Raw genomic sequence first — 144179 nt, forward strand, 5'->3', positions numbered from 1 at the left:
AATTTTTTTTCACACTTTGAACTTTTTTGTATCAATTTTCATCATAAACTTTCAATTCCATTAAATTGAATTCTAAACTTAAATAATTGATACCATTTTTATCCTCAATTCAATTTTTGCTAATTCACTTACTAGTTTTCGCAAAAAAAAAATAATAATAATAATAAAAATAATAATACTATATAATTATATAGAACCTACAAAAAAACTCACAAAAGCAAGCTTTGCACAAAATTTAATTTGATTAATGGACAAAATTGACTATGAAAATAATTCTATCATAACTTACAAATTTCAACTATAGAATCCACTCTAATGTGTCATTTTGTCCATCCTGTCAATTTCATATCAAAATATATGTTTTATCATTAATTTGTACAAGTTTAAGACAGAATTTGATGAAATTGAAAGTTCGTAGTCAAAAATTGACACACCTTCCCAAATTTAGGGTTAAAATTTAGTTTAGTAACCATATTAAAAGTTTCAAATTAGATCTATATGAGTTTCAATTGTAGAAATTTTAGTTTAAACAATTTTTTACCTACCAAAGTAGCACCTCTTTTTTCTTATTTTACTCTTACCTTAAATCCTAATATATAATAAACTAACATAATCCAACTAAATAAAATGCTGCAGTGCATTGTCACATAAATTAAAAAATGACACATTTAATATATTGACGGTTTGTAATGATGTGTGAGATTTTACTAAATTTTGAAAGTCAAATTGGAACCATGTCAAAACATTTGAGATTTAAATCGAAATCTTAAAACTCTAAGATTGGAACTAAATCTAAGACTGTAAAAATGGGTAACTTAACATAATTTTCAATATTACGGTGATTCGTTTGATAATCAATTCAATTTTGTGTTTTTTTTAAACTATTTTGAAATTCTATGTAAATTTCAAAAAAGAAAAAAGAAAAAAATTTCAAAAACAGATTTCCCTTATTCAAAATCTATTTTTTCTTCTTTCTGATATTTATCTCTAAACAATTTATTTTTCACTCTAAAATTTTTTATTTATTTTTCACTCTACATTTTTTTCTTTCTAAATTTCTTACTATAAAATTTATTTTTTTGTCTAAAATTTTCATATTTTGAATTTTATTATTATTTTTCTCTCTCCAAAATTTTCTGTATTTTTATTTATTATTTTTCTTCTAACACATCAGTTTTATTTTTCTCTTTAAAAATTTAATATTTTTCTTAACTGTTGCCCCTTTACAATTTTCTTACTCTTCTTAATCTATTTGTTGCTCTGAAAATTATATCGGTTCAATTTTCTTTTACTGTAACTTTTATTTATCTTTGTATTTATTTATTTTCTCTAAAAAGTATATCTTGAATCTTGTTTTTATCTCTAAATTTATTTCCATTATAATTTTTCTCTTTCTTTATAATTTTTTTTCTTTAACATATCTTTTCCTCTCGGCTTTACTTTTTTTCTCTAAAATTTTTCTCTGTTTTGTCTTTAAACTTCCATTTCACTATTTTTTCTAAATATTTTTATTTATCTCTCTAAAATGTATCTTCCAAAAGTGTATTTACATCCCTCTAAACTTCTATTTCTGCATGTCCCGACCCCATCACCATCCCCGATTACATTTTTTAAATAATTAATATATATTTATTACACTTTTTATACTTAAATTCTAAAAATAATTAAAAACAATTATAAAATCGGTCATTTTTCTCTTAAACATCTCTTGGACCGAAGAACTAGGTGGAGACGGGGACTAAAAATTTTCATGAGCAGGAGAATAGGGGAGAACATTCTCACTCGTACCCACATCATTGTCATCTCTACTCTACATAGAATATTCTTTCTCTAATATGTATTTTCAATTTTCTAACTTTTTAAAAACAGAAAAGTAAAAATAGTTAACAAACATGTTTGGTTTTCTGTTTTTCAAAAACAAAAAACGAAAAATAGTTATCAAACATATATGGTTTTTATTTAAAAAAAAAAACAGAAAACCAAAAACCAAAAATTAAAAACAAGGTTATCAAACAGGTCCTTAGTAACTATTTGTTTTTTCCTCTTTTTTTTCTTTTTTGACATAACATATAATAACAGTTGAAATTTGAATATTTAAAAAATGGATTTGTCAAATAATAATAATAATAATACTAATAATAAACACGACCAAAATGTCCTTTCAAAAAAAGAAAAAAAATAGAAATAATCTAAAAACAATAAAATTACATTTTTAATCCCGCTAGCCTTAACTTTATTTTGTTCCTGAATGCTTTTTAAAGTTTCATTATTATTATTGTTTATTAAAGTTTATCAACTGCTTTATTATTAGTAAAAAAATACCACAAATAACCTACTTGGAAAAGGAGGTGATAGAATGGAAAATTGAAAAGATAAAGGTGGATTGAAATTTATCCTGCTCGATGCTTTAGATGAATCATCTCATTTTTTCCTCGCTTAACTCATCCTCCTTCTGAGAAGCAATTTCTTGGCCACTCCTCATCCGGTGGAAAGCGGGTTGCGAGGTTTTGGTCCGCACTAACATTCCCATTTGGATTCACTTTTGGTTGTGAGGGTAACCTTCGAAAATTTTGAACTTCCAGTTTACTAACTGATGAATAGTTGCCCAAATTCTGTATGCTAGTCTTTGTTTCCTATTGAAATTAGAGAGTACTATTAACATAATTCTTGACGATATCCTTTAGAGACATACCTGCATTCTGTGTAGAAGATAGATGGGATCTATTAAATTTTTGAGGAGGTTGTCTTTGTAGTCCTCCCTAGTTTCCATGGGTAAGGTTTGGGTGATCTCTCCATCCAAGATTATAATAATGGGAGTTAGGGTCATACTTTCATCGCGGTGGACGAGAAAATCCGCCTACAGTGTTGGCTTCCTACATGAAATCTTGTTGCATTTGGAAATATGAATTTATAGGATGTCCTTATAGCGAGTACTTTCAATTTACCTTTTCTATCTGCCATTGCTTATAGGCATTTGACGAACTAAGGTAGTTAGATTATAATTTGATCTTTTAAGTTCATTTACCTAGTTGAACGGTTTAACTCTCCTATTCTAAGTCCAAATTGTTGAGAGTTTTTAACTATGTTTGAAATCAGTGGCTTGGCTTCTTCAGGTGGCTTGTCTATCAAAGCTTCTCCACAGGCTGCATCGATCATACTCCTATCCATTGCTAATAGTTCTTCATAAAAATACTGAATGAACTGTTGATCTGGAATTTGATGGTGGACAAATTAGGGCATAATCTCTTGAATCGTTCCCGATACTCGTACAATGTCTCCCCATTGATGTGTGTGATTCCATCAATTTCCTTTCTAATATTGTAAGCTCGTGATGAAGGAAAGAATAAATCTATGAACAATCTTTTCATCTTGTTCAATGTTGTGATTGATCAGGAAGGTAGATAATAGAGCCAATCTTTTGCTTGATCCTTTAATGAAAAGAGAAAAATACTAAGGTTGATTGCTCCTCAATTACTCCATGTGGTTTCATTTCGGAGCATACAATATGAAATTCTTTTAGGCATTTATGAGGATTGTCGCAACGTCATCGCGACGCGGAGCGGCCGACGTCACCCCCTGACGGGTCTCTTTCGAGATTAGGGTTTGGAGTCGCCACCAATAATCTACGAGGTGTGATTGGTCACCTATTTAAAAAAACTTGGTCTACGAAAATAGAATTTTGGTTCGGGAGTCGGTTGAGCGTAGCGAAGGTGTTACCACCCTACGACACCCGTTCGAAAACGGTACCACATTCTATCATAAATTATCATATTATTTTATTTGGTCCAAGAAAAAAATACTTTTAAGTTCATGTACAAATTTCTTACCAATGTGCCAACATCCTAAGATATTATTTAAAAATTTATATAAATGTTTTAAGATTTGAAATCTTATAAAAACGAAAATTTTCTTTTTTATATTAAAAAAACATTTTATCTAAAATAGTTGTTTGGTAAAATAATGATATATAAAAAAAACATTAATTTAGGCAAGTAAAGATTTGAACCTAAGCCATGTTAATTACTCCTAAGTAACCTACCACTATGCCAATATCATATGATACAACTTAGTATTAATTCTTATCATACAAATCTTTATTTTAAAAAAATGTTTTAAAAAAAAATAAAAATAAAACAAATAAAACAAAATAGAAAAATAATAATAATAAAATAAAAATAAATATTGAAAACTTATTTTAAAAATAATCAAATCATATTTAAACAAATTTATTTTAAAATATATCAAATCATATTTAAAAAAATTTATTTGAAAAAATAATATATATATATATATATATAAAATATCAAATTTAAAACAAGCTTATTTAAAACAAATAAAAAAAATCAAATCATTTCTAAAAACAACTTTTTTCTATACGTTCTAGGTGTGCCTGTGGGTCTGAAAAAGGTCGAAGTCATTTGGTCAGTGATCCGTGCGTCGGTTGTAGAAGTTTTGCATCGGACTACTATGGTGCAGGTTGTCTGAACTTGTGATCACCGGGGGACGTGTGCGGTCTGTGTATCGTCGGGGTCGCCGGCCTGGGTGAAGAAGAAGAGAAGGTGATGGTAGAGAGAAAGCAGGAAGTGAATTCTTCTGGGTGTTCTGTCCCTCTCCTCCTCCCCACTGCAGCCTCCTTAAATACACCTAAAAACTAACGATAAAAAAGAAAAAGGGGAAGAGAAGAGAGAAAAAGGGGAGGAGAAGAAGGGGAGGGGTTAGAAGGAAAAAATCAAAGGGGAAAAAAAAAACTGTTAAAAAACAAAATCTCTTTTTTTAAATAAAATTATTACTAAAAACAAATCATTTATTTATCTATTTTATTTGAATAATAAAACAAATCTAAACAAATCATTTTTTTTATTTTCTTATTAATAAAATTAACATTTAAATAAATCTAACATTTTAATTTTAGTTAATTTAAACTTTATATTAAAATTAATAATAAAGTAAACATATGTTATTCTTTAATTAAATAAACCTCAATAAAGTAAAATACAATACTATAAATTAAAAGTAAAAGTAAAAATAAGCAGGACCAAATGCGGTGTCTACAAGGATATTCACCTGCATACCCATGAAAAATTGAAAGCATCTGGATTAATTCAGATTTTAATTCAAAATCATTTTCAATATTGGAAAAGTAATGTTATTGATTCAAATCTAGTGCCACAAGCTATTTTGGTGTTCTGTTTGCCATCTAACATGAATCATTTGAGATGAGTATCGATCTTCCTGAATACCTGAATTGAGTGTAAATATCTTTTTGGTCAGAGGTTGAATTGATCAAAAGAAGAATTAGGCCAACAATTAAGATGTATTCTGGGAAAATAAAACTTCCAACGAAGAGAAGCAAATGAAAGGCTTTTCGGGAAACTTCCAAACGAACAATAGATCTCTTCGTTGAATTCCAAACGTCGTCTTCTCTCGCTTCTTAATTAGCGCAATTTCTCTTCAATTCAAGATCGTATTGTAGTTCTATATTATGAGAAAGAACATATCATAAACAGTTAAATGAACAATGAGAAATAATTAATGGTTCCCTGCCAATGGCGCCAAATTGGTAAAGGTGATCAACCCCCTCCAAAATCATTACTAATTTTATAAAATCTAATTTGTAGAAGTAGTGAGACCAGGTTGAATTCCAAATGAACCAATAGAATTAATTTTTCAAAGTTTAATAAAATGAGGGTTTTTGAATTTTGAATTTTGAAATTTGAAATAATAAACTAACAATTTTAATTTGAAAATCAGTTTTACCATACTTCCAATCTAAAGATAAAGATGTGAGTTTCTTCCGATTGCAATCTTGATTATAGTCTTTATACACATTGATTTCTAAATTCAAAAACTTAGTCTACTTACTAGGAATAGTTGTAGTAAGATTTAATTCTCTTAATTTAATTAACTTAGACCAAACATCAAAATTAAATCTTATAATTAATGCACCAGGCACGATAATAATGTTCCATATCAATCAAATAATGACATTATGAACAGAATGACTAAACCAAAACTAATTAATTTGAGATACCTATAAATTAATTATTATTTTTTTCTTTTCGTAGAGTCTATTATGCAAGCTAAGTAATCTTAAAAAGTTATAAATACACACACATAAGTAAACTCGTTGATACTTAATTCAATCATTCACGACAATCACGGATCACAAACTCATGGGTAGGAGTAAAACAATCAATATGAATTCAGGCATCAATTTTTTGGAGAACAAAGATTTTCGTCGGGACTAGAATGATGGATCTTTCAACGAGGCTCCTCTACTCATGGAGATAAATTTTATCCCTCTTTTAAAGAAGAAATTATCTCTAATAAATAATCTGTGGCTAATTGAGAAATCATATTTGAAAGAAAATAAATTATAAAGGATTTCATAATCAATTTACGAAACTAATGCCATATTTCCTAATTTGATTGTCAATTTGGAATGTCCAATCATAATAAGTGTGTTTGTACTTTATCCGTTAATTTCTCTCCAATTCTGTGAAATTTGCATTATCCTTTAAAACACTTTTAAATAAATTATTGTTTTCTAATATCTTCCATAGGTAACAAAATATTAAATTATAATTACATTCAAATATTTAAACATAATAAATTAATAAAATGTAAAATAAATGTATAAATATGATTGTATTTTGTGTTGGAATTTTTTTAATAAAATTATTCTTGTTAAAATTGAAGAGAAACATAACTTTTCATGAACTGGTACGTTATTTTATAAAGGTTATGTCCTTTTATCAAAAGACGTAACTTTATATGAAAAGATATGACTATTTGAATGACACAAATAGTCTATAAATACGTGATTCTTCTCAGTTTTGCAACACAGAAAATCATCCCTCAAATTTCTCTCTTTTCATCTCTATACGAGTATTTAAATACTAAGGGTTCGTTGTGTCCTGTGCGTGAAGTGCTGCATTCACAGGTTGGTATATCCGTCCTATCCTGGGAGACAATTGTTCATGAAACCTTGAGCACCGTAGAAGGAACAAAATTGTCTTAAGGAAACAACACTACGTTGGGTTCGGATTTTTAATTTTGTGTTTCTTTATAGTTTTCTATGTATATTTCTCCAAAATCTTAAGACAATTTTGGTTTTATATTCTATTCTGTTTCCAATCTTGGCTATGGTTATGCATTATTGGTTTTTGTGGTTTGAAACAAATGCATTTTTTATTTAAGTTGTCACAATTTTGTTCTCTGGTTATGAAAGGTTGTGATCTCAATTTTGTTAATCACATTTTGATGATATTTTGTAATTTTATACTCATGCTTTGAAATACATTCATTGATTTGTCATGTGGCATGAGTTTATTGCAATTGATTGATCTGTGCTTCTTAACCAACATTTGTACCCAATAATGTCGTTCAATTGATCTTGAACAATTTTATGCATAAGTTATTGTGTGTTAGTTATGTTTAATACTCTATTGAGTATGAATCACATAACACAAGTGTGTTTGTCTAAAAGCCACTCAAATTTGTATCTTGAATCTAGTGTCTTAAAATTGAGATTTGTAAATATTGTGATTTAGTGGGGTTATTCCATATTTTGTGTTGACAATATGTAAATATATATATACTTTGATGGTATTGGTATATATCGCATGGTTCGACATTGGATATATTGTCTACACATCTCGAGTTTATTGATTCATGAGAGTTGTGGTTTCATTCTTGTGAATGAGTGTGGATGTAATTACATACTGAGTAATTACTCTATAGTGGTTTCATATTTTATATGGAAAGTTTATCGGTATGGTTAAATGCCTGAACTGGATATATAGTTAAATATCCAAATTGCTTTTGCAATTGGTACATTCTTGTTATGAATGATATACTTTAAAGTATGCACATACAGTTTATGAGAAGAGTAGAAGGCAGTATCATATGAAGTTGTGGAACGATCACTTCATATAAATATTTGAAATGGTGGGGGTGCCTTGCAAAAATGAAAAGCACTCTTAATTAAGTCTAAAAAGCTTGTCATTGATTGTAAACCTTCATTTATCTAAAAGACATTGGTGGTAGTATTTCACAATTGAAGTATTGTGTGTGTTTGACAGTCTAATGGATCTTACAAATTGCTCACTGTTGGACATAGCATATGCAATGAGTAAATTTAGAAGATTTGCAAATAATCTTGGAAAAGATTATTGAGAAGTGATGATGATATATATATTTAAATATCCAAAATGACAAGTTGCACTCATACTTGGAGGATAAAGTGATGAAAATTGGATCTTTGATATAAATGATTCAAAATCCAAAGGTGGATCATATTCAATGTAATATGAATTCAAGTACTGCAACTCTTAATGTATAATGGTAAGTCTCGACATATACGTCGACGACATAATACCATAAGACAATTGCTCTCTAATGGAACTATATCAATTGATTATGTGAAATCAAAGGATAATATTGCGGATCCGCTTATGAAAGCTTTGGCAAGAGAGCAAGTGAAATTGTCTTCAATAGGAATGAGATTGAAGCCTATAATATAAGAGTTAACATAATGGTAACCCAACCTAGCTGACTGGAGATCCCAAGATCTAGGTTCAAAAGGGACAACAAATTTATGTATACAACTCAGAGGAGCACTAAGAAAAGGAATGATAGATTCCTAACCGTTCCTATTATAAAAATTAGTGCTAACCTGGAAACGGATGAGGTTAAGATATGCTTTTAATGACTCTTAACTCTTTTATAAGAGTGGGGTATTGTCATGATACATTTTAAAGAATCACCTATGTGGGTGTGAAGGGGCCGCTTCTAGGAGAATTTTCAAGGCTGAATTCTCTAAACACTCATGAAACCAGGCGGTATTCAGGGCCAAAATGAATACAAACATGAGAACCACTAGTATTTCGAAGAATATCTATGTAATTATTATGGACTTGCTTTACTCTTCAAAAGTTGACAGTTCAAAGTTCTTTAACTACTGATCCGCTATGTAAACTCCATAGTTTTACTAAGGAAAGTTCAAAGTCTTAGACTACTTATCCTGATGTAGTTATTCTTCATGAGTAATCGTACACGTTTTTAAAAAATAAATTTATTCATGTGGGGGATTGTTGGAATTTTTTGAATAAAATTATTTTTGTTAAAATTGAAGAAACACAACTTTTCATGAACTGGTACGTATTTTGTAAAGGTTATGTCCTTTTATCAAAAAACGTAACTTTATATGAAAAGATATGACTATTTGAAGGCCACAAATAGTCTATAAATACGTGATTCTTCTCAGTTTTGCAACACAGAAAATCATCCCTCAAATTTCTCTCTTTTCCTCTTTATACGAGTATTTAAATACTAAGGGTTCGTTGTGTCCTGTGAGTGAAGTGCTGCATTCACAAGTTGGTATATCCGTCCTATCCTGGGAGACAATTGTTCATGAAACCTTGAGCACCGTAGAGGGAACAAAATTGTCTTAAGGAAACAACGCTACGTTGGGTTCGAATTTTTAATTTTGTGTTTCCTTTCAGTTTTCTATGTATATTTCTCCTACATTTTGCAGCTTATCACCCACACACTCCAAATGTGTCACAAACTTACCCAAACTACTTAAAAGCTTAAAAAAAATGTCTAACTCACTTCACATCTCATAAACTCACTAAATTAACCTTTAAAAGTCAAGACAAACGTGTCTAACTCACTCAAAATCCCAAAAATTCACCCAAGCACACTTACGGTGCGTTTGGTTGGTAATCAAAAAACATAAATTTGAAAACAAGGGATTCAATGAAAACCAGAGTCGTATTATTGTTTTGAGTGTTTTCAGATATGTATTTGGTAGCAGATTTGGTAATTGAATCTCAATTTAAAAATTGTTCAAGGTATGTTTAGCAATATATTTGTAAACTAGAAGTATACAAGCTAAATTTTAGTTTAATCTAAACTTATATTAATTAATTTATTAACATTTTTTTATGAATTTTGTATAATCATTATTTTACAAGGTTATATAATTTAGAATACATTATATTTTACACGTTTTAATTTAACAAACATAAAATGACTTTATAATATGAAGTAATATATTTTATCAAAGTTTTTTTTATCATTTTTAATGTAATTCTGCGTCTTAAAATTTCAAATTCTAAATTTGAAAACACTGAAAAGATAAAAAATTTGTTTAAGAATTAAAAAAAAACAAAATCCGAGTTTCTAATCAAACAAATCCTTAATATCTTACCACTCACAAAAAACTAATCATTAGATTAAGTCAAAACAAACGTGTCTAACGTACTCACTCCAAATACTACGAACTCATTCAAGCACACTTTACATTCCACAAACTCACTTAAACTAACCCTTAAAAGAAAAGTGCCTGACCTTATTTAATCTCACTTCAAATCCCATCAAACTTATCCAAATAACCATTAAAAAACCGTGTCCTAATAACTCACCTAAACTAAGTGTCCACAATTAGTGCCAAACCGAGCATAACTCAAATGGTTAAGGCACCTATCTCTAACCAAAAGGTTATGAGTTTGAATCCCCATCCCACATGTTCTACTAGAAAAAAGAAAAAAAAAATCTCCATAATTAGTATGGCTACCATAACTGCAAATAGTCACACTAAATCAATAATTTCTAAACCCAAATTTGGATTATCATAACTGCTAGATAGCCATACAAGCTTATAATTAAAAGTAAAATAAAATATAGCATACAACCAAACATGTAAACTACAGTATGATTTTATAACATTAAATAAATAATCCATATCTAGTTAGAAGGGACCATCTTGTGTAGTTGTCATTGTAGATCAAAATAAGTCTATTTTAAAAAGATTGACAAACAATTAGCCAGAAAATCATGAAACAAAAATTTAATAGAATAACATAATTTAATTTCATAATTAATCTCATCACAACTAGAGCAAATGAAATATATAAATTGAAAGAAAAAAACCCCAATAATTCTCACACATAAGGAAGATACAAAATGAAATGAAAGAAAAGAGTAGAACACTTGAGCAAAAAGTAAAGAAAAAAAAATGGTCATCTTTGTTGGAGGATAGCAATCAAATCACCATGAGCCTGAGCCTCCCTCCTTGACCAAGAAATTTTCACCTACATATCCTAAAGTTCACAATCACATCGCACTAGAACAAATTAAATATTAAAATTATTGTAAAAAATATATATTCATTTAGAATTTAAAAGTAATGTAAATAAGTTTAATTTGTTTTAGTACTCTTAAATAATCTCTAAAACATGAATTTAATACAAGTTTAGTGCCCAATTCACGTCGAAAGTGTTTAGCGTGCAAATTTCAAGTGCTTTTAACTCATCCCAAACTCACCTCAAACTATTCAAAAAGTACTTAACTTCAACCTAAACATCTTAACCTGACTCCAAACAACCGTAAAAGTTCTTAACTATAACAGAAGTACCCTGTCATTTAATTTGAAACAAAAAAATTAGGGTTACCAAAAATTTCTCCTATGTTTCCAACCAAGTATAAATTTAGGGCTACATACCAAGTATATACCAAGAATGAAGTGAAATAGCTTGATTTTGTTAAGAATGAAAGAATTTTTTTGAGAGAAATCCTCATAAGAAGTGAAAGAACAATTCTCTATGTTATGCAGCTAAAGTGTCTAAACTTTTCCAAGAATAACCGAATAAAAATAACTTAAAAAAATACAATTAAAATACTTAACATATATACCTCAAGAATCTTAGTTGTGTAGCTAAAATTGGCAAAGAAATAGCGAAGAAAAGCGTCGAAGAACCATCGTTAACGAGCAAAACGATGAAATGAAACGATGAAAAACCATACTTTTTCCCCACACCCCATTTTTCATCAACATTTTCAGCCTTTCGCCGATGATTTATACTTTCGTTGGGATAAACATTTTCCTATAATCTACCGATGATTTTTGCGATATCAAAAAATATGCTATAGCAAGAATTTTTTTTCTTTTTTTTTATACATACCAGTCAATTCAAGTATATGGCTCAATATGGCATGTATATTACCATCTAATCCATCCTTCAATCTCCCCTTCATAAGGATTAAGTACAAATAAGAAAAAAATATGATACGTACCAAATTCAAAATAAAGTTAATTTAACAAAAAAAAAGAAGGAAAAAAAAGCAATTAAGAGAAAATTGTCCTAAAAAAAAAGGAAAAGTGGTCCGTTACAGTACAATAAAGTGTGCACCAAACGTCACGACAGTGACGTCACCTAGTCACTCCAAAGCCGCCACGTGTCCCCAATTAAGAACTTTCAAAGCATCTTCTTCGTAGGAAACTGCCCATGAAAGAGAGAGAGAGAAATACTAAAAAAAAGGAAAAAAAAGAATTAATTAATATCTCTTATTATAAAATCTCATCCATTCCTTACAACCAGCTGCCTCTTTTCACACCAACTCCGTTTCTCTTTCCCAATGGCCAGCTTCCCTCAACAAGATCCTAACCCTAACCCTAATCCTAATTACACTCATTTTCCCCCAATCCTCGACCCGTCTGTTTTCTTCGACTTCGACCTCTCCGATTACCTCATGCTCAACGACGACAACATCAACATCGACGACCAAGCCGCTTCCTCCTCGCCTAGCATCGCCTCGTCAGAGAAGATCACTGGAGTGGACAGTGGCAATAGTTGTGCCGTAGTCGACAGTGGATCTAGTACCGTAGCATCGTCAGGAGCGACATCGTCCATGCAAGTGCCTCCATTTAGCTTTAAAAACTAAACCCACTTTGGAATTCGAATTCCGAACCATGAGTTTAAGAGTTTGAATACCGTTTCGTTTTGCAGGAACGAAGGGAAGAAGAAGAAGGAAGATGTGGGGTGTAGGGTTGCCTTTAGGACCAAATCGGAGCAAGAGATCATGGATGATGGCTACAAGTGGAGGAAATATGGGAAGAAGTCTGTGAAGAACAGCCCAAATCCCAGGTGATTAATTAAGTTATGGCTTCAAATTAAACTTTTTAAAAATTGAATCAGATTTGATTTTGGTCATGAAATTTTGGTTGGGGACAATTTAATTAGGGGACCTTTTGATTTAGACGTGTAATTTTATGTGTCTTATTCAGTTGTCACAGACCATATGTTGGAGGCGGCTGGAATAATAGTCAAAAACATATAAAGTAAAGTTAGGGATAATATATATTATATGATAAATTATAGATAATATATATTTGGTATATATGTGTGATTCACATTCAATTTGAGAGAGAGGGGGGAGAGTATTATAGTAATTTCACCAAGGGACGAGAATGAAAAAAAAAGTATAGTCAACGTTTGGTGTTGTTGTGCAGCACTGGTATGATAGGAGAGCTTTATAAAAAGATTGAAATATATTATAATATTTTGTATGATAAAATAATGATAGTCCTTATGTGTTTAGCTTCAATTTGCTGTGAATTGCTTTAAAAGTTTCTATTTGATCATATATCAGGAGTGTTCAAAAATTCGATGATCCGAGCGACCCGTGTAATCCAATCCAAATTATAAGGATTAGGTTGGGTTAATTAGAAATTTGTTCGTTTTAGGTTGGGTTGTTTTTCTTTTTTAGAATTGAAAATTCGATTCAGTTTGTGGTTGGAGAATCTTTATCAGTTTCCCGAGCATAATCGATTGACTCGAATTCGGGTTGGTCCAAAAAAACCTTCTAAAACCAACCCGACCCATGAATGTCCCTACCTTATGGTCTAATTAGACACGCCAACTTTTATCGGTCCCCTTTATTGCGTTGAGAAAAAGTGTTACAACTGTTAGCATCATGCCATAACATGATTTTTTTTCTTTCGAAGATTTAATCAAACCATATTAAATCAATTGAAACTTTTAAAATCATAAAGACTAAATTATTAAAGGTAGAAGAGCTATCTATGAACATAGTAAGAACATTTCAGAGATTTATGAAACCATTATGGATTAAATTGAAAATTTTAGAACAATAAAAACCAAACTGTAATCGAAAAATTCTGGCTATTTAGCCTAAAATATAAATATAATGTACATGGGTTTTGAGAAAAGTGTGGTTATTGGTACAGAAATTACTATAAATGTTCAAGTGAAGGATGCACTGTGAAGAAGAAGGTGGAAAGAGACAGAGAGGATGCAAGCTATGTGATTACTACTTATGAGGGAATTCACAACCATGAGAGCCCTTTGTGGTTTATTACAATCAAATGCCATCATTTACCTAGATGTCAATGTAACAAGATTGTCCAATTTGTCATTTCCATGTACATGATTACATTTTTTATATTTTGTATTACTTTTGCATAGATAAATCTAGAAGCCTTAAAGTCCTCTTTGGTGATGTTGATATTTTTTTCTTTCTCGTGTTTCTAATTTTTGTTTTTCTATTTTGTAAGAAGCGTCGGGAAAATCAACTTGACGTTTAGGTTACTGGCTGTCTTTCTCCCGACCTTTTTACGCCAAACCTCGGGAGAGGTCTTTTCTCCCAATTCTTTTTACAAAGCATCGAGAGAAGGGCAACAACTTGGCACCCAAGTTGCTATCATTCTCCCGACTTTGTTTTGCAAAGAGTCGGGCAAAAAGACATATCTAGACTTTTTTTACAAAAATGCTGGGAGAAATTGTCAATTTGGTACGTCGGGCCAATTTGCTCCCAACGCTAGCTTTTGAAAAAAATATCAGGCAAAGAGGCCAATCCTGATATTTTTAGTAAACGTCAGGAGAAGTTTGCTATATCACAACGAAGTAGAAATCGTCACGAAGAATAACTTTTTCCCACCCCTTTTGTTTGGCGAGCAAAAAAGCGTCGGGAGAAACCTAAAATTCTTGTAATGGAGAACAGTAACTCTGTGTTAAAATTTCAATGAAAATATTGAAATTTTAGTTGAAATAAATAAATTTAAAATCATATCGATTTTGAACATGTGCACTCCAAAATGGGTTAAAGAGCGAGATACATAATTTGGTAGCAAATCTCTCGATGTTGAGTTGCTTTATTTCAAAGTCGTTAGATATATAGATTCTCCCCTCCTTCAAAATCCTAAGAGGGGTGACAAAATTTGATCGGATGGGAGGAACACCTTGGAGGGGCTAAAGAAAAGTACTTGACCAAGCTCGCCTATTATGGAAATCGAGTTAGGAACCCTCTGGTTATTGGTGCTTAACCGCTCACAAACATCTAACCTTCAAACAATATAATCAACCCAAGGGATGATTACTGTTTGGTTAAGAATTTGACCAAGTCCGCGAAGTTCGACAACTGAAGTGATGCAAGTAGGAGATCTGCAAAAGAGAGTAACACTTCGATGCTCAAGTCACTAGTTCGGCTCGCCTTTTACATATGTTTGAGCTACAGTCTCTTAGATGTGAGTCACTGTGTTGGCTCATCACTGTTGAACATATCATATGTCTGACACGTGACTAATGAGAAATCACCTCCAACAATTACATGATCCCTAAATCAACCAGCAAGAGACAAGTAACAAATTCTTTATCCTAAATTTGAAACACTTCAAATAAAATTTATCTAATTAGTAATTACACTTGCTCTCTTTCTCTCTCCCTCCAATATATATATATTGGGATCAAACTTACAATCTCCTAAGAGATATATGTCGCTGACCTATGCTCGCTTTGACTCTATATATATATAAAAATCTTGTCGTAACAAATTTATATTATTAAACATATTTATTAGTGGAGAATTTTCACATACCAATTTTGCCCTTAAATATTCTTATTTGCTAGCTAATTTTGCCCTTACAATTTTTTTTACCAATTTTATAAATATTCGACATATTAATTTTTTTAGAATCAAATAACTCTAATACATTAAAACTGCAATTTGTTGATGAAAAAAATCCAATCGCAATAATAATTTCATAGAAATTCTAAAACTAATTACTTAATTTAATGCATCCAAAAGCATTGTATTCATTTTCTACTATCTACATATTGCCTATTTGATTTTATGTTCTTTGGAAAGTATGAAATTTCATTATATCATAAATTTGTAAAGTAAGCTAAGAATTATTTATAAAGGTAGGAAATACTTCAGGGTATTATAAATTTGTAGTGTAATTAATATAAAACAAAGATAAAATTATTTAACATGATTTACAATACAAAATGCATTTTCAATATTTATATACTAAAGATTTGCAAATACTAATGCAATAAAGAAATAAAAATAAAATAGACTATAAAATTCATAAACACGACGTTGTTGTACCAAAAAAAAAATCATAAGCAACGTGGTAATGTAGATGCTATAATAAATAGAAAAGTCAAAATATTTTCCTAATAAATATAAATGATATTTATACCAAGAGAAACTTTTTCTGCCAACCTGAGCATAACTCATCTACGGTGTTCAAAAAATCCGATGACCTAAAAAAATCGATCAACCCAATCCAACTTATATGGTTTAGGTTGGGTTATAATATATATATATATATATATATAGTTAAGTTGGATTCAAATAAATGAAAATTTCATAAATTGGGTTGGTTCAAGAATTCACCTAAAATACGTTTGGGTTGAACCGAACCAACCCAAATATACTATTAATTTTAAAATTGTTTGTTTTTCTCACCATAATGATAATATTTACTTATATTTATTTTTATTTTATTTTATTCAATAATTTTTTATACATTATTTAATCTACAACAACTTTTCAAAAATATTTTTCTAAAAGTTTTGGAGGGTTTTTCCATATAAATAAAATCGACTTACGAACTCTAATGTAATATTAGATAATATATAAAAAATATTTAAAATATTATCATTTCCATTTTTTGGTATACAATATTTTGAATAATTGACCTCAATAACTTGAATCAACCCAACTCAAATATTTTATAATTGGGGTCTGGTTCAGTTTGTTATTTAATAAGGATTGTTTTGGTGGAAGAAATTTACCATTTGAACAATTGGATTGGGTCTAAAAAATAACTCAACCCAACTCAACTCAATTCATGAACAACACTAAACTTAGCAATTAAAACACTTTACTCTTTTTCTAGAGGTCGGAGGTTCAATCATTTATCTCCACATTTGTTGTACTACAAGAAATAGAAATTTTTTAATTCTATTTTGATATTAAAAAAAATCGTTAATGGCAAGTTGTTTAAATATTTTTCATTTATTATTTTAGTTTTCACAAATTAAATAAATATCAATTTAAAAGAAATTGAGAAGGTATTATATAAGATAAATTTTATATTTCCATTTCGCCTTTTATTATATATATTTTTTTCTTCGTACAATTCCTATTTATTAAAAAATCAAACATAATATATTTTAGACTAAGAAAACTATTTTAATTGTACCGTTCCAAAAAAAAAAACAAAAAAAACTATTTTAATTGATGTAATCATACGTTTCATTTTTCCAATTTTCCGATGGCTTTATCTTCAAAATTATTTTTATTTCTTCAACAGGATCGTCAATTGTGAAAGTAAGAATAGATTGTATTTTTCTAATTATTTTTATTTTTTAAAAAAATGTGATATTATGTCTTTTTATCTATTAAAAATATAATGGCATTTCGATTTTTCCATCTTACAATATGGCTAAGAGGAAGGATTTTGCATATATATATATATATATATATTTTGGGAAAAAATACACTTTTGGTTCAAGTTTCGACTACATGTCTCTTTGGTCCCTCAAGTTTGAGAAATTGTTCTAAATGGTTACTAAAGGCCCGTTTGATAACCATTTTGGTTTTTGGTTTTTGGTTTTAGTTTTTGGTTTTTGTTTTTCTGTTTTTAAAAACAAAAACCATATATGTTTGATAACCATTTTTTGTGTCTCTTGAGGTTACCGATACATAGTAGACTACTATTTCTCTGCTATGTGTCTCTTGAGGTTAATTGATACATAGTATGACCATGATTGTTCTGCTACGTGTGTTGAGCTTGCTCGATATGTAGTATTACTAGATTTGCTCTGCTACACACATATCTTGAGGTTACTCGATGTATAGTATGACCAGTTTTGTTCTACTATGCATCTTAAATTTCTTGATGTATAGTATGACTAGTTGCTCTACTATATGCATTGAGATTCTCCATATATGGTACGATTAGTCTGCTCAAATGTCCATATTGAGACTGCTTCGTGCCAGTATGACTAGTTTCGAGTATGGATTTATTGATGAGATTTCCTAGCCATGACTATGTTTTCAAGGTGATGTTAAAAAAAAAATCTATTACCATTAAGTATTTCAAGTGATTTATTTCTCAACGTATTCATGACAGTCTCACAAATTATAGTTTATTATTGATTATGTTAGTAGTTTTCTGAACATTGTTTCCTTATAAATTGCTTATACTCACTGAGAGTCTGTTAGCTCACTTTTCTATCCTTAATTTTTCTTCTAGGTAGCAATTGAGTCTCCAACGAGCCTATTGGGATCAAGATTTGCCACCAACCTCATCTAGATTGCATATTAGTTTGCATGAAAATGTTGTAGTGTTGTTTTATCTCTGAAATTAGCATGGCTAGCATTTTTTTTCCACCGCGTTGCATTGCACTAATTAATTATTGTGGGTTTGATTATTAAATTGAGGCAAAAATGTGTTCTATCGATGAAATCTAATTTGTGATTTTAATTTATGAGATAAGTCTTGAATAGTGTGCGAAGAGACACGTTTGGTTGTAGTATGATGATACCTTATATTATGAAGTGAACAATTTTTTCGCTGTAGTGTTTTATCAATTTTCAGAGGAATCTCTGTCAAAATTTTCATGATTTTACTCAGCCAAATCTTCTAGCCACGATTTGCTTTTTTTTCAAAATATCATATCAAAATTCATGTTAGTTTGACAATAGATCCATCGGTAGTTGGAATCCATTGTCGACATGTCACGTCCTAGGTTAGGTCGGGTAATCTGGGGCAGGTCGTGTCACTTGAACACCTTTCAGACAAACATTTAGTTGCTTTAAAGGATGTTTTACATTTTTTATCTCATAGAGATAAAAGTAATACCCTTGTCTGGTTTATCCCTTTGCTAAGCAGAAGATATCGTCTTTTGATTCACATAACCATGTTGTTGCATCCTCTTTCAATCTATTGCATTCTGATGTACGAGGACCCTATCAAACCTCTACTCATGTTGGTTATAGATACTTGTTGATGACTTTTCTCGCTATACTTGGTATTCTTAGTATGGAAAAAGTCACATGCTCTTGTTATTATTCCACACTTTTTTTCAGTTGGTGGAAACTCAATTTGGCAAGCATATAAAATCTTTCGTTTTGATAATGCTCCAAAATTATCTTTTACTAAATTTTTTCAATCTAAAGGCGCGTTGTGCATCAGTTTTTTTTTTTTTTTTTCATAGGCTGACCAGAATAAAATTCAATACTAGAGCGAAAACACCAACATTTGCTAAATGTTGCTAGATCTTTATATTTTCACTCTCAAGTGCCGATTACTTTTCGGGGCGAATGCATTCTTACTACATCTTACCTAATCAACTCAACTCCATCTTTTTGTTATTCAATGGTCTACTCTTTTCTTTAAAAGTATTTGGATGTTTTTATTTTGCATCCACTTCTTCTACGCATCCTTCTAAGTTTCATCCAAGGCCTATTCCATCTATTTTTGTTGGTTATCCACCCGGGATGAAGGGATATCAGCTTTATTATATTGAGAATCAGGAATTTTTATTTCAAGAGAGGTAGTTTTTCATTAACATCTATTTCCTTTTCATACAGTTACAAAGGCTAGTGTTCCTGAGCATTTTCTTGATTTAGTCCTACCTAAATCTTTTAATTACTCCACTTCTGTTGCTCCTTTTGATGCTCCCACAAATTTGGACCCACCTACTGCTGCTCATAGTCTTACTGCTTTGGACTCATATTTCTGATTCTACACCATCTATGCCTACTAGAGTGGCTGATGTTCCTCCACAGCCGGCTATTGCCTCTTCTGATGGTTCTCCATACATTGTTGAGATTCATGATGATACAGCTACAGTTGATATTTGTTTGCCATTGTCTTTTGCTACTGCACAATCTGCCATTGTACAAAATTCTGCTGCTGCTACACAAAATTCTGTTGCTGCTGCACAAAATTCTGCTGATGTACAACCTTTGATGTTGTACGTCGGCCTTCAAGAGTTGTACAGCCTCCTTCATATTTGAAGGATTATCACCGCAACATTATTAATGACACTCCTTTGCCTCTTTCCCCTGTTAAATATCATTTGCAACATTTTTTTAGCGTATGATGGTCTATCACCTACTTACAAGAATTTTGCTCTTAATGTTTCCATATCCTCTAAACCACAGTTTTACCATCAAGCAGTCCCTTTTCCATATTGGTGTGAGGCTATGGAAACAGAATTTTGAGCTATGGAAACCAGTAACACTTGGTCTGTTGTTGTCACCTCCTTCCAACCATGATTCCATTGGTTGCAAATGGATCTACAAAATCAAACATAAGTTTGATGGCTCCATTGAACAGTATAAAGCCAAGTTAGTTGTCAAGGGATACACTCAATAGGAGAGTCATGATTACAAATAAACTTTTTTTTCCAATTGCGAAGCTTGTTGCTGTTAGAGTCTTGCTTACTACTGCAGTATCCTTTAATTGGCCTTTGATACAACTCAATGTAAATAATGCCTTCTTGCATGGAGATTTATTTGAAGAGCAATACATGGACTTGCCCTTAGGATATAAACATCATATGATTGCCTCCAAGGGAAAACGTTTGGTCGGTAGACTTCTTAAGTCCATTTATGGCCTTAAGCAAACATCTAGACAATGGTTTGACAAGTTTCCTTGTGCTCTTCTAAATCTTAACAATCTAAATCTGATTATTCATGGTTTACAAGAGGTTATGGAGCTTATTTTATTGCATTTCTCATCTATGTTGACGACATCATACTCACTAATGCCTCCTCATCTCTTTTGGATCATTTAAAGTCTCATCTTAATAATGTTTTTCGATTGAAGAACTTAGGTTATTTGAGATATTTCTTGGGTACTTTAGAACATAGCTCGATCGTCTTCTGGTGTATTGTTGTCTCAGCAGAATTATACACTTACTTTGCTGGAAGATTCATGATTATTAGCTTCTAAACCATGTTCTATTCCTCTAGATCCTACTATTAAACTTTCTTCCTTTGAGGGCAGGATTTTGGATGATCCTACTTGATACCGACAACTTATTGGACGTCTCATTTTTTCATCATCTCTCTCATATATTTCTTTTGATGTTCATAAGTTAAGCCAGTTTGTTGCTCAACCTCGGGATTCTCATCTAAGAGCAGCTCATCACTTACTTCGGTATTCTTGAAACGATTCTCTTCTTTTCAGCTTTATGCTTTTGCTGATGCCGAGTAGGGTTCTTTCTTGGATACCAGGAAATCTATAACTGGCTTCTATATATTTTTGGGCGATTCCTTAGTTTCTTGGAAAGTCAAGGAACAATCTACTATGTCTTGTTCTTCGGCTGAGGCTGAACATCGTGCTCTTGCTTTAGCTGCTTGTGAAGTTGTCTGGCTTGTTCTTTTGTTGAAGGATTTGCAGATTTAGTTTCAGCCACCTGCTCTTTTATTTTGTGATAATCAAGCTGCTGTTCACATTGCCACAAATCCAGCTTTTCATGAGAGAACGAAACACATTGAATTGGATTGTCATTTTATTCGAGATAAGATCTTTGATGGTCTCATCAAGCTTTTGCCAATTCATCCTATAATTCAAGCAGTTGATATCTTTACAAAAGCTCTCCCCAATTCTACTTTCTCTGCTTTGTTGTCCAAGATGGGAGTTCATGATATTCACACTCCATCTTGAGAGTGAGTATTTAAACTTGATATTTGGTTAACTAGGTAGTTAGTTTCTATAAATGATCACCTGTACCAACTTGTAACACTTCTTATTTTTGAAGTCTATTTATTTGAAAGACTTCTCAGTAATGAGATCATGCAAGTTTATTTACTCCCTTGTTCAATATTATTCTTGCGATCAACGACGAAACGATTCTTTCCGAACAAATATTTTTTCGAGGCCTTTTCAGATTTCTAAATCGAAGAAGAAAGTGGTTTTACCATGAATTTTCTTATTTATTTCTCATGTTGTGGAATGAGGGAGAGTGTGGAGGGAGTTCTTCCTCTCTCCTTCGTCCAGATCTAGAACTAGGGAGAGAGGAAGAGCTCCCCTCTCTTCTTCATTCTCCCTTCCATCGAAGAGGTCGGCGAAGTTCGTTGGAGGTTGGCAACAGCGACAGCTGTTTGAGATTTTGAATTTAAAATAAATGGAAAAAAGTGCAAGTGTACCCCTGTAACAAGTAATAAGTAGAATGAGTATTAGGAGTATCGATCCTCAAGGACTAATGTAATCTTTTTAATAAAAAATGATAATGATCGGAGAGTTTGTAATTGATTTGAGATGACAAATAACTCAAGTGGATGTTGGTTTGTTTGTTTTGAAACTCAATGAAATAAAACCCACCCCTAAGTTACTTCAAATTAACTAAAAAATGTCGACACTAGCTCAGGATGCTCGACATCTCTCTTGTTATTTAACGACTACGCTTCTTAATCAACTTATATCTAAGTGATCTCGGCGTATTAAGTTATTCCTAATATATCTATTAAAAATAATCACAACCTTGGGTAAGGTCTTATATCTAGGCTACTTAGAACGGAACCTTTATATCTAAAGCTTTCCTCTCCTCAGTTTAATCCTCTAAGTTGTAAAACTTGTTAACCTTCTCAGTGTTAACTTTTTTCAAACCTTAATAGGCCAAATTAAAATTTATACTTAATGGAAAACAACTTAGGTAATGAAAAAGTGAGAAAACATTATTTTACCCTTGTTATCCCATTTTAAAGATTTAGCTAATCATCCATAAATCGGGTTAGATAAAACAAATTTAGCTCATATTTTTAATGGAAAAACAAAACGTAAAAGTTTTGCAAAAGGAAAACATGATTTGAGAATGAAAATTTAAAGAAACAAGCTATAAAAGAGAAGTTGTAATCTGAATGAACGTTACAATTTCTCTCTCTCGAGCTTAAGGAGCAAGAACTAGTTCTATTCCACCGTAACGTGTGATTACAAGTTTCTCTTAACATAAGAACGTAAATAAGAAAAACAAAAAAGCTAAAATTTTCTAAATGTGTGTTAATATTTTGAAAGTAAAAGTTGATATAACAAAATTTGAAATGATGGACAACTAAGGTTTGGATTAAGTATGAAAAGAGAGGAAATATGGTAAAAGAAGTTATCGTTCAAAAAGGAGATTAAGACAAAATTAGGAAGACAATAGAAATGCAAACTCTCTCGATAATGGAAAAAACAAACTCTTAGGGCAAAATTGAGACGTTAACTGCCATGTCTTTTTAGATTCTACCATGATATTAGTTCAAAGAATATTTTGAAATGAAAGGTCAATGGTAATATATAAACTCTTGAAATTGTTGGAATATTTTTAAACAAAAGGTAAAAATAAAATTTAGTATATATATATATATATATTTGGTAGCTTAGCCCTTTTTTTTAGTATTGGGGAGAAGATTCAAACCAAGACTTCTAAGTCAGAGATAGGTAGGGATGGCAACGGGGCGGGGTTGAAGGGGTCATCTCCATCCCTGCCCCATTGGGGATTTTTCCTCATCCTCGCCCCATCCCAAAATTTTGGGGGCAGGGACGGGGTGGAGATTCCCCTTGTCCTCTCTCTCCCCCTTCACTCTATATATAATGAGTTGGGTAAACCTCTCGCTCTAATACCATGTTAATGATGAATAAACTACCACTAAATCCAAAAACTTAAAGTTAATGGGTTGAGTAAATTTATATCTAACATGTTAAGGCAGCTCATTAGAGCTGATTTCAAGGATTAGATTTGTACAGATTGGTAGCATTATTTTGTAACAGAATCAGTAGGTTGTTAAATCTATTTTGCGGCAATGGTTATTTATATTTCCAGACTCTGGGGCCACAAACGATGTCACAAACGACTTCGGCAATTTTTCTCTCGGCACTGAATATCATGGTAAGGGCAAGGTGCACATTGGTAATGGAACAGGTCTGAATATTTCACATACTGGCATATCATTTCTTACTACAAATTCTTCTAATCCTGTTAAACCAATCTTTCGTCTGAAAAATCTTCTCCATTTCCGTCAGATTGCTAAAAATCTTATTAGTGTGAGTCAATCTGCTCAAGACAACCATGTTTACTTTGAGTTTCATCCGCTTACTTGATTTGTGAAGGATCTCAACACTGGCCAGCTGCTCCTTCGAGGGAAACTCCATGAAGGATTATATTAGTTTAATCTTGAAAAGGCACATCTCCCTGCTTCTTCATTGAGGACCATCCCTTCTCATGCCTTGAACACCACACTACAGTATTCCTCTTCTCCCAGTTACATCCCCTGTCATTTCTAATTCGTCTACTTTTGACATCTGCCACAGACGTTTAGGTCACCCATCGTCTTCTATTGTTCAGTCTATCCTTCATTCATGTAAAATTTCTACTTCCAATATAAATAAATCAACCTTATGTCATGCTTGTGCTATTGCTAAATCTTGCAATTTACCATTTACTTCTTCTAAAACTAGTTATACTGCCCCCATCCAACTAGTTGTTGCTGATTTATGGGGTCCTGCCTTTGTACCCTCTCGAAATAATTTTCTCTATTATATCAGTTTTGTAGATGTCTATTCACGCTATACATGAGTTTATTTTTTCCATAATAAATCTGAAGCTTTCTCAGCTTTCCTGCAATTCAAATCTCTTGCTGAAAATACACTTAAATGTTCTCTTTTACGCCTTCAAACTAATGGCGGTGGTGAATTTCGTACATTTGTTCCTTTTCTCAAATCTCATGGTATTGAACATTGCTTATCTTGTCCATACACTTCTCAACAAATAGGATTGTAGAACGCAAACATAGACAAATTGTAGATATGGGGCTTACACTCTTATCTTAAGCTTCCATTCCTTTGGCCTTCTGGGATGATGCCTTTTCTACGTCCGTTTTTCTGATTAATCGTCTTCCCACAACTGCACTTAATGGTCTTTCCCCTATGGAGCAGCTATTCAATGTTCATCCTGACTATACATTCCTCAGAACTTTTGGTTGTCTATGTTTCCCTACTTTGAGAGCCTACAACAATCATAAAATTGAATCTCGTTTTATGCTATGTCTCTTTCTTGGCTATAGTTCTCAACACAAAGGATACAAGTTGATAAGACTTGATTTAAGGCTAAAAAGTGTAGGTTTGCATGCTTAGTTGATGGTTATTTAGGATGAAAAATATGTTCATGCATATAATTTAGGAAAAATGTGCATATTTTGTGATTAAGGACTTTGGAATTCAATTATAGGTAAATGAAGGCTAATTTGTGTAAATATGTTTATTTTGTAAGGAAAAGTGAAGATTGATGATCATAATGCGTCAGGCACATCGCAGGACCAGAATTTCTAGCTTACTAGAGGAATGAGCCAGCCAAGTTACTTTGAAAGTTTCAGTTTCACAATGCTTCAGCCACATTCGTTGGCTAGATTGTCAAAACGGGAATAACAACTTTTGACCAAGTAATTGGTCCAAGGTTTGTTATTAGTTCCTAAAATCTCTACAACCTCATTTGGTTCCAACCTCCCATGCATTTCTCAACATCTTGTTACCTCCATAGCCTATAAAAGGAGCTTCCAAGCATCACTTGAAAACATCTCATTTTCCATGCTTTTGTTTTCCTTTTTACTTTGTTATCAATTTTAGTTTTGTAGATTTTATTTAAGTTTTGTTTTCAATTATTTTTCTGCAATTACTCTTGTTTATTTTATTGCAATTCAATTTGTTCCATTTTGTACTTTCTTTCCAATTCTAATTAAAATGCTTTCTTTTGTTATCTTCTCTTGTGTTTTAATTTCTTTCAATTTCATGAGTAGGTAAATTGTTTCTTCAACCCTCCTACGAGTTTAGTTCATCTATTTAAATTACATCTATCAGTGAACATGACGTATTACGCTCTCTTTTGCTTATCTTGATTGATCTAATTCATCTAGTTGATTTCTTGTTGGCCACTTGTTTAAATCATATTAGTTTGAATTTAATTTTGAATTAAAGGTTATATACAAATGGATCTCATCAAGGTAAAATGAGAAGTTACTTATAAATAAGAACTAAAACAAGATCCTAGACATAGGCTCTCTTACTCGTTAAACGTAAGTTGGAACTTGATTTATTTAGGTAACTAGAGTTGCATAGACATATGTAAACACTAGTCTAAACTTCTAAACAAACCAAAAGCGGTATGGAATAGAAGTTGAACCAATTTGCATAAATTGAGTTTAACTACAGGCACACTTGATAGGTGTAATTTATCTTTTAGAACTAAATCTTAGTAGGGGGTTGGTTTTTTAATCATTGTGTTTTTAAATAGTGTTTCCCAACATATTCGCGATTATTACTTGTGAGACGAACTTGGAATATTTCAAGATTATTACTTGTGACAGTGTGTACTTGCACTTACCCTCTAGCTATTAAGTTGAGTCGCAACACAAGTGTCTTGCATCCACTGGTCGGTTGTATATCTCTCGACATGTTCGTTTTGATGAACAATGTTTTCCCTTTTTACAGATGTTTCCTACCCAAATTGTATCCCCAAACTCCACGTGTCTTTCTAATATCCCTATTATCTTACCAGCCTCTCCAATTGTCTCTTCCTCTACACCTCCACCTTCTTCTGTCCTCTCCACTACAATTCTGTTGGCTGATATCTCTCCTCGTAACCAAGAACCTCCTTTGCCCCCATGCCTGAACAAGATTATTACATTGAACCATCAACTAGTATTGAAATATCTCAGTTTCCTGTGCCTGATCCAATTAGTGTTCCTAATGCCCACCAAATGATCACTAGACAGAAAAATAGCATTTTCAAGCCGCTTGCTTACTTTACTGATTATGTTAAGGTGGAATTGCCCACTGTTAAGGCAGCTTTACAATGTGCTCATTGGCGTAATGCGATGCAAGAAGAATTTGATGCTCTTATTCGTAATCAAACATAGTCTCTCGTACCTCAACCTTCTGATAAAAAGATCATTAGTTGTAAATTGGTATACAAGATAAAACGGAATTCGGATGGTATTATTGCTCGCTATAAAGCTAGGCTGATTGCCAAGGGCTTTCATCAAGCTGCAGATATTGACTATACTGTTGGGTGTGTTGCCCTAAACTTGTAGTTTGTATTTATGTAAAAAAAAAATTATATTCAATAAAGTTTTATTCAATCAATTTGTTGTTGAATGCATAGCATTGCATTGTCTAAATCCAATAAACTAAACATCCAAGGTTATTATAATGTAACTGAACAGTATATATATTGGGTATATATTTGATATATCTTCGATATACAAATGGATAATGTCCTGGGAATAACCTAAATGGTCTATAGTATATATATAAGGTTGGGTATCTTGTCCTGACAACACTATGGATACGACCCACTTTGTAAATGTTATAGACGACCTGATCCAGGTCGTTCGTGTGGAGACATGTGAGTGGGGGTATCCTATACAATGAGTTTGTATAAGACTGGACCACGAAATAGTCGATTTTTAGATGTAACACCGTTGACTAATAGATTGTTATTTCATAGGATGACCAAACAACTCATTCTTAATCCTGAGTGAGTTATGGATTCCTACCTGTTAGGGCTCGTCCTTTGATTTGTATGGGTGAGAGTGGCTTGAGTCACCGACTCAATATTCATACCATTTTGGGGACGAGACCGAGTGGGGAGCTGGGAACATAACTTCACGAGATGAAATTCACTCCTCCCGACTCTCGGGGAGTAGATGAGTGTTCTCTTAAATGCTGACTCCGGGACTTGAACAAGGTGCCTCACCCTCTCACTGGCCCGAGAGGACTTTCGGTTATTGGTTGGACCATAACCGGGTTGTTCTTTAGAGGAGCTGTGGTATTTAAGGAGTAAGATGTAACTTAGGGGTAAATAGTAATTTGACATAGCTTGAGTTACGAGCACTCGTGAAGGGTTGACTTACCATTAATGGTTGGATATCCATGGACACAAAATATTCTGCAGTGAGAAGAGTGCAGCTGCGAGTCTTTAGTGGAGTGACCTGTAACTAACGAATGTTGATTAACTCTGTTAATGAGTTTGACCAATTAATCTCATATCGTTGGAGCTTCTGATCTGTAGGTCCATTAGGTCCCCTTGCTAGCTCACAACGGTAAACGAGGATCAAGTTTTTGAAAAAATTTGAAATGTTCAAATTTCTCAAGGGTTTATATATATGTATATTGATACATTATAATATATAGTTAATTCTAAATTAAAATTATATATTATGAGAGAAATTTTTTAATGAGATTCAAATAAAATTAATATGAATAAGATTCATATTAAAACTACAGGTTAAAAAATAATGTACATAAGATGTACATATGATTATAGATTATATGAGAGAAATACTTTAGAATATAATTCTAATTTTGTAATAAATAATTAAGTGTTAATTATTTATTTATTTGATTAATTAATTAATTAATTGTTAATTAGATTAACAATTAATAAATATTAATTAATTATTATATATATAATTATTAATTATTAATATTAATTTGTTTAATATTAATTATTATTAATATAACACTCCCCTGCTTAATTGCAGGATGGTGGGAGGTTGGTTACGACGTAGGGAGTTACCCCACGTCGTCCCTCGTTTTATGTTCTGCAAGAACGAGGTACATGAACTTCCCCTGTTTTGATTCTCTCAAGTTCTCTCTCTCAATTCCCTTGGTTTCCAAGATCGTTGCTCCCACAAGCATATTCTCGTGCCCAGAGAATAGCAAGGAAGATCGTTTGGTGGTGTTAATTGGGTTTATTGAAGAACTGTTCATTAAAGGTAATACCAATTCCCCTGTATTTTCCTTTTTCATTTGTGGGTTTTGTTTCTCAAAATTCAAGAATGCGTTCATCGTTTCCCCTGCGGGATTTACATCCCTTCATATACTGAAACGTTCGTTCCTATTGTTAAGCTAATTACCATTCATGTCTTACTGACTCTTGCTTTGGAAATGGGTGGTCTATGAGGCAGATTGATATCAACAACGCATTTCTTCATGGATTGCTATCTGAGGAAGTTCTCATGGTTCAATCTCCTGGAATGGAAGTTCAAAGCACGGTTCCACTCGTTTGTCGATTACACAAAGCTCTATATGGCCTTAAACAAGCTCCTAGAGCTTGGTTTGAGCGGTAAATTCTTACTCTCACAAGGATTCACTACATCACGGGCAGATTCTTCATTATTAGTTCGCCACTCTAGCATATCTCACTCTTATGTGTTAGTATATGTCGATGATATGGTGATTACGAGTAGCTCAAATGTTGAAATTGAGAAGCTTTTTCCTATGTTGAATTGTCAATTTCCCTAAAAGATATTGGTCTTTTAAGCTACTTCTTGGAAATTGAGGTGTCGTATCCTTCATCTGATAGTTTATTTATGTCCCAATCCAAATATGTCTCTTATCTTTTTCACAAGACCAATATGCATTCTACCAATCCGATTTCTACTCCTATGGTTAGTGGGCATGTGTTATCTACTGTTCATGGAGAAAAAATTTCTGACCCACATTTATATCAGGGTACTGTTGGGGCACTTCAATATGTCATTATTACTAGACCCAAACTTGCTTATAGTGTAAATAAAGTTTGTCAATTCATGCATGCTCCCACTGTAACTCATTGGAAAGCTGTTAAACAAATTCTGAGGTATCTTCGAGGTACTTATGATCATGAACTTTTATTACATAAACCACAGGAACTTACTCTCCATGGCTATGCTGATTCGAATTGGGCTTCAGATCCCGATGATAGACGTTCTACCTCTGGGTTCTGTGTATATCTTGGGGGCAATTTGATCACTTAGTCTTCCAAAAAGCAGTCGATCATATCTCAGTCTAGTACGGAGGCGGAATTTAGAAGTCTTTCTCATGTTGCAACCTATCTTATTTGGGTTCAATCTCTATTCTCAGACTTGCAACTGGTTCTTCCTCATGCTCCTGTCTTATGGTGTGATAACTTGAGGACTGTTCATCTCGGTGCCAACCCGATTCTACATTCGCACATCAAACATGTCGGATTAAACATATACTTTGTTAGAGATCTTGTTCTCCAAATGAAACTTATGATCTTTCTATCTTCTATCTTGTGCACAAATTGCAGATACATACATATATATATATATACATATACATACACATACATATTATACATATACATATTTTATTTTATTTTTTAATTTTTTTGAAAGATTGATAAATATTTTAATTATTTAAAATATATAAACTTTTCTTTTTCAAGTGTAAAATTTAATTAAATACAATTACAATGTTTTAAAAAATTTAAAAGTATATAAAAAACTAATATATATATATATTTGAAATATAAAAATTATTATATATTAATATTATTATATATAAAATTTAATAAAATATTAAACGGAGCGGTGACGGGGTGGGGAGATCTCCCCATCCCCATCCCGTCATAGATTAGGATCCTCAAGTTTACCTAATCTCCAGTCAAACCGAAGATTCTCGACTCAATCGGATCGGATATCTGTGGAGATCAAGTTCCGTAGATTTTTTTACCATCACGGTTAGATGTTTTAACCCGAGTTAGTGTCAGATTCACCACCGATGCTTTAATTCTCCAAGATCCGAGTTGAATATTAAAATGAATTAAATAATGGATTTCTCCAATTGTAAAGGAGGCAACCGGTGAAGCGTCGTTTTGCAAAAGGGTCATTGATCCAAATTAACCCCCACTTCATTTCGTCGGTTTCCTTTTCATTTCTTTCTCTCTCTTGCGCGCGGTGTTCAACCTTTTGCTCTTCTTCCAAGCTTCCCATAGCCGACTACAGTCTCAAGTTTTCTTCAGTTTCAGATCTCTCTCCCCACACAATCCCCAGTTGCATGGGCATCCGCCATCAGATCGTAAATCCTCGCTTCGTTTTTCATTGCCCTCACAGTTTCAAATTCCGGAACTAGATCTCTGCTTTTGGGCCCTCAAAAGAAGAGACCATTCGACTCTTTTGAGGGATGTTTGGTCATGGGGTTTCTGATTTCAGCTCTGATCTGCATTTAGTTGCCATGTAATATGGATTTCAGATTGAACTTGGAGGGGCCTGTGGTGAGAAATGTTCTTCGTGGCGATTGTGTGAATTTGACGGTACTTGATTTTTGAATGTGTGGAGTGAATGGGTCTGGGTTTTTGGTCGTCAGGGGTGAATACGGTTTTGAAGGTCTGGAAGAAAACATGTTCTGGAAGGACCGTGATAGGGAGAACAAAGAACTGAATGGGGCGCCACTCTGTGGCCAGGTTCGAGTGCTTGTGGTTGGTGATTCAGGTTATTATTCTAATATCTTTATGCTTGTTATTTGCTTTCCCTTTTGTGATTGAATGCTTCACACCATTAATTTTTACTCTTGTTCTTTTGCTGGCAGCTCGATTGAAATGTTATGTTAATTTAATTGGGAGTATCCTCTGCTTCTGTTTCCATTTTTCTTTGAAGCTAATCTAATTGGGAAGATAAGTATTCGCATAGCGTAATTGTGGAAAGGTGTGTTTGATCCTCTTGATAGAGTAACTTAGTGGCTATTTGGAATTGTCCATATTTAAGTGGGAATTTTACTTGACTAGTAAAGACTCTCATCTTTTTCAAAATCAAAGTGGTTAAATGGCATATGGTTTGGGCAAGTGTTATTTCTGGAAATATAACCGAAAGATTCAATAACTGACATTTTTACTAAATTGTAAAGGAGGGGGTAAAATGTTTGCTTCTAATGAAACTACACCAATTACTCATCTGGATTAAAATGTGATTAATCCATTGCCTTATTTTCATTTCAAGGCATAACTGTTATTGGATAGAAGTACATAGATCCTAACCATCTCCACAAAACACCCAAAGAAACAACGCCAAAGGTTCTGGGCAAACTGACAAGACCACAACAAATGCTCGAGGTCTTCCGAGGCTCCTTTGCACAGAACACACCATTGCCGGCCTAAACACACGGAAGAGATCCTCTGAATACGATCCAAGGTGTTGACTTTCCCGAGCAAGACTTGCCACCCTAAGAACTTTATCTTCTTCGGAAGAGTCTTTTGAGGACTTCTCAAGGTTGTACATGGGAAGGATGCTTAATCCTTTTGATATGTAGAAGTTTCAACTTGTAGTATAGAAGAGTGGATAACTCTGTCATGGTAATTTGTAAAATGTAGAATAGAATGATATACTCTTTTCTTTCAAATAGACTTTATATTTCTAATCTTCTTGGTACTCAAACCACCAACAACAAGCTTGGGGCTATTCATCGGGATCTTGGCCTAGCATTTATTTGGATTACCTCTCAATGGAAACCCAAAAAGGAAACCATATGGCTGCCTATCATCGAGAAACTTCAAAGTTGACTCTGTAAGTGGAGCAGTTAGTACATCTCTAAGGTGGGAGACATACCATCCTACAATCTGTCCTCACTCTTCACCATATACCCATCTACTACCTATCACTCTTCAAACTATCATTGCGGAGAAGATGGACAAGATCTTTAGAGATTTCTTATGGGAAGGCCCTAGCAACAATGGCAAGCCCCACCTCATTAATTGGAGAAGAACACAGCTACCAATCAATGAGGGAGGCCTCGGAATTGGAAACAGAAGACAGCGAAATTGTGCTTTTCTCTCTTAATGGGTGTGGCGTTACTTAACCGAACCAAACCATCTTTGGAGGAGACTCATCTCAATAAAATACTATGGATCACTCTCAAACCTTTGGCCCACCAATTACCATCCAAATCATAAAGGACCATGGACTCTAATCACTCTACAAACCAACTTTATTATGGACATAGCCATCTGCCAGGTGCGGGACAAGAGCCGGGTGGGGGACAAGAGCCAAATAAGTTTTACGTACGATAGATGGTTAGCTCGGGGAACATTAGCCTCTCTCTTCCTGAATTTATTTGCTCTAGCCACAAAAAGGGCGCCACTATTGGTGAACAATGGTCAAGAACCACTTGTTCATGGAACTACAACTTCCATAGACCCTTCAAGGAGGAGAAGGTTGATGACTGGATGAGATTAACCCATTTGCTCAACCCGATTGTCCCCGCGCCCCGCCCCCCCCCCCTCCCCCCACCAGGACCAATGGGGTTGGCCCCCAGAGCCTTCGGGAACTTACACTACCAAATCTGCCTTCAATCTCTTCAACTCCCAGCTTGATCAACCATCCCCCACCCTTTACATTAGCCTATGGCATGGAAAATGTCCCAAAGAAAATCAAATTATTTTGTTGGGAGCTAAGTCACGGGGCTTTAAACACATATGACAGGATACAGAGGAAGCACCCTCACATGTCACTCTCCCCACACTGCTGTCACCTCTGTTATGGAGCATCTGAGAAACGCAAGGTCATCTCTTTATTCCTTGTCCTTTCGCCACGTGCTTTTGGAACGTTTGCTCTCGGATTTTGGATGGAAAATAACTTTCCACTCTCAGCCAGCCACCTTTCTTGATTGTATTTTGGCGGGTCATCCTTTCAGAAAAGGCAAAGCTATCCTGTGGGTTCAAACGGTTTGAGCTTTCTCGTGGTCTTTATGGTTAGAAAGGAACCATCGGGTTTTCAATGAAAAAGCCCTCTCTTTTGAAATTTTTTTTGATAGAGTTATTGTTCTATTCTACCCCCCTTTCAATAATTACTCTCTAAATGATCGTATTACAAATTGGAGAGCTTTCTTGTAATTGCCTATGAGGTCTTTTGTATATTCCATACCATCAATGAAATATTTGTTTCATATAAAAAAATAATTATCAGCTTTAAGTCTTTTGGTGATTTCTCAAGGTTGTACATGGAAAGGATGCTTAATCCTTCTGGTACGTTGAATTTTCAACTTGTAGTATAGAAGAGTGGATAACTCCGTCATGGTAATTTGTAAAATATAGAATAGAATGATATACTCTTTTCCTTCAAATAGACTTTATATTTCTAATCTTCTTGTTCCTTTTTGGTTTGCATTGGTTGTTCATGTCTTGAGTAGATAGGTGGATGGTATTATCTATTAGGGGTTGGTGGATGCTTTATTGTTAGAAAGGAACATGTAGCAGTCTCACATCTTTAATCTTGGAGATGATACTATTTTGTTTTTTGTTTTTTTGATAAGAAACAGAACTTTCATTGACAGAAATGAAAAACATACAAAAACAACGAGGGCATACAAAAAAACAGCCCAACAAAGGGGAACCCCTAAATAAAAGGGCTCCAATCCAAAAGAATGAGACATAATTAATAATTACAAAAGGCCTTAGTGACCGAACCCCATAAGGAAGTATTAAACCTAATGAGATACCAAACATAATCCACCGTTTTTCCACCCCCTAAACAATCTATTATTCCTCTCTAGCCAGATACCCCATAGCGAAGCCAAAAAGCCCGCCTGCCAAAGAAAACGGCCCTTGTCCTGAAAAGGGGGGAAGAACAACACTTCCTCCATCATCATCTTATAGCTTCTTGAGCGAACCTAAACAATCCCAAAACATCTGAAGAACCGAAGCCATAAATCCTGCGCAAACTCACAGTTCCACAACAAATGGTCGAGATCTTCCGAGGCTCTCCTACAAAGAACACACCACTGCTGATCCAGACAAAAGGAGGACATCCTCAGAATATGATCCATGGTATTGACTTTACCCAAAAAAGACTTGCCACGCAAAGAACTTAATATTATTTGGAATTTTAATCTTCCAAATAGAGGTGAACCAAAGGGGTCCTCGGGGACAAGGGAGGAGGAGAAGAAGAAGAGGAGGAAGACTGGGAGTTCAGGACATGGAAGAAGGAACTACAAGAGATGATACTATTTTGTAGTTTCTATTAATAAGTAATTCTTGTATATATTGGCCTTGATCGATCCTTTTAGCCTTACAAGGTTTCTTGTACTGTTTAAAATCATATTTAGTAGCCCTTTTTTAAAGAAATGGAAAGATGAAGGAAATGAAATAGAGATTGCTTGATTAAATGAAAAGCTATTTCCAAGTCCAAATTCGTGGTGATTTGACTATTATGGAATAATTTTCCATAATAAAGCACTTCTAGCCAAATTGCTACAGGTTTTCTTACAAAGCTTTTAAAAAACGTACTCTTCAAAGACATCCGATATTTTCAAAAGCAAGTATGGGATTCAAAACAATGGCTATGACTCAAAGTAGTTTGGGTTAACAATCCTTTTAGTCCTCAAAAATACATGTTCAAGGCCAACTCTTATTCTCATTACTTTTTTATTTTTTTGAAAAAAAAAAAACTCTCTCCATCTGTGTGAAGTTTATGTTTTTTCCAATCTCCGGGTTGCCTGTCTTTTCTTTTTGGCTTACTGCTTCTTTTGGTTTGATGTGTATTGGGCCCCTTGCGAGTAGAATTTTTTGGCTAGGAAAATTACTAGGCTGATGAAGTTTCATACGTATTCATTTTTATATCAATAGACCTTTACGTTGTTTTCATTCTAGCAGCATTTTCAAGTATTTTTTAACCTTGAAATTGAACTGCCCAACACAAGTCTTTTTGTAATTACACTACAATCACTAACCTAGAATGGAGGACGTTTCTTTGATCTCTTCTTTGGAAAGGGGACAGCTTGCCCTTTGTCCTTCCTTTTTTTTTTGGGTGGGGGGGGAAGGGGGCGGCTTTGCCTGGTTCAAATGAATTTTCTATTTCTTACAAAAAGTTAGAAAATAAATATATTTTTTTAAACTTGAAATGAACAATACTTTTTCTTTTCTTTTCTTTCTTTTTTTTTTTAAGAAACAGAAACACTTTTCATTAATGTTTTTTTTTTTGGATAAGAAACATTTTTTTTTATAGGAAAAGATTTAATTGTTGAATAAAATAATACAAAAGGGTAAGAAATCCATCCAAAGGGATTACATGAAACTTCTCCAATTGGTATAAGAGAATTTAAGTAAGCTATAGTTGCAGAAGGAGATAAATGATTACACCAAGAAAAAGCCATGAATAAAGACTATGAGCGATTCGGCTGGTCCTTTCCTTTCTTGAAAGATTTTTGCATCTCTCATTCCATATGACCCCACAAAGTCATAAGACTAGGGGTTGACTCCTGCCTAGTGCTGGAAGGTCAAGGAAGTTGGTGCCGGATGCTATGGAAGGTCAAGAAAGTTGGTGGCCACGAAGTACAGATGCAAAGCTGAAGTTCTTCCTATTATATATCTCGGGCTACCTTTGGGTGGAAATCCGAAATCTATAGACTTTTGGAACCCTATAATTGAAAAAATTATGCAGAAACTAGCAAGATGGAAGCGATATCAGCTCTCAAGAGGCGGAAGATTAACTCTCTGCACGTCAGTTCTTGGTAGCATTCCACTGTATTATCTTTCTCTATTTCAAATGCCAAAAGGGATATGCAGGAAGCTCGAGAAGTGTATAAGAAACTTTTTCTGGGGAGAAAATCTGAAAGGATCTGTGAACCATCTTGTTAGATGGAATATTGCCTCTTTATATCATGAAGATGGTGGTTTGGGCATTGGCAACCTCACTCAAAGAAATAATGCCTTGTTGGCTAAATGGGGTTGGAGATTTAATGTGGAAACTTCTGCATTATGGAGGCAAGTAATAGCTAGTATATATGGTATTGGCAGATTTTATTGGTTTGCTTACGGACATGGGATTGGAAGTAATCGAAGTCCTTGGTTTAACATTAAAAAACAATGGCTGCTAGTTGAAAAGCATTCTTGCTTTAAAGTGCAAAATGGTACACGGGTTCTATTCTGGCATCATTTATGGTTGGGAGATTCAACTCTTAAAGATCGGTTTCTTGCCCTGTTCCGGGTTGTGTCGTTCCCCTTTTCTTCAGTTTGTGAGGCTTGGGATTCAGATTCTTCTTCTTGGAGAATAGAAACAAGAAGAAATCTTAAAGATGAAGAATTTGAAGAGTTTTTAACACTTTTATCATGTCTGAATTCAGTCTCCTTGCAAGAGGATGAAGATCGTGTGATGTGGAAGCTGGAATCTTCAGGATCTTTTTCTGTTGCTTCGTTATGCAAGCCTTGTAAAAATGCCTCCTTGATGACAGATGAACAATGCTCTAGACTGTGGAAGTCGAGAAGTCCAAAAAGGGTTAATATTCTTTCTTGGATTCTTATTAATGGAAAGGTTAACACAGCTGAAATTCTCCAAAAGAAATCCCCAAATATGTGCATACAACCTTCCATTTGTGTGCTGTGTATGGCTGATGGTGAATCTCAAATGCACACTTTCTTTGATTGTCCGTATGCAGCAGATTGTTGGAGATCATTGTTCAATTTATTCTCAATTTCTTGGGCATTGGATATGGAGGTCCCGAATATTGTTACTCAAGTATTCTTCGGGCCATTGTTATCTCCTAAAGCGAGTCTTCTTTGGGTGCTTCAGTTTGGCCAAGTTTAAAGCTTCTCAATGGTGTGCTCTTTCCAAGCTTTTTGCTCTCTATTCTCCTAATATGATTTAATACTAATTGGGGGGCTTTCATCTTTCCTATATAGTTTTGTAAAGGATGTTGATTAGATCTTATTTTCCTGATTTCTGCCATCTTTTTTCACTCCTTCGGGAGTTTGTATCTTTGAACAGTTCATGTTCCTTTTCATTAATCAATGAACAGTTCGTTTCTTGTCTCAGAAAAGAAAAAAAAGAAAGTTGGTGACCTGATGATAGGGGAGCTGGCGATCGAAGCCAAGCCATGATGATGTGTAACCATATAGTCTTCTTGTCTTGCATGAAAGGGTGGTCCTTGAATGTAAGGTTCAACCAATCTCCAACATCATACGTAATAGCTAAACTCCAAATGAAAGCAGCAAGGATTTGATTCCAAATCATCGAAAAAAGGATTGTGAATAAAAATGTGTGCATTCATTTGCTGACTTACACAAGCTGCATTTATTTGGAGATAAAGCCAACCAAGGTTGTCTCTAGTGAACTCAATCAAGGGTGTCGAGGCAAGAATGACTAATCTTAGAAAGAAAAAAATTGGCTTTTCTGGGAACCCTTCTTTCCAAATAACCTTGTAAAAAATACCCAAATCAGCGCAAGGTTCGGTGACAAGGTTGTTGGCAGGCGATTTTGTGGTAAAGGTACCATTTTTCTCAAGGTTCCAAACCCAAAGAGTCATTGATGGTAGAAGGATGATAAGATGAAAGAACATTGCTGAAGGATGTGTATTCTATTATTTCATCATCTTTAAGGTTCTCACGAAGCCCCAAATCCCATTAAAGATTTTGTTGGTTCCATATATCTGCTACCATAGCTTCCTTTGATGAAGAAATCCCATATAACAAAGGATAAACCCTTCGAGTTACCTTGGCAACCAAATGTAGAGTATGGTCCCATGAGAATTGTTGAGGTGCACGCAGGCTAGCTTGGAATATCATAAAGGAAAAACCAAGGAAAGGGGTCTACTACCAACCCAAATATCAATCCAATATCATAAAGGAAAAACCAAGGAAAGGGGTCTACTACCAACCCAAAAATATCAATCCAAAAATAGGTAGACTTTCCATTTCCTACCTTGTTCTGTATGTTTCAGAAAATAAGATCCTTTTGAGAGAGAATATTTTTCAGCCGCTTTTTGATGACGCTTTGGCATTTATGCTCAGTTTTAAGTCAAAATGGGAGGATCCGTATTTTGGTAATATCATCTTCCTCCATAAAGCACACTTTTCATTGTGGAATCTCCATAGCCATTTTGCTCGGAGGGACTTGTTCCTAAGCTTCAAGTCAATAATACCTAATCTTCCTTCAAACCAAGGCTTCTTGACCTTATCCCATTTTAGGAGATGAGATGATTCTTGTCTCTATTACCCGACCATATAAAACTACAAAAATATCTTTCAATGGTTGAAGCATATTTAGTGGGAATTTCGAAAAGAGACAAATAGTAGTTGGGTAAGTTAACTAAAGCTCAATTTATGAGGGTAACCCAACCTCCTTTAGATGTGTACATATGATTCCATGCTTGAAGTCTTCTCTCTATCTTGTCAGTGATGGGCTGCCAGAAGGAAGGTGATTTGGTATTTCTAATGAGAGGCCCAGGGTATGAGTTTGGCCAAACCCCAATCTTACATCCAAAATGCTTTGCAAGGTATTCAATCCATGAAACTTCAATGTTTTGACCCCCATAACTTCTGATTTTTGCCGATTGATGTTTTAATCGGAGGCTTCTTAAAAAGAATTCACCATATTGAACAAATGGGAGATATCCCTTTCCTCATGAGAAAAGAATAAGATAGCATCATCGACAAATTGTGAATGGTTTATATGGAGATCCTCTCCTCCCTCGCAAAATCCTTTAATCAAGCCCTTGTTGGAGGTATGAGAGAATAACTGGCTAAGACAATTGGCTACTAAAATAAAGAGGAAAGAAGATAGGGGTCGCCTTGACGAAGGTCTTGAGCTGCAAAAGTCTTGCCTTTCGATTTTCCATTGATGATGGAGAAATTTGAAGAAGAGATGCAACCTCTAACCCAATTTCTCCATTCGGTTCCAAACCCTTTAACCTTCAAGATCTCATCTGTGAAATATTCATCAACTTTATCAAAAGCTTTGTCAACATCAAGCTTTATAACCACCCCATTCAATTTCCTTCTAGTCCAATCTTCAATAAGTTTGTTAAAAATGAGTGAAACATACAATACTTGGCTACCCTCTACAAAAGCCGACTGATATCGAGTAAATGTGTAGGGAAGCACCCTTTTTAACCTCTTTGATAAGACTCTAGCAATGATCTTGTAAAGGCTAGATGTGACATTTGCTTAGCTTTGAATTTATTTTGTAATTATCAATTAGGTCATATTCTTTTGGATTGGAAGCCCTTTCTATAGGCTGGCTTCCTTCTTTAAGGCTGTTGTTTTTGTATGCCCTTGTCTTTCTGTTATGTTTTCATTTTTCTCAATGAAAAGTTCAGTTTCTTATTAAATATATATACTGAACTTTTCATTGAGAAAAATGAAAACAAAACAGAAAGACAAGGGCATACAAAAACAACAGCCTTAAAGAAGGAAGCCAGCTTATATATATATATGTTTCATTAGACTGCCACTTATAATTGCATTTTTGAAAAAATCTTGCTTTATTTGAGCCAAGATCATGTACTGCCTACCAAATTTCCCCTTTTGTAAAGCGGGCTTCTAAACTTGTGCTTTGCTCTTGTGAGATTGGATCCCATTCAATGTGATAGGGAAGAATTGGTACTGTCTTTCTTGGTGAAAGGATGTTTATAGAAGTCAGCAAATTCCTCCTCAGTATCCTTTTCATGAAGAGGGGTGCTCCCTTCTCTCGCGAGTAGCTCAAAGATGGTGTTTTCCTTTTTTTTTTGCAGCAACATAACGATGCAAAATTCTGTGTTTTCGCCCCCCCTAGGAGCTAGTTTGCCTTAAACTTTTATCTCCATACAACTTCTTCTTTCGAGATTATGGATAAGAGATTTTCTTTTATGGTGACCCTTCTTTCCTTTTGATCAGGAGTGATAAGTCCTACTTCTTCCGCTTAATCAATGGATTGCAAGTCCTTCCCGTCATTCTTTTGGGCTGTGATATTTAAGCATAAGCTTTAAGCCCTTTAGCTTTTGTACAGAGCATGCCCTTTAGCTTTTTCATTAAACTGTGCTCTACCATCCTAGAAGTTGAATCCTCCATTTTTCCTCAAAGGAAAGGAATTGAGGGTGCCGTAGCCACATGTTTGTAAACTTAAAAGAAGTAGGGCCCGTCTTTGATTGTTGAAAACCAGCATGAGAGGGAAGTGATATGATGTTAGTTTTTTAAACAAGGAATTTGAGACATTTGTAATATAAACAAAAGGGAGGAATAGCCTAAGTGCTCGGGGTAGAGAGAACTGCCACCCACATGATGCTAACAAATGGCTTTCCAATTTACAAACATGGAGAAGTTGTAGTTATAAAAGAATTTTCTATTTGTAAGACACCAGCAAGATGATGTATGTTGTACATTCCTACAAAAAGTATCAAAAGTAGAAGCCTTACCTTCAAAAGTGCGTCAATTCCTTTCTAACCAAATGTGCCGACAGTTCTAAAGAAATATACCCTTTCTAGGTAAAAGCCAACCTATCAAGACCTCAGATAAACAACCATCGACATGTCTCAGAAAACAGGTCGAGATTTCAAAAAATCCAGCAGAAAAAACCATGCTTGGGCCGCAAAAGAGCAACGGACGAATAAGTGGTCTAAGGATTCACTTCACTTTTGAACAAACAACACATCGAAGGGGAAATAGTCCAGCTTCTGCACTTCTTCTTGAGAACCTCACGAGTATTTAAACGTCTATATGCCAAAGACCAAAGGCTTGATATTTTTTTGGAGTTCTAAAATTCCAGATGGGGAGGAATAAGGGAGTTCCCCAAGGAAAGGGGCCTTTGAAAGCTTTAAGAAAGTAGAATTTGTGGAGAAAGCTCCTCCTTTTCTACGGCACCAATAAACCATGCATCGGATGGGGAGGAATAAGGGAGTTCCCCAAGGAAAGGGGCCTTTGAAAGCTTTAAGAAAGTAGAATTTGTGGAGAAAGCTTCTCCTTTTCTACGGCACCAATAAACCATGCATCAGATGGGGAGGAATAAGGGAGTTCCCCAAGGAAAGGGGCCTTTGAAAGCTTTAAGAAAGTAGAATTTATGGAGAAAGCTCCTCCTTTTCTACGGCACCAATAAACCATGCATCATCTTCTCTAAGCCTTACTAACATCCAACAATTGAATGAGACCCACCCAACTTTCCAACTCCCTGTCCAAGAGCCCTCTACGAAGGCCTCAATTCCAATCTCTTGAGCTCTCATGCCAACAATCAACAATAGACGCTTCTTCTTTTCAGGGATATGCTGTGATCTGATGTTACTCTTTTCAACCTTTTGAGAGAAGCATTAGAGAACTTGTTGATGCAAGAGTTCGTCATCAAAACTGTTAAGAAGACTGAGAGTAGGAGGATCCCTGAAATCAGACCAAGTATACTGTCCGTTTGAGAGAGGAATATCCACCCAAACATTCTGATAAATAAAGAGATTGAACTGTTTTGTGTAAATAGAAGGCCTTCTTCCGTTAGAATTTTCATGAATCCATCACATAATGTTTAAATCACCCCCCAAAATCCAATTATCACAGCAAAGGCAAGAGGGATCCGTTAATTCATGTATAACGTGAGGTCTATATACACCTATGGATAGACCATAGATTTGGAACAAGTTGGTTGATGGGATGAATGGCGTCACAGCAAGGGGCATGGTCAAGGAAAGCATCAACTTCCAACTCAAAGTGAGGGGAAAGGAGGGATGAGAGAGAGACGGCAAGACAGTGAGGCTGGGGGAATCCTCTGTCTGGTTATGAGATCAAATCAATAAGGGAGGTGGAACGTTTAGTATCAGGGATAAATAAGGAATTCCCGTGGTTTAGGGAGATCTTTTCTTTTTGAAGGTATGTGGGTTAATGGGGTGGGGTCTGGGAGAGTTTTTGAGGAAGGAAAAATGGAAGAAGGTTGTAAGGGAGGCAGAACGTTGGAGGTGGCGGGTCAGGGAGCCTTTGGCTAAAAGCGGGTGACTTTTGAGAGGTAGGTGGTGGTGGGTTAGAAGGCTGATCATTGATCATTGAAAGAGGAAGAATAGGGGGAAATCAGCTGCTGTGATTCGATGTAAGTCAGACGAGGAGGACACTGATTTAATTGCTTTGTACAGCAGGACAAAAGTCGTCAATGCATTTTTGAGGAGGGCAAAAGTCAACAATATGACAGTGACTTTCAAACTTTTTCACCTCTCCATAGTCCATATTACATATTGGTCTGACGTGGCGTGGGGAGGTGTTCTTATGTCAATATCAATGCCTTCATGAATTCACATGCTGGTGACTTTGGTGGGTTTCATGGATGCCGGTAATAATCTTCCATGAAAAATGGATCAATCCAAGCTGTGTTTTTCACATGATGAAGGAAAGTTTATCTCTGCTGGAATGAAGCACGTCAGGATTTTCCTTGATGCTGGACTCCATCAGATCCATTCTGTAGAAAGTTTTCTTTGCCACTTCTTTAAATCCTCCACACCCATCTTCTGTCAATTTAAAAGTTTCCAATTACCTGCTGTCAAAAGGTAGGCCCTACCTTCATCCAGCCACCATGCAACAGTACGACCAGGTCAAGGCAGTATTCTTCTTGAGTCCATGGTTTGTAGATGAGGTGGAAGGAACCTACTTTCTGCCGTCATTGTAATTGGCTGAGGATTTGCACGTGGGCATCCCATGATCGCATTTTTAGGTTGGGAAGGGCTTAATGAGCAATAAGCCGCTGTGGGTTTGGAGGGTTCTCAAAATCTTGTACCCGTCATCGTGGAAGTTTCTTCTTTATACCACAATAATGTTGTCCATTTGAAAGGGCAGGAAGGTTTGGGGAGTTTCAGTGGGTCATGTATTATTCTCTTGGTACTGTAAAGAAGAGAGGTTTGGAACTTAATGCCACAGGCTCAGGGAGCTGATTCTTTTTCTTCTCATTGATGTATCCGTTTTTTGGAACAGCCTCCTTGTAGGTTGGTCTGGTGGTATTAAATGCAGCTTTGATGTCTGAGTCGTAATAGAGATGAGATCTATAATTGAAGTCCATTCTTTCCTTTGTTCTCCCACGGGTATGAGCAATCTACTTTTCCCTCCATTATATCCAACTTGACTATTTCAACAGAGAACCTTTCTTGTTGGATAGCTTCTCAACTCAAAGGACTTGATCATTCACTCTTGTTTCCTTGAAGGAACTTTTGGGTAAAGGCTATATCAAGAAGAAGCTTGAAGCAGTCAACGGGCCAACATAATGTACTCCTATGGATGGTGTAGAGAAAAGCTTTGTCCTTGGAGGTTTCACCTACACTGACCTACTGCATCTGGTGCTAGAATCAACTTGAATAGAGAAGACCTTCCTTTCTATGGTTTTTGAACGATTATTTGGCGAGGATTCCATGGTGAGGGAGGTAAGATCTAGAAGAATATTCCAATGTGTCCATGATTGGGTTGTTCAAAGGGGAGGAAGCGGATGGCAGAAGAGAGATAGGGGGAGAGAGAGAGCCATTTAATAAGAAACAATTTCATTAATGGTATAGAACTAAAAAATGGCTAATCACCCCATCCAAAGGGCTTTTCATTAATGTATGAAAATAATACCAAACAAAAGTCTTTTTTTTTTTAAATAAGAAACAGAGAATTTCATTATCAAAAAGAGGATGTACAAAAGAGTGGGGAAGAGCAAACCCCAACGCGAAAAGCTACAAAAAAGGTTTCCAGTTGGCGTTTAGACTCATGAAATTATAATTACAAAACAATTTATCAATGAGGCACCAAGAAGAGACAAAAGTACGAACAACTTCCCAGGAATGGACTATGGAGTTTTCTTTCCCTTTGACGATTCTTTGATTCCTCTCATACCAAATCCTCCAAACAAAAGTAATTGAAACAACCCTTTTTTTATTTATAACAGAAAATGTATTAGATCAATAGAACATTGGGATGAAATATCCCCAAAGAGTCAAAGGGTTACAAAAAGGCTTCTCAATTGGAAAGAATATGCAAAGGTTCATCATTAGAAAACTCTTTAAGAGAAGGCACCAAGAAGATGTGTGGAATTTGATAAGGTCCCACAATTTTTGTGCTCAAATCAACCCCATTCTCCCACGAGCACCAAAAAGTAGCATTCATAGTGTTGTCCCACAAAATACTAGAACCACCTTTGAGATTAGGGCCTTGGAGTAGTTGAAAAACTGAGGTATCGTATGAAAGAGGAAAACACCAGCTTACCCCAATTCCCAAAGACATTGAAAAGCTTAGCCCAACAAGCAGTAACAACAGGACAATGGAAAAGGATTGGCAGTGGCTTGTGGAGTCCATCTTGCGTAAGATGCACCAGCTAGGGGAGAGATGACAATTCGGCATTCTTCTTTGGAACTTGTCACTAGTATTCGACTTGCCTTGAAACATAATCCTGAGAAAATCTTTTACTTTCTTGGGATTTTTAGACTTCCAAATGCACTTGATAATAGCTGGGTTAATTCTACTGTGCTTGGTGGACAAATTAAGGGTGGCCGAGTTAACTGAAAAGCAGCCATTAATCACTGTTAAGAGACCACACTTTGGAGTCCTCTTGCATGGATAAACTGAAACAACTCCCTTAGAGGAGAGTAATGAGAGCAACCTCTATCCTGCCTACCATACACTTTTAACAATTTATTTGCATTCCAGCCCTTACAAGAAAGCCTCCCAATTTGAACAAGTTTCATAAAGGGCTTCAACAAAGAACACCAAAAGGAAGCACAAGTTTTGTTCAACTCCCATCGCTCTGCTCGATCACAATGTTTATCTTCAAAAATAATTTGATTTCTTCCAAACCACTTCCAAACCATACTCCATTATGTAGTTTTATTCATTTTTATCCATAATAATTTCACTTTGCCTTTTCAGCTACTCCACAAAGGCATTTTATGTTTACTTTTATTTCGAAATAATAGTCTCAGATTCTCAAATAACTTTTTATAACCAGATTTTTTTTCCCTTTTACCTATTGTTAGTATTTTCATTACCATGGGGATCGAACCTTGGACTTGGTAGAGGATAATAGAGTTAAAGTACATGCATGCACCACCGCCAAGCCATTGTTTAATTCTCCCCTTTTACCTATTTATAACTTCAATGCTTTATTTTTCTTTGCTTAATTACAGTGTAACTTTTTTGATTCGTAATTACATTGTAACTTGTTATAGTTGATGTGTATTGGTCGTTCCCTAGAGAGAAGGGTTTTTTTTGGGTTTTGGGGAAGGAAAAAAGTGAGGCCGGTGAAGTTTGGGTTATAGTTAAATATTTCAATTGTTAACTTGTTGGTCTTGAAATGTAAAATCTGTAGCTTTTCATATTTCTTTTTCCTCTATTGTTTTTGTATTCTCTTGTATGTGTTTTTGTTTTCATTTGTCTCAATGAAAAGTTCAGTTTCCTATAAAATATATATATATATATATACTTTTTCCTCTTTGTATTCTTTCGGGGTACAAATTTTCTATAAATTTGTGATTCTACACTCTACAAAGTTTCTACAGTTTGTCTTGTAATTGAATGTGTCTTATCCTATCTGTAATTTTCTTTCCCAATAATCTAAAATTCCTTTACTCTTTATAATGAAGTTAGGTTTTAACTGTCTGGAAAATTTGTTGATTTAATATATGATTATTGGCGCCTGAACTTGAGCTTCTCTGAACTAACGGGATGCCTGGCTGTGCTTGCTTGTAATTGATTGATGGACTATATATTATTTTTCTTTGATTTAGTTCTGTGCACATATGAATTTTAGGCCATTTTTCACTGGATAAATTAAATTTCAATATTCTCCTAGGTGTGGGGAAAACTTCTCTTGTTCATCTAATTGTAAACGGTTCTTCCACTTCTTGCCCTTCTCAAACTATTGGTTGTACAGTTGGTGTTAAGGTAAGACTTGCCTCCTTTCTCAAGTGACACCAGTTATTCTTGGGAGCCCTTTATTTATAAATTATTCTATTTACTATTTTGCTAGCATATCACTTATGGAAATGCTGGTAGCTCATCAAGTAGTATAAAAGGTGATGCCGAGAGAGATTTCTTTGTTGAACTTTGGGATGTGTCAGGCCATGAGCGCTACAAAGACTGCCGCTCTCTCTTCTATTCTCAGATTAATGGTAAGATCTCTGTACCTGTAAGGTTTCCATAGTTATTCTTAAAATTATAGTTACATAAATTTCAAATTTTATAAATGTGTCTTACTCTTTAGTTACATAATTTTATAAATTATACTCTTCAACATGTTTTGCCTAGACAATTTCAGAAATGCACTAATGTTTGTCGATGTGCTGGTACTATTTGGGAGGTATATTCCCATTTCTTGTAGTGTATTCTGAAGTTTCTTAGTCTGCTAAGGCATTAGATTAGATCAACTCATTTATGTTAGGTAGGATGGCGCCTCCTTAGTCTGCTAAGCCTAAGGCATTAGATTAGACTAACACCTTTATAAAGGGGATTTTTTTGAGCTTCATCTCTCCAACAAAACCAGAAGCCAATTTGGTCGGTTTGACCTGCATTTGGTCAGTGTCAGTTTACAATAGTGTAAAAGTCAACCCAAATCACCTGGTTTCAGTTTTAGGTTATTAAAACTCAATGGTAAGTTGAACCGATTGAATGTTATAAATCATTCCCTAAATGCAACAAACTTCAGCCCATGAGCCCACTCCTCACATGCTTGAGTTCTAACACTCTAGTTGGCCCATATTTAATTTTGGTTCTCTCTCTCTTGCTTGAGTTCTGACATATACTTCGCTCACCGACCGTCCCTATCACCTATGTTCAGTTATAGTAATATAGTTCTCTCTATCTTCTCTGTAGGTGGTCGTCTCCCTCTTCATCTTTCCTTGTGCCCTAGTCTTCTCCTTCACATGTCACTCTCAGACCTTGTCTCTCGTCTTCCATATAGAAGTGTAGGTTGTGGACCTGTGGTCAGACATAAGAATAGCAGCCCTGCCCTTCACCCATCCGTTTTCTGTTTGTCCATTACAACTTGGATATCCAGACAATGTTTCAACTCAAATTGTCAAACTAAACCAACATTTTTACCAAATTATCAGTTTGGTTTTCATCCATTACTCGGAGCAGCTCATTTTTTCCATTTTCTAGACAACTTAGGGGCTGGGTAGAGAAACCCCCCAAGGATATACCCAAGTAAAGCCTTCTAATCATTGCTAATCAAAAGAAGACTATAGTTACTAAAGAACTATAGTTTTCTGTCAGTTTCAATTTCTGTTAAGCTAGAAAACCAAACCAGGCCAAACTGCCTTCACCATTAATTGTGCTCTCTGTGTGAAAAGGAACTGAATCCCAAGGACATCTTCATAAAACTCTCTTTTCCTGAAAACTTTTGGAACTTTGGTTGGCTGGTGGCAGTGACCCAACCTTCTATCCTCAACTTTTGGAGGCCACCCTTTTAGAGGAGAGAGGAGGTCTTGTCCTTCAATTTTTGAGAGCTTTCTTTTGGATTTTGTGGATTGAGACAAATATTTGAGAATTCAACAATTATGGAAAAAAAATGGTCCTAGGATGATGGACTATCACTTTTTTAGATCTTGGTGTAAATTTTATGTATTAGTGTACAGTTTAAGTTCTATTTGTGCCATTTGAAAAGATTTTTTGTTACTTCCTTGACTTGGCTTTCCTACTATTTTTTTTTTTATATATTTATTTCTTACCATCTATGAAACTGTTTCTTCTGGGAAAAAAATGATGTAACCATTAAATTTGAGCACATTAATTATGGGGAATTCATTTTAACTCCTTTTTTTGTAGCCTTAAACATCTTCTCCTCCTTTTCCTTGAAGTTTAATGTGTATCTTTTTTAAAAAAAAAAAATTCAATTCATTCTTAAATTGTGTATACAGGTGTCATTTTTGTTCATGATCTTTCCCAGAGGAGGACAAAATCAAGCCTACAGAAGTGGGCAGTAGAAATTGCAACAATTGGGACATTTTCAGCTCCCCTAGGATCTGGAGGCCCTGGTGGCCTTCCTGTGCCTTATATTGTTATTGGTAACAAAGTGGATATTGCTGCTAAAGATGGTGCAAGAGGAAGTAGCGGTAATCTAGTTGATGTTGCTCGCCAATGGGTTGAGAAGCAGGGTCTGCTTCCCTTTAGTGAGGAAATTCCATTAACTGAAAGTTTTCCTGGCAGCGGAGGACTTCTTGCTGTAAGACTTACAATTTCTCCATCATTTTTAAAAATTTTTTATTCAAATGAGTAACTGATATTCCCCTCTAGTTGTATTTGTTTCACTATTTAGTTTCTCTCTCTTTTGCCTTTCCACTCCTATGGACTTTGTTTCTTTGAACTATTTTCATTTTCATCAATCAATGAAAAGTTCGTTTCTTGTTAAACAAAACTGAGTAACTGATATTTTCCCCTGGAAAAGGGCATTCTTTTCAAAGGAGGGAGACCAATCCTTATTCGGTCAGTGTTAAGAGGAATTTCATCCTATTTTTTTGTCTCTTTTTAAGATCCCAGTGCTGATTTGAAAAAGCTTGGAGAAAATCATGAGGGATCTTTTGTGGGAAGGGGGGTGGATGGGAGGGGATCACATTTGGTTAATTGGGATATTGTCTCAAAGTCAATGGAGGCAGCAGGGGGTTGGGTATTGGTAACTTGAGATTCAAGAATGAGGCCTTGTTAGCCAAATGACTATGGCGTTTTTCCCTGGACCTAATGCCTTGTTATGAAGGATTATTGTGAGCAAATATTGTTCGCATCCTTTTGATTGAGTCTTAGCTAGTGGTCCTACGATCTCAGGTAAATCTGGAAGGCTATATCTTATATCGTCCCTTTTTTCTCACCGTTTGTCTTGTGCTTTGTTAGGTATGGTTCTTCTACTTATTTTTGGGAGGACGGTGGGGTGGGTAGGTGATAAACCACCCTTGTGTCTCTTATTTCCTCGTATTTACCATATTTCTACAAAGTAGCTGCATTCAGTGGCCTCCATCTGGGTTCTTGGGGAATTCCTCTTCTCTTTCTCTGGGTCTCTGTCACTCCTTTATGTATAGGGAATCTTTGGAGGTCGCAAAGTTGCTTGTGTCGTTTGGGGAGGTTTGATTAATTTAGGGGAGGTAGGACTTCCGCCTTTAGTCCTCTAATCATTCGTTGGGTTTCACTTGTAGTAGATCTTTCAATAATCTTTTGAGTGTTCTGTAGTTCCCCTTAATGCCTCGTCGCTCACCTCGCTTTAGGAGGTAAGAATTCCAAAGAAGATTAAGTTCTTTGCTTGCCAGCTTTTATATGGAAAAGCTAATACCATGGACCAAATTAAGAGACATTCTTCCTTGGTATTGGGTCCTTAGTGGTGTGTTCTTTACAAAAGTGCTTACAAGGATCTCGATCATATTTTCTGGAGCTGCCAGTTTGCCCCGGTCTATTTGGGTTGTTCTTGGGGGCCTTCGAGGTATTATTGGATTGTAATAGAAAGTGTAGGGCGATGGTGGAGGAGGTTTTGCTTTGTCCCCTATTCTGGGACAGAAGGGCCTTGTTGTGGCAAGCTTCTTTTTTTTTCTTTTTTTTTAATGGGTTATTTGGATTGAGAGGAATAATATAATTTTTCAGGGATGGAGAGGTCTTGGGAGAATGTTCGAGATTTAGTTAGATTTGACACCTCTTTATAGGTGTAAGTTTCTAAGGCCTTCTGGATTATTTTTTTGGATTGGGATCTCTTCTTGCATGTAGATCCCCTTTTGGTGAGCTTGTTTTTATATGTCCTATTGTCCTTGTATATTCTTTTATATTTCTTGATGAAAGCTCAGTTTCTTATAAAAAATAGATATATATAGGAAGCAACGACACGCTAAAAATGACGAAATGTCAATGTCAGACACGTGTCAGAACCAACACACTTGGGCATATGTCCGACACGCTAATTAGTGTCCTTTTTTTTCTTTATCGGATATGTTGGCAACAAGCGGGCGCACCATGGGACACGCATGACATGAAGAGAAATTAAAAAAAGTTCAAGCCCACAAGATGAGGCCTAGCCCAACCCACTAGGGTTTTCTTTTTTAGTTTTTCCTTTTAAGTCCCAGCCATTTTCTCATCTCGTTTCTCTCCCACTTTTTTTTTTTTTTTCATTTTCAATTTCTTCTCTTTCCCCTTTTCATAAGCTTCTCCTCCATTTCTTCTCCCATTTTTTTTTTCATTTTCAATTTCTTCTCTTTCTCCTTTTCGGAAGTTTCTCCTCCGGCTTTTCTCCTCCATTTCTTCTCCCATATTCTTTTTTCATTTTTAATTTCTTCTCTTTCTCCTTTTTGGAAGTTACTCCTCGGTTTCTGATCCTCGGTTTCTTCTTCTTCATTTGTGTTTTCTCATTCTTCTTCATTTTTTCTCCTTCCTAACAGTGTTAAATATTGATAATATGTAAAAATATGTACGCCCGCGCCCAAATATATATATATGTAAGATTAACTTATCCCAGCATCATGTCCTACATTTATTAAAACCGATGTGTCACTTTGTCTGTATCATGTCATATCCATGTCGCGTATCCGTGCTTCCTAGTGGGTAATAGCTTAGAATTCTTTTATTGGTAGCATGGTTCTGTTCATTCATGTCTTCTATATTCCCCCAACTTTTTAAGCGAACCAGTAATTTGTATTGTAGTGAAAAATATTAAAGGAAGTTATAATGAGTTACAAAATTATATCATTGATATACCATTTTCGTATGATTGATGAAGTATATCATTTATAACTTAATATAAAGTATAGTATATACCATTTTTGTATCATTGACGAAGTATATCACTGATGTACCCAATAAAAGGTACATAACTAATATATGTATGTTATTGATATATGAATTCTGACATTTGTGTCATCTTTGCAAAATATTTTATCATGCGACAAGTTTGCCATTATTTAGGCAAGATTTGCTATTATTGCAAAAACTCAAGAGTATTTAAATCTAAAACTGTGAAGCAGTGAATATCTCCATTATTTTCATTAGTCTTACGGTGGATATTATGGACACAGGCTGCCAAAGAAGCGAGATATGACAAGGAAGCTGTGACGAAATTTTTTCGCTCGGTCAGTTTTGTTATTCCATATTATCTTGTTGGCTGTTCTTCTTTTAACTGTAACTGATAGCTCCGTTCTCCCCTTACTACCCAATGTGTTGATTTGCCTTTTCCAGCTCATCCGAAGAAGATATTTCTCAGATAGTTTACCTGCACCGAACACTTGGTCAATTTCTCCAGTTTCAAATTCTGTACAGCGTCTTGACGAGGGTGTCAGTGACGACGACCAGTCATACAGCCATGGAAGGTACTTTCTTCAGAAAAATGCTTCTTTTCCCCCTTTGGCTTGCAAGTTGCAACTGTTTTTCCTTCTTCCAAACAAGTCTGTTGGGCTTTCTTGTTAATGAGAGGGTTTTTTTATCTTATAGCAAGATAATATCAATATTAGTAAGATTCTTGTCTGGTTTATCCATTTGTCTTCGGTCTCTTGATGCACTGAAAGAAACTTGCTGTTTTGGACATCATCTGCACCATTTTTAAGCTCTCAACACCTTAACCTTGGACAAGTCATTTTTTTTGACGCAGTTCTGGAAGTTTGATGGCTTGCTGCATTAGATTTGAATGGCGTTCACTTTGCTATTAGAACAGAGTAACTAAAAGTGGATGAAATGGCTTTTTGCCTTTTTTGTGGAAATCGTCCCCAAAGGATAGGTTTTGTGGATCTATTAGACACAAAATTAAAAGTTTAAGAACTTGTTAGACACGGCTCTAAACATTGCAAGCTAAATTTGTAGTTTACTGTTTAATTGATTACCAAAATGCAGAATTTCTTCTCTTACTTGCCCCATTAACGCTGGTTCATCGCTTATTATATTGATGTTCGAAGTAATTGCAGTATAATCAGCGAAACATACAAGTACAACGTGCTTCCCTCACTCCCAGCACAGCGCAATCTTACTCCGCCTCCGACGCTTTATCCCCAGCAGCCATTTTCGGTCTCTGAAAACTACAGCCTTCCAAAATTTGCTCTTTCAGCCTCCCAGGAGATGAACAATTCTACCAGATCGAAGCGCTCGGATATAAACGTATGATCGATCAACGACAAGCTCGGGTGATGGAAATGGCTGTGGCACAGTATAAATATACCTGTATGGGTTGTTTGCAGTTTGGAGGATATAAAATCAGTTCATTAATTCTTTCATGGCTTCAGGGTTAAGTCTCTGTTAGTGGTGCTTGATTCACAGTATGTTGAATGAATATGCTATAAAACAAACTACAGCCCATTCTTTCCAATCAAAACTGTTTTTTCACTTCCACTACAGAATTGCTTTTATTATGATTGGACTTGCTTTTGTTTTTGTCTAAATTTAGTGGCTTAGTGGAGTTGTAGTCTTACTTAGGAAGAAAGTACTTTAAGTTTTATTTAGAATTACATAATAAGATTATATTTTGAAGAATTATCTTATTTGTATTCACATTCATGGAAATCTCTAATAGTTTGTTACGTATGAAGCAATACGACTACATTAAGAAGGATAATTGGGACCATCGACAGGCAGAGTCGGCCCAAGACACGTGAGGCCGGCCCGACAAAGGGTCGACTCCACCTTGGCGCCGCGGCGCCAACTCTTTCTCGGCCTTAAGTCGAGAAGGCACTCAATGCTCTCCTATTTCTCTCTCGGTCCCTGTTTCAAGTATGTGGCGTTCAGACCCCAAAGTCGAGCCTTGCTCCTGATCCTCTACCGATGCTGGAGGCATCCCGGCCCAAAGCACACGGATATCAAATATAGGGTTAGCATCCTGAGAAACCTTGAGGGCAAATCGACTATAAATAGGGAGGGGGTCACCCCTTGAAGGTAAGCCAAAACCACACACTCAAATGTCTTACTTGTTTAATGGTCTTTCCTCTTGCTAATTTAGGCATCGGAGCCAGTGTGACTGAGGTCACACCGGATTAGGAATTTTGTTTGATTTTGCAAGTATTTAGTCCTGAAGTATTCGAGTTGGTGCGTAGAACGGAGAGAACTGGTCTATCAGAATCACAACATCAACAAATTTCTACCATGCAAAAGAAGTTGGACTACAAAATCATAATATTATCTTTTATTATATCTTATATATTAAAATGTATTTAAATTATTTGAGTCATACTCAAAATTTAAATGAATAATTTATTATATCCACTAAAATGGTTATTCTTTTAAAATTTAAATATTGAAATAGACATTTTGAAGATTTAAGGAGCAAATTAATTATTTTTTTTTATTTTCTTTCTAGTTCAAATACTACCAGGGTCATTTTAAAATTTTAAAACTCAAAATAAAATAAAAAATTAATATTAAGATTTAAGAGAACAATAATCGAACAAAAAAAAATTATTACTCTATTTTGACGTTGATTCATTTTAGTCATTATTTTATTCATTTTAGCATCTGTACTTAAAATTTTTATTCATTTAGTATATTACTTTCAAGATGTTCGTTTTGACTCGTGTACTTTTCAAAAGTGAGCATTTTGGTCTTTAATTTTATTTTTAATTTTTTTCTATCATAATTCCAACGTGACACTATACTCAATATATTTCTTGAAATGTAACTATGATATTATATTAAAGGGTTTCTTGTATATATAGAATTTGTGCTAAAATTTTCACATAAGGATTGAATGGTTAGTTCTCTGAAATACAGGGACGAAAACAAACATGTTAAAAGTATATAGATCAAAATGAAACAAAGCAGAAGGTATAAGGATCAAAATAGTATTTTAACTTTATTTTTTTTCAATATATAACTATCAAAAATATTTTTATTTTTCGACTCTCAGAGGAAAAAAAAAAAAGCACACACAACAATTTAAATATAATTTAATGGCTAAGGCACCAATTTTTTTTCCCCACCCCACAACTTAAAGAAACAACTTCACCAAAGGATCAATTTCATGACTTTTCATGAATACCTAATACAAACTACAATATTACACTATTACGCAAGTAAGTTAACCACATGTTAATCGAAGTATAATTGAGTGGATAAGACACTCTATTACCATTTTAAAGGTCAATAGTTAGTCATCTATTTCTGCAATAGGTAAACCAAAAAATAATTAATTAATTAAAATAAAACCATATATATTATAAAAAAAGTTTTAAAAGATATGGGTTAAAAGACTTCGTCATTGTACTTTTGTTAAAACAACGATTTAGTTTCTATATTTTCAAATTAGTAATAATTTAGTCCATAGACTTTAGCATGGCAACCATTTAGTCCCTATATTTCAAAATTCCATCAAAAGTAAGTGTCAGTTTTGATTAATATAACGATCTAGTCTTTATAATTTATAAACACATTTGGTCCATCACCAGTTTATTGATCTACGTATATAAGAAATAAAGCAATAATTTGTAAATTCAAAGGCTGAATTGTTATAATTTAAAAAATAGGGACTAAATTGTTACGACGAAGAACATTGGGCCTGGGTTTGATAATTGAGTAGAGTGGGCCGGGATTGGAGAAGGGCCCAAAATCCAAGACCTAGTATCTTATCACGATCACTACTTCGGTGCCGCGCAACGCACCCAGTTTGTTCGCTTTCTTGGTTCCCAGAAAAACCCTAGACCCTCTTCGCGCTCCAACTTCTCCACTTTTCTATGGCGAGGAAGCGAAAGCTCGACTCCGCCAAATCCACCGAGCCGGCCGAGCCTCCCAAGAAGCTCCAGCAGCAAGCTCAAGCTGCTGCTGCTGCTGCTGTGGAGGAGCCCAAGCCCCAGAACGATCCCGTCAAGCAACTGGTACCGGAGGATCTAGCGGAATACGAAGTGGTTGAAGAGGAAGATGACGGGGAGCAAGAGGACAACGAGGAAGAGGAGGAAGATGAAGATGACGACGAGGAAGACGAAGCCGATGGGAATGTCAATAACCATCTTCAGACCACCCCCAAGACATCCTCATCCTCGGCCGCTGCCGATGATGACGATGAACCCATTTTGAAGCTCTTGGAACCCTTCAGCAAGGACCAGCTGATCAATCTTCTTCGCGAAGCTGCGGAGAATCACGCCGATGTGGATGGCCGGATTCGGATGGTTGCGGACGCGGACCCGGCTCACCGCAAGATTTTTGTTCACGGGCTCGGCTGGGATACTAATGCGGAGACTTTAATCAGCGTGTTTAAGCAGTACGGCGAGATTGAGGATTGCAAAGCCGTGTGTGATAAGGTCTCTGGGAAGTCCAAGGGTTACGGTTTCATCCTCTTCAAGAAGAGGAGTGGGGCACGTAAAGCACTCAAGGAACCCCAGAAGAAGATTGGGAATAGGATGACGGCCTGCCAGTTGGCTTCGGTTGGGCCTGTTCCTCCATCTAGTGGTGCAGTGGTAACCCCTCAAGTGCCCCCTGCTTCGGAATATACGCAGAGGAAGATTTATGTGAGCAATGTTGGAGCAGATGTGGATCCCCAGAAGTTGCTGACCTTCTTTTCTCAGTTCGGTGAAGTTGATGAAGGACCCTTGGGGCTCGATAAGATGACGGGTAAGCCTAAAGGGTTCTGTTTATTTGTGTACAAGTCGATAGAAAGTGCTAGGAAGGCTTTGGAGGAGCCCCACAAGAACTTTGAGGGTCATGTTTTGCATTGTCAAAAGGCAATTGATGGTCCGAAGCCAGGGAAGGCTCAGCACCAGCATCAATCACAGAATGCGCCGTTTCAGAGGAACAAGAACTCTAATTATACCAGTGGCACGGCATCTGGGTCGGGGCACTTGATGGCACCTGCAGGACCTGGTGTTGGTTATAACCAAGGACCACCTCAAGCATTGAACCCAGCTCTTGGCCAGGCCCTGACTGCGTTGCTTGCGACTCAGGGTGCTGGATTGGGATTGACTAACTTGTTCGGGACGCTTGGATCTGCTGCAGGGCTGAATCCAGCTGTGCAAGGCACGGGACCTGGAGTGCAAAGTGGATATGGGAGTCAATCGAATATAAGCCCTGGGGTGATTGGGTATGGAAGCCAGAGCGGTGTTCAGGGTGGGTATCCAAACCAACAGATGGGACAGGGTGGATCTGGAAGAGGAGGGCAGCATGGAGTTGGGCAGTATGGTGGTCCTGGCGGTTATATGGGGCACTAGTGCCTCAGGGAGGTACAGATTCACTCTCTTTTTACTCTATATTTTTTTTGTCTTAATATTTCTATTTTATGCCTACTAACATATTAATTTTTGAATGATAGAGCTGTGGAGGGTATTAGATACTCGTATGGAATGCTAAAGCATTGGATTAAACAAAAAATTGTTATTGTGAGATAAAAAGATTGGTTGGTGGTTGAAGTACGTTAGTTGATGACAGGACTTTGAGATGTTAACTATGTGGCATCTGTTTTTACACTGTAGGCTGTTTCCGTTGTCATATAAGATTTTGAATGATAGAGTTGTGAGGGTATTAGGTATTCATATTGAATGCTAAGCATTGGATTAAAGAAAAAATTGTTATTGAGAGATAAAAAGTTTGGTTGGTTGGTTGAATTACTTTTAGTTGATGACAGGACTTTGAGATGTTAACTATGTGGCATCTGTTTTTTGCACTGTAGGCTGTTTTTGTTGACATATAAGAGTTTGAATCTATTTTCACCCAAATTCTTTAAAGGTAGTGGTAGCTGGATTTTTGCAAGGAAAAAAAAAAGAAATACTGAGATTATTTGGATGTCATTACTTGCTAGTTTCTTGGAGGTATGCTAGAGACAAAAATAAGATATGAGCTGATATAGTACGTATGTCATTCATCCCAAGATTCATATCCTATGTAATTGTGCATTCCTTTTTTTTAAACTAATTTTGGGTTCTGTGTGTTGCATTTTAGTTATGAGGTAGTTCTTTGAATGGATTTTAGTCTATGGAACTAATCCAAAACTTAAGTTCGACTCATGATTTGTCTGACTGCATGATGTCGTTGATCTGATACTTTCTGATGTTGAAATCATTATAGAGTTACCACAGTTTTTCATCTAACTTATAAACTACTTAATTCAACTACAAAGTTGATTCATCGTTTAGCTATTTGGTGTCCCTATCCAAGCAATCCATATAGCATTGCAATATAATGCTTTAGATTCATTTGTAAAATTGTGAAGGAAAGCTTTTCCTTCTTCAATTTAGAGCTTCAATGTAAGAGTTATTTGCTTTTTTCCAGCTTCTTTTCCGTTCTTTTCTGTCTTTTCCTCCATCATTCGTCTTTTAAATCTAATATTTTATCTCTCTTTAACTAGCATGCTATTAAACAAATAATTTCTCATCTTTAGTATTTTACACTGTTTTCTTGGGGTAAGAATGTTGGAAGTTATGTTGATTTCTGATAGTCTTGGCTCAACTTCTTCATTTTCTTGTGTTGCCACACTTAGTTTTTCTTCACAAATATCAACTTAAAATTTTTTTTGTAGGCAGTGATGGTTTTTCTCATCTTGATGTCATAACTAAAAGTATTTATCAAATGTCAAAAACATCTTTCTTCACGTGATATCCTGAATTTTAATGGCTATGTTGAACTATTTGGAAAAGATGGTTCTGAAAAAAAAATTTCTGAAATTATTTTTCATGCTTTCTTATTCGTTGTGCAGATCTCACTCATATGTGCGTCAGTATTTTTGTACTGATCAGGTGATTCTCTGAAGTTTAAGGAGCTGATGCAAATGACGTTTTCGACCCTCTTCATTTAAGCTCCATTTTAAATCTGTAGTTTTTGATCTATTGAAGATTTGTTTCAAAGATTTGGATCAGTTTTTAGTACTTTCAAGTAAAATTGTGTAAACTCTAGCTCAATGGTTGACCAAAAATATTTCAAACTCTTTTGGCCCTATAATTTTAATAGATCTTGCACTTGACAGTTAAGTTATGGTAATTCTCTTTCATTAATTTTGTCAACAATGATTCCAACTAAAATTATATGCTTTGCAAGGGTTTAATATCTAATTACCATTTAGGTTTCTTATCTTATTGTTCTTGAAAAATCAGTTAGATTTTTTATGCTTTGGGGGAACTGTAAAACATGGTTTGTTTTAATGTATATTTTTAACTATGGCATTGAAATCCAGATCTGGGAATCTGTGTTTCCAAATCATTTTCATGTTTAGTTCTTTCCACTCACCATTTGTTTCTCCCATTTGGAAGAGTTAAAGCTAGCAGCTATTATTATTGTACCAAAGACGTTTATTTTTTTAAAGTATTTGTTACTGTTTTTTTATCTGCGATTGTCAATTTTCATTGAGCTTTTTATATTGCTTCCATTAGTGGGTGGGTTGAGGTCTGAAGTGACACTTATGCTGTGAAGTTTACATGTAGTTCATGCTATGTTAGTACATGTTGTAGTTAATATTAAGCTAATCAGGTTGCCCGGTTGGAATGAAGCACTACTGTTTTGCAGGTTGCCTCCTTCGTAAGGTATTCCCATTCTTGTATTTTCTTAGTTAAGCCTGCACTTTCTTTTGCAGTTCCAAAGGCTGATGAATTGTCTTATCCTAAAAAAAAGGCTGATGAATTGGGGCAATTTTATATTAAAAACATTTCTTTTGCATTTTTGGTATGTTTATTAGGATGCTTATTAGGAATTATGTTATCTAAATTTTAAAACAATTATAGGCATTGGTACTTTTAGGTTTTCTATTTACTGTGTAAGTGGGTTTGCTTTAGGTTTATCCCTATGAGTTAGATTGTTAACCAATGGGTTTATCGAGTCTAATATTAATTTTTTGTTTAATATTATTTTCTTTATAACTTTTACTATGTTGTCAATCTTGTAATGATGATTAAGTTTAAACTAGTCAATCTCCTTTCCTCCTTTTCTTGTTTTCTCTTCTACTCATCAAATCTGCTTGTATCATTCGAGTCCTTGTTATATATCTAAGAATCTTGATACTTTCAATCTTATGAAGAAAATAGATGCTAAAATAAATATTCTTAATGGTGTACTTGTTGAATTTTTATTCGTCGTGTTCCTTGTTTTGCTTAATGTGCTTCAAATTGTAGGTACTTTGGTATTTTAGGTATAAGAAGCCTTTTGTCTTTGATCTTTCCTATTCTGTTTTTTACATTGAGGTGGGAGGCATGATGCACTTTATTATTAGCTTAGCTATTATTGAACCCTTTTCTTTTGTTTCTCTGCTAAATGAACATCTTGGAATAAACTGTTATAGTTTCATATCTTGTGTGGGCCTGCAATTTGGAAAAGCTTACCATTTGGTGGTGATACACCGGACTGGATGTAGTCTGGTTTAAATATCCTCGTGAGATGAACATTAAAAAATTGCATTATTTGTCTTTGATGCTTGGAAAGAAGGGTCAATCGTTTTCTTTTTGGTGGAAGAACTTAGAAGGGTCAATTCTCCCCCCTTGCTGTTGCTTCCTTTAATGCTCTACTTATCCAGAGTAGTTTTATGATATTATTCTTTATAATCTTTTCTTTGCCTAACCTCATCGCTGGATGAAAAGAAAAAAATATGTGCTTAACCTTTGATTTGTCTGCATTTCATTCTTGTTTAAACCCTGAACTATTGTAGAGTATATTCTTCTTCATTTGCCCTTCTGTGATAAGGGTTGGTTTCTGTGGCGTGTCAGTTTTGTGCTATTTTGTAGGTGCTTTAGATTAAGAGGAACAACAGAATTTTAGAGGGATAGATAGCCCTTAGCAAGAAGTTTGGTCAAAACCATTTTGTGGGGGCTTTAGATTAAGAGAAACAACAGAATTTTAGAGGGATAGATAGCCCTTCGCAAGAAGTTTGGTCAAAACCATTTTGGGGGTGCTTTAGATTAAGAGGGACAACAGAATTTTAGAGGGATAGATAGTCCTTCGCAAGAAGTTTGGTCTCTTATCAACATGTTGGTGTTCAAGGATTTTTGTAATGGTCTTATCTTGGTAGATTAGAGCCTTCTTTTTAAGTTGGTAAATTTTTTCCCCTTTGTATCTTTTCAGTTTTCTCAACCAAGGCATGGTTTGGTCTGTTATCAACATGTTGGTTTTCAAAGATTTTTGTAATTGTCTTATCTTGGTAAATTAGAGCCTTCTTTAAGTTTGTTATTTTTTGTCCCCTTTGTATCTTTTCAGTTTTCTCAACCAAAGCATGGTTTTTCATTAATAAAAAACAAACAACCCCAATTGAAACTCCAAACTCATAATGTTACAATATCTGGTAGTATGTAAACTTTGGATTGTTTTAAGTGGTAGAAATGTCAGAAGTCCATTTGAATTGCAGATTTTATTTGTATTTCTTGTATCCACATGTTTCTGGTATATTTTGTGAGCATTTGTTGATGCATTTCTAGCTATTCCTTTTGAGAAAGTCCTTTGAACCTCACATATCACATATCACCAAATTGTCCTGATTTCTTGCTTACCATTATTTTTCCTGGTCTTTCATGAGGTCACTTAAGTTTATGGTGTAAATGTTGTTCTATTTGGTATTGTTTTTGGTTGTGGCAAATTCATTTCTCTTCCATTAATATATCTGTTTGAAACCACGTGAAAATGAATAAGGAGATTGGAGTACTTGTATCTGGTTTGAGAGTGGTAGCTTAAAAAATTGGGTATATTATTTTAAATTTTGGTGTTGATGAAATGTTTCACAATAAGGGAAGATTTTGACATATTTGTTTGATCGTTTTTATGTTGTTTTTTTTTTCATTTTTTGTATAACATCAAATTTAAATTGCTAACTAGGCCTTTGAACTGTGAGAGATGCGTCCTCTAGAATTAGTATAATGGGTTATTTGGTATGTTAAAATTTTAAACGTCTAATAAGTTTTTGAATTTTGGATTTTTTTTTTTTTGTGCTATAATAAGTTTTTGATATTTTGTCAAGAGTATAGTTCAACGGTAATTGTCATATCTCCAATTAGGAGAGTGAGAGTTCGATTCTTTGTATTAAAAAGATTTTTGAAATTTTAGTTGTATGTTTTTTTAATGTTAAAACATTAGTTTTATTTTAAAAAATTAAAATTATTATAATATACATTAATCTTATAAAGCATTTCTTGAATTTAGTGTTCTGAGTTTTCTTAAAATCTAGATTTACCATTCTAACAATTTGATATTATGTCTTAATCTTGGAATTTTCTTATTGAATAGGGTTGTTGCATCAAAATATTTATCTCTAAACTAAGTCTAAGTCTGTTTATCAATACGAGCATAGCTCAATGAGTTATGGCATTTGTCTTACTGTGAGTGAGCTAAGATGTTGATCCAAATCCTCCTTACAGCTATAATAAAAAAAAAGTCTTTTTAACATTATAATTTATTATTTGTGAAAATGTTCTTTAGTTTTTGTTGAGTTTTGATTCATTTTAATCTTTGTATTCCAAAATTTTTTATTTTGATTTTTAATTCTTATGCTTTAAAAAATGTTTCCAAATGTAACTATTTTGTTTTTTAATTTTAGCTTTCTCGACTTTTTTTACTCATCATATATTCAAATCATTTAATATGAATTAATGATTATATTGTAATAATCAAATTGAGTTTGAGTTTAACGTTATGTTGAAATTGTAATAGAGAAAAATAACATTTTAAATACAGAGATTAAAATGGGCAAAAAGTTGAAAATATAGTTATTAAAACACAATTTTAATAGTAATTAATTGAAATATTACTTGATTCGGGTGACCAATAGATATTAATTGTGAAAGGACAAAGCATTTGACATTTTCATTTTATTAAAAATTGAACAGGAGAAATTTCTTGAGTATTCAACAGTTAAAATTTTCTGAATTTCAATAATTTAAATCCTTGTTGTAATTTAATTATCTTAGTTGAAACTGATATAAATCTTGATGAAAAGGAATTTTTAATTACATGAATGTTCTTATATAAAATTGTTTAGATGAACTAAATTGTGGTATTTTTCAAATTTCAAACAAAATGTTTCTTCTTGCACAAATAGCTCAGTTTTCTTCTGAAAAAAAAAATCATAAATTGCCTTGAAAATTTGCAAATGTCAGATACAAATTGGTTATGATCAAGCATTCCTACAGAATTTTAATACGGGGAGAAATAGAGATCAAGATATAACAACAGAGGTCTTCAAAACTTTCCCTCTATATAAATAAAATGAAAGTCTTAAAATAATCCAAAACGAAGTCTAATTTGAATTTTAATGTCATTTTTTTTAATTTAATATAAAATAATCCAAAACGAAGTCTAATTTGAATTTTAATGTCATTTTTTTTAATTTAATATAAAATATTCAAATTTAAAATGCGATTTTTTTTAAATCAAATAAATTAGTAGTTTTTCTCTAATTAATCGAACTTGTATAAGATTCCTTGGTTTGGTGTTAGTCCCATAAAACAAATACAAACTTCATTTTTTTCCTAATTCAATTTTGGGGACAATGGTGAAGAAATAATGTATGTACCTTATTTAAAAATAGAACTTTGCGATCTATTTTCTGTTTAGTCATAGTCTGTGTAATTTTTCAGCTTATTCGTTGCCTTTGTCAACACAAGGAAGATGGATCGTTGATTCGAAAACAGGACATCGAATTAAGCTTGTATGTGTGAATTGGCAGAAGGCCTCAACCATAGGGCACTGAAAGAACTTGCAGATGCGGCAATCAAGTTGAGGTTCAACTGCCTGTGCCTGTTTCTTACTTATGCAACCCATATGTTCACTCGCTATGCTAATAGGATGATAGAAGAGAATTTTGATCTTCTTGATTTAAAACAAGCTAAAGTTGGATTGGTCCAGTATAATCCTTTTGTGTTAAATAAGACTATTGTTGAAGCATATGAAGCTATTGTTGATGTGCTTGGGGCGAGTGGTTTAATGGTGATTGTCGACAACCACATAAGCCAGCTGAGATAGTGCTGCTCACTTGATGATGGCAATGGATTTTTTGGAAATCGTAATTTTGACCCTCAAGAATGGTTACAAGGTCTTCATCTAGTCGCCCAACGTTTTTATCAACAAATCAACGGTATGTAATAACATTGAAACTAAGTCCAAACATTTATGAAGACTAGAAATTAAAATATTTAATCAACAAAACAATTTGTTTCTTTTCGTTTTTTAATGGCATCAGGTGATTGCAATGAGTCTACGAAATGAGATACGAGGATTGATGGAAAATGAAAATGATTGGAACAATTATGTAACTCAAGGAGTTACAGCAATCCATAACATAAATCCTGAAGTTTTAGTGATTGTTTCTAGCCTAAATTATGACAACGATCTCCGATGTGTTAAGGAGAAGCCATTGAATGCAGGCACTTTAGACAACAAGTTGGTTTTCGAAGTCCACTTATATTCCTTCAGTGGAGATTCTGAGAGCAAATTTGTACGACAACTATTGAACAATATATGTGCAAATATCATCAACGGCTTTGTAGACCATGCCGAGTTTGTAACTGGAGGACCCAATCCATTTCCTTTGTTTGTTAGCGAATATGGGTATGATCAAAGGGAGGTTAATGATGCTGAAAATCGATTCATGAGTTGCTTTACGGCTTATCTTGCTCAAAAAATTTAGATTGGGCATTGTGGACTTGGCAAGGTAGCTACTATTATAGAGAAGGTTGAGCAGAACCTGTAGAAGCGTTTGGTATTCTCGATTCTAGTTGGACTAAGATGAAAAACCCTAATTTTATCAAGAAATTTCAGCTATTGCAAACTATGTTGCAAGGTAATTATATTAATGATTTTGAACACATATAAGGACCCATGCCAAGAAAAGTAGTTACGAAAAAATTTATGAAATATTTTTGTTATACAGATCCAAGATCCAATGCATCATCCTCGTATGTTATGTATCATCCACAAAGTGGCCAATGTGCTCAAGCCTCCAATGATAATAAAGAAATTTTTCTAAGCAATTGCTCCACCTCAAGTCGTTGGAGTCATAGCGGTGATGGCACCCCGATTAGGACGATAAACACTGGTTTGTGTTTGAAAGCCAATGGGGAAGGTCTCGGGGCATCCCTTTCAAATGACCGTTTGGGTCGACAAAGTGCTTGGAGTTTCATTTCAAACTCGAAACTTCATTTAACCACATTCACTCAGTATGGAAGGAACCTTTGCTTGCAAGTCGAAAGTTCAAACTCTTCAAAATTTGTGACCAACTCATGCATTTGTACCAATGGTGACTCAAATTGGGTTCAAGACACTCGAAGTCAATAGCTCCAACTTGTTGCAACCAATACCTTATAATTTTCTTTATATTCTTAAGATTAATAATTGACAATGATGATAATTTATGACTTCATAGGCCAAAAAATTTGTTCATTCTAGAAATTAAATTTTACCATTTCTATTACATGTTGAGATTTTAACATATACAATATTTCTTGCACTGTTTTACTATTGGCAATGCATGCTTTTATGTGACTGATTAATATGTTGTAAATTTATTCAACACAAACAAATTTTATTAGGATCACCCATTCAAAAAATTATATAACAAAAAAAAATGCTAATATCTTCAACATTTATTTACACGGTTCCTAACATTGAGTCAAGATCCATACGTAAATGTTTATCTATATGGTAAAAAATTGTACTCCAGAAACTTAAAAAGTTGTAGAATTAATAATCTATAAAAATTATTCAATGAAATAAATATATAATAAATAAATAAATAAAATAAAAAGTTGTTCGGTTCAATCCAAACTTACGAACCTTGCTTCTAAAATGTTTCAAGTATAATTTGATAAGAAACTTCCAGTTTCTCGACAAAAGGATAGTCCGTCTAAAAAGACATAAAAATTAATTTCCAAATAGGTTGGCCATCATGGAGTTTGAACTCATTTCTTCTAAATTCTTCTAATTTACCTTAGTTGTTTTGGACTAACGAGACATCTATGCTGATTTATACAAAAGATTGAGTTAGTTTAATAAATACTAGTAAAGTGGTTGTTTTTGTCTCTGTATTTTCAACTTTGATCTATTTTAGTTCTTAATATTTTTGAAACATTCGTTTTAGTCTCCGTACTTTTTAAATGTGATCATTTTCCCTTCATTTTATTTTTTATCTCATTTTTTTCAATCACAAATTTAACACGACACTATACTCAATATATTCTTTTGAAATTTATAATAATACCTTTTTTTTCTTTGGGTAAATAATTTGTGTTTAAATTTTGAAAACAATGACCAAAATTGTTACTGTTTAAAAGTGTAGTGATTGAGTACAAAGACAAAGACTAAAATGAATTAAAATTAAATATTCAGTAGACTGAAATAAATATCTCGAAAGTATGTGTACTAAAATTAGCTAGGGACCAAAATAAAAAATAGTATTATAATATATATAGGCATCCGTCATAGCTAAAAAGTCAAAGATTAAAATCATCATCTCTACCAATTGAATTTAAAAGGTTATTAATTTTTTATGCATATCCACGTGTCACTTTCTTGTTGACAAAATTTGAAAATACATTTTCCTATGTTTAGTTGTTGTACAAAACGTTTGATCAACGCACACATCATGTAGTCTAACATTTGCTTATGAACTTCATCTTTCCATGTGACAAGTGTGCACTAAATAAGGCAAAATTGGACAAAGTAAAAAAAAAAAGGGAAACATAAATATCTAAGAAACAATATTAACCATTGTCATGGATAAATAAAGCTGAACCCGACTAATAAGCTACAAACCCACTTAAGACAAAGGAAGTCCACAAATAAGGGAGAAATTATAAATGAGTCCATATTAGAAGAAACAATAACAGAAGTTCGAACTCATAAAATTCGACGGACCAGCAATAGCATGAGACCCAGCCAACCAAGACTCGACACCCAACTGACTGGTGTCAGTGCTGACCAGTTGTCAGTCAGCGACCGTCCCATGTATTGAAAGATGGGCCCATGCCCAGTTGATGAGATTCATTAACAGGCCAACTATCTTTTCTCCTTGCGTGTAATGATGCTACCTTCGAAGTCCACACGATATTCAATCTTTTTTATTTTATCTTTTTGTAGGTCAACGTTGAGTTTTTGGTGCGATATTTGGTCAACCAATCTAATCAAATTTATGCATCAACGACCACAATATTAACTAATTTAATTAGAATGTAGTCTAAAATTTAACCAATGGAATCTAATTAGTCCATTAAGAAAATTTGATCCATTGTTGACAAAAAAAAATTCTTCCAACAACAAAATAAAAATCACATCTCGCATACCATGTATGCTAATAAAGTAACCTTTGTTTGGTCACATTTATGTTTCTTTGTTTTTTGTTTCATTTTTGTTCAATGAAGAAAAATAAAATTACGTTTAATAATTATTTCTTGTTTCGTGTTTCTTATTTTTATTTTTCATATTAAAAAAAGAAATAGGTTGGTAACCATTTTTTTTCTTGTTTCTTAAATTATTAAATTAAAAAATAGTCGATATGAAAATTAATTTTTCAAATTAAATATTCAAAATTTTTATGTTAATTTATTCTTTTATATTTATTATGCATTTTGTAGGTAAAAAAAATGAGAAATAATGTTTTTATCTATGTTTTACAAAAATAAAAAATTAGTAGAAACCACAAATAAGAAACTGGATTTCATTATTTCTATAATCTCTACGTAATTGGGAAACAGTTCTTGAAAATTGGAAACAAAAAATGTGAATAATTGTCAAATGGTTACGTTTCTCAAAAATTGAAAATAAGAAACAAGAAATAAGAAACAAGTAACGGGAACATTGTAACTTGTTGACAAATAAAAAAAAAATCTAACCATTTAACCATTATTTATGTTTTTTATTTCTCATTTTTTTTAAAACATTTATAAAATTATACAAAAATGTTAAAACAACAAAAACAAGTTTCTTATTTCTTGTTCCAAGTTTCCAATTTGTTCTAAACCTTATCATTCTTGAATTAATAGGTATTAGTACCATACAATTCTATTTTCAAGAGAAAAAAATGGAAACGTTACTTACCTAAACAGAATTTAATAATTTAATAATACATCAACTTTTAATTAACAAATTTTCATAGAGAATGAAAGACTATCTTTCTACGTAAAATTAGAATTAGTTAAATAAAACGTAGTTAACATTTATATTGTTTGATCCAAAATTGGTCAACCTCGGAATCCTCGTAGGTTGGATAGTGCAGGATGATCCTCCTTGTCTTCCGAAAAACTTGCAAAAAAAGGTTAGCACTCCGACAAGCAAGTTAGTCTCAATTCGATCTAACTATCTAACTCTCAGAATGCAAATGGATTTGCGTAACTTGCACAAGGGGCATGCATCCCTATTTATAGGGATGAAATCTGACAAGACACCCGACCTTGGCCTATCGATCATCCAACCATTCGTAAAACGTGGCCTGTTGTCGGAAGATAAAATTTCAGAAAACTTCCTTATCCCATTCAACAATGAAGATGAATATAAATACAGAAGGAAGAGAACTATCATGGTTCATAGAACAGTTACCCACGATATCTCAAAACTGAAAATAAGGAGAAAAACTGAAAAATAACAGCAGCCAAACTACTATGCCAAAAATAGCCTCTTAATGAAACGACGTCACAACACATCTTCTAACATCCCCCCTCAAACGAGAGGGTGCTGGCAGCACATTGAGTTTGCCTCGACTGATACAAAATTTGTTTTCTAACAAAGCCTTGGTTAAACCATCGGCTACTTGTTCATCCGAAGGAACATAGCGAACATCCAGCTCTTTTTTAACAACCTTGTCCCGAACAAAGTGGAGATCCAATTCAACGTGTTTGGTCATCGAATGAAAAACAGGATTTGCTGCAAGTGATAGTGCACTCATATTATCACACCATATAACATGAGTGGACATGGGGCAATGCTGAATTTCATTCAATAGAGATTGTATCGAACAAATTTCTGCTGCAGTGTGAGCTAAAGACCGATATTAGATTCAGTGCTTGATCTAGCAACAACATGTTGTTTCTTAGAAGACCAAGAAATTAGTGAGTGTCCAAGAAAGACACAATGAGCAGCAATAGATTTTCTATCATCAACACTACAAGCCCAATCAGCATCTGTATAGGCAAATAAGAATAGACTTACTGATTTAGGAATAAAAAGACCATGACTCAAGCTTCCTTTGAGATACCTTAAAACCCGTTTGACTCCTTGCCAATGCATCATAGTAGGTTGCTGCATATATTGACTTAGTTTGTTAACAATATATGAGATATCTGGTCTAGTGTGAGTTAAGTATTGGAGGCCTCCTATAGCACTTCTATAAAGTGTGGAATTTGCCATCAAAACGCCTTCAGTAGCTGAGAATTGCTTGCTTGTGACAGCTAGAGTTGGACAAGATTTAATATTGGCCATACCAAGTCTGGCGAGTAGATCCAAGACATATTTTTCTTGACTTAAATGGATTCCGTACTGATCTCTCCATACTTTAATACCTAGAAAATAAGAAAGATCACCCAGGTCCTTCAAAGCAAACGGTTGATTTAAGTCTTTCACAAACTGAGTAATCAATTTACTGTCATTTCCGGTCACAAGAATATCATCAACATAGATAAGAATAAATATTTGAACTCTAACTTTAATGAGATAGAACAGAGAATTATCTGCCTTTGAGTTGTTGAAGCCCCAAGTAGTAAGACAGCCTTCAATCGATCAAACCAAGTCCTTGGTGCTTGTTTAAGACCATACAATGCTTTATAAAGTTTGCATACATGATATGGTTGTTGTTGGTCTTCAAATCCTTCAGGTTGTACCATATACACATCTTCTTCCAAGAAGCCATTAAGAAAAGCATTATTGATGTCCAACTGTTTAATCACCCAATCATTTTTCACTGCGATAGTTAAAATGATTCTTATAGTTGATGACTTCACAACAGGACTAAACGTCTCTTTAAAATCAACACCTGGATTTGATGAAACCCCTTTGCAACAAGTCTAGCCTTATACCACAAACACTTCCATCTGAATTTTCTTTAACCTTGAACACCCATTTGCACCCAACCAAGTTATACTTTGGAGAAGGTGGTATTAGAGTCCAAGTTTTGTTTTTTATCAGTGCATCCATCTCAGATTCCATAGCTTCTCTCCAGTGTTCTGATCTTAAAGCTTCTGCAACATTCACGGGTTCTTTGTTCACTGAAATTTGACTGTGAGTAGCAACATAACTGTATTTCTTAGGCTTAAAAATTCCACTTTTGGACTTGTTTGCATAGGATGAGTAGGTTGTGAGGGTGAATTAGAACTCAAAGTATCAGACAATATCTCAGTAGCTGGGTTAGAAAGTAAATCAATGTTATTTTGAGAAGTAGATACCTGACCTTGACTTTGGCTCCCAATTGTATGCTCTGGACTTGGCAACAAAGAGGATAGTGGTTCTGAAGGTGCTGCAACATTATGATTTTCTTGTCTGGAAAGAATATTCTGTCTTACATCTGTGGAGGTAGGACTAGTGTTTGGCAAGTTCAAGGGAGAAGTACCAGGAAAGTTAAGATAGGTAATGACAAGTTCATTTGATTGTTGTTTAGAAAGAGACGTTGTGAGAAAACCAGCCTTGAAAGGAAATTCATTCTCATTGAATATGACGTGTCTAGAGATATAGATTCTTCCATTTGAGCTGAGACATTTATATCCTTTATGTTGATCACTATATCCCAAAAATATACATTTAGTACTATGAAATTGGAACTTATGTTTTTTATAAGACCTCAAGCAAGGGAAACAAGTACTACCAAACACTTTTAGGAAAGAATAATCTGGTTTTCTGTTAGAAAGTTTCTCCCAAGGTGACATATTTTGTAAGACGGAAGTGGGAAGTCTATTTATCAAGTAAACAGCACACAAAAAGGCATCCCACCAAAATCGTAAAGGCATTGAGGCTTGAGCAAGTAGAGTAAGACTCATTTCCACTATGTGTCTCTGTTTTCTTTCTACTATGTCATTTTGTTCACTAGTATGAGGACAAGAGTGTCTAAACTCAATGCCGTGTTGCTTTAGATAAGTGACAAATGGTCTAAACTCTCCACCCCAATCACTTTGTAAACACTTGATTTTAAGGTCAAATTTATTTTCTACAAGATTTTTGTATTGGATAAAGATTGAAAGGGCTTCTCCTTTATGTTTAAGAGGAAAAATGTAAGTGAACCTTGAAAAATTGTAACGAAGCTTATATAAAACCAAAAACTAGCTGTTGAGACAACAGGAGAAGGTCCCCAAAGGTCACAATGAATCAGTTCAAGAGGTCTATTGGTACAAGAAGTAGAAAGTTTGAAAGGCAAAGCATGAGACTTTCCATATTGACACGAATCATAAAAGCTTGGTTTTTCATTTCCAGTCGATTTTACATTACAAACACTTAAAACAGAAGCAAGGACTTTGTTGGATGTGTGTCCTATTCTTTGGTGCCAAACATCCAACGACACTTTGGAAGAAGAAACATAAGATTGTGTAACAAAAGCAGAATTGAACCTATTGCTAGTAGACAAAGACAGATTGTTGCTAGCTAAACATTGTTGAACAGAAGACATTGAACGCTGCTGGTTTTGATTTTGATTGCTGGTTTGGAGAGGTAACTTGACTTGGTATAGTTCATCTTTGAGAACTCCGTGCAGCACCACCTTCTTTGTTTCCTTGTCCTTCACAAAACAACAAGTCGGATGAAATTCAACAAAACAATTATTATCAGCAGTGAGTTTGGCAATACTCAAGAGGTTTCTTTTAATTTTTGGAACATGAAGTATATTGCTGAGTTGTAAATTGCCAGAAGTAATAGGTTTGGTTTGCAAACAAGTGTGCCCAATATGTGAAATTTCTAGCCTATTACCATTACCAACAGTTAATGTACCTTTACCATTGTAATCAGACTTAACATTCAAGTTTGAGAGGTCTGAAGTGACATGATCTGTAGCCCCACTATCTGCTAACCAACTAGGTTCAGCAACAATCTCTGGGATAGCCATATATGCAGAATTACGGTTGTTGTTGGAGCTAGACAAATTATTGAAGTTTTCATCAAACCTTTTGTAACAAACAGCTGCTATATGCCCATATTTGCCACATAGTTGACAACTTGGTTTAGAGTTATTTCCTCTATAAGGACTGAATCTGCCACGACCTCTTCCTCTCACGTTGTTTTTAGCATCATTTGAGTTGTAACTGCCTCTTCCTTGTCCTTGTCCTGATTGAGACTGATGGAACTGTCTATTCCCAACTGAATTTTGCTTTGAATGTACATAATTAGCACTCCCATCAGAGATGCCCTCAGCAGTAGCGGTAGAAACAATATTTAGCCTCATTAAAGTGTTTTCAAACGTCACTAGTGTAGCAAACAACTCTTGCCATGAAGTTGAATCTTTCCCTTCAATTTGACAGACAATTGGAAGATATTCTGCCTCTAAACCTGAGAGTACACAAGACATTAAATAATTAAAAGCAACAGGCTCACCTGCTAATTTGAGACTTTCAGAGGCTTGTTTCATAAGTCCAAGATATTCTGACATCTTCAGAGAGTTTTTCTTGGTATTTTGAAGAACATTCCGCAACTGATTTATGCGTGCCTTACTTGTTGCTCCATAGAGATCCTCAAGAGCTTTCCATACTTCTCTTGAACTTCTGAAGTCAACGACATCGCAGGCAATAGAAGGAGTCATTGATCCAAAAAGCCAACCAAGTAGAGCTTGATCAACTGCTTGCCACTCCACATATTCAGGATTCACTTGAAGATGGTCTGAAGTTCCTTCAGTTTCTGGTGAGACAAGAAACTGTGGTGGTTTGGCCAAGGTTCCCAGCACATACCCATCAAATTTTTGACCCCTTAAGACAGCGAGCACCATTCCTCTCCAAAGAGAATAATTTTTGTCATCCAACTTTACTGTTAAAACAGTGCCCAGGGGATGACCAAAGGAGGTATTAAATTGTGGTGAAGGATTTGGTGTTGGGACAGCCACATTTGTGACCACTTGTGGAGGAACAGATGAATTTTCGGTTTCTTCGGTCGTCATTTCAGCGTAAGCCTTTTTGGCTCTGATACCAAGATAAAATTTCAGAAAACTTTCTTATCCCATTCAACAATGAAGATGTACAGAACGAAGAGAACTATCATGGTTCATAAACTGAAAATAAGGAGAAAAACTGAAAAATAACAGCAGCCAAACTACTATGCCAAAAATAGCCTCTTAATGAAACGACGTCACAACACATCTTCTAACATCGGCTCTAACTCTTGAGGTCAGTCAACGACGGATGCTATCTAGCTCAACTCGGCCTACGAAACTTGCACAAAGTATCATAATCAAAAACATCTTTTTAACTAAAATGCCTTTATAATGTTGACACGTGGCATGCGATAATCAGCCACCAACTATATATATCCTTTTAGAAATATTCAATTATGATATAAAAGTCAAAATTGTAGAATTATATCAGTGTCGTAGTGGCTCACGCGGTCCTAGCCTCTTCTCAAATTCCAAAGTTCGATCCTTGCCATGGGCAATTTTTATTTTTCCGTGAGACGCCCTAAGCGCTAGTCTGATCGATTTTTTTTTTTTCTATGATAATTCTTTTTTGTGATTTTCACCTTTGCCATGCGTGGCAAACTTTTTTTCTCGTTCTCTATGTAATCTTGTCTTGATAGGCCTGGAACTTGAGACATTTTTATTTATCTTCTTTTTATCTAATTTATATTTTCTGATCTTATATTTTTTCTTTTTCTAACCCGAGTTCTAAAAATGAAAAAATTCATAGATTATATCAATTTTTTTAAAAAATAATGAAAAATAGATAAATTATGAATTTTCTATACAAATATGTAAATATTTTTAAAAAGAAAAATAAGAGAATAATATGTTGATGGAAAATTGTACCACCACTCACTCTTCTAAACTTACTAAAAAGAATTTTCAATAATTTGTTTGTCTTTTTAGTCTAATTATTGCCGTCAATTAATAATTGTCTAAGGTATGTTATTATTATTATTTATTATTTTTAGGTGACTAAGGTATATTATTATTAACTTTATATCATATATATATTATGAGTTTTTTTTACAACATGTGGGGGTGGGAGATCGAACTCACAACTTCTTACTCGGAGGTATATATCAATTACCGTTGACCTATGCTCGCTTTGGCATATATATTATGAGTTTGATTATGAAGTTATTTTACACATAATAACTAGTATTGGACTAGAACATAAAATTCTCATGTTTTAACTATTTTTATAATAATTTTATGTTTTAGTTTTTTATTTTATTTTTATTAATGATATTGTAAATTTAATTTAGAATCTAAATAGAGATATTATAAAAGAAAATTGATGGATTATATGTCTATAGAATAAAAGTATATTAGTTTGGATAGATATTTTATATAACTAATTTAAAAAAATTATGGACAAATTCAGAACAAATTGTTGAATATTAAAAATTAAATTTGTAAAGTAAGTAGATTAAAAAAAATCTAGCTATCTCAAAATTGTACTTTTATTTACTTACTTGTAAATTAGTATAAAGTCTCCCCATATAATTTCTGAATCCGTCACTGTGTACATATATATATTAGTAGAACATATAAGGTGGGAATCGAACTTACAATCTATTGGTTACAAATATATGTTAATTACTGTTGAGTTAAGTTGGTTTTCGTCCTAATATTTATATATTTGTTAAAAGAAAAAAACAAATTTATATTTTTGCTTTTTTAAAAGGAAAAAGAAACATTTTTTGTTTCTCGTTAACATTTCGTTCAAAAAAAATTGGTGGTTTTTCTTAGATGGACGGAAGGTGGGCCCCACCCAGCTTTCTGTATGTCTTTCGAACACCAGTACATATCAGTCTCTCAGGTTTGGCTGAAAAACAAAGAGCTCTCTCTCTCTCTCTGATTTTCCAATAATTCAAACAAATTTCTCAAGGTTTCTGAGATCACTCTCATGGAGGATCGCAAGGAGGTAATTCTTCACTTTCACCGATCTTTTGGTTTCTCTGTTCCTCTTCCGCGTAAAAATGGTGAAAACTACGCGCGGAAGTTACTCGGAAAATTGAGGAAAGCGTAGAAAATTTGGAGTTCATGAGTAGATGCATTGTTTTTGTCATTTAGATTGATTACACAGTTCACTCCGCTCTTGTTTATTCAAATCACATTGAACATTCTTTACATTTTAATCATTTGATGCACTTTCAAACAGCAGTTACAGAGCATATCCGTTGATCGTGTACCTCGCTTGTGTACAAAATTTCGGTTTGAATTGAATGATTGACTCTTTTTGTTCTATTCTCTGTTGTAGTTTAAGAATTTTAGAATTCGCCTTTGATCGTTTTCTTTTCCCCCAAATTCTTTTCTGGAGTTATCTTTCTGCTGCTTCCGATTTTTCTGAGTTTCAATTAGTTTATTTTTCCGCGAAATTTGAGTTCTGTTCAAGCTTAGAATCTTTACTCTGTAAATTTCTCCCTCCCGTTTCTCTACGATTTGTTAATTGATTTTTTAACTCCTCTCTCTCGTCGAATTTGACGAATTCTGGAGTTGAATCTAGGGCTTGAATAAGAAATCTCTATAGCAACAAGTTATTGCTTGAAGCTTTTTAATCTGTTTAATGGATGTGCTGGAATTTTTTTTTTGGGTACAAAAATTAAATAAAAAGAGACTCTTCTCCTGTCCTGTTCTTTCAGAAAATTAGGTTATTGAATTTTACTCTCGTCTCCACTTAGTTCATCTCAATCATCAAATCAAACTCGTAATAATCGATTAGGTTCATTATTGAAAGTGGGCTTGTACCTAAACCTAAACGCGGAAATAATTAGGAATTGGAGGAAAAAAAGTAATCCATAATTTTTAAAATTCATCTTAATTTTATTCAAATTGAACGATAAAATCGAAGAACTAGTGATAGTAATCTGTTTTTTTTATTTTTTTTTATTTTTCTGTATGTTAACTGTTTTAAGCAAATTTGTAATTTCTTGATGTTTGTTTCTTTTTTATCCTGGTTATGTTAAAATATTATTGTACTGGATTCAATACCGTTTTGGCTATATGGTTCATGGCTTGAACTATTGGCTTGATTTGAACTGTTTTGTGGCAATGTTTGATCATTTCTTTTGAGATTGATTTTGTTAGTATGGTTTCAAGTGAATTTATATTTGGCTAAATTACGAGCTCTGTACCTAATAGGTTTCTAAACTAGTGCCTACCAGGTTCATTATCTTTCCATTTTGTGTCTAATAGGTCTCTGATCCATTTTTAAAACATCATTAATCTCTCTCAGAGACATATTAGACACAAAAATCGAAAGGAACGAAACCATTCAATACATTTTAAAGTTCATAGAGGTATTAGATAGATCCAAAGTTGGACTAAATTTGTAATCTAACGTTGGAACGACGATGCAGAAAGTGGCTCCGTGGCTGAGCGTTCCACAGTTTGGGGATTGGGAGCAGAAGGGAGGGGTTCCAGACTATTCAGTGGATTTCTCAAAAATAAGGGAAAACAGAAAGCAGCACAAGAGGGATTTGTCGAGGGCAAGCATTGGGAATGAAGAGGAGCTGATCATGGCTTCATCAACCACTCCCTCAACAAACAATACATCCGATAATGCAAACCACCAATTCTCGCCCCAACCTTCTCCAACGGTAAGATTCCTCTCCTTCTCTCAGATTACTTTTCTTTTTTTGCAGCTTTTTACTTTAGCATCTCTCTCCTTTTTCCTTGCATGTGATAAAACAGACCCCGCCCCTCAATTATTTATTGAATATGCTATTTTAGGAAGCAATAAAGAGTCGCCCGTAATAGCCCACTTGATTTAAAGTCCAAATCCTCCTACTCCTTTTGTACCTTTGACCACAAAAGAAACAACCTTAGCACCACTGCTTTAGGGGTAATAATTCAAACCATAGGTGGTGTCGAACTTCACCTCGAAAAGTTAGGAATGTGGCCAAAGTTTCACATTGGCTAAATAAAGGGAAGAAATCATGGTTATATAGGTATGAGACAACTTCTCTATTGGTCTGATGTCTTTTGAGTGAAAACAAAAGTAAAATAGTGAGGGTTATGCAAAAATCAGGCGATATCATACTATTGTGAAAATATTTTAGAGTACTTATTATTAACTATTCTATCAATTCACAAGTTAATGTCGGACGAAGCCCGAAATTTTCTTAAGGAGGAGCAAAATTTTGCATCTTTAAAGTTTTTTTTATATATAATATTGGTTGAAAAAATGTTTTTGGTCCGTGTACTTTTATTGAACTAATGATTTAGTACGTAGACTTTAGTTTTTCACGATTTAGTACTCCATGTACTTTCAACTTGGTAATAATTGAATCATGTAGTTTAAAATTTATAACGATTTAATCGGTGTCTTAAAAAAAGTTGTTAAGATTTTATGCCGAACAAATGTATTTATAAACTAAAAATACTAAATTTTAGATAATAAAAATTGACACATCATTTTAACGAGATTTTTCATAATAGGGATTAAATTGTTACAATTTGTAAACTATAAAGACTAATTTGATACATACTAAAGTTCAAGAGCTATATTGTCATTTGAAAGTACGTGAACTAAATCGTTACAAACTAAAGTTCGGAGTTAATTTTAAGACAGCAAACTACAGGAAAACTAAAAAAATCTTTAATTTATATATACTTTTTGAATTACACAAATTCTTAGGAGACAAAGCCCTGTCTCCTCCGTGACTCTCATATCATGTTAAACTACCACCCAGCCTAAAAAATTTAAGTTAATATATTAAGGTACATTTAATCTTTCTTTTTTACCAAATAAAAAAAAAAGAAAAAAAAAAACCATGTGGAGTGGATCAACGATCCTCTCTCTAAAATGCATGTTTGGTACTCAAAAATGAGATTGTGAAATTTGAAATATGATGACTCAACTTGTTATACCAAATGAGAGGTGTAAAATGTGATTTAGATGTTTATTCATTTATTATCTAAAATCTAACTCTATTTATTTCTTTTGGAAAGAGTTCAAAATGTTTACCCAAACTAGTAAAAAAAAATTTTTATCCTAAATTTTCAATTTCATGAAGTTTGATCTCTAACCTTAGAAAAGTGGGGAAATTTTTACAACTTAAGCTTCTGTTATATTTACCCACTTATTTCAACTAAGAAAAACAATGTAAAAATGTCCCAAAACCTACTGATTTCAACGAAAGTCAAGTTTTAACAAATCAATGTACATAATTGACCCGTGAATAAATCTATCAAAACTTACCCATGTGAACAAAAATCCAACACCAATATTGTTATTTTGCGAAGCACCAACAATTTCATACTATGTTCTTGCTTATAATCCATCCGACGAACGTGAGATTTTTTTTTTATTTTTTTATTTTTTTTATAATGATTTCTCAAACGGTCGAAATTTTGCAACACTACTTCAAGTATAAGGTTCGATTGGATGAAATTGGAAGTTGAGTAATAATTGACCAACACTAAGGAAAATTTATATTTTTTTTTTACTATTTTTTATATAAAAAAAATTAGTATTATGATATGTTCTCGAGAAATCTTCAATATAATCAAGTGCTATTTGAATTTACGAAAAATTATGTGTGAACATATAATTTTTGTAGCTACATTTTCTTCAAAAAAAAAAAAATCATAAATTCAGCTATGAAATATTAGATGGTTGAAATTATATTTTGAACACTAGGATTCTGTTTCTCCTTAAATTATCTTTTTGACATTTCTGTATATTATTGAGAGTAGGATTGAATTATTTGTTACACTAAATATATCTCTTTGTTGGAGTTATAAATTTATTACTCAACTAAATAATGATTCCAACCCAATTCAGCTATGAAATATTTTGGGTTGGGTTGATTCGGTTTATTCAAGTTACTCTTTCAAAATATTATATGAAAAAAAAAGTGAATGTTAATGTCTTAAACATTTGTTTTAAAATTAATAATAAGTTCGAGTTGATTCGTTCCAACCCTTTTAAGTAAACTCTTGAACCAACTCAACCCATAGAGTTTTCATTTATTTGAATCCAACTCTATCAAAATCGTACAACAGATTGGGTTGATCGGTTTTCAGGTCATCGAATTTTTCGAATACTCACAATACAGAATCCTTTAAGCTAGTTGACACTTGGAAATCATTTCTGACTCCTTTATTGTCATTTTATTTATTTTCTCCCACATGAACATACCTAAAACAGATATTCCTGACTTCCCAATTTAAGACGAAAATTTTCCCAAAACTTGTATCAATTTCTTCAAAATGCCTCAAAAGGATCAATTTGACTGTTGAGCAGCCATATGGATGAAGGATAGGCATTATACTACAGAACAAAAACAATAATTCCACAAAAAAAAAAAAAAAGGAAAGAAAAAAGAGGTCTGGACTGGCTGGCATGATGGGGATGTGGGCTTTGATTAAGTGTGTAGAAGAATCTATGTTTAGAAATTGGAGGTCCTATAGACAACTAGAAGATAAGAGAATTTGGGTTGTTATGTTCTGAATTTATAAGGACATGTTTGGTAATATTTTTATTTCTATTTTTTTTTCTTATTTCTCTTTTTTTTTTTTAATAAATGAACGCAAAACTGTCTGTTAACTGTTTCTTTTTTGAAAAATGGAAAAAAAAACATAAACATGCTTGGTAATAATTTCTTGTTTCTCAATCTCTAAAATTTAAAATTTTAAAAAAAAATTAAATCAAATAGTCAAATAATTCTAAATTTAATATTAATGGTCCTAGTTAAGAAAACTTTAAGTAGACAACTATCATTTATAAAACGATTTTTCCATAAAAATCTTTTAGAAAGATGATTTTGGATAAATCGTTTATGGGACTTTTATATGGTTTGATAATCCTTTTTTAATTGATGAAAATTGTCTCTTAGAAACGAAATCATCTTTTCTATTTTCTTCTTCCTTTTTTTTAAATTTTTTTAAGTTTTCATCCATATTGTTAGCTAGAACTCAAAAAAATAACCGAAAAAAATAGACATAAGATGTTAGGACATTTTTATAATATTAAAAAAATTGACTAACTAATTATTTAAATATAATTATTTTGAACCTCACTTAAAAAAATAGTGTTTTGTTTTTATTTGGGCGAAATAAGGTTGTCTCTTACCTTGTCGAAGTAGTTGGAGGCTGCCTTTTAAAATAGATAACTCTCCCACATGTAAGAGACGATTTGCTGCATGTGACAAAACTTTAAAAAATTAAGATTCGACTCAAAAATTGACCGCTCATTATTAAAGAAAAAAAATACTTTTACATATATCTCTCTTATTTGTCAAACATTTAATGGTCGTGGGCACAAAATAGACCATCATTAGTCGGGATCTAAGTATTTTCCTTTCTATAATGCACCGTTAGATGAAAGATGTCGATTAATGAGTAGATATTCTCATTTATGTAAAGTTATCACCTTAAACTTAATAATGCCTCAATTGTATATTGACCAAACTAAATTTGAAAAAATAATTATAATGATACTTAAAATAAGAGCATAACTTGAAATTAATGATATTGATGTTGAGAATGCCAATATATTTTCTTATGACAATATTTTGAGGATATTTATTGGAAAGTTTACCCTACAATTAACACTTTTTTTATTTTTTTTTGGGTTGGCAGACAAGAAAGAGCATACTAAGCTACTTCAACTGTTGTGTGAAAGCATGAAGATCTCAAACTCAAATACACCAATCTTTAATTAATGATGTGATGTTCTCTCATATTTTAATTTCATCATATTTGGTTTGTAAGTTTACCATAAGAACATAAGTAACTTCTTTAGTTGAATTCAGATAAATAATCTAGTTCTTTATGTTTTGCTCCTTGTTACTTGAGATCTGAATTAGAAGCTTCATTTCCAGAAATTTTTTTGGGCATACATTTTTAATAGACGAAAGGGAGGGAAAAAATCTATTTATACCTTAGGTTCGAGTCAATTAGAATCCTAGACTAATAATTTAATCAACAAAAGTTCTAAACTTGCTTAAATTATGTAGGTACAGTTTGATAACTATTATATTTTTGTTCTTTTATTTTTAAAAATTATGTTTGTTTTGTTTTATTAGTAAGTTTTTCCCCTCTCTCGAAAACATATTTAAATTCTTAGTCAAATTTCATAAAGGATGGAAGAAAACAAGTTTTTTAAAACTACTTTATCCTTATAAGCTTAATTTTTAAAAATAGAAAACCCAAAAACAAAATAGTTATCGAATAGGATATATGTAATCTTCATGTAATTTGGTTAGAAAACCGTTTATTAAACTAATGGGGCATACGCAAAGACTACTATGTTAATATTTTATATTAAAAAGGAAAAAAAAAATATAAGGTCAGATGCATATTGTTTTGGCTTATTTATCAATTAATATAGAAAATGTTAGAAGAATAAAAAAAAAACCTGTTGAAAAAATAACAAAATTGTCACGGTCATGGCAATCTCTCTGCTACCAACGGAAGGAAAAGTAGTTGAAGGAATAATGGAACCCTACACATAATGGTGTTCATGGCCAGCAGCCTCGTTTCCTATTTTTTACCTCATTTTTCATGTTTGCATCTCTTTTTCATGATCGTGCGGTTCGCGTTCGATTCACACGATAGGGAACATCTTTTAGAGAAATAAAACGTTTAGAATGTACGTGTGGTGATAGAGACGACAATGGGGCTGTTTTCACTGTTGACAAATTTTCTAGAGGCAACAAACACACCATATAATTTGTGATGTTGCATCTGTTCTTGCTAGCATTTTAGCCAAATGATTTGGAGGTTCATCCCTGTTTGGCATATATATAAAAGCTCGGCCTATATATATAAAAGCTTATCCAAGGCCGCCCCTTGGCATTTCATCCCAAAGCTGAACAACATTGTACATGAGAGGATGTGCCAAACGGGTAATAGTTCAGTACAACAAGTGAGAATGAGAGAATTTGAAACTTCTTGATCAAAGACAGATATCAATTATCGTTGAGCTAGTTTAGAGAATGGAGACGTGAAAAGAAAATTGATGATGGAATGATGTGGGGTCCCTACCTAATGCTTTCCCAAGCTTTATATATTTCATTCATCAATGAAATCCCAGTTTCTCCTAACAAAATCAACAAAATCAAAACCCAGCAAATGTCCGAAAAGTAGGAGGTTATTATGGACGAAGTAGCAGTACTAACTGCTCTAACTCTTGTAACACTGCGACGCGGTGTTGTACAGCTTACTATTACTGGAACATAAATGTGCAATCTAACAACATTCAGTTGAACACTCAATCAGTTATAATCTCTTGAACGAAAAAATATATATAAAGCAAAATGAACTGTTCTTAGCTCGACAACAAAACGACGCAACTTACATGTCAAGCTCAGTTCCTACTGAATGTCCAATGCTCCAACTGAAGGTAGTACTTGAACTAAAGCACCCCGTATCCTAACCAAAAGCTTTGGATGTGATATGCCATCATGGAAAGCTTCGCTCGTGTGTTCGTAAATAGGCCATTCGCATCTAAGGATTTCCTGTAGGCTGGAAAAGATTACAAACATTTTTTACTTCAACGATCACACCTTTTTAATGATCTGGACAACATCTTCATCTTCAAGCTCATGTTCCTGTGTCCAAAAGAACCATTCTCTCAATTCTCTTGTATGAATGATACAAATAGCAGCAGAACATAAAGGAAATGGACTGACCTTTCCCACTCGTTGGGGCTTGTGCTTGACACTTGATCCCCAAACCAAAGCACTGTACGAATTAGCAAAAGTTAGTTTATGCAGAATGAAAACCAAAAGAATATGAAACCATAAATTCTTAAACTCAGAAGCATGGAAAGAAAGCACCTTATCATTAAAAAAGATAAAAATTCCAAAAGAAAATTACTTCCGTCTTTCACGGAACTGTAAGTAACTAAAATTTTTTAGAGATTAAAAGACTAAATAATCACAACTGTCAAAGTCCAAGACTAAACTTAAAAGTTTGTAACTTAACTTGAAAAGCAATAGAAAACAGTTCTAAAGAATTAGGTTTACAAAACAATTGGAAAAGTCATCCAAACAACACCGTAAGTTAGGAATTGTATCAATGTTACTCACTACTTAAACTGCTTCAGCATGTCTTTGTGGATACGGCTGCAAAAATCCTCAACAGTCCTTCTCTTAGATGACAATATTACAGGGTCTTCATAATCTGGATTCATTCCTTTGGGCTTCGTGTAGATGCGAGTTAAATCAAGATACTCCCATACCTTATCCAGTAAACCATCTAGGTTCCATTCAAGATGAGCACTGACAAAGAGGAACAATATGAATAAGTTGTCGAGAGAAGTTTAAAGAAAATGAACCTCGATTGGTTCACTAAACCTTTTAAGAAAAAACAAAACAATATACTGTCAGTCACATGACATTAACGATGCAATCGCATGGGGTAAAAATATTAACACCATTATGCAGACTTCAAAGAGAACAAGCTGATAAGAAAGGCATAAGACATAATTTAACAATGATATTTACAGTATATGCGTATTTGTTATGCTATAATTCCCGGTAACAAACAAACTTTATTCACATGCTTTAATCGAGAAGAAACTTGAATAACACATATAGATGAAGTCCAAGGAGCAAAAAGATGAAATTGAAAAGAGATGTGAGACAATGATACATGCTCAACTGCGTGCATCAGAATTCAGATCTTCATTTTAATGATATAAATATTAAAACGATAGATCGTAATTTGCAAGGGAAGATTAACACGTACAACCGCTATGCTAAAAGTAAAAATGATATTAAGCCTGACTAATAGTTTACACCTGGCACTGAAACAATGAAAATAAGCCAAAGTAGACAGTAGACACAATATCGTGTAGAAGTGGAAACAGACTTGCAAAGCGAGAATAAGAAAGTCATATAAAGTTGCATAGATGTAAAACTTACCTCACTGGGCAGTAGTGAGGAAGTCTATCCAGAATCTCCAGCTCCTCTAGGGTAATCTGATCAATTTTGTTAACAGCGTAAATACAAGGCATGTATATTCTACTACCCTCAATCACGTCTATGAGGTCATCAGCTGTTGCGTCATATTTAAGAGTGATATCAGCATTATGGATTCTGTATTCACTACAGATTGCCTTCACCGTGTCAAGGTCCAGATGGGTATTAGCTACAGTTGACGTCAAATTAATCCCACCCTTGTCCTTTCTCCTGAAGGATAGATTAGGAGGCTCCTTGTTCAACCTGATTTCAAATACAATGTACCCAAAAATTAAATATAAAGATACAAGGAAAGTAGAACTTAAAGAAGAAGGAAGATCACTACGGTTAAACATAAACTGCTGACAGAATTTACAAGCATGAAGAAAAAATTGTAACTTTTCTAATAACACAAGTGTGGGATTTCCTTTATATTTATTCCTTTGTAAATATTAGGTGTGTATTAGTACTAGTTATGATTTTAGGTTTTTTTTTTCAGGTCACTGGATGGTCTATTTCCTAATCATAGTCTAAAATATCCAATGACATGCTGACATGTCGTTTGACATGTCTGTACAGGAGGAATTTTGATTTCCCCTGTATCAACGACATGTCGACCTCCCATCACCGATAAAAAGAAAATTATAATGGCAAATCATTACCTCTCTATTTCAGAACCTCATTGTGGGATAGTTCCCCAAGTTTTATATAAAACTTCAAAGTACCTCTCCCTCCTCCCAGCATCTTTCTTCTCCCTTCTCTCACATTTCACACTGGACACTGCTCATTAGTTATTATAAATAATATTACAATTATATATATTTTCTTTTCTTTTATTTCAAATTTATCTTCTTTAATATATATAATTTGCTATCAAATTTTTAATTTAAAACTTTTGAAACCAAAGAAAAGCTTTCAATAATTTTATTTATATTTACATATTTTTTTAATAATTGCTAATATTATTTGAATTAAGAAAAAAAAAACATTTCAATCATTTTATTGATATTTATATATCAATATTACTCATATTTTAGATACAATCATAAATAATTGTCAAAAAAACATAACTAAAGACTGTATTTGATTATAAATTATCAATAAAACATAATTAAGCAACTTTAATTTACTAATTCGAATAATTTTCATCAATCTTCATTATCTTATTCCGACATTTACATCGACATTTTCATAAGTAATCATATGTTTACACATTTGGGTTAAAACTGATCAATTATAGTCTAATTAAGCTATAATTAAAGTTTCATTTACTAATTTAAACAATTTCCATCAATTTTTATGATTTTTTCTGAAATATCTATCGACATCAACATTTCCGTAAAATCGGGACTTCGACATTTCCATCAACATTGACATTTCCGAGCCTTACTCCTAATATATAAGACACCGTAGATGATTCAAACAAAGAAGAAATATAATATTTGTTTCTTCACAAAGATTAAGTTGGTATCGGAGCATTAAAAAAACCCTAGCTACCTCTAAAAAACAGCCATATAGACCCTAGCTGCCATCCTGGAATGGCACACTCTACTTCTGGCAGTGGAACCATAATCCTTCCGGTTATTGTCACCGTCTGAGTTTGCAACCTGAGTTGTTCGTGGTTTTCGAAATCATTTGTGGTCATCTAGTAATTTGCAGATTTTCAAACTAGAAATGTATTTGGTTGATAATTCAATGAGGTTGCAATTTTGGAAACTGGTGGAGGGAAATGTCTTGTATAAGCAAAATTTGGAAGATTGACCCTTTGTGAAGCCGCCCTACATATTTACCTATCAAGTTTTCCCATCCTAGAAAAGTGGTGGTACGTTTGGAAAGAAAGCTAAAGAATTTCTTGTAGGATGGTTTTTCTGATGGAAAGGTTAGACATCCAATCAGATTGGAATGTATTGGAATGTGGTGTCTCTACCTATTGATCTTTGAAGGTTTAGGAATTGGCAATTTGAGGGAAAGAAATCGTGCACTTACAGCAAAATGGGTTTGGCAATTCTTCGATTATCCAATCAGATTCGACAAGTAGTTTCTAATATATATGGAAGTAAGGAGGATGAGTGGTTCACTATGGGAAAAAAAGGGGGAAGCAATTATGGTCCTTGGAATATAACAATGATAGAAGAGGTTGGTAGTAGAATATTCACGGTTCAAATAAGATGTTAGCTTGCTGGTTAAATTTTGGGAAGATGATTGGTAAGATTCTCAAACATTTTTGGTGAAATTTCAAAATCATTATGCCTGAGGTGGAGGAGCCCAATGATTAAAGAAGTGCACGTAGACAGTCCTCCTAGGCACCTTGCTTCTGGCACACGCCTCAATGCCTAAAACTCTGTTTATTTTTCATTCTTTTACCAAAAAACTAAGATATATTCTTTAAAAATGTTCATTTTCTCCACGATCCTTTTCAAAATATCTAATTTCTTAAACTGTTTGTTATCTTATAATTCATAATACAAATTTTTCATATATAAAAAAATTATTTACATTTTTTGATCGAGCTTAAGCCCATGACTATTGCGCTTAAATGCACCTCACATTTCGAAATACACTGGAGGAGCCTAAGATGCATTTCAAAAAAGCTAGCATTATGGGGTAGATCCTCATGGTTGGCTGCCACGAGACCCTAAAGGTAAAGCTAGAGGATGGCCATGGTTTGATATTGCCAAATCGTGCTCTTCCTTTCTTGAAGGGATGTCGTTTATAGCAAGCCAAGGTGGAAGAATTCAATTTTGGCTTGATAAGAGGAATGGTGCTACAATGTTGGCATAGGATTTTCCAGATTTTTTGGCCATCTCCCTCAAACAGAATGCTACGATAGAAGGCTGCTGGAGGGATTTGGGGTTTCAAAGAGGTCTTTTAGAATGAGAATTTGACAGCTCGGTGAGGTTGGTTCAAAGACTCAATCGTTTTCTAATAGGGGAGGGCTCAGGTAAAATAGTTTGGCCTTCGAAAAAGAGTGGCATCTTCACGATAAAATCTGCACGTATGAAACTGATGGAGACTTCTCCCAAGCTTATAAACCAAACCCCACCCCACCCCCCCCCCCACCCCCTCTTTTTTTTTTTGATAATTGGGAGTCGGAGCTTTGCTCCCCTATACCCAGGGGCACCTGTGCCTGCCCCAAGACTCGGACTTGGAACACATCAAGGGTTTTTGGTATTAAGTTCACCAGAAGAACTTGAGACCTCTAAGCCAGTACGACCAAGAGACCCCAAGTCTTTGCCAACTGGACTGCCCCTTGGGAGCACCCAAGCTTATAAACCCCTCGATCACCTTTATTTGGAAATAACTTATCTCAAAGAAGGTGAAGGTTTTTCTATGATCTCTCATGCATAGATCTCTAAATACTCACAAAAAGCTCAGAAGGAAATGCCCTAAGTGCTTGAGGGAGGCTGAATCTTTAAACCACTTGTTTCTTCCCTGTCCTTTTCTCTACAGGGGTGGCAGAGATTGTTTGGCTGTTTTGGTATATCTATTTGTATGCCCAGGAACATTGAAGACTGGATTTTAGAATGTTTTTATGGGTGGAACTTTAAAGGCAAGTCTAAAGTTTTGTGGAACTGTGCTTTTAGAGCTTTGCTATGGAGCATTTGGTTGGAAAGGAACCCTCGCTCTTTCAAAGATAAGGCTGAGTTCGGGATTTTTTTTAATAGTTTTCAGGTGTCATAGAAATACGAAATTCTTTTGTAATTACAACCTCTCAACGATATTACAAGATTGGGGAGCGTTTCTTTGATAGTTTTTGTGGAAGGGGCCTCCTCGACCCTTGTCCTTAGGTTGTTCTTTTGTCTTATCTTTTAATGAATCGTTTCTTACCCCCCAAAAAAATGTTTTATAACTATTGAATGAGCACCCTAAGAGTAATTAGCTGTTGAATTCAACGAGCATGTCGAGCTCTTTAAGTTGCAGGAAAACAAAAAATTTAGGGGCTGCAAATGATGGGAGACAATGGAATTTACATTCTTAAGATTCTCCCAGAGCAATCACTTTACTATTATTACCAAACAAAGGTGGGTAGAAACTTAGCAAAGATATTTCCTTGGCAATTTGGGAAGCTGTCGGCCATAGAAAGGTTGAAGTATTCGTTTGGACAGCTTTTCTTTTTGGCCCAACATACAATAGTAAGATTACAGAGTAGATATCCTTCTACACCCTTAAATCCCTCCTTGTTTTCATTGCTTGGAAGCATCTGAAGGAATAGACCATTTCTTCTTCCATTGTTCCTTTAGTAAGAATATTTGGGTTTCTCAGAAAAAATTCTCAAATTGTATTTGGTCAACCAGCGTCCTTTGATTGGAAATTTGATTCCATGGTTATGTCATATGTGGCCACCCTTTTAAGAGAAAAGTAACGGAACTTTGGGTCAATGCAATTAAGTCCATACTTTGGAATAGGAAAAATATTGAAGGGAGGCCCTCCAATTTAGAAAAATTAAGGGTGTGATCCTATTATGTAATTTTGATTTTGTAGATTTTATTCTTCGTAGCCTTCCACAAGTTTCCTGTTTTTAAAAACAAGTGTAGAGAATTCACTTTTTGACATCTTTACGCTCCTAAATCACAATGGATTTTTGTCATTCTCGTAATTATGATATTATCCAATCGGAGACAATCTTTGAAATCTCAAAGTTGTTAATTGACTGGGGTGGATATCTAGATTCCTTTTTCTCCTAGCATTTTATTTTAATAAAATGAAGGTGGTATATTAAGAAAAACTCAGGAAACTGAACTTGAGAACATTCAATTTTTCGCTAACGAAAGTTCCTATAACTGCAAGTTTTACTGAACAATGAAGGCTGACAAGCAATCAAAGGCAAGGCCAAAAGGTCACAATACGACCAAAAGGTGGTGCTAGAGGATATAACAATAAGCGGAAGCTAGAATGGTAACAAATGGATCAATGGAGAAGTCTGAGATTAACCATTGTGTTTTAGTAGTTTCCAACGGCACAAGTTATCCCACCTATTTTTGTCCACCTTTTTTTACCTTGTAAGCATCATATTGAGCATTAAGGTAATATCTTGGTTGACAAGGAAAGTGTTGTCCAGTGTTCCAGTCAACACCAAAAGGTCATACTCAGCAAGCTGGTTTTAAGGGACAGACTTGGTCTGGATAAAATATACATATAAAACCTTTTTGGCACACCACTCGAGATATATCACATGCTAAACTTCAAACCACCAAAAATTTACCTGATACCAAAACCCTCAAGCTCTTTCTCTATTAATCGCTTGTGCGTAATAGGCTTTATTGCATCAAGAACAATTATAATGCAATTGCATGTCCTGGCAGTGCTGATAACCTACATTGAACATGTACCATTGAAGGAATAAGTTAAGGGAGCATAGGAATGCAACAGAATGCACCTCTCCCCCCACTAGCACATAAGTTGAATCATACAAACCCATGCCATGATACAACTAATTATTCACTTTCACTTGAAAAATCTCAAATCTTGTTTTCACTCACCTTGAGATGGCAAAGAATTAAATATAATTTACTTAGGCCCCTTTAATAATCATTTTGGTTTTTGTTCTTTTTTTTTACGTTTTGGTTTTCCACTATCAAAAAACAAAAACCACATATATTTGGCATCAATTTTTTGTTTGAAAACAGAAAACCAAACATATAATAGTATAACATTATAGATTTTCTGTCTTTATAAAGAGAAATAGAGATATAAGCAAGAGTGAGAAAAATATGTTAAAGAGAAGAACAGAAAAATTATAGAGACGATTTCAGAAATTTTTTAGCAAGAAAATTGAGAAAGAGAGAACTTTAGAGAGAAAATTTAAAGAGAAAGTTTAGAGAGAAAAAAGTTAAGAGGGATGGATATGTTAGAGAGCAAAAAATTAGTTAGTTATAAAGAAAAAAAATTTTAACCAGACACAAACTTCTAGGAAATAATAAAAAGAAAATAAAATGTCCAACAGATACAAACTTCAAACAGAGAGAAAGGAAGATAAATTTTAGAGAAAAGTTACAAAAATAGAGAGGTCAGGGAAAGAAAAATAAGTTAGAATGAGAAAGAGAAGTTACAGAGGAATGGAAATAGAGAGAGATATATTAGAGAGAAAGGTTTTAGAGATAAAAGTTATAGAAAGAGAGAGATAAAAGTTAGAGAGAGAAAGATAACTTAGTGAGTAAAAGAGATTAGAAAATTAAATTTTGAAAAGAGAGAATCTAGAGAGAGGAAAAAGAACATTAAAATGAGGGGAAAACTTTGAGAGAGACATAAATTTGAGAGCAGAAAAGTTTGGAAGAAAGAGATATGTCAGGGAGAAAGGTAAGTTCATGAGAGATAGTTACAGAGATAATACGTTAAAAAGGAGAAAGATTTTTTTGAACAAGGACGAGCATCTCATTATATCAAATTTATCTCTGTTTACGTTTTACCTGCCTTCCTCTTCCCTTTCCGTCCTTCGCACCCTCGATAATACCAGGGAGATCCAGTAACTGCCATTCAAAGCAATATACAATTTCAATTCAGAAATGATTTTACAGAAATGGAAAAAAAGTAACCATAAAATAAAGAAACTACAGACAAAAATTATCATATGAGAAGGAAAATGAGTTCTAATATTAACCCTCGTTGCTAAATAGAAGTGAAGTAATAAAGCACATGAAAATGGCAGGAATCTGAAAGAATGACAGCACCTGAATTTTAGCTCCTCTGTACCCAATTACACCAGGGATGCAAGTTAGAGTAGTGAATTCATATGAAGCAACCTGTAAAGATACCAATTTGTGAGACTTCACAAAATGCCGCAACCTAAACTTTTAGGACTTTTAATTATATATACACAAACATACAAGCATACACATGCATGCATAAATTGTAAATATTCTAATTAAATACCCCATACAAGCACACATACGTACATGCATGCATAAATTATAAATACACACATATTTTTCCCCTTTTTTACAGCATACCCATACGCAAGAGGAAGCTCCAAAAAACAAAAAAGCTGAAGAAAAGCATTTTGTTAATCAGAAGTAGAATAATTTTCATAATTCTCACAAGTATAAAAGAAGACACAGCATCCTTACATTAAACCATAATAAGACTACAAATACGAATGCGGGAAAACTAATTCCATTTAAATCATCTTGCTAATATCTTAATCTGAGCTTGAAGATTGCAATGTAAAGGATTGTCGCCTACACTCAAGTATAAACATCAGATCTCAAGATGATAGAACAAGGACCATACTATGGTCATTGAAAAATCTCTAATGGCACTCTTATTTTTTGCCCTGGTTCAATCAATATGTTAAGATTCTGGTGGCTCATTCTGAAATTTATTTTTTTTTTTTGAACAAAAACGAATTTTTCATTGATGAAATGAAAAGGAACAAAAATTGTTCAAGGATACAAACTCGCGAAGGAGTGAAAGGAAAACATAAAATTTAAAAGATACAAATACATAAATCGAAAGCATAAAACAGAGACCAAATAAGCCAGCTAAACAGAAAAAATAAAAGCATCCCAATTACTAAATATAAGAGAAGGGGAGTAGTGTGAGAATGGCTCGGAAATGGAACACCAGTGAGATGTGAGATGCTTTGAGCTTGGCAGATGAAAGGCAATCGATTAAAGATCTACGTTTACTCTTAAAAATCCGCATATTCCTCTCAAACCATATTTCCGAAAGAAAACTCTTTAATGGCATTAATCCACAGAATTCGCACCATAGGACAACTGTAGGTGGCTCATTCTGAATTTATTCCTCTATGGCTCAGGTGTGTCTTTAAATCTCTCGAAAACAGCGCTTATTGGTCTAAGTTTTAGCACTTTGGAGGTGGATTCCACTGCTAGCTCTCTTGGGTGTAAAATGGAGATGTTTCCTTTCAACTATCTAGGCTTCCCCTCAGCGGTAATCAAAATTTGGCTGGTTTTTGGAAGCCTATGGCAGAAATACAAAGGAAGAAATTAGATAAGTTGAGAAGTCTACTCATCTTGCAAGGAGGTCGTAGATAAGCTGAAAAACAATTCCTAAGGTTCTCTATGTTTAAAGCTGATAATGGGGAAAGAGTTCGTTTTTGCTTCCTCCTTCCCAGACATTTATGCAGTCACATCAAAGAAAGGTGCCTAATAGCTTCTTGTTGGAATGCTTCCAATTAGTCTTGAGATTTGGGTCTCCATAGAGGCCTTTTTGATAGAGAAGTTAGGCCTTCACACAAAGAATTGAGTGCTGTAAAGTTGGGGTGGGTCAAGATAGATTGAATTGGAACTTGGACACTCGCGACTCTTTCACTTGTAAGTTCTATTTCCTCGAGTCTTTCCCCTCAAGCAGCAGTTTTCAAGCTCCTCTTATCAAAGCTATGTGGAACTTCAAGATTCCTAGGAAGGTCAAGTTCTTTCTTTGGACCCTTTGCTATAGAAGCCTAAACACCTCGGATAGAATTCAAAGAAAGCTTCCAAATTGGTCCATCTCGCCTTGCATTTGCAGGATGTGTTATGGGGCAGAAGAGTCTTTGAACCATCTCTTCATTCTATGCTCGTTCGCAAGGAATTGGTGGTATTGCCTTATGGGTTTTTTAATGTTCCGAGCTGCCTTCCTAATTGTATTGATAGCTGGTTGACTGAAGGATTGTTTGGTTTGCGATTTAAGAACAAGGCGAAAGTGCTTTGAAGTTATGTCTTTACTTTAGGGCTATTTTGTGACTGCTTTGGAAAGAAAGAAACAACCATGTTCTTTATGATTCTTTTTCTAGAGAGGTTTTTTTGTGCGGCAATGTATGGCATGTTTCTTCTGGGTGGTGTTCGAGCCACAAGGATTTCTTTTGTAATTTTAGTCTCCTCAAGATTTTGTATGAATGGAAGGCATTGATTTAGTTTGTTTTGAGGGTGACATCCACCCCTGCCCCTACGCTGTCCACCACCTTTTTCTTTTCGAATGACTTGTTCCATATTTCTTATTAAAATAAATAAATAAACAAAAAAAATCCTCTAATGCATTATTGGACCAGCAGCTTCTGGAACGTGACCAAGCTCTACAGGATCTCACGATCCACTTTTTTTTTTTAAACGAAACGATTTCATTGATATAATGAAAAAAGGAGGGAGAGATGATTACAAAAAAGAATGAGAACCCACAGGCGGGTTACAAAAAAGCTCTCCAATTTGTCGGATCTCATGATCCACTTAAATCAAGCTCATACCCGTATGAAGAAATTTGTGTACATTCATAATTTTCTTTCAATCAAAGCCAATTGGAATGCCTTCTTGTAAACCTTTTGGCTTGGGTATCAGTTGATGCATTGTTCCCCATTTCTTTGTTTTCTTTTTTTAAAGTAAACATAAGTTTTCATTAATGAAATGAAAAGTTACAGCAGAATTTGTGCCTTAGCTTTTGGTGCATAGTTTCCTTGTTTCTTATTTTAGAATGGAAAAAAACAACTACTCCACTAACATATTGGATTAGAGAATTTGAACCTTAATTGTAGTGTAAGAAAGGAAAATAAGATATCCACCTGGTAGGCCAACCAAGGTTACCAAAAAAAAAAAAAAAAAAAAAAGAACAAAACAAAACGAAATAAACTGCATTAGTGATCATTAAAGAAAAGATGCTATTACCAAAACCTTTGATAAATAGCTCCAGCTAAAACTATTTAGAACAATTGAGGCCCCATGACAATAGAACAATAACAGGTTTCAAAACTCACATCACTGCAGATAGGTAATATTATCTAGACACACTAAGTAAATTAGATTCAATGAATTTAAAAAGTCGCAATGTTTTTAATTAAAAAAAAAATTATAACATCACAGAAAGCAAAATTTTCTGAGGATAACTCTATGTAAGTGCCATTAGAATATTGAAATCTCAATCATACAACACTGAAACTGTGAAGTGATAATAAGAGATATAATATCAAAATATTTTCTTATACCTCTGAAAAAGTACCAGTCAATTTATTTAGTAGTGTAGATTTTCCGACTGAAGGGAAACCAACCAAACCAACTCTTGCATCACCACTTTTGGTGACATCAAATCCTTCACCAGCACCACCACCTCCTTTTGACGCAGGTGCAATGAGTTCCCTCCGTAACTTTGCAAGTTTAGCCTGTTAGACCACAAGTGTCTTGAGAGTTTGTTAGGATCCCAATTACAAGAAAGTAACAATGTAACTATATTGCAATATAAGATGAAATTACAATATCAATGGCCTTTTGAGAGGGTTATCTCTCTCTCAAGTTCCTTATACTAGACTATTCCCAAAAGATTGCCCCTTCTCTCCATGCTACATCTATTTATATATCCAACTTACCCCTAACTAAATACCACAATGCCCCCACTAATATACTAATTATATTCCCAACATACCCTTATTAGTAGTCTCACAGAGTTTTTAAGAGAATAATACTATATAGCATTAGGACCAACCGTTAAGCTAATTATAACTGGAAAAGAATAGAACTATTAAGCCACAAGTGTCTTGAGAGTTTTGAAGGGAATACTACTGCATAGCATTAGGACCAACTGTTAAGCACTTAAGCTAATCATAACTGGAAAGAATGGAACAATTTAGCCTTGATTACACCATCTTACATCACATGTGCAAATGTAAGGACAAACTATCAAACCATTAATCCCATCAAAATTAACTCTTGCCAAAATAATGAGAAAAACATAATATCTTCTGTCCACAAAAACAAATAAAAAATAATAACAAGGGAACATTGTTTCATAAATTAGTGAATTAAATGCGTGCTCAGGATTATTTGATCTCATAATTTCCATGAGCCATAAGAGAAACCTTTGGAGTTTCCTGCCTTTCAACTATATACATTTACTCAAAAGTTATACTATAAATCTAACAAGGCTTCGTAAATACTAGCAGAATGAAATGAAGGACCTTCTGCTGATATAAACAATGACACTAAATCATCAACATTTTTTAGAACTCTATCTTTATGTTGTTTAGACAATAAAAAATCACCACAAAGATATATGTACCTTGAGCAAGCCCAGGTGATGAGCAGTAGCTTTGTTCTTCTGAGTCCTCGCCATCTGCACAGCCAATGAAGTACATAATTTTCCATTTTAATCAACCATCAGTCTCATGCATGATGCAACAGTACTAGCACAAGAATCATTTCATTTTCACAACTCCAGAACTTCCAAGCACATTGTCAATAAATATAATGATCAAATAATTATCAAAATTGATTACTAATTCTTCGCCAAATCTCCAGAGTCATTTGGTTAGTTACTACTGAAGTATATGTATAATGCGGACCAAAGATATTTCAAAACATTTCTGAGAATGGAGTCCTAAACAAATACATAAATAAGACCATCTGCTTAGTTCCAAAGAAAGCCAGGGTAAAGACATCTATGGACATTGGTTTAGTAACTATATATAATAGACTTCGAAAATGTTGATGGCCAGGTGGATAGATGTTGTCCTCGTCAAGAAGGCTCTGACTCTGGCTAGATTTCGAGCTGCATTCTTAACTCAACTCTCCTGTTTTCCTAATAGAAAACCTAGAGGTTATAATTGTCACACCAAGAAGACTATGGGAAGGGTTCCCCTTTCTTGTCACTCTTGTAGTTTAGCTGACGTTTTGAGCAAATCTTCAGTAAAATATGTTATAATGGGTGCTGGAGGGTTTTAGGGTTAATAGAGAGAGAATTAACCTAAGCCATCTACCATTTGGAAATGATATTCTGATTTTCAGTGAGGAGGTAATGTGAACCAATCATTCACAAAGTAAGAGGATGATTATTTAGAAACCCATTACAATATATAATCCTAACAGCTATTAACCAGTAGTTGATAACTAGCAGTAACACTAATCGTAAAGTAACTAGGTAAATACATAAATAACACCCATTACATAGATACCTCATATACCTCATATATGCTACATCATAAAATTCTTAATGTTAAAGTTCCAAACAGCCACCGCTGATAAAGAGCACTAACCCCATACTAAAGAGCACTAACCCCATACTATTCTACTGTCGGTCCATAAACCATATTTGAAAGGGAAAAGCCAACATAATGACTTATATGGACTAATAATCATAAACTCCTCTTCTGAAACGTAAGGAGAATCAATGTTGTTGGTGCTACAGTCAGTATCTTCCTCATTATCAGAAAAATCTTGTTCCAATGTTCGTTGCTCCACATGGACGTGGGTTGAGTTTATGGATCCATATGAAATAGACTTTAAAACTTATTTCTCATCAGTCTTGGCTTTTTTACATGGATCTCAGCTGGATTGGTTTTTTGTAAACTTAATAACATGTAGAGAGGACTTCTCGTTACCTTGTTCTTCTCTTTTGCTCTACATTTTGAGTAATGAAAACTATTGTTTCCAAACTTAAAAGAATCAAATTCCCGACCACTACACACAACCATGGCAATAACATAGTTGCATCAATTCTCTTGATTTTTAACATTCAAAAGCTGATGGATTGTAGACTACAATCTCTATGACTAATATCTTTATTATTATTTGAGCTATGAAACCGAGAAGCACACAAGGATATCTCCGTAAAATTCTTAATGTTAGAGTTCCAAACAGCCAGCGCTGATAATTTAGAACAATATAAGCAACTTCGAAATGATTTCAACATTTGTATTATCGTTGAACAATTAGGAGAAAATAAATGGTAATTCAATCCATTTCCAACGATTACTAAGCAAGAAAACAAATCAAAATAGTGCTCGTAGGCTCAGCAGTTGAGGGTAAAACTAAGATCATAGAATGATTGAGAATACGCACATACCTCATCTTCGATATCCTTGATTTTCTGCATAACAGTCGCCATTGTGGCAGTTCAGAGAGAAATTTTTCCAGATAAACGTGGAACAGCAATTCTTCCGCCTTCCAGACGATTCTGTACGTGACGCCGAAGAACTGCGCGATGAAAGTGCAGGAGTTTATAAGAGCAGATGTCTGATTCATCTCAGGCCTGACGGATGGGCCGCTAGTTGGGCCTCAATCGATGGGCTTTTCATCCGCAATAACCCTAAAATATTAATTGTTTTTTTTCCAGATACCTAAAAATATTAATTGTTAAATATTTATACATAATAGTAAGAAATACGCGCATCGCACGTGAAATTTATAGTTTTATTTTAAAGTATTTTTTTATACCTTAAAATTAACTTTTTAAAAGTAGAAGACATTAGTTTTAATATTTTATTCTTATTTCTATTCTCTTTTCAGAAATTAATTTCACATACTATGTCATAGAAATGTTAAATTAATTTTTGTAATTTTTCTAAATGCTATATCTAATTTCATATTTTTTTTATAAATTACATTATATTTACGAGACATTTACACTTTTTTTGAAAAAAAAATTATACATCATCCATTATAATGTAATTTATATTAAAACTATAATTTAAAGTCAAATATAAATAAATTAATAATTAAATATATCATTGAAATAATATAATATAGTATCATTAAGAAGGACATAAGAAACGGTATTTTTCACTTAAACTTTTAAGGGAAATTTGAATTTGTGACCCTTCAATAACTGAAACTGGATAAATGACCCAATTTTAAAAAACCTAATTTGTGTCTCCATATTCTATTAATTATGACCCCTCTCAAAATATGACATAATGAAATTACCATTGTACCCTTGTTTTAAAAAAATTCATCCCCTCCCTCCCCATCCGTCTCAGACGTTTCGTGGCACTCTCATCCCAAGTAAAACCCTAAACCCCCATCTTGGAGAATCCCCGTCTCGGAGAATCCATTCTTTCCGAAGATAATTCTTTCGCACTCATCCATTTTTTCTGAAGATCATTCTTTCGCACTCATCCGCACTCATCCATCACCTGTTGTTGAGAGAGGTTGAAAAGCCTAGGCAGGACGTCATTAGCTTTTACCTGTTTGGGAAGAGGGTATCTTTTGGTAAGCGAGAGTTCAACCTAATCACCGGGCTCAGTCATAGGATGAATAGGGTAGATAATCATATTCCTGGACGAAGACTTAGAACAGTTACTTTAAAGACAGTGTTAGGGTTAAGTATAGTGAGCTGGAAAATATTTTTTTGGAGGACGTTTTTTACGACGACGAGGATGTTGTGAAGGTTGACATAGTTTACTTCATAGAACTTGTCATGATGGGGAAGGAGAGGAAACAGTTCATAGATACAGCCTTATTAGGTGTTGTGGATCGGTGGGAGGCGTTCTGCAACTATGACTGGAGTTCGATGATTTTTGATAGGACGATTTGGAGTCTTAAGAACGCCCTGAAGGATAAACTGTCGACGTACCAACAGAAGGCAAGAGCGGACCCCACACACGTTGAGACTTATAATCTGTATGGGTTTCCGTACGCATTTCAGGTTAGCGAGATTTAAGTCAACTATATAATTTAATACATTATTTAACTGCATCATTTATTTACCTTCCCTGGATTCCAAGTATGGGCGTATGAGACGATCTCGACGTTGAGCCTGCGAGTAGCAACGAGGTTAAGCGATGATGCCATTCCTCGACTTTTCAGGTGGTCGTGCACTTATTCGCACGGATTTCATGTGCTGGCGAGTGAAGTTTTCGATAACACACGGGTAAGTAATTCTCTTGTGGTCGTATGGTTCATATTTGTTTTTTCGTTTCGATCTAATCATAAGTTTTTTGCAGTCCAAGGTTAAGGAACACTTGGTGGCTACGGATGCTGAGGAACAACACATGGTCCGTGTCATTCTTCCACCAGAAGCACATGTTATACTTGATCCGCCTGCTGTACCTAATCGGGCTGCTGCACCTGATCCGCCCGCTGATGTGGAAATGGGTCCTCTAGAGGATCGGGTAGTAGAGGCAGATGCGGTAGACGAGGCTGGACCTAGTGCAAATGACAGTGAAGGGCTAGAGAAGAGGTCGAAGAGGATCAGCAGACAGTTGAAGAGGCTCGATAACCGTGTTGGTGCTATCGAGGACACACTGGGTGACTTCGGAGTCGCCCTGAAAGGTATTCAGAGATACCTGAAGAAACTGGCGAAGGTACTCATTTAATATGTATACAAATTTGTTTTTAATTATTACAATAATGCTCATGGGCCAGTGTTTGGGTGTAGGGTAAATTCCTTGATCCGAGCAAGTATTTCAAAGGTGGGGGTGAGCCCGATGATGATGATCCATCGGATCAAAGGCCTGATGGGTCCCCGAAGCCAGATAGAGGTCGGAAGAGTATGGATGAGGACCAGAGGCCTGATGAAGACCTGGAGACTGAAAAGGAACCGACGTCGGGGCATGGTCCGAATAGTATGGACGAGGATCCGAAGGAAAGGGACGATGATCCAATGACTACGGAGGAGGACAATGGTATGATAACGGATGGGGACGAGGATCCAAATCAGGTAACTCGTACTTATTTTCCTCGTTGGATTATTTATGACCTTGTCTTACATCATGTTATTTAATATCAGAACATTACGATCTGGAGACCGCCTGATGGCTCGGAAGTGGATCATGCAGATGACCATGGACCTCAGGTGGGCATAATTCAAGTAACCACCTTCTCTAATGCTAGTATACATTCCTGTTACCCATATTGTAATGTGATTAATATTTTTTGTGTATTAGGATCTCACCGTTGGCAGGCAAGAGCGGATGTTCAACCAGATACGCAGCCCACGAGACAACGAGTTAGGCGTCCCTATAAGGAATGGGCACTCTACGCGATCGTTAAGGTAGACTTAATGTCATGCATTTTGTCAATTGTCATTACTCGACCTTACTTGTTTATTGTGGTTTAGGTTGAACCGTACCTTGACCAGGACGAATCTGACCTTCAGCATGCCCCAACTGGCTGGGGGCTACGCAAGCGCCATTATTCGTGGAAACTGAAGGATATATACACACCAACCGGCCGGCGTAGGATCACCGTGGACGCATATTGTCATGGTCATGCTTGTCCAGGGCCTGTTGCCCGTGGCCGCATGCCCATAACAACCTCTTTCCACGTACTTTGATGACATGTATTTAGTTTTGCTTGTTATTTAGTTTTCCTTGGACTTTTGGTGGCGAGTGACTCCTCGCCACTTTGCATGTTCACGCTTGCCAAAGGCAAAATGCTTTATAATCTACCTTAGGGGGGTACACCTAGTCATCCTCCCTACATTGCGTTGTATTCTTGTGCCGCTAATCTATTCTCTTGCATTCAAGCTTACAACAACTTCCAAAATGCTTACAAACGTTTTCCAAAACCTTTTTCTCTAACCTCGTTTTCCAAAACCGTTTTCTCGAGAACGGGGGTGGAGGTTGCGACATATAGCCTCTGTGCCACCGGCTATTCGTTTCCGCATTGGCTGACTTGCTAGAGGGTGAAAGCAAGTGCCGCACAATCGCTTCCTAAGTCCCGTTAAAGTGCGATTGTGACAGTTGGTATCAGAGCCTAGTTGGCTCCTCGAGTTGGAAAACAGTAACCATGTCCGCGACAAAGCAGTTGGGAAAGTCCCACGTCGACAGACTCGTCGAGATCGAAGAACAGCTGTTGTTCTTGAGGGAAATCCCTGACAACCTTAGATATGTGGAATCTCGGCTGGATGAGATCTCCACCAAAACTGACGGAATTGACGTCGTGAACGCCCGCATAGACGGGCTTGCTATACGTGAGTTAATGCTTCGGGTTGAGACCCTTGAAGACAAGGTTAAGCGTACTGATAACCTTGAGCGTGGCGAAAGCTCATCGAGCTCAATCGCCCACATGGAGGAGCGTGTCGAAGAAATAGACATCTCCCAAAAGACTATTGTGCAGATGGTCAGTGAGCTGACCGTCGACTTCAAAGCCACCATCGACGAAATGAGGGCGGAGATGCCGAATTAGGCACCAAAGTAAATCTCACAATGAGAGCGGTGGGAAATCAGGCCCCAGTTGGGGGAGCGATTCAGTTCAACAAGGTGAAAGTTCCCGAACCCAAGCCCTTCTGTGGGGCGCGAGATGCTAAAGCTCTTGAGAACTTCATCTTCGACCTTGAGCAGTACTTCAAGACGACAAGCACGGTGACAGAGGAATCGAAAGTCACACTAGCCACAATGCATCTTGCTGACGATGCGAAGTTGTGGTGGAGAGCGAGATATGTAGATGTACAAGAGGGCAAATGTACCATCGACACGTGGGAAAAACTAAAGCAGGAACTCAGATACCAATTTTTCCCGGAGAATGTAGAGATCCTTGCCCGTCGTAAACTACGTGAATTACGACACACAGGAAATATTCGAGACTATGTAAAGCAGTTTTCAGGGTTGATGTTGGACATCCGCGATATGTCCAAGAAAAACAAGGTCTTCACCTTCGTGGAGGGCTTGAAACAATGGGTCCGGGCCAAACTGTATGAACATAAGGTACAAGATATCCCTACTGCTTACGCAGCAACCCAACAGCTGTTCGATCTTAGCAACGATACATTACAAGAACAGAGGAAGACCCAAGCTTCTTTCAGTAGTGGAAACAGACCCGCTAGATCGGGGTCCCCTAAAAATGGGGGAGCTGACAGAAATGGAGGAGGAGACCGCAGACCCTTATAGCAGAGAGGGGGAAGTACATGGAGAGGGCCGAACCCACCAAACAATAACAATCGGACGGGACCATCCTGCTTCATTTGAAAAGGACCGCACAGAGTATACGAGTGTCCGTATCGAGCTGCTCTCTGGGCCTTTCAAGCCACATTGACAAACGACAGAGCGATCGAACCTGAAGGCCCTTAAACAGATACTCCTCCCGAAGACGCCGATGACAACCCCCGTATGGGAGCAGTCAAATTCTTATCGGCGTTTCAGAAGAAAGTCGAGGAAGTGAAGGAACCTCTGGAACGTGGTCTGATATATGTGGAAGCATGAGTCAATCAGAAAGCCGCAAAAAGCACTATGGTAGATTCTGGTGCCACCCACAATTTCATGACAGAAACCGAAGCACGTCGGCTGAACTTGCGATGGGATAAAGACCTAGGAAAGATGAAAGCGGTCAACTCGGCGGCCCTCTCCATCATGGGAGTTGCAAAAAAAGTTTCAGTAAAGCTAGGGACATGGAGTGGACAGGTCGACTTTATGATAGTGCAGATGGACGACTTCGACAAAGTATTGGAGATGGAATTTCTATTGGAACACAAAGTCATCCCCATGCACCTCGTTAAGTGCCTGGTTGTAACGGGTTCCCATCCCACAATTGTTCAGACAAGCATCAAACAACCAAGCGGAGCGAAGATGATATCAGCTCTCCAGCTAAATAAAGGTCTCGCTCGTGACGAGCCGACCTTCATGGCCATTCTTGTTGTGGAAGGCGGAAATTCTGAAGAGCCAGCTCCTAGAGAAATCCAACGAGTCTTGGAGGTGTATGCCGATGTAATGCCAGACAACCTGCCCAAAAATCTACCTCCAAGACGGGGGATAGACCATGAGATTGAATTATTACCGGGGGTAAAACCGCCCACCAAGAACGCCTATCGGATGGCTCCTCCCGAGCTAGCCGAACTGAGGAAACAACTTGATGAACTACTGAATGCTGGATTCATCCGCCCGACTAAGGCTCCCTATAGGGCCCCAGTCCTTTTTCAGAAGAAGAAAGACGGAAGTCTCCGCCTATGCATCGACTATCGGGCATTGAACAAACTCACAGTCCGCAACAAGTACCCTTTGCCCATCATCACAGACCTGTTCGATCAACTTCATGAGGCAAAGTACTTCTCAAAGCTCGATCTGCGATCTGGATACTATCAGCTGCGTATCGCAGAAGGAGATGAACCGAAGACGACCGGCATCACTCGGTATGAGGCCTTTGAATTTCTTGTCATGCCCTTCGGTCTTACGAATGCTCCCGCCACCTTCTGTACCTTAATGAACCAAGTGTTTCACGAATATCTCGACAAATTCGTGGTGGTTTACCTAGATGATATAGTCGTCTACAATCCAACCATGGAAGAACACCAGGTACATTTACAGCTTGTTTTCGAGAAGCTCAAACAGAACCAGTTGTATGTTAAATGGGAAAAGTGTTCCTTTGCCCAAGAACGCATCAGTTTCTTGGGTCATGTGATAGAATATGGTCGAATAGGCATGGAGGATGGAAAGGTCAAAGCCATTTAAGAGTGGAAGATTCCGACGTCCATCACAGAACTACGTTCATTCCTCGGATTAGCCAATTACTATAGGCGATTCGTGGAAGGATTCTCGAAACAGACCGAGCCCTTAACAGAATTACTGAAGAAGAACCAGAAGTGGAACTGGACCCCAGAATGTCACGCCGCATTTGAGAGTTTGAAAAAGGTGATGATGGAGGGGCCGGTGTTGGGAATTGCAGACGTCACAAGACCGTTCGAAGTCGAGACTAATGCGTCAGACTTCGCCCTGGGAGGAGTGCTTCTCCAAGACGGTCACCCCATTGCATACGAGAGTCGGAAGTTGAATGATGCTGAAAGGAGGTATGCCGCCTCCAAGAAAGAGATGTTAGCAGTAGTAGTCTACTGCTTGAGGGCCTGGAGGCAATATCTCCTAGGGGCCAAGTTCGTTGTCAAGACCGATAACAGCTCAGTCTGTCACTTCTTCAACCAACCGAAGTTGTCGTCCAAGCAAGCTAGGTGGCAAGAGTACCTTGCCGAGTTCGATTTTCAGTTCGAACATAAGCCCGGTTGAGCAAATCAGGCGGTAGATGCCCTTAGTAGAAAGAGCGAACATGCGGCCCTGTGCATGTTAGCTCACCTAAAAGCGAGCAAGCTTACTGGATCCATTCGTGAAGCCATCAGAGAAAACTTACAGAATGACCCAGCTACCCAAGCGATAATTCAGTTGGCCAACGAAAGGAAGACTAGACAGTTTTGGGTGGAGAATGACCTCCTCTTCACCAAAGGTAACCGTTTGTATGTTCCCTGTTCTGGGAACCTAAGAAAGCTCCTACTTGGAAAATGTCACGACACGATGTGGGCAGGCCATGCTGGATGGCAGAGAACTTACGCCCTGTTAAAGAAAGGCTACTACTAGCCGAATTTGAGAGACGACGTGATGCAGTATACCAAAACGTGTCTCATCTGCCAACAAGACAAGGTGGAGCGAAACAAAATTGCAAGTTTACTGGAACCCCTGCCAATCCCATCACGACCGTGGGAGAGTGTGTCTCTCGACTTCATCACCCATCTACCTAAAGTCGGAGAGACAGAAGCGATTCTCGTGATAGTTGACCAGTTCTCTAAGTATGCTACCTTTATTCCAATTCCGAAGATGTGTTCGGCCGAAATGACTGCACAGTTATTTTTCAGGAATGTTGTGAAACTATGGGGTGTTCCTGAGAGCATCGTGAGCGACAGAGACGGACGCTTCACAGGGACATTCTGGACAGAACTTTTCCGCCTATTGGGATCCAATTTGAACATTTCTTTGAGTTATCACCCACAGACAGACGGAACGCTTCAACAATATGCTAGAAGAGTACCTCCGCCACTTTATTGATGCTCGGCAAAAGAACTGGATCCAGATGCTCGATGTAGCCCAATTCTGTTTTAATTGCCAAAAGAGCACCAAAATGGCCCGAGCATACCTAGAGAAGGCGTCTAAACACAAGAAAAAGTGGGCAAACAAAAAGCGAAGACCATTAGAATTCCAGGCAGGAGATCAAGTTCTAGTGAAGCTGAGACCTGAACAGCTTCGTTTCCGTGGTAACAAAGACCAACGCCTTGTGCGAAAATATGAAGGACCCGTCAACGTCCTTCAGAAGGTGGGCAAGACATCCTATGGGGTTCACCTACCCCCGTGGATGAAAGTCCATCCAGTAATCCACGTGAGCAACTTGAAGTCTTACCACCCCGACACTGTCGACCCTACACGAAACGAGGTAACTCGTCCAGCAGTCACGTTGACAAACAAGATTGACAAAGAAGTTGAGTCAATCCTCGCCGAAAAAATACGCCGAGTAGAAAGACCACGAAGGGACGTACAAGAATTCCTAGTCAAGTGGAAAGGGCTCCCAGATGAAGAGATCAGTTAGGAGCGTACTGAAGACCTGAAGACAGCAGCAGCAGCAATTGAAGAGTTCGAGCAGCGACAGTTGACGGGGACGTCAACCATTTAAGTGGGGGAGAATGTCATGGTCATGCTTGTCCAGGGCCTGTTGCCCGTGGCCGCATGCCCATAACAACCTCTTTCCACATACTTTCATGTCATGTATTTAGTTTTGTTTGTTATTTAGTTTTCCTTGTACTTTTGGTGGCGAGTGACTCCTCGCCACTTTGCATGTTCACGCCTACCAAAGACAAAATGCTTTATAATCTACCTTGGGGGGTACACCTAGTCATCCTCCCTACATTGCGTTGTATTCTTGTCTTGCCGCTAATCTATTCTATTGCATTCAAGCTTAGAACAACTTCCAAAATGCTTACAAATGTTTTCCAAAACCTTTTTTTTTAAAACCATTTTCCAAAACCGTTTTCTCGAGAACGGGGGGTGGAGGTTGCAACATATAGCCTTTGTGCCACCGGCTATTCGTTTCCGCATTGGCTGACTTGCTAGAGGGTGAAAGCAAGTGCCGCACAATCACTTCCTAAGTCCCGTTAAAGTGCGATTGTGACACATATGACCCAGCATGTCTCATTCCTTCGCAGCTGGATGGTCAGTTCCAGACATAGATGGATGACAAGGACTCTGATGGACGAACTCGGTCTACTGTAGCTAGCTTACAAGGGCAGGAATGGTATCACGATCTATTGGACCCTACTGTCCAATTGAAGGACGAAGTAAGTACCTTTTATTCCACTATCTAGTACTACATTTGTCAATAATATGATTATATCAACTTGCATTTCTTAAATGCAATAGGTAGTTGATGCTCCCGTCCTATTTACGGCAAAAAATTTGGAGAAGTGTCTACATCTGTGTCGCAAAAGTGCGATAGGCGACATGCTACTTTCGGTACATACTTTTTACCGCTCTTCGTTTGGACTAAAAAATACTATTTTAATTGTCTGTGTAACTAATATCAATTTTCATTTCTTGTACAGACTCTGCTGAACCGAGCAGACGATCCGTATGCGGCCATGAACCCAGGTGTCCTGTCCATGAGAATCGAATACCCTTGGAGCCAGGAGAATACCATATTTCGATATGTCTTCGGTAGGGCAGTCGGACCAGAATGTGGCTTGGACTGATGTAGACATTGTGTAAACCCCGATCAACGTAGGTGGGAACCACTGGGTGATGCTCGGAATTGATCTTGTGGAAGGCGACTTAAACGTATGAGATTCACTCCAATCAGCCACTCCACTGGATTCACTCGAGGAGCTGAAGCCCATTTGTACGATCCTACCTGCGGTACTGCATCATGGCGGGTTTTTTGCAGTACAACCGGACCTACCAATGTCGTCATGAAGGGTGCGTCGGGTTCGCACACCCCAACAGAGTAATGCCACGGATTGCAGGATTTTCTGTGTACGCTTCTTCAAGTACAATGTTACCGGGTCAAAGCTGGACACTTTGCCCAAGATAATATTGTATTTTTTAGGCGTCAGTACGCTGTATAGATGTGGGCGCGCCGTCCCATTTTTTGAATATTTATGGAATTCCGGTATTGTCTTTTCTATTTGTACTTCATTCTCGAAGCATGATACATGAAATACACAATAATAATAGTATCCAATCTCCACAATAATAATAATAGTAGTAGAACACATAGAGTTGCAAATGCATGCATGCATGATTGGTTTCTTGAGATACAAGTTACCTTACCAATTTCTTTAAAATTCATTTCATACATGTTTAAAAGTAAATGAACAACAGAAGCATACATTCACAATGTGGTAAGGGGTTCACTACATGTTTTGCGATTATGTCCCCACGCACCACAGCGACCAAACTTACGTGTTTGTCGTACCTCGCCTGTGGAAGGAATCTTAGCCGTCTTCCTCCTCCTGACTCTTGGAACAGTCTTCGGTGGTTCCACCAGTATGTTGACAAACTCTAGCGAACTGTTCCATGTCGAGACGTGTCCGACTGGAAATATGGGTTCTGCATAAGCCAATATCCAGGAGTTCATCGTATATGTCTCATCGCACAGACTGTATGGATTTATATTTCGCATCGTCGCCCCGGAAATAGCATGAGAGTATGGAATCTTAAAGTAATCAAACTCTCGACAACTACACGTCATAGCATTCAAATCAACAATCCCGTCAAGGTTGTCATCCCGTACCTGGAAATGGAACTGGTCAATGTTGTCTACAACATGTCTCCCCGCACTATCCGAACATTCGACATACATGTTTTCTGCGTAGTCGGACAATGTGGTTGATCGGGAAGTTGCAAGCATCTGTCGATCATAGAACCAAGTCTGTAACTGACCTCTAATGTGGTCAAGTAAGGCGGTAACCGGCAACCTACGGGCGTGCCTGAAGAAGGTATTTACATACCCTACGATATTTGTAGTCATATGTGTTTAAAAATAGTTTCTCGACTGCCTTTGCATCGTCTTTAAATTTTGCTATCAAGTTAACCTTGATATGCTGTATACAAAAGCAATGAAATGCAGTAGGAAATACCTTGTCAATTGTCTTGCAAATGTTTGATGTCTATTAGAAACGAAAACCAAATTATCCATTCCGGCGAGCGCACGTTTTATTTGAGTCATAAACTACACCTATGATGCTATCGTCTCACCGTCGACAATCGCAAATGCTACCGGGTAAATCTAGTTATTCGCATCGACACCAGAAGCTGATAACAATACCCCTCTGAACTTCCCCTTTAGGTGAACCCCATCAACAACCAACACTGGTCTAATACAACCCAGAAAACCTCGAATCGATTGACCCAATGTCATAAATACATATTTGAAATATTTGCCACCTTCTAGTTCTAATTCGAAAATAGTATCTGGGTTCATGATTATCAAAGCTTCACCATAAGTTGGAAGTAGACCATATGATGATGTTGGATCACCTCTAATAAGCCGGAGTGCTTCTTCACTAGAACGCCATGCTCTATCATAACTTAAATTGACACCATACTCCTTCCTCATGTCTTGTATAATGTCCTTCGATCTATACGTGCGAGAGACGTCTGAGAACTTCTCCTGCACAAAATGTCCTACCACCCAACTTTTAGCTTGCCTATGATCATGTTTTAAAGCCCCACCATAGCTCATATGGGCAGCACAATATTTTTTTATCTTGAACAAAGTGCATTCCTTTAGCTTGGTAGCTCGAAGTCTCCACGTGCAATCAGTATGAACGCACCGCAGTATATATAGCTCCAGCGTCGACTTTTTTACTTTAAACTGAAAATTCTTCTGCATTGCAACTAAATACACTTTCAAACTCAACTCCTTCTTATTATCAAATACATCGCCCTCATTAACATCATTAGTCCTAGAAGATTGTACTATGAGTTGCAATTTCTCATCATTAGGGTGTCCGGTGAACCATTACATCCCAAATGCCGGACCGATTCTTCATCCCTGCGAATCTCAATGTGCACCTGTTTCACATCAAGCTCAAGCTCATCATCAAGCGCATCGTCATGCTCTTCGTTCCCATATTCTGCTTGAAAGTATCCTTCTTCAAACTTTGCCAACGGGTCATATGATTCACCACTTTCATCTTCGTTATCATTCCACGCTCCCGGCACATCCCAATCACACCCTGTCATCTCCCAGATTACATGGAACAACATCTAATCCCAATGGTATTAAACCCTCTACATCATGACCTATATGTTCGTAGGAGGGGTGTGCCTGTCGGGAAGAAGAGAGGTTCGATGATGAGGAAGGAAATGAGGGTATAGGATATGTGGATCTCTAGAATGAGGGAATACAAGCTGTGGACATACGAATCGATGACACGTTTTGGCCTACATAATATGGGAAAGAAGGCATGTACGTTTCATTCTCATGTACCTGCTTTGGCACATTAGATATATATATAGGCAATTCAAATACATTCTCACCAGTAAAAAAAAACGCAAGTCATTGTCATCAGTTATCTCCATCGCACAAACTTTGGTTTTAAAATGATATACGCGTCTAATTATAATATCAAACTGTAGGGGGTTAATGTTACTCAATCTATACACTTGACCTAGAAATTCTTTGTACGTGATTGTACTATACACTGTCAATCCCCTCGTATGACCGCCGACATAATCTTTTTCACTATCATTCCATTCTCCATCGAATGTTATGAAAACACGAGGCATCCTGCAAATAGATAAAACTAAGTGAGATAGGAAAATCGATCATTCAGAAATAAAATATTAAAAATTAATAAAATAAATAAATGTCTCTCGAATGAATCTTGGACCAGTCTTGGTTCGAGACGTGTCCCGGACAAATCTCGAAGCAAGACTGGTCCAAGACATGTCCCGGACTAAATATGCTTCGAGATTAGTCCAGGACATGTCTCGAACCAAGACAGGTTCGAGATATATCCGAGACAATCCCGAAACATGATGCAGGATTGTTTACATTCAATCTCGGACCAGGTATAGATCCGGGATTGAAGTAATTACAACAATCTGATTTTTTTTCTTGTCAACAACCCAATCTAATATTTGAACCCATTAATGGGAAAATATTTCAAATAAGTTCAACAATTATAGAGTATAAAAGTTTGTGTAAACGTAACATACCTAACTTTCACAAGTGAAATTGTGGGGACAATGATTTTGGATAGTGTGGGGACGAAGATCAAACACGTTGATACTTTGAGCAGATTTTGAAAACGCGAACTGTGAGTTTTAGATAATGTGTTTCAAGTTCAAACATATGTAAAATATGAGTTTACAGTTTGGTGAAATGGTTAGGTGGAAATCATAAATGCACATATACTATCAATGAGTGTAAGTTCGTCTTTTCACATGAATAAAATATTTAAGGGATCATAAATAAAAGATGGAGGGATCACAAATTAGGTTTTTTGAAAATGGGGTCATTTATCCAGTTTCAGTTATTGAAGGGGTCACAAATTCAAATTTCTCAACTTTTAACTTCTACCTCTTATACCTACCTTATTTTATTATCCATCGAAAATTATTGAATTGAAAAGGATAAAATTATAATATTCAAATTACAACTTCTAATTTACAAAAATATTATATTCTTAATTTTTTGAGAAAAAATTAAATGAACAACTTAAGAATAAAAAGAAAAATAATAGGAATGAGTTGCTACTTTTTTTTTTCTTTTAATTTTAACAATGCCAAAAAATTGACCCATCATTCATATCCTCGTCGTCCCAATCCCTCTCATCCTCTTCTCCTCCACCGTATCATTCACATCCTCCACCACACATGATGACTCCAGCGAGACGACCAAATCAATTGAGATTCTAACCCACACAATTTTCACCAATTTATTGAATTGATCATATAAACGAGCGTTCGCCTTGTCGAGGACAATGGATGATTTTGTGGAAGCTAAAATGGTCGCAACGTGAGTGGAGAAATTACGGCGCATATAGTATTTCACTAAAAGTATCGTCGCATAATGGACCTTCATCGAAATTGAGAGAACACTTTGAGAAGATCTTAGTAGAATATAGATCGACAATTGCGACGACTCTTATTGAATTGGCCGATGAGGGGCTTTCTATGTATGAACTCTACAATCACCGATTCATCTTTGTAACGCCCCAGGCCCAGAATTCGGAATCTGGATTCTGCACTTCTTTGCCCCGGCATTCCCCTGCATCCCCTAAGACCCAGCCGCGTCATTGCCTAGTTCTGAACTACTTAGAAGAGCGTAGACTATCCCTACAGACCAACACGAGTCCTTCTAGGTCAAGTACGCTTAACTTTGGAGTTCTTACTATTAAGCCACCGAAAAGGAAGGTGCACCTTATTAGTATATGTAGTAACTATCATTTCTTTTAAGCTTTCTTAACCATACTTTCTATGGTTTCAGGATCCCTCTCACTCAGATGTGGTATCGGTTCATTCTAGTTGGGCGTTACAATCTTAGACTTAGAAGCCTCAAGAATTATATAGAAAGGAGAAAGAGGTAGAAAAAATCTTTCAAGTTCCATAATTAGTACTTAGATGGTAGCCTTTGAATAGAGGGAGAGGAAGAAAAAACACTTTGTTAATATTGATTTAATAATGTGTTTCTTGCTACCATTTATCCTTTTGGGCCTCTTTTACTTGTTATATTTTTATGACTCATTCTTCTTTAAGTAAACTCAACTCATCTAAGTCTAGCTCTTGTTTTGTAAGGCTTATTTAAGTATCTTTATCCCTCTTTGTTGAGGACCCTAAGGGAGAACAAGAATAGAGAGAGAGGAGAGCCACCTTGAGAGAGAGGTCAAACCGCCGGTTTCACCCACCTTTGATTCCATTGTCGTCGCCGATCACAATGCCATCAAGGTTGGGTAGAAATCAACGCCGCCGCCTGATTGAATGGAAAACGACGCTGCTGTCGTAGTGGTCGTGCAACCGTAAGGTTCTTTGGTGATTTTGTTCAAATCCGGGCTTGAATTCGGTGTAGATCTAAGCGTAGAGGTTGTATCTCTCTATCTTTGTTGGTTCTTAACTATTCATGAAGAGATTTACATGTATTTGAGATTGCTCCTCAGATCTCTTCAAGATCTTGAGTAGAAGCTTTTTTGAATTGTTGATCTTGACTCTCTATTTTAGAATTTTGATTCTGTTTTGGTGTATATGCCTATTGTGTATCTGTAAATTCGATCTTTGTAGTTAATAATAAAGACTTGTAGGGATATTATGTTTGCACAGTGGATGTAGGTCCTATTTTAGGACTGAACCACTATAAATCTTGTGTCGATTCTCTATTTTACATTACTGTTAATTGCTGGAAATTATCTAAAGAATAATTGAAATGCTGCTGTGATTATTCGCGTCTTAGTTAGCATTTGTAAATACTCTTTTAGGCTTTAAAGAACTCATTAACTAAAAAATTTGATTCTGGAATTTATATAAAATTATAACACCTTCAAATTACATAATTAAATACTCAATTAAAATAGATGATAAAACTTTTCATATTCTAACTTTTTAAATGCAAAATTGAGTGAAATTATAATTTTAAAATAAAAAAAAGAGATAAAAAGATTTATTTTTGGGTGGATTAATTTGAGTAATGAATTTGGTTGGGTGGAGAAATAATTAATGAAAAGTGAATGAGAAAGAAATACAACCAGGGATTCAAGAGAGATCAAATGAATTTGAGAAAAGTGGACTTATAAAAGTGGAGATAAAGTATTTAAAAAATAAATGAAGAAGAGCAACAACAGAAGAGAGGAATGGGGAAAGTGGCGTGGGAATAGGAGAAAGAGGAAGAAAGTAGGAGAGATGACAAATTTGCCATCAAACTTTTGTAAAAATTAGTTATGAAGGAAGAGTAAAATTGACCTAAAAAGTTTCTCTCCATCCCACATTTTGTATATACTATAGATTGTTGAGGGTGAAAATCGAGCGGATGACACGACCAGCTCAAAGGGTTACACCTAGATGGGGACCACAAATTTAATGGGATGTACGATTGAGTGAGGACACAGCCTGGGTACCTTCTACATGGTACGTGTAACGCAACTCATCTTGCAGACGACAGTCTTACAAAGGGACAAAATGGCAAGTCACAGTACTACTATCACATCACAACGATGTCTCTTAACCACCCGTTAATCTTGTACGATATCTACCCTAGCCCTAGCTACCACGAATAGGACGTCCTCCCTGGTCATATGAGGGTGTCCAAAAAGGAAGAACCACCATGATCATAGGGTAAGTGAAAAACATGTCACTAATTTCCTAAAGTGCTCTCTGCTATATTTCTCTCCGATTAATAACTTGACCCTTGGAGACTATTAAGCAAGACACCACATCGGTGTCAAGGATCATTGTTGCAGGCTCATTTATCCGACAACAACCCGTCTCGAATGACATGAGGACCTCTCCAAAACTCGCCATCAACTGATTAATATTTTTTCCTAGTTGAATTACGATCATGTATTAATTGTTAACATATTAAAAGATATGATGTTGGAGAATTATTTTTAGATAATTTTTCCCACTCTTTAATTTATAATTTTCAATAATGTCATTAATGTTGTTTCTTCATTTGATTCTTCAAATATATAGTTTTATCTTTTAACATGTGAGATAATTGAGAATCATTTTTTAACCTATTTATCACTTTTTTTTTTATTTCATTAGTTCTCACTAAAATTGGAAATGGTATGTGATATTTGAGTCGGAGACTATATGAAGTTTTATAGGGCTCTATAACCTCTTATATAGTCACTTATCTAATACAATAATTAAGAAAATAGTGGATAAGGATTGATTGATGGGATAAAACTCGTGACTAGCTTCTTATCCCTTTCGAATATGCTTATTTGACATAAAAAAACGAAAAAAACTAACTAACTACATTATTACATACATACTAATTACAAAAGGTAAGTCCTCATGGATGCCATAATCAATTTTGCAAACCAACCCATGGATTTTTCTACTATTTTTAGGTTTGCAACTATTTGAGTATCTTCATGGTAAAAAATACTGATATTAGGTTAAACTACACGTTTGATATCTAAATTTTTAGAATGGTATCTATTTAGTCTTTATATTTAAAAAAAAAAAATCAATATGTCCCTAAATTTTTAAGGTGGTATTTATTTAGTCATTGTATTTTAAAATGTTTCTAATAGATTTATGATCATGTCGTTGTTATGTTTATTTAAATTTGTGCTACCAAACACCTAATAATGCATCCTTTAACATTCCGAATTAATCTGAAACGATTTCAAATTTCAAGATTTTAAATTAAGGAAATGATTTCAAATTCTTTAGAGAGAAGGTAGAAAGTAAAAACAAGGATACACAAATACAAAGTAAGGTTAGGCAACTAAAAATATGTGATTCGTACGAGATCAATAGTTGAACACATTATGATTTTTTTTTTCTAAATGTCGTCTTCCACTTTTCAAGTGGTAGACATTTCAAAGTGGAAATGTGTATCATCATGTTGCCGCTCTATTACTTGTTGCCTCCATCAATAGTCCACTACCTGATGTGTTTTCATTCAATAGAGCAGAACTTCTTCTTTTCTTCTTATACGTGTGTTGGAGTTGGTGAAGTCAAATCGACATCGGAATGAACTAGAGATAAGTCGGTACGAGTCAGGGCATCGAAGGAAATGGAGGTTTGGACGGCTATTTTGGCCGAGGCAGCAGTGCCACGGTGCTAACACAAAAACAAAGAAAAAAAAGAGGGGCAGCATCGAGACGCTCCGAACATATAGGCGGAAATCATAGGCACGCGAGCTTGTTTCTTCAGCGTTGCATGTCCATAGCGTTGAGACGCGATGCTACCTCGATATATGTAAGGATTATTATGTTTTGTTTAAGGGCAGCTGTGAGATTGATTTCATATTCGTTTTGGGGGATTTTTGTGGCGTTTCAGAGATGACGACTTGGGGTTATTGGCAGCAGAGGGGTGGAGCAAGATCGACGTATTTGGGTAATTAAATCTTGTTCTATTTGTGAGTTTTTCATTTATGGACCTAAGTATATAGTGTTTAAATACTTAGAAGTTATGGGGTTTTTGTTGGGACCTCTAGAGAGTATATGTCTGAAACCCGCATCTAAGTGGAAGACTGTATGTAACCTATAAACTATTGCGGCGAATCAGTATAAATTATGTTTATTGATTTCTCTATATTTCTTTTTGTGTTGTGTGATTGACTTAGTTAATTGGATAATTGTGGCCAAAGCGAGCATTGTTAAGTGTAATTGGCATATATTTTCAGTCAAGAGGTTGTGAGTTCGATCCCTCATCCCCACATATTATACTAAGAAAAATTGTATAACTATGGAAGGGAAAATTGTTTGAAATTCTAGAAAATTAAAAATAATAAATAATTTACAAACACGTTTCTATTTCTTTACAAAAAACAAATAAACATTATCAAACGAGTATTTACTATATACATTAAGTCCTCAATTGTGATGCCAAACTCGATTTTGGAAACCAACCGTGGATTTTAATGACGGTATTTTAAAATGTTTCTAATATATTGAGATTAGTAAATAGATGGTCTATTTAGGAGACCTAATTACATAAAATGATTGAAAGTTCTAGAATTTACACTTTTGTCTAACATAATTCCCAAAATAGATGTACCCATAATAGAAATTACTAATATATTTATCTCAATATTAAATCATTAATAAAATATGAAATTGATAAATAATTATTAAAATATACCAAATCCCTAAAATTAAGCTAACTCAAATTTCCAAAATTGAGATTTTTAGAAACCCACGATTTCGTAACCTCTTCATCTCCGTCGGTTTCTCCCTCTTCACCGCTGCAACTGTAAGGTTTCTCCACCTTCAAGGTTCTCGTCGCGTTTCTCAAGATATTTCTCCAGCGGGTGTTTCTCCATTCTTTGCAGAAGATATCTCTGACGGCCTCCGTCGCATTTCATAAGGCAACATCGTCACTCTTCCTTCGTCTCTGGCGGCTACGTCGACCCATTACACTATAAGTTATAATTTCATCTTCTACCTCCGTCGCATGAGCAATCCAGTCCGTCATGTCCCCTTATACCGTATTTTATGCTATATTTAGATTTCAATTTTGCACAGAATCGAGGTATATAGTTCTTATTGTATATGCTCAATTTAGGTTTTCATTTTTTGACAGAATCTGTTGCTCTCTGGTTCCATTATCTTTTGCTATCTACTATTATCATTTATAACACTGTATATTGGAGTATATATAATATAGTGATACTGATTATGATATATAATATATATCTAGATTAAAGTATCTCCATATATACCAGTGAAACAATTTCCATGAAAAATGTATTAGGATATATAATATATCTCTAGTTTACAATGGACTTTCGATATTACATTGGTATATACGAGTATATTTTTCTTTATTCGTTTGTTCTGAGTAACATATGTATGGTGATATATAGTGTTTAGATAAGGATATATATTATATCTCAAGATTTATGTATCTCGATATATACAGATGGTGATTTAAAGTTAAAAATCTATTGGATATGTACCGTTAATGATCTACATCAATACATACGGATAAATTTTATATCTCATAAGGTTTAGTCTATGTTATATCAGATATATTATATATTCAATATATTATACTTTATACCATGTCTTATAGGACTTCATATTGGCTTTCAGCTAGGATTATTTGTCCTGTAATGAGCCTTTACTATTTTACATGTTTTAGGTGGATATATATTAGTTCAATTACGTTAACATGGTCAAGTGCAAATGACTACCAAAACAAAAGGAAAGAAGAAGAAGTAATAGGTTACTTAACCATTTTGAAATATTGTAGCACCGTGCACCATAGCATAAATCGAAGGGAAAGTGTTCGTAGCACCGTAACAGACGACAAGGATGTTGTGCTGAGCAGTGAAAGAAGAAGAAAAACGGGATACCTTGGACGTGAAGGAAGAAGAAAATTGGAAACAATGGAGGAGAGATTAAATAAATCTTTTTTGAGGGATTTGGAGGAGAGAATTAAGGAATTTGAATTGACAATTACTACGGGGCACACATTTATTAAATGATTGTGATATTAATTTATGGAAATAACAATTTTATATTTCAAAAAATCAAAATCCCTTAATAAATGAAAATGCAATCAATAGGGGTAAATTCGAAATTAAATTAAAATCCTACCTGCAGAAATCTGAAAGTGTAAATTTATAAAATTTTAGACATTTATGTAAATAAGTTTCTAAAATAGCCCAAGATATTATCTCTAATATATTTATCATCTTTCGATAAGTACCTTGTCCTGTTTATTTAAATTTGGGTCAAATGCCTAATAATGCACCATTTAGCTTAGTTTCATGATTTTAAATAATTGAATGATTTCAAATTCATAACTGTGTTTAAACTAAATTGATTCTAAATCATTGAATTTAAACTTTATATTTTAATGTTCTGAAAGAAAATATAATATTTTACTGTTATGCCCTTATAATTATACAAAATATTATATTGATAATAATATAATATTTTAATATCAACTATAATCATGAAGAAAAGAAATAATTTGCTCAAATCAATTAGACAAAATAAAAAATTTCAAATGACATCCTTATTTAAAAAAATAAACAAAAAAAATGAAAATGTCTTGATAAATAAAATAAAATAAAATAAAAACCCTTAAAAGTTAAAAACTATTACAAACCAATGTTTTAAACGTCCCTTGACACATCGGACGGCTCAACATCCATACATCGGATTGGGGGAGCGCTTGACTTTGCTCTTCTTTTTTTTACTTTATTTCTTTCCTATTGTTATTATTATTTAAACTTATTTATTTATTTCAATTTTGACTATTGACCATCTTATTTTTATTCTCATTGATTTTTTTGACATTACACCTATTTTTCTTTTCAAATATAATTACAAATTTTCAAACATATTTTTCATTTTCTAATAACTCAATTTAATCATCATATATGTGTATATCAATATTTTATATCTTGTTCAATTATGTAACTAAGATTACATTTGGTTATAAATTATTAATAAAACATAATTAAGTAATGTTGAACTTCAATTTACTAATTCAAATTATTTTCATTAATCTTTGTTATCTTGTTCCGACATTTCTATCGACATATGACATTTTCATAAGTAAGTTATTCATATTTTTACATATGATCAATAAAAAGTTGTCAATTATAACTTAATTAAGCTACCATTAAAGTTTTATTTACTAATTAAAATAATTTTTATTAACTTTTACAATTTCCGTAATTTTTCCCAAACATCCATCGACATCGACATGTCTATCGATCGACATGTCTGTACAATCGAGATCTCGATATTTCCATCGACATCAACTTTTCGAAACTTGTTTCAATTTTCAAACGGCCTAAACCAACTAAACGAAATAGAGAAATCAAATGTCCCTCTGTTCCTTTTCTTTGACTGAGGATCCTTCCTCTCTCTTTATCTCAATTTGTTCACGTCGCATTAAAGTTTTTTTATTTATGGTTAAAATGTTATTTTAGTCTCCGTACTTTCAGTTTTTATTCATTTTAATCCTCAATTTTTTAAAATGTTCATTTTGATCCTTGTATTTTGAACTTTGATTTATTTTAGTCTCCGTACTTTGAAATCCTCGTTTAATTCTAGTCATTGAATAAATGAAACTTTAGTATAAAATAATGTTTACATTTCAAGAAATATATTGATTTTAGTGTGGTGTTGAAATTGTGATAGAAAAAAATCAGATTAAGAATAAAATTAATGAACCAAAATAGTCACTTTCTAAAAATACAGGGACCAAAATGAATATTTTGAAAGTACCGAAACTAAATGAACCAACATTGAAAATACACGAACCAAAATGAACTTTTTGAAAGTATAGAGACCAAAATAAATAAAAGCTGAAACTACATGGACTATATTTTAACATTTATTTATCATAGTTATTCTACCTATGCAGTAATAACGAAATAATTAAAAAGAAGGTTAAAAAGAAAATCAACCAAAAAGAATAATATCAATGTAAACAGATTAAATACAAGAAAAACAAAACAAAATAGAAAACCCAACATGATGTTTAGAATAAAAGAAAGCTACGTAACACAACAAAGCAAAATTGGAAACTAACCTTAGCCTGCGATGTAAAAGGGTTGAAGTTGATTTTTTTTTTTAAACTTAAAATTCTCACAAATCCGACTTATTTAAAAGGAACAATCATTGGGCAAAAATCGAGATTTCAAGTTTTTTTTTTCCTTTTGTTTTTCAAACCAAACCCAAGGATTACAAAACCTTGTCCTTCCAAATCACAAGTTCCGGCTTAAATGTGTTAAACTAATTATAATGCAAATTTATTAAACATAAAATTGAAAGTTGAAACTATCTAAAATTTTAAAAGCTATGGCTAAAGTTAATAATGTATATAAAATGTCACATCATCTCTGAAATGAATATATTTTTTCACATCATTTAGACAAATCTAAATTAAAGAGTTAGACTCATTAATTCAACTGTCACATAATTTTTGTTTTTAATATACTAACGTTAATTTGTTTTCAGGGACTCTTTAGAACTATTTTCTAAAAATCAAATATCGGTTTGGGAAATTAAGGGACCAAATAAAAATATATCCTCAAATTTATGGACTAAAAAGTATATTTTACATTTTTTTAATATGCAATGATGAGTAGACATTACTTTAAAAGTTCAAAACCAATCTTATAATTTAACTTTGAGATTATAAATTTGAAAGGGAAAATTGCTTCCTACCCATAAACTTGGTATCATTTTACTAGAAAGTTGAAAAATTATCGATCAATATTACAATTTTATCTAATAGAATTTTAACGTTAGAAAGGCTTTGCAATTTTTTTAAGAGAAATTTTATTGAGTAGCTAAATTTTATATTTACAAAAATATCAACCTCTTTTATATTTTGAAAATATGGTAAAATATTTGAATTTTTATTATTCAAGTTTTACCCTTATGATATCTGATATACACCCGATGTATATCTGATATAGGCCCGATGGATATATATCTGATATACGCACGATAAATGTATATCTCATATATGTTTGGTGTATATTTGATATACGTCCGATATATCTCAGATATACTTTCGATATATCTCCGATATACTTCCGATCTATATCAGAAGTACGTATCATACATCTAATATACATTTGATGTACCTCTAATGTACATTTGATGTATATCAGTGGTATACTAAATATATTTGTAACTGCTATACTAAATATAAGGTAGATACTAGATATAAGGTATATCAAATGTTTAATTTTTAGTGGTATATCAATTGTTTAATTGTAGTTTATCACTGCAATTTGTTGATTGATATACTAGTATTATCAATAATTTTGATTACTATATCAACTATCTAATATATATTAATATTAATTAGATACTAAATCTAAGAGATATCAATTGTTTAAGTTTATAAAGTATATCAAACTTTTAATTTTGTTTTTTGGACGTCCATGGTCCATATCAATCTTTTATACATTAATTTTAGATTTTTTTTTACACCAACACATAGATAGCATAGTTATATCAGTAGATATCATGGTTATATCAATGATAAATTAGAGGCATATTAAGTATATATCACAAATGCATCAATGTTATATTATAAGTTACATAAGTAGATATCATAGTTATATCAGTGGTAAATTAAAAGCATATCAAATATATATATAACAGATATATAAGTGTTATGTTAGCATGGTAAATCAATGGTAAATTATGTAATCATATAAGAACTTATATCAGTAGAAATCATAGTTATATCATACGTATATCAGTGGTAAACCATATTATAAGTTATATGGGTAGATATCATAGTTATATCAGAAGTAAATTAATTGTATATCAGTATTATATCAGTGGTATATCAAAGAGATATCAATTATATATCACACGTATAGTTGTGGTAAATCAATAAATAGTAAATAATATAATCATATAAGAAGTTATATTAGTGGATGTCATAGTTATATCAGTGATATATCAATTGTATATCAATAGTAAATTAGAGGTATATCAAGTATATATCAGTATATATCAGTTGTATATCAATAGTAAATCAGAGGTATATCAAATATATATCTGATATATATATCAGTGCTACGAGGGTAAATCTGATATTTTATTATTGGACCTATATTTTTTCAAAATATTTTGCTATATTTGAAAATCTAAAATGTAGATGCTAAATTTATTATTTCCTTAATTTTTTTTTTTGCCATATTTACAAAGTTATAAAGTACAAAGTTGATGAGAAGATATGTGCATCGGTCAGACCTTTTTCTAAATTTTAAATAATACTATTAAGCTTATTTTAAAAATAATGCTAATTCGTACAATATTTTGAAAATTCATCCATTAAGAGATGATCAAGTCTACTTCAACAATAGATCGTCTCCTCAAGAGATGACCATGCAACCACGTTATTTTGAAATATATATATATAGATATATATATACACACACAAAACCTCCCGCTCTGATACCATGTTGAGGATGAATAAACCACCACTCAACCCAAAAGCTTAAGCTGATGGATTAAGTAAATTTAATTCATTTATGGATCTCTAACACTCCTCTTCGCTTGTAGGCTTGGATAATTGCACAAAAACCTAACAAGTAGAAATCATAACAAATAAGGAAGAAATGATAATGTAGGGGTTCGAACACAGGACCTTCTGCTATGATATTATCTTAAGGATGAATACCGGATCTAGGTGGCAGTAGAATTTTTAAAATAATTTAGAATTAATATTATTTTCAAAATAAATTAAGTCCCACGTGGTCGCCAAAATGGACGGGATATGGTGGCCACTGGCCAGTGACGTTCAAAATGTCAAATAAACAATCTGAATTCTGATTCGGTGGGCTGGTTCTGCTTTTAATTTATTATTGTTTTTTAATCAAACCATTTTTTTTTTCCCTTTGTTTAGTAAAATGGTTGGTAGAGTTGCCAATTTGGAAGTGGAATGTGGAAATATTCTCAACATGACAATAATTTACTATTTTTCTTTTAACAATAGTTGGTTGCATATTCGATAACTTACACACTGTCGTTCTTTTTTTTCCCCCTTTTTTTTTAATTAATTCCACAAGCCAAATCACAGCCTGCCTTTTTCATCCTCCCACAAACCGGTTGCCGGTTACCGTATCCAACTTTCAACGCTATCCACTAAAACCACCTACCCACCATATCTTTGCAATTGCAAAGCACAATCCAACCACAACAACCATTTATTTTTTCTTTCCTTTTAAATAAATAAAAAAATGCATGTGTATTTAAAAATATTGGTTTTGTTCTTGACTTATTAGTTTTAAAAGTATAAATCTGTTTTTGAAATGGTAAGATTTTTCTTTTTCTTTTTCTTTTTTTGCCAAAAAAAAGGGAAAAGTAGAACTGATTTCACGACTTTAACTTTTTTCAAAAAGAATTTAAATAACAAGTTAGTTTGCAAGAAGGAATTTTCAACTTCAATCTCGAGGAGTTATTAATTGCGAAACTAATTTAACTAAAAACAAAAAAAATTGATTTCACAGTTTGAACTAAAAAAAAAATCATTTAATTAGCTTGAGGAGTTATTACTTGTACCACTAATTCAACTTTCGTTTAAATCGAGAAATCTGAGTACTATTATATAGCTTTGTATCGACTAAATTCACAAATGGAAGATAAACAGGCTCGAGAAATTGACAAATGTTATAGGGTAAATTATCGCCTCTCAACCCCTTATTGATTCTAATCATAGAGGTCGATGATAGGCAATAATCCACTCGAACATAGCTTACACCTTTCATCGTATTTGCGCTCTCCAAAGAAACTATTCTCAAGATCTCAAAAAGTACGGAGTTCGAATCTCATTACAACTTAAGGATTCTTGTAGTTTTGGAGAATCAAGCTACAGAAGAATTGTGAAGGGAGAGATTTCCCCCATTTGATAATATTAAATAAAATATAGAAATTAAATCAATGGGTGGAATCTACTTCAAACGTGATAATCAAGTTACACATGGAAAAAAGGTAAACTCGTTCTTCTTCTCAAACCTCGCATCACATTCACGTTATCTTTTAGCACTACAAGTGAGTGTGGGAGATTCGAACTCATGATCTCTTTATCAAAAACAAATGTCAATTACTGAGCCAAGCTCATGTTAACGCGTTTCTATTTCACTATTCTCGCACATTTTTTTAATTACTTTATGACTTATAACCTTTTCTCTCTCGTAATTAATTGATTCAAAAGTTTACTAGTTTTCTAGTTTTCCCTTTTTTAATAAATGATTAGACAACTTTTTAGCTATGTGCTTCTATGTTTTGTAATTTTTAAGCCTAGTATCAAAAACTAAAAAATTAATTTTAAAAATTCATCTAAAAATTCAAATGTGTGTTGCAACACGTCAAATAAATTATAAAGAAAGAAGCAAAATATCTATAAATCGGAACCTTAATGAATTTTTACTTTGGAATTCATTATTATCAAATATTATAAACAATTATAAAAGTCTGCGGCTTCTGTTGAAGGTTCATTTCAGATATTATAAAAATGGAAAATATGAAATAATTGCAGAACGAAGTCTTGGAATTGGAGCTGAGAGAAGTAGCAGTTGCGAACCAGAGGAGCATATTGAAGTCCACGCCGAGGGAGAGGTTGGAGCTCGAGGATGTTCTCTGTGTTCAATCTGTTCTAGATCATCGCATATATTTGAGATTCAAACTCCGGGTACGATCACTTGCCACTATACCTTGGAAGCTTTCATGAACATTTGATTTGATCACGCTCAAAAAGAAAAAAAAAGTTTGTGTTTATTTTTTGATTTCATTTCGTGAGGTGTTTTTTCTCTTCGGAATTTTGATCTTGAGGTTCTGTTCTCATGGAATTAGGTGGTGTTTTTGTTTTACGCCACGTATTTTTCCGATTCGGTTCTGATTTTGGTTTTATTCCGGAAATTAATGGATTGGGAAATCTAATGTGACAACCTCCGATTGCAGCGGTTTTCTTCGCTACGGTTTGTTCTTGAAATTTGGTTGAATCGAACTGCTATGCAAGCAAGTATGGAGGCTACGGTTACGCAGCAGCTACAATTTTCTCCGTGGATCAACTCCAAGAAGATTGCTGCAAAACCGAAGGGCTCGCTGCACTTTTCTCGGCGATTAATAGAGCAGCAGATGTTGCAGGCGCCGTTTTCATTCAATCTACAACCGTCAAGACCTCCAAATCACCACAGAACAGCCGCTTTGAAAATTTCCTGTTCTTACAAGAACTCTACAGGTTTGCTGTTAGCGATTTATAATCCATTCATTCAATTTTCTCTTCTTTCTGCTCAAGAAACGGTTACCTATTAATTCGATGGTATTCTCTAGAATTATGCCCAATTTGGGTAAAAGCCAACCAGACCTTAGCTCATCGAATTTTGACTAGCAGTTTTCTTCACTCCAGCGACGTCTACACGTGCTAAAATTAATCTGCTCCAATCTGTTCTTTACCCGTGCTAAAATTAATTTTCCAAAACACGTGAAGTCCCTCATCTTTGTTATTTACCCGTGGTGAAATTAATTTGCTCCAATTTGTTCAAATTTGCACTCTATACTTGGAACAACTTGGAGCACCATTATCAAATGTATTATAAAATGACAATTTCATTTCAACATGATTTTGCTTCGTCGTGAAGTATTTATTTACACATATAGTTGCTTTAGGCACTTGTCAGATTCAGTAGTCTGGAACGCGTGTATTAGGAGTTGGATGAGCGTCTGATGTAGAGTCTGTTAGCAGAATTTTTTGTTTGATATTTTCCGTTGTGAATTCTGGTATTCTTTGGTTGGTTATTTTCCAGCCTGTGAACATTTGATTTGACCATGGTCAAAAAGAAAGATAAAGAGAGAGAATCTTGTTTACGACTTTATGGTTGGTTAGCCTATATATAACTGTTGAGTTAATTAACCTTAACATTTCTCAATCCATTCTGATTCTGAAATATTTTGAAAGTTTCCATTATTTTCTTTTGCCCAGTTAGAGAATTTACTGCTTTCTCCCTAATCATTGGACTGAGTTTGGGCCCCTTGTCCTCATTTCTAGCTACAAAACTATATTTGCGAAGGAGAATTTTTCTATTAGAAGAAATTTTCTAAGAAGATTTTAACTTTTACTTTCATGACTCCAGCGTTGGAATCTGGAAACCATTTTGCATTTGTTGACGAATCTCTGACTTTACAGGTATGGTTTTTCTCTTTTTTATTCTTATTTTGCAAGTAGTTACTGAAATTGCTTCCTTTCCTTATGTAATTGTGGGCCTATTGTTTACTTATTTCCTGCTATTAGTTGTTGAGCATTTTTTTCATCTCTAGCCTCACTGGTCATAAATTTGCAGCGGAAGGCCCGGGAGATTGAGCCATATTTAAATGGGCATTGTATTTATCTTGTTGGTGAGTTTCTTTCTTGGAGTACTTCATTACTTTTGAGCTTGTGCAATTAATATTTAAATTCTTCCTACCTATGAAATGCAGGAATGATGGGCTCGGGAAAAACCACTGTAGGAAAAGTCTTGTCAAAGGCACTTGGTTACTCGTTTTGTGACAGGTTTGTTTCATAGCTGCAGGCTCTAGCGGATTTACTAACTTTCATGTCAAATCTGTTACGCTCGTTTCAATTTTGATTTCATAGCAAGGGAAAGATTTATTCTTTCAATTTTATAATTAATTTTAACTTCCGAGGTTTATTGAAAAGCAAAAGCCCAGTAAAATGCAGCTGTGAAATTACACTATCATTGAAGCTGCAAGAGATGAAGAAAAATAACTTTGTTTCCACCATTCATTAAGAAAAGAACTTTGGACCTAGGTTTTTTAAGCTATTATGATTCTGGCATCTGTATTTGGCTTTCCTTGTCTCTGTGTCACCGCACACCATCATTGACAATAAATTTTTCTTGCTGATTACTTGTGCTATATTATGTTTTGGATGCCACAGTGATTCATTGGTGGAACAAGACGTTGGAACTTCGGTAGCTGAAATTTTCAAGCTTTATGGGGAGGAATACTTTAGAGAAAAGGAGGTCAGTGTAGATTTGAAATATTCGTAACACCTTGACTTAATTTACTTCGTATGTTCGTTATTATACTCAAAGTTTATGTTGTATGTTAATTACTATGCTTCCTTCTCTCTCTCAAGTGCCTACATACACAGACAACTCTCCCATTATCTTGTAAACGTTTTTAGCCGTTAAGGTTCACACCAGAACAAGGATTTTGAGCTGCTCTCTCTCTCTCTCGACTTATGTATTAGCTAGGATTGATGAAAGTGATTTTATCATATTTCATCATTTGAGATTTTGTTTTTATTTAGTTTAAGGAATCTAATTCTTTCTTAAACTAAAGCCTCAAACTAGCCTCAAAGGTCAAAGCTAATATCACGATGATAGTGGTCTATAATAACGACTATCGATTACTTTGTTTTTATTTATCTTTCTTCTTAAAGATATATCATGAAAAGGGAATTGCCACATGCCAATAATAAGCCCAACCCGTTCTCTAGGCATTAAATTTTGCCATAGACTCTGAACGTGGTATACTACTACAAATTTCTCACAAGCGGCAAGCTCTTTTTTATGCATATCTGAACTCCAGCACAGAATCTTAACTTTTCTCATTAATATAACAGTGAACCTAACTTTTCTTGTTTCATACAGATGGAGTCATTGAGGAAGCTATCTTTGATGAATCAATTAGTTGTTTCCACTGGTGGAGGTGTCGTTACTCGAACGATGAACTGGTATAGTAAAGACTGACTAGTTGGACACAAGTGTTACATTTTCTCCAGTTGTAATTAAGTTTTCAGTGTCATTAGACTGAGCCTTTGTCTTAAACTTTCCAGGACATATATGGATAAAGGGATCAGTGTCTGGTTGGATGTGCCTTTGAAAGCCTTGGTTAAGAGAATTTCAGCTGTAGGAACCGAATCTCGTCCCCTTTTGCACCAGGATTCAACTGATGCATACTCAAAGGTAGATTTTTTTCTTCATCAATGAAATGTTTCTTATCCACAGAAAAAGAAAGGATATGCTTTTCCTGTACTACCATGATAATGATACCTGACCCAAGTTCATATCACTTGGTACCAGTTTGAGCAAGGAGTTAAATTCAGTGCTTTTTCCCTTCAAGTGCAAATGAAACATGCATGTTATAAACATGATCTCAAAAAGTGTTTTTGTCCTCCTAAAAGAATAAAAAACTACTTGATAAATAATAATTTTAATGTTTAGTTTTAAAATGCACTCTCACATAAAACTTAATCTAATTCCTGTTATTTACAGACCCTCGCCCTTTTATCTACTCTCCTGGAAAAGAGAGGTGAAGCATATGCCAGCGCCCACGTCCAAGTTTCCTGTGAAAGTGAGACATCTCTCCTTTATATGTTATTTATGTATTCTACCAGGGAATGGAGGGAAAAAAAAAACTTTTAAACTAGTCTCTGCTTTTTTTAAGCTTAATTTCTCATATGAAAGCTCAATAATTTTGGTTTTGCAAACCCAATTTATAATTACATTCAAACTACCAACTAAAAGGATGCCATTTAGGGTGAGTTTGAAACATTTTTGGGAGGGTAAAAAGTGATTTTGGCCTATTAAAATACTTTTAAAATTTTTTTTATAGTATTTGGTAGATAGTCGAAAGTGATTTTGAAAATTCTAAGACCACTCCATAGTACTTTTTCAAAATCACCGGTGATACTTTAAAAATCAATTTAAAATAATTTCAAGTTTTTCTAAAATCAATTTTCTAATTTGTCAAACATGATTCATTAGTACTTCTTTAAAAGTGCTTATAAAAGAAATACACACTTAAAAATACTTCTTTCAAAAGTGATCCTAAACTCACCTTAAAAGTGATTCTAAACTCACTTAAAAACACTTTCGCACTTTTTTCAAATGTGATTCTAAACTCACCTTCAATAAAAGTATTGTTAGGCTGTTCATGTACTCTAGGTATCTAAGATCTGCCAATACCAAATGACATAAACCGAGTGTTTCACTTGTGCAGAAATTGCAGCCAAACTGGGCAATAAAGACGCGTCTAACGTCACCCCTATGGCCATAGCAATGGAGGTCTCTCTCTCTCTCTGAACAAAGATGATAATCTACACTACAATTATCCAAAGCGTTTTGACCACGACCCTTTTCATTTCTAACAATTTTTAGCTCGTCCTTGTTTATGTTGTGTTATCCCAGGCACTCGAACAAATCGAGAGTTTCTTGAAGGGACGAGACGATTATTGTGCATTCTAATTTTGACGAACACGAAAAAATTACTTATTCAGGTAATAATAGAAGTTTTACTAAATAGCAGTGAAGTAACTTATCTTTTCACTTGAAATTTCCTTATAAAGTTGTGTGTGTTCTTTTTTTCTGATGTCAGGAACATATGAATAAAGGCAATTGATGAAGCAAATTGGATTTTTTTTTTTTTTTTTTCATTATTTATGGGGCAATCTTCTCTATCAAAGGCATGCTTCCTCCCCAAGGCTCCCACATTTCTTGACCTCAGAAGTGGTTGGTCTAGATTAATGCTATTTGTACTCCTTTTCACAGAAAATGGAGAGATCCAAATTAGGTATTTTTTGGATTTTGATCCGTCGGGATTAATGGGGCTTGAATCCCTAGGCCACTGCCTTCTTTTAAAAACATTTTGCACCCTGAAATGAGGGGCGAAATGCTATTGATTTTAGGCTCATTGACTGCCGCCCCCCTCGTCTTGGAGGCTCTGCGGTCGAGGAGGGGCTTGCCATTGTAACATTTCAACATTTTACTCAATCAGAAGTAGTGTGGTTTGATTTGAATCTTATAAGATGTACGATGCTCCAAGCACATAGAAAAATTAGCAATTTGTTTGCTTTTAAAGAGTCGGTGAAATTGATCTAAGGTTCTCAATAATTTGATGTTTTTATTCATTTAATAGTTTACGTGACACGAATTTTAAAAAATAGTTTAACCAATTGAGCTATATTTTTATATTCATTCTTTTTAATAAATTAAAAGTATTTGTTATATTAACTTCTCGTTCAATCAATGAACATCAATGTCTGGTAAAACGAGGTTGCCTACTTATGACCAAGTAGATCAAGTAAAATACATATGATATCGTGATTCGTATAAAATTTTATATTGCTAATTATAGTTCAATCAATTGAGGTGTTTATCATAAATCAATCCCACATGTCGTTTGAACAACATAGGGGTTTTTGAGTGTGGACAGAAATTTTGATTCTAGGCAGGATGTAGAGTTTTTCATGGGTCTCAGGTGGGCTTCCACCTATCCGATTTCAAGTCTAATGTCACATGACATAATTTAATTGAGCAAACTTGTGTCACATGACGAATTTTGATCGGACTAATTTATGTCATACGTGGCGCAATCTTACTCGACCAACTTATGTCATCAAATAGTCATGATACGATTTGATTGGTCCAATTCAAATGCCGACATATGTCATTATTTAATTAGCCAAAATTTGTTCGTATCTTTTAATTCAAAGACATTTGTCAAATTCTATTTCGTCATGGTAATTTGGGATTTGCTTAGATTTATCATTCAACATATTTTTACATTGTCATTAATATATAGAATGCTATTTTATTGTTTATTTTATTTTTTATTGTTTTTTCCAGGGAAGAGATCATGAAATCTAATAAGAAAACAAAATACACAAAATAGTCTCTAATTTTCTTTGATAATTCTCAAATTGATATTTATTATGTAAAAAGATTGTAAACAAATAGTTGGTCTATCATTAAATCATTATTTTATTAATATATTTGAACACACAACCAAACCTGCCAATTAGTAAAATTTAACTCGTCCCTCAATAAAGTTAAACTCATCCATCCATCAACAAAATTTGCAAAAGAATAATTTGATGGCACATCAACTATTAGTTAATTAATTTAAACCATTTATTTTATAAAAATCTAATTTAGGATTTTTAAAAGGTAAAATTAAAAATTTAAAGAGATAAGTGACCAAGTTGTATAAATTGGTCTAGACATTCGTGGACATAAAAGAAAAAAAAATTGAGAATGAGTTAGTTGAGCTCAACATTTAAATTAAAATATGGACTAAAAATTGTGAAGCTCCATGTAACAACCCGTATTTTCTAATATGGTCATTCTAACAATAACGCGGAAGCATAAACAAATAAACACTATATCAAAGGAAAAACTTCCTTCATTTAATTTGATACTATGACAAAAATGAGGACAAGTCAAACTTTGAAACATAAATCTATACTATAATAAATCCAAAGGTTAACTAATAGAACTAACTAAGTTCCCTCATAGGCTAAAAAAAATGGAAAAATACTAAAGATTCCAACTCTTCGTACCATAACACTATTCCTCAATCATTACCTGAGCAGTCACCTGCATCTGAAAACATTTAGAAAACAGAAGAATGAGTACAAAAATACTCAATAAGCAATTGCCATATCAAACATTGAAATTCATTTTTCCTTTCGAAACATTTGCAACAAAAAATCCAACCGATCAAAACTTTCAAAATTCCTTCTAAAACATTTGGTACAACTTTCAAACTTTCGCATAAACTAAATCATTCAAACATTCAAAACAATGTTACATTCATTCATACTTTCAAAATCATAGTGGGAGGTTGCATTATTTGGGTAGCCTACAGAACATATGTGGTTACCCGTTGGTAACACCAATCAATCAGAAACTTCTATCAAAGTTGTCGAATTAATATCGACCATAACAGAGTTGCCGAAATAATATCAACTAGAACAAATAGAACAGTTATTAAGTGTGAGGCTATATGAGTGAATAACACACATGAATCTTTATTCCCAATAAATGCTAAACCACAAAAGTGTATTCTCACAAATAAGTCAGAACAGAAATCCATAAATTCCAAATTAGACTCATACCCTAAATAAGTATCAAAACAAAAATATGGCATATCCGGATAGCTCTATCAAATCAATCAAAATATCTTTCAAATAAATATGCAAAACAAATACATACTTTCAATATGAAATCAGTTCAAAACATTTAAAAAATTTTAGACAAACTTTATTAAATCATACCAAACATAATTTCAAATATTTTACAAATAACTATAATATCAATTACCAAAATATTTATCAAATCCATAATAAAACATCAATTTCATAGGCATGACATAAATTTCAAATCTTCATATCAAATTCAAAATAAATTTTAGTTTTGGAAGAGATATAGCAAATGGATATGGTAAATCACTTAACTCTCTCGGAAATCCTACAAATCTAACTCGGTAGTTGTCAACTTAGAAACAACCAATATCCAAAATCAATTCTTAAATTCTATCCAAAGATTTAAATTCAACCAATTACTAAGCAAACCTTATCTACCCAATTTTCCCATTCAAAACACTTTTTTTGTGCAAAACAATTAGGAAAGTATGGATTTGGGGCTAAAAAACCAGATCTGAAAACGGATTAAAAAGCCTCTAAATTCAACGATAACAAACTTTTAAATTACAAGAATCGGTATAAATTAATACATATTAAATTTATAAAAAGTTTCTCAACAAAACAAGCTTAAAAACCTTATAAACAATTGAAAATTTGAGGATTTTAAATCTGGATAATTTTTTGTTCTATAAAATAAAACTTTCAAGAATTTTCCATAAAACAATTAACAATTTACTGATTTTTATAGAAAAATCAGATCTAAAAATTGTATAGAAAACCTTTAAAATTTGGTAAAAACATACAATTTTTCATGTAAAAACCAGAACAATAAACTATAGTTCATGAGATACAAATATGTAAACTTTTTATGCAAAAAGAGTTTCAAAATAGCCCAAAAATAGTCTTATAAACAACAAGATTCAAACAAAAAATTTTGGAAAATTTTTAGGCAAAAAGTCCTTAAAATCTTTTATTCTAAAAAACATAGACCTCAAAACTAAAACAATGAGGACGAAAAACTTACCGACCTTTGAGATAAAATACCAAAATTATTCTTGTTTGTTTTTCTTTTTCTCTTGAGAGAAAATTAGGTTTAGCAAAAATAAAATCTAGGTTTAAGGGCTTTTAAAACAAACCCTAAATAAACTTTTTTTTAAAAGGATAACATGAAAAGATAAAGATTTAATAAAAAGCTTTCTTTTTATATTTTTTAATTCTAAAAACAAATTATCTTTTAAAAATAATTTTTTTAAAATAGAAAAGGTTTATCTTTGGGAGAATAAAAGGAAACAACTAAAAAAAATCTAAATATATATATTTATATATATTTTTTCGGTTGTTACACTCTAAATGGTAAAGGAGATTACCTTTCTGCCAACAAGAGCGGGATGAAAGCTTCTTTCTCTTTTCATCTTCTCAATTCTAAGTTGAGCATCAAAGTGTTCGGCTCTACATCGGTCACCACCTTATTTCAAGTTTAAAAGAATCTCAATAGAATATCATTAAATTGTTTTAATTAAAGAAGTAGATTAAAAAACTAGAAAAAGAAATTCAACTTTTATCTTTAATTTAGGTAAGGGAGTCAATTTTAACTTTAAACTTTCAATTTTAAATTGAGAGAAACCTTTTGGTATTATGCGGATTTTAAAAAACTTAATGTAAGTGTACACAAACTGAGTAGCAAGTGATAAAAAGATCGAACCCACAAAAATTGATAAACTAAACACTTCAATAATCACTTAAGAAATAAGAAAAACAAATAAAAATTTGTTTTAGCAGTTGGCTAAATTTTGCAAGTAAATATGCATAAATCTTAGAGTAACAATATTAAAAACACTCTGGGAGGTAGGATGGGCAGTTGGTCAGATCTAGTATGGATTGTACATGGACGGTAGTTGGAGTCGGCGACTCTCCTAGGGTTCCCTCATCTGGGTTCTCTAGGGAAGAGGATCAGATTGAAATGTCATTGAATGTATCCATTTTGATTCTAATAGAATCAAATTCGATTAGATATTAAAAATAAGATAAGTAAATGGAGAATAGAAAAAAAAACAAAGGGAACAAAAAATTCTAGAAGGGATTATTCGTCTTCCTAGTCTTCGGGCTCAAAACCACGAATCAAGAAAGAGAGATTAAGGCTTTCAACGATTGGGGGGGGGGGGGGTTGTATCTACTTTACTTTGATGCTACTGATCGATGCTCCAACAATAAAGATGTTAGCGAGACTGGCCAAACCAACACGACATCTTCCTAGAGTGCCTAGATTTTATGCTATTCTAATAGTATTAGAACAACACCTCTTAACATAGTTTTTAGCCATGCTAGGTGAGTCTTATTCCTAAGTATCCACACTCTATACTTAAATGTAGATCTAGCACGAGTTAAAGTCACTCTCTCTAATACAATCTCTCAAAAATTAATAAAGAGTTCACACAATATGGTGATCAATCACATTGAACATAATAAGATTAAAACAAACTTTAACTCAGCATCAACATCTTTATAAACCAGAGTAAAGCTTACAACCACCCCCCCCCACCCCACTTGTTTAGCTACTCAATGCCATAACAAAGAAAAAGAAAGGAAGAAATGCCAAGCTCATTTGCTGATAGATACAAAAGAAGAAAGAATAATAGAAAACAGTAAAAATCTTGCTTCACGCTTCTCCTTCTTTAGGTCATTCTTCTTGTTCCTCAGGGTCCCTCTCTTTGCTTTTCGTGCTCTACGAATTTGTGTGGAGTGAAAAGAATGTTGGATGCAGCCTTCAAAGCTTTTATATCCATCCTTAATTTTAGGTCAACAAAATGAATAAAGTGTGGCCCAGCTCAGATTTAAGGTGCTTTTCCATTTTTTACTACTATAAGTCTTGGGGAAACCATCTGTCTTATCTTTTCCGTTTTTGACTCTAATGCTCCAGCATCAATAATGCTGCCACAAAGTATTCAAAGTTATAACTAATTTGCAAAAAAACACAACGTCACTAGAAAAAAAGATCACTTTCAACATTTACATATTAAACCTAAAACAATGGTAATGGGAGCTTTTTTATAAAATTTCTTATCTACTCAAAGGCAATTTCCTCTCAAATAACTCTCTTATGGAGAGTTATCATATACGTTATTTAAAGTTAAGAGTAAAAATAGTTAGCGAGGAATAAGAAATCGAGCTTTGGAGCTTCTAGAGATGAGAAGATCGAGCTTTGGAGCCTCCATTTGAAGCTAACGATTTTACAAAAAAAAAAAACTATAGGAGGTATCACAGTCAAGTCTTATTCAATTCTATTATTTGTGATATCTCCACTAACATTTCATCACATAAATAATTTGGACATGATACTTTGTAACATTTACGAAGTGAATTGTATAACGTTGTTACCAAGGTCCCCCATTCCTATCATATATATTGTAAACTGTTTAAGTTATTTGTTGATGCACGATTCCTGTGAGGAACGTTGAGAGATCTAATTGAAGGAATCTTGCACTGGTGTGGTGTTGACCCCATGATACTCTGATGTTAAGTTAAGATGTGAATTAAAGAATGCCGAATTTCTGAAGGTTTGAATTGCGTACATGATATGGTCGTGTCTCATCCCTATTTGTAGTGGTTTCCTTCCATCAAAAGGACAATTAGTTATTGCCCGTTCGATGTTGTATGACTGCCCGACCATCTGGAACATGTCTGGCTGTCAAGTTGTTGCTAGCCTGTTATGCGAGACGCGTTGGGTTTCGGCTGGTTAGGAATTAGTTGATAGGATAGGGTAAGCCCTTTCTTGATCTTATATCTAGCCAAGTTTTCGTGTTTGATTCGCTTAGGGTGTTGAGTTCGACCTTCCCCACATTTGGCTGCAATCCATTCCACATAAGATCCTACCTAAAGTTCCAACGACGTGACATTCCCATCCACTGCAACATGACTAGCTGATTATCCAACCCACGACAATTATAAATCATAAGATCCTCCTTTATATTTTTTATATATCCAAGTTTGTGAACACATTTGGTCGTTTAGAAGAAATTTAACATCGAATGTCAAAGCAAAGAGACATGATGTACTAGCAAAAAAATGAGTTCGTTTTATTCGTATTTTAACTATGTACACGACCACACATTTTAGAACACACATCCCAATAAATCTTCTACTAACCCTAAAACTTATGAGATATGAACGTACATAGAGAACCCAACTTCCACGCAGGGAATTTACAACCCGATATCAATGAAATTTGATAAAGACTTTAGCGAAAATGGAGAATGACTTCGATCCGACTGACACCTCTAGTCTCATAGATCTCTCAACTTTTAATTTGGTTTCTAACTAAAACCCTAGCAGAAAATTGGCGCAGAGCATGAACATGCAAGGTTTAGAAATGGGCTAGTTAGCAAACAAACAAACTAAGCCCAACCCAAATAGAAAATAAAATCATCAAGTAATAACGTGGATGGGTTAGTTCCAGAACCTTCCGCCCTCCGCCGCACCGCCGGGCAGGGCGCCGCACCGCCGATTACCATTTCCAGTACAAAAACCAACAGAAAACCACAGAGAATTCAAGCCACAGGCGGCAAAATCTCTAGTTCACGCTCACTTGGTCCAAATTTCACTGTTTGAATCTTACGCTCGACCAATCTACTAAATACCCTAATCCTCGTTTCGAAGATGACGGTCAGTACATGTCTTCACAAACTGTTTCCTCTTATGTTGCATTTATTCATTGTTATTTTGGGGTTGAAATGTTCAGTACCGTTGTTCCTGTTCTTTTCGTTCATTTGTTGAACTGTATTGTAGAGTACTGAATTAGTATTAGCTAACTTTTGATAGCTTGTCTTGACGCTTAGTTTCTCATCTCCATTTCTGGTAAATTCGTTTTTTTTTTCCCTTCATGGAGGCAAAAATTTAGAGTGCACAGAAATTTGAAATTCATCGTTGGGTTTAGGTGGGCTTCGATGCTTCTTTTGAGCTGTAAACTTCAAAGTAATAACAGAGCAATCGGGGTACTTCATCAGTGATGCATTAGCTCTCTTTCTCAACTAGTAGAAGAAAACTTGACGTTTATGGTTAGTATTTTAAATATAATTTATGAACGTTATACATAGATAGCGTGTCCTTCATTTTATTTCTTAACATTTGTTTGTTTAGGAAGGCTACAAAGTTGAGAAGTTGTCTCAAATGTATAAGGGGTTTTGAGGTTGGGGGTTGGGGGTTGGGATTTAGGGTTTAAGGTTTAAGGTTCAGGGGTTGGAGTTTTGGATTGGGAAAAATGTCAAAAAGGAATCTTTTTTTATTAAACAGTAATATACAAAATGCGTAACTTGTATTGTAAGATCTTGTAATGAATGAAACGTCATCTGGCATTATGAAGTGCTAGAAAGAATAATGAAACAAGAACATCTCCCCACTTACTAAGCACTTATTTGATGTTAGTGATCTAATTTGTGAAATTTGTCAAGCATTCATTACCCTTTTTGTTTAACATAAATCAAACGGAAATCATCTTATCCTTGAATGAGATTGATGAGTAATAATTAGTCAATTTGGTTCAGCACATATTTAATATTAGTAATATGTGCATGGATATTATAGTGGTCTAGTCTTCTCTGCTTTCTTCAAACACAATTAAGAGGGTCTCGGGAATGTCATAGAAGGATTTAGATTTTGGCACACGTAGCTCCCTGGGTCCTCACTAGAATGTGATTGTGTGAAAGAACTATTCCTTCTTCCTCTTATAATCTCCATTCTCCAGTGTTAAACTTCCAAAGCTAAGCATATCTGATAGAACTTTGTCAAATTTTCCTAGGTTCTCACAGGATTCCATTTTTTGAAGGTATCTATTAGAACTAAGCATTAATTTTTAGTTCATAAAAACTGTTTACAACAGCAGAAAGAGGCATTATATTTATCCACTCTCAAAATTAGAGTGGTTTGAATGTGATGTGATTATATTTATCTATTAACATTCCAGTGAGGACCTGGGGTTATATTTTTATTTGTCTGCTTATTTAATATATGACTCTTTCTCATCTTCTGTTTATTTATTTATGTTTTTTTGAAAGAAAGATGTTAAGTTTTTTGCAGGTTGTAGATTATTTATTTTTCATATTTTTACTGGTCATTTATTCTTTTGGTGCATGTTTAAGATTATGGTTTTGTATTTTGATGTCTAGATGGAGGCTCTTTATTTTATTATTATTGTTCTTTTAGAAAAAAATTCCCATATTTTTGCATAGGATCAATGTGTAAAGTGTAAACCTTGTTTTCTATTTACTTATTTATTTATTTATATTTTTTATTTTAAGAAACGAGAATATATTAAGAAACAAAAGGGAATAAACAGCCTAGTGGCGAGGGCTGAGGAAGCCACCCAACAAACTACCACATTACCACTTTCCAATCTTATTGAAATAATACTGTCCTGTAATTAAAAGCTTTTCTGTGAGTGACATTAACAGTGATATTAACACAAGAAACTAAGTTTTTGAATCCTTTTAATTTTTATAACAGTGACATTAACACAAGAAATTAGTCTGTTTGGAATTGTTGTGCAAGTAAGAAATTGGATCTCGATTTACTGGCTAGTTGTTGGTCTCATAGGCAATTATGAACAAAATCTTACACAGAGTTTTGTTGATCGTTAAATTAATATGTATAACATGGGCCTATATTTTGCTTTCATCTTTTCTTTTTTCTCTCGTTCCTATGGGAGTTTGTATTCTTGAACTTGTTCTCCTTTTCATATATAAAAGTTGTTTCTTTTTTGTCTCACTCCTATGGGAGTTTGTATTCTTGAACTTGTTCTCCTTTTCATATATCAATATCAATGAAAAGTTGTTTCTTTTTTCTCTCACTCCTATGGGAGTTTGTATTCTTGAACTTGTTCTCCTTTTCATTGTTTCTTGTTCAAAAGAAAAAAAAATGTATAACATTGGGCCGCATTGGTGTATGAAATTTTTGTCAGTGTATCCATTGATTTCTTGGACTTTCAGGTCACTGTTGTTTAATTGAGTTAATTTTATTAGGAGCAAAAAAATATTATTGTTTTTCTTACTTGAAAAAAATAAAACCCTAGGCACCTTTAAATAACGGTGAGAAACTTTCCTTAACAAGGAAACTAAAACATAAACTCCTAATTATATAAAATATAGGAAACTATGAATTCCTATATAAAAAAGGAAAGACTAAATATTACAATAATTATCTAAAATATATAAAACCAACAAATTGAACTGCATCATCTTCAAGTAATATTCAATATAAAGTGTCATTCTTTTGTCGAGTAAATTGATGCTTAAATTTAATCTTGCACAACCTTTTTTTTTTTTTCTTGAATCAAAGTTAGTAATTCAGTTGATTGTGGCTTGAGTAATAGTCTTGTTTTTCCAGTTGAATGATGTTTGTGTACGCTAACTAACTTAGGATAGGTGTAGTGAATTTCGTATTTGGGGTTGTAAGGGTTTAAGTTATTACTATTACTATTACAACTACTACTACTATTATTATTTAATTTTTTTAACGCAAAACCAAGCTTCTATAGAGAAAAATGAAAAAAATACAAAAGGTATACAAATGACAGCCCGACAAAACGAGCCAATCAAACTAGCTACACAAAAAAGGACTCCACCAATCCAAGATAATAAGGCCCAGTGGGTAATTACAAAATCCTTTAGACACGATGCCTAAATAAACATAGCAAGATACCAAAATTCTTTTCAAGATCTCTTGAAATCTCTTAAAATCCTATTATTTATCTCAATCCAAAGGCCCCATAGAACTAAAAGAACTAGCATATCACAAGATTCGTCCCTTATCATTAAATGGTGTTAGCACTTAGCACTAGGACCTCCTCCACCATAAATCTCCATTCTTCGTTTCTAGCTAAACAAATATCCCACAACTGGAATGAAACAATCCTACATCAAGTGAGTGAACTGGCATGTCCAAAGAATAGGATCTAGGTTACAAAGATTTGTGCCTTGTAATACTTGTTTTATCTTTACGAGGGTTTATCTTAAACATGATTCCATCAATAAATCCAAAAGCTTAATATGATAGGTTAAGGTAAATTCAATTCATTTATTGGATATCTAACGATCACCCTCACTAATGGGCTTGGAAAATTTGCACAAGATCCAACAAGTGGAAATCAATAGTAAAGAGGGAGACAATAACCATACAGGAGTTTGAACACAGGGCCTTCTGCTCTGATTAAACCATCAATGAATCAAAAAGCTTAAGCTGATAGGTTAAGGTAAATTCAATTCATTTATAGTATATCTAAGAGTTTAAGATTCTCTTTATTATTTTTTATGTCATCTCTTATTAGCCAGAATAACTTTGTTGATTACGATTAAGTTTAAGTCCTTGTTATTCTTGCTTTGTTGTAATTATCTTAATTCGAATTCTATCCATTTGTGCAGGAATACTTCAATATGCTTGAAGAGGCAAGTATTTGAAGACTGAAGCTTTTCTTTTGTCATACACTTAGGTAAGGTAAGTATTTGAAGACTTGGAAATATAACTGCATGTGACTATAACTGTCGATAATTTTCCATTTTAATGTAAATGAAATATTGCAATTAAGAAATTAATGAATATAACAGTTCAAATTATATTATATTTATATTATAGTAGTTCATAATCATAGAGATGCGAGTTTACTCTCTATTTTTTGTTTTTGCTTGATATCCGTGTGTCCGAGCCAGTTTGTGCACACCTCGACTAATCACGAGCCAACCGCCTGACCCTACTACATTTGGTTGACAAGGAAACTCGTAGGATATTAAATCCTAGGTAGGTGGCCTCCGATATGAAACTTTTCTTTTTGGGGACTTTTAGAGTTTGTGTGGCTAGTAATAGAGATTGTTGTCTAACAAGGAAGGAAGTTTGTCTCATCCGCCTTTTCACAATAAGGGTTGTGTCCTTTGGCAGACTATTTCTTTTGTTGTCTTGTTGGAGAGCATTTGGTTTGAGAGGAATAGGATCATCTGCCTATAACTAAGTTATAGGAATGCCATTTTGATAGAATTAGGAATATTATTTGGGCATTAAAGGTATATTCGTAATAAACCAGGGTAGTTTTTAGGGAAATTTCTTATGGGTGGGAAATGAATGTTGGGTTTAGGTTTGAGTAAGAATACCCAAGAGAGGGTAGGGCCCAAGTACCTCAAATTACTGGGGAGTTGTAGTTTTTCAATCTTTTATATTTCATTATATTTCTAGTTGTTTGGGTTCTATCACTAGGTTTTTTATAATTATCCTCTGGGCATTATTTGTTTGGATTGATCCCTTTTTTTTTTTTGTCTTGTTAGGACCCTTGTTGTTTGGATCCTTTTTAGGCTGTTGTAATTAGGGTTTACAGATCACCAATCCTCGCCAGTTTACAACCACCCAAAATACATCTACAACAAATAGACCTTGCAAAATCTTATTTTCATATCCCATCTCTTTCATGCTTTAATTCAAACATAAATTTTTGTTTCATGTGAATTTTGTGTCTAGTTAAAATCTGTAGCTTTTAGTATTGGATTTGAATTTAATTTATCAACAAAAATCATCCAATTTTTATTGGTTTGAAAGTTATAAATTTTCCAAGTTAAGCAACTCTTAAAATCTGATATTGAAGATTTGATGAATTCTATGTTGTTCCTTATTTTTGAACAATTTGAATTTGTAAAAATTAATTATTGGTTTGGTTTGATTAAATGATGATGTAGCTATAAAATATGTTAGAAGAATATTTGAAACTAAAATTTGCTTGTTCATGCAATCTTGGTTGGATTTTATGAGTTCATATTCACTTCTTTGTGAGCTCTTGAATGTTTTAAGAAAGAAGTTTGCTTGAAGGTATCATTTCATACTTGAGTTGCATGGTTTACTTGCTTAAGACATATAGTTGTTACAACTTCACAACATTTTTTTTTTTATTGAAACCTTTGAGCCCATGACTTGAGTTGCATGTAATTCCAACAGATCATTGTGAATTTCGTTGTGTTTCCTTGACACTGTAGTCCTAGCTCAGCTTAATTTATGAAGTGTCATTGTAAAACTTTTAAGCCTGCTGCACTTGCTAAAGTGAAATCACAACTCTTTATGTCTTTTAAAAATGAATGCTCAGTTTCTCATTAAAAAAAAAGGATCCCTAAATATCAATATAATATTATTTGAACTTCATTTTACTCTTTACTGTTTGATGACTTATTTTTGTTAACTCTCCAAAAGTTAGATTTTTTTTTAGCTTTTTCACCTGGTTCAGGGTTATTTTTTGGTCAGCAGCATTGTGGCCGCATAATCTCTATGGCTGATCGTAGGAATGGTAATGGCCCGCCTCCTAATGGGAAGAATAATGGAGCAGGGAATGCATATTCTATTGATCTAGAGAACTTCAGCACGAGACTGAAAGCTATATATGCTCATTGGGATGAACACAAATCTGATATGTGGAGTTCTTCAGATGTGCTAGCCATTGGGACACCTCCAGCATCGGAGGATCTACGATACCTCAAATCTTCAGCACTGCATGTCTGGTTGTTAGGTTATGAGTTCCCAGAGACTATTATTGTCTTCACGAAGAAACAAATCCATTTTCTGTGTAGCCAAAAGAAGGCCTCTCTACTCGATGTTGTAAGAAAATCTGCTCGGGATGCTGTTGGTGCAGATGTTGTTATGCATGTGAAGGCAAAAAATGACGATGGTTCTTCCTTAATGGATGCTATATTTCGGGCAATTCAATCTCAGTCAAAGGCAGATGGCCTGGACAGCGCAGTAGTTGGATACATAGCTAGAGAAGCTCCTGAAGGAAACCTTTTAGAGACATGGTCTGGTAAGCTAAAAAGTGCCAACTTTGAATTGGGTGACATAACAAATGGGTTATCCGACTTATTTGCTTGCAAAGATGATAATGAAATTATGAACATCAAGAAAGCTGCCTATTTAACCGTTAATGTGATGAGTAAAATTGTCGTCCCAAAGCTGGAGAATGTGATTGATGAGGAGAAGAAAATCACCCATTCGTCATTGATGGATGAGACAGAGAAAGCCATACTGGAACCCTCAAAAGCTGGCGTGAAGTTGAAGACTGAAAATGTTGATATATGTTACCCTCCAATATTTCAGAGTGGAGGGGAATTTGATCTCAGACCTAGTGCTGCCAGCAACGACGAGTTACTTCACTATGATCCTGCAAGTGTGATAATATGTGCAATGGGGTCGCGATACAAGAGTTACTGCTCTAATGTTGCCAGAACCTACTTGATTGATGCTAATGCACTACAAAGCAAGGCTTATGAAGTCCTTATAAAAGCACAAGAAGTGGCCATCGGTATGTTGAGGCCTGGAAATGCAGTCAATGCTGCTTATCTAGCTGCTCTCTCTGTTGTCGAGAAAGAAGCTCCTGAATTGGTTCCCAATCTTACTAAATCAGCTGGGACGGGAATTGGTCTCGAGTTTCGTGAGTCTGGGTTGAATCTTAATGCTAAAAATGACCGCATAGTGAAGGCAGGCATGGTGTTTAATGTTTCTCTTGGTTTCCAGAACTTGAAGCCAACAGATAAATCAACGGACTCATGGCCTGCTCAGAAGCTGCAGAACTCTGTAGGTAAAACAAAGAACCAAAACTTCTCGTTATTGATTGCTGATACAGTTATTGTAGGCAAAGAGAAGACAGAAGTTCTGACTGCTACAAGCTCTAAAAGTGTCAAGGACATTGCATATTCATTTAATGAGGACGAGGAGGAAGAAGAAAAGCCCAAGGTAAAAGCTGAAGCTAGTGGAAAAGAGGCAGTGATCTCCAAGACGGCTTTAAGGTCGGACAATCATGAGATCTCAAAGGAGGAGCTCCGCAGGCAGCATCAGGCTGAGCTTGCCCGTCAGAAAAATGAAGAAACAGCTAGGAGACTTGCTGGTGTTGGAAATGGAACTGGAGATAATCGTTCTTCTATGAGAACTGCAGCAGACTTGATTGCTTATAAGAATGTAAATGATTTGCCTCCTCAGAGAGATCTGATGATTCATATTGACCAGAAAAATGAAACTGTACTATTGCCTATTTATGGTAGCATGGTTCCTTTCCATGTTGCTACCATAAGGACTGTCTCCAGCCAGCAAGACACCAACCGCAGTTGTTATATAAGAATAATTTTCAATGTTCCTGGGACTCCTTTCAGTCCTCACGATTCAAATTCATTGAAATTCCAGGGATCTATATACTTGAAGGAGGTCTCGTTCCGCTCCAAAGACCCAAGACACATCAGTGAAGTAGTACAGCTAATTAAAACATTGCGGAGACAGGTTGTTGCTAGGGAGAATGAGAGAGCTGAAAGGGCGACATTGGTTACACAGGAGAAGCTCCAATTAGCTGGTAACCGTTTCAAGCCGATTAGGTTGCCTGAGCTCTGGATTCGCCCCCCTTTTGGTGGCCGTGGGAGGAAGTTAACTGGTACTCTAGAGGCACATTTGAATGGATTTCGTTATGCTACCACTAGATCAGAGGAACGGGTGGACATTATGTTTGGCAATGTCAAGCACGCATTTTTCCAGCCAGCAGAGAATGAGATGATCACTCTACTTCATTTTCATCTGCACAACCATATAATGGTGGGGAACAAGAAAACCAAAGATGTTCAGTTCTATGTTGAGGTGATGGATGTTGTCCAGACCATAGGAGGTGGGAAAAGATCAGCCTATGACCCAGATGAGATAGAGGAAGAGCAAAGGGAGAGGGACAGGAAGAATAAAATAAACATGGACTTTCAAAGCTTTGTAAATCGTGTGAATGATCTTTGGGGCCAGCCCCAATTCAGAGGTCTAGATCTGGAGTTTGATCCGCCTCTGAGAGAGCTTGGATTTCATGGAGTTCCTTTTAAATCTTCTGCGTTTATTGTCCCAACTTCTACCTGCCTGGTCGAACTCATAGAAACACCTTTTCTTGTTGTCACACTTGGTGAAATTGAGATTGTAAATTTAGAGCGAGTTGGCTTTGGGCAGAAGAATTTTGATTTGACAATTGTATTCAAAGACTTCAAACGAGATGTTCTTCGAATTGATTCTATCCCTTCCTCGTCACTGGATGGTATCAAGGAATGGCTTGACACGACAGACATCAAATATTATGAAAGTAAGCTGAATTTGAACTGGCGACAAATTCTAAAGACAATAACAGATGATCCACAGAGCTTCATTGATGATGGTGGATGGGAGTTTTTGAATCTGGAGGCTACTGACTCAGAATCTGATAACTCTGAGGAGTCAGACAGGGGGTATGAGCCATCAGACGTCGAACCTGAATCGGACTCAGAAGAGGAGGATTCTGACAGTGCATCATTGGTCGAATCTGAGGATGAGGAAGAAGAAGATTCTGAAGATGAATTGGAGGAGGAGGAAGGGAAGACATGGGAAGAGTTGGAGAGGGAAGCAAGCAATGCAGACAGGGAAAAGGGGGATGAATCAGACAGTGAAGAAGAGAGGAAGAGAAGGAAGATGAAAACTTTTGGGAAGTATCGAGCTGGTCCTAGTAGTAACGTTCCTAAGCGGTCGAAGATCCGATGAATTCCATGGAATACTATTGTTAATATAATGTGTTATTTTAGGATTAGATTTAGAACTAGCTCTTTAGCAAAATCTGATTTGTGTAGTTCAGTTGTCCCACTTTGGTTTCAATATAATCCTTTAGCTGTTGGCTAAAAAGTTTTATGATCATTCTATACTATGTTTAGAGCTTTGATCTATCATTCTGTACTATGTTGATTTGCAATATATTTAGAGCGTTGATATATTATAAAACAAAGTGTTGGAGAAAGGTCGAAAGAATGGTCGAGATCAGGACGGACAGAATTCAGAACTCCGCCACCAGAATGTCATCGAATCCTTTCCTTGGGAAATAGGGAACCGTGCTCAGAGTTGGGAAGATCAAGCAGTACTCTAATGTCCTCGACGAACTTCTCAGCAAGGGCAAACAAGAGGTTGGTCCCCCCTTCTCTTCACAGATTCATTCACTCCATTTTTTTCTTGGGGTATTTTGTCAGTTTAAAATATGTTTTACCTTAGTAGACGATTTCTCATCAGTCCCTTTTGGATTTTGCAATTTGGGGTAAACAGATGTTTCTGCACTATTTTCTTGGATTAATTCAGTTGCAATTACATGATATCTATCAGCATATGTCAATTAAATTCTCTGTTTATCCACTGCAATTTGCCTAGTTTGATAAGTTTGCAATGACTTGGACTTGGGTTTTTATTTTCTTAATCATATATTTTTATCCTCTGCAACTGAATTCTTTGAGCTTGACAGTTGACATGTTATGTCC

The 144179-nt window shown here is 34.7% G+C and overlaps 10 protein-coding genes, 1 long non-coding RNA gene, 1 other non-coding gene and 1 pseudogene across 32 annotated transcripts; 10 read left to right on the top strand and 3 right to left on the bottom strand.

The window, feature by feature from the left end:
- Window positions 1-12375: 12375 nt before the first annotated feature.
- On the top strand, window positions 12376-14191 carry LOC148212808 (putative WRKY transcription factor 51; annotated as a pseudogene). Its single transcript, XR_015789240.1, has 3 exons — window positions 12376-12698; window positions 12795-12932; window positions 14036-14191. The product of XR_015789240.1 is annotated as a putative WRKY transcription factor 51 (transcript).
- A 16761-nt stretch (window positions 14192-30952) lies between these two features.
- Window positions 30953-52883, top strand: LOC111024381 (Ras-related small GTP-binding family protein). 4 transcript variants are annotated; one of them, XM_022302052.2, is made up of 8 exons: window positions 30953-31151; window positions 31244-31368; window positions 46396-46487; window positions 46573-46714; window positions 48461-48765; window positions 51584-51637; window positions 51744-51874; window positions 52454-52883. In XM_022302052.2, exons 2-8 carry the CDS (start codon window positions 31278-31280, stop codon window positions 52656-52658), a joined length of 1020 nt encoding a protein of 339 aa, XP_022157744.1. In that variant the 5' UTR covers window positions 30953-31151; window positions 31244-31277; the 3' UTR covers window positions 52659-52883. The 4 variants fall into 4 exon arrangements, with proteins under 4 accessions (XP_022157744.1, XP_087976842.1, XP_022157745.2 ...); XM_088120716.1 differs by lacking the exon at window positions 30953-31151 and having other exon boundaries at window positions 31163-31368; XM_022302053.2 differs by lacking the exon at window positions 30953-31151 and having other exon boundaries at window positions 31163-31368; window positions 52463-52883.
- Window positions 52884-55120: 2237 nt separating this feature from the next.
- Window positions 55121-63340, top strand: LOC111024374 (UBP1-associated protein 2B). Of its 5 annotated transcripts, XR_015789276.1 has the most exons (3): window positions 55121-56692; window positions 58929-58981; window positions 63011-63340. XR_015789276.1 is itself a non-coding variant. In XM_088120665.1 (2 exons), the coding sequence occupies exon 1, from the start codon at window positions 55214-55216 to the stop codon at window positions 56678-56680; it is 1467 nt and encodes a 488-aa protein (XP_087976791.1). In that variant the 5' UTR covers window positions 55121-55213; the 3' UTR covers window positions 56681-56692; window positions 63011-63340. The 5 variants fall into 5 exon arrangements, 4 of the variants coding, with proteins under 4 accessions (XP_087976791.1, XP_087976793.1, XP_022157719.1 ...); XM_088120665.1 differs by lacking the exon at window positions 58929-58981; XM_088120667.1 differs by lacking the exon at window positions 63011-63340 and having other exon boundaries at window positions 58929-59365.
- On the top strand, window positions 61062-64736 carry LOC111024383 (glycosyl hydrolase 5 family protein). Its single transcript, XR_015789346.1, has 4 exons — window positions 61062-61092; window positions 63011-63507; window positions 63613-64212; window positions 64303-64736. It is a non-coding gene; the product is annotated as a glycosyl hydrolase 5 family protein (transcript).
- Window positions 64737-70779: 6043 nt separating this feature from the next.
- LOC111024384 (retrovirus-related Pol polyprotein from transposon RE1) lies at window positions 70780-72686 on the bottom strand. Of its 2 annotated transcripts, none has more exons than XM_022302058.2 (2): window positions 71334-72686; window positions 70780-71118 (listed from the first exon to the last, which is right to left on the bottom strand). In XM_022302058.2, the coding sequence occupies exons 1-2, from the start codon at window positions 72481-72483 to the stop codon at window positions 71072-71074; spliced, it is 1197 nt and encodes a 398-aa protein (XP_022157750.2). In that variant the 5' UTR covers window positions 72484-72686; the 3' UTR covers window positions 70780-71071. The 2 variants fall into 2 exon arrangements, with proteins under 2 accessions (XP_022157750.2, XP_022157748.2); XM_022302056.2 differs by having other exon boundaries at window positions 71328-72684.
- A 1586-nt stretch (window positions 72687-74272) lies between these two features.
- On the top strand, window positions 74273-80301 carry LOC111024373 (uncharacterized). Its single transcript, XM_022302026.2, has 3 exons — window positions 74273-74428; window positions 75864-76103; window positions 80092-80301. The coding sequence occupies exons 1-3, from the start codon at window positions 74411-74413 to the stop codon at window positions 80137-80139; spliced, it is 306 nt and encodes a 101-aa protein (XP_022157718.1). The 5' UTR covers window positions 74273-74410; the 3' UTR covers window positions 80140-80301.
- A 1168-nt stretch (window positions 80302-81469) lies between these two features.
- LOC111024382 (GTP-binding protein-like protein) lies at window positions 81470-96333 on the bottom strand. Its single transcript, XM_022302054.2, has 10 exons — window positions 96177-96333; window positions 94395-94448; window positions 93328-93501; window positions 90086-90157; window positions 89825-89884; window positions 88621-88730; window positions 83382-83681; window positions 82545-82736; window positions 82146-82197; window positions 81470-82064 (listed from the first exon to the last, which is right to left on the bottom strand). The coding sequence occupies exons 1-10, from the start codon at window positions 96216-96218 to the stop codon at window positions 82014-82016; spliced, it is 1107 nt and encodes a 368-aa protein (XP_022157746.1). The 5' UTR covers window positions 96219-96333; the 3' UTR covers window positions 81470-82013.
- A 3927-nt stretch (window positions 96334-100260) lies between these two features.
- Window positions 100261-100941, top strand: LOC148212809 (uncharacterized). Its single transcript, XM_088120927.1, has one exon. The coding sequence runs from the start codon at window positions 100261-100263 to the stop codon at window positions 100939-100941; it is 681 nt and encodes a 226-aa protein (XP_087977053.1).
- A 2983-nt stretch (window positions 100942-103924) lies between these two features.
- Window positions 103925-104386, top strand: LOC148212810 (uncharacterized). Its single transcript, XM_088120928.1, has one exon. The coding sequence runs from the start codon at window positions 103925-103927 to the stop codon at window positions 104384-104386; it is 462 nt and encodes a 153-aa protein (XP_087977054.1).
- A 1794-nt stretch (window positions 104387-106180) lies between these two features.
- LOC148212811 (uncharacterized) lies at window positions 106181-106819 on the bottom strand. Its single transcript, XM_088120936.1, has one exon. It carries the CDS (start codon window positions 106817-106819, stop codon window positions 106181-106183), a length of 639 nt encoding a protein of 212 aa, XP_087977062.1.
- Window positions 106820-113418: 6599 nt separating this feature from the next.
- Window positions 113419-114060, top strand: LOC111024386 (uncharacterized). Its single transcript, XR_002603324.2, has 2 exons — window positions 113419-113724; window positions 113806-114060. It is a non-coding gene; the product is annotated as an uncharacterized LOC111024386 (long non-coding RNA).
- Window positions 114061-122445: 8385 nt separating this feature from the next.
- On the top strand, window positions 122446-127761 carry LOC111024387 (shikimate kinase, chloroplastic). Its single transcript, XM_022302060.2, has 12 exons — window positions 122446-122652; window positions 122922-123201; window positions 124094-124146; window positions 124301-124355; window positions 124437-124509; window positions 124897-124981; window positions 125615-125697; window positions 125800-125929; window positions 126239-126317; window positions 126966-127030; window positions 127154-127242; window positions 127341-127761. The coding sequence occupies exons 2-11, from the start codon at window positions 122973-122975 to the stop codon at window positions 127208-127210; spliced, it is 909 nt and encodes a 302-aa protein (XP_022157752.1). The 5' UTR covers window positions 122446-122652; window positions 122922-122972; the 3' UTR covers window positions 127211-127242; window positions 127341-127761.
- Window positions 127762-134305: 6544 nt separating this feature from the next.
- LOC111024379 (FACT complex subunit SPT16) lies at window positions 134306-143571 on the top strand. 12 transcript variants are annotated; one of them, XM_088120872.1, is made up of 4 exons: window positions 134306-134547; window positions 134819-134939; window positions 138297-138369; window positions 140132-143571. In XM_088120872.1, the coding sequence occupies exon 4, from the start codon at window positions 140173-140175 to the stop codon at window positions 143419-143421; it is 3249 nt and encodes a 1082-aa protein (XP_087976998.1). In that variant the 5' UTR covers window positions 134306-134547; window positions 134819-134939; window positions 138297-138369; window positions 140132-140172; the 3' UTR covers window positions 143422-143571. The 12 variants fall into 12 exon arrangements, with proteins under 12 accessions (XP_087976998.1, XP_022157737.1, XP_022157730.1 ...); XM_022302045.2 differs by having other exon boundaries at window positions 140149-143571; XM_022302038.2 differs by having other exon boundaries at window positions 140152-143571.
- Window positions 143572-144179: the final 608 nt, after the last annotated feature.

The sequence above is a fragment of the Momordica charantia genome (assembly GCF_013281855.1).
Source record: "Momordica charantia cultivar OHB3-1 chromosome 2 unlocalized genomic scaffold, Mcharantia_2.0 BLBB01000002.1, whole genome shotgun sequence".
NCBI classification, from domain to species: domain Eukaryota; kingdom Viridiplantae; phylum Streptophyta; class Magnoliopsida; order Cucurbitales; family Cucurbitaceae; genus Momordica; species Momordica charantia.

Bases quoted from the DNA above. Each gene is read 5' to 3' on its own strand.
- LOC111024379 (XM_088120872.1), top strand. From the start codon at position 140,173: ATGGCTGATCGTAGGAATGGTAATGGCCCGCCTCCTAATGGGAAGAAT.
- LOC111024373 (XM_022302026.2), top strand. The intron at 76,104-80,091 runs GTAAGATTCCTC...TTGGGTTGGCAG, and splicing joins CGCCCCAACCTTCTCCAACG to ACAAGAAAGAGCATACTAAG.
- LOC111024381 (XM_088120716.1), top strand. From the start codon at position 31,206: ATGTGTGGAGTGAATGGGTCTGGGTTTTTGGTCGTCAGGGGTGAATAC. The intron at 48,766-51,583 runs GTAAGACTTACA...TTATGGACACAG, and splicing joins GCAGCGGAGGACTTCTTGCT to GCTGCCAAAGAAGCGAGATA. The intron at 51,638-51,743 runs GTCAGTTTTGTT...TGCCTTTTCCAG, and splicing joins TGACGAAATTTTTTCGCTCG to CTCATCCGAAGAAGATATTT.
- LOC148212811 (XM_088120936.1), bottom strand. From the start codon at position 106,819: ATGACTACAAATATCGTAGGGTATGTAAATACCTTCTTCAGGCACGCC.
- LOC148212810 (XM_088120928.1), top strand. From the start codon at position 103,925: ATGGCCCGAGCATACCTAGAGAAGGCGTCTAAACACAAGAAAAAGTGG.
- LOC148212809 (XM_088120927.1), top strand. From the start codon at position 100,261: ATGAGAGCGGTGGGAAATCAGGCCCCAGTTGGGGGAGCGATTCAGTTC.
- LOC111024384 (XM_022302056.2), bottom strand. From the start codon at position 72,483: ATGACGACCGAAGAAACCGAAAATTCATCTGTTCCTCCACAAGTGGTC. The intron at 71,119-71,327 runs GTACATTAACTG...TGTTTTGTGAAG, and splicing joins GTCTGATTACAATGGTAAAG to GACAAGGAAACAAAGAAGGT.
- LOC111024374 (XM_088120665.1), top strand. From the start codon at position 55,214: ATGGCGAGGAAGCGAAAGCTCGACTCCGCCAAATCCACCGAGCCGGCC.
- LOC111024382 (XM_022302054.2), bottom strand. From the start codon at position 96,218: ATGGCGACTGTTATGCAGAAAATCAAGGATATCGAAGATGAG. The intron at 88,731-89,824 runs GTAAAACGTAAA...TGTTCAATGTAG, and splicing joins GAAAGGGAAGAGGAAGGCAG to GTTATCAGCACTGCCAGGAC. The intron at 82,198-82,544 runs GTGAGTAACATT...TAATTCGTACAG, and splicing joins ATGCTGAAGCAGTTTAAGTA to TGCTTTGGTTTGGGGATCAA.
- LOC111024387 (XM_022302060.2), top strand. From the start codon at position 122,973: ATGCAAGCAAGTATGGAGGCTACGGTTACGCAGCAGCTACAATTTTCT. The intron at 125,698-125,799 runs GTATAGTAAAGA...TAAACTTTCCAG, and splicing joins GTTACTCGAACGATGAACTG to GACATATATGGATAAAGGGA. The intron at 127,031-127,153 runs GTCTCTCTCTCT...GTGTTATCCCAG, and splicing joins CTATGGCCATAGCAATGGAG to GCACTCGAACAAATCGAGAG.